Source organism: Peromyscus maniculatus, chromosome 4 (genome assembly GCF_049852395.1).
Source record: "Peromyscus maniculatus bairdii isolate BWxNUB_F1_BW_parent chromosome 4, HU_Pman_BW_mat_3.1, whole genome shotgun sequence".
In the NCBI taxonomy this organism is placed as follows: Eukaryota; Metazoa; Chordata; class Mammalia; order Rodentia; family Cricetidae; genus Peromyscus; species Peromyscus maniculatus.
Window position 1 is genome coordinate 26,099,750 of NC_134855.1, and position 144,179 is coordinate 26,243,928.

Sequence of the window (144,179 nt, forward strand, 5' to 3'; positions counted from 1 at the left end):
CCACTCAGGCTAGGGAAGCAGGTAGCTAAATTCTGGATCTTCACTCTCCCTCCTCTCCTCCAAATCCAATGCCCCAGACCCACACCCATCCCTGTGGCAGATCACCTGCTGTGGTCCCCCACCTCTCTATTCCCATCTCCAATGATCACACAGATGTTCTCCTCCAATTTTCCTATCTACCCATCCTGTCACCCAAGTATGCAACTATAGATGAACCAAATATAGATTTTAGCATCTGCAAGAATCCTAAATCAAGCTCCCACAAATGCTAGAAGGTAACAATAATTATCTATTAAATAACAATCAACCACAAAACTTCTATTTTACTTTCAACAAACCACACAGCACACAAGTTAATAGATTGTAAGAGATAATAAGAATTATTTCTTTTCATAGACTAACTTTTTCATTCATTGATTATCTGATGAGTCAAACATTTAACAGTGTCAGTAAAAATGTATACACATGATAAATTTCATAAATTTATATTTTACTATTTGATTAATATATTTTCTAATTGTGTTCATATTTTCCAAATATATATTTGTCAAAAACCACCATTCATTGATTGAATCATTATGTTATGATTTATTTATTTAGCCTATCAAAGATATAGAAATGTCTGCTAGACACAGGTTCTGTAACACACGAAGAAGGATGGTTTGTTTTCAATCTTTTATTGTACAATAGTAGTAGATTCCTGTTTTCTAACCACTGAGTCAAAAAAATAATACACTTTTAAAAGATAGGTGCTGTGAGTTTTCCAGCAAATGAGAATAGAGTTATTAAAGTATACGTGTGCAGGATACATAATCTCAAGTGTAGGGGGTGAGAAGGAAGGAAATAAATATGACAACTCAATCTAATATCCAAGTCTCTTCTTCCAGCTCTATTTAGATATCTGGAAGCCTAGATAATAAAACAGGGGAGAGGCTAAGGAAGAGCAAAGTGGTTGATCAGAAGTAGAAGCTTTATCTACACACTGTTTTATATGCCTTAATCACAGCAAACAGAATGTGAACATCGAAACAAATGGGGGAAGTTTCCTTATCTCTCCCCTCCCCATCTCTCCACACTTAAAGCAATGTTAGATACACTATCACCATCACTAACAATGAAAGTAATCAAATAAAGCAGCACTGGGGTCCCAATTTCACCCCAAACCATTGGCATTGATCTGTAACACGTGACAGCAGTAAGGGAGGTTTGGCATTTATCTGTAACACGTGACCTCGGTAAGGGAGGTTTGGCATTCTGATACAAGGATGAGGCTCATGTTTTCATTCTTCCTTTATCTAGACAGTTATACTTTCAAACAACAATTCACTTTCTAGGAATTTTTTTAATGGTTTTACTGTCCACTAAAATAGCTTGATGCTAACTGGGCATATAAATGGCTTCACACTTTGCTACTATTTCTGAAAGGAAAGTTTTATGAAGAAACACCCATAAGTGGTGAACAGGTTTTGATAAACTTGTTTTTTTTCAGTAGTTCATGTTCAGTAGATCCAAACATTTGAGTCCTGGAGGATGAGATCTGTATTCTCCAAGAATGCTCATCTCCGAAATCACAGGACAATTCTTGTCCTCGCTCTACTATGAAGCAGCAGATGAGTAGAGGAGCCAGAGTTCTCCACACTGACCAGCTTCTAACACTGGACCAAGGAACTTCTGCAAGATTTGAAACAACCCAGTTCACAGAAGTCTTAAATACAAAACACATAAAATGGCTGATGCTATAGAACAGCCACATCAACTGTGTCAAATTAAAAACAAATTCAATAAAAAAAATAAGCTACAGTGGAATATTCTGTGAATTTATTTGAATAAGGAATTTGATACTAATCAAAATAGTCTACTACCCAGTTTTTGAACTGTGATTTGGGACCCAGTATAGGGTTAAATAACTCAATTTGAATGTCATAAGAAATTGGCAATAGCAAAAGATTTATGACTATACAATGACAAAAATTAACTCAAAATATAACATATAACAAATCCTAGCTATTTCTGGCTTCCTTGCCCATGAAGCATAGCACAACCTCACTGAAGAATGGGTCCTGCTCATCGAACATGTGCACTTCACACTATGCAGGCATGCTGTCATGCCACACATCGTCAGAGAACATGGCCTGAAATACCTCGGCTCAGATTGGACTACAGTGTGCCATGAACTGCTGTGTTTATATTGCACATACAAAGTTTTCTACTCTAAAAAAAACACATAATGGTTTACTTGTGAAAAACAAGATTATTTTATTCCTCACCATGTATCAAATTAGTTTATATTTGGTTTGTAATGTCAGAATGTTTGATTTTTTTAATTGCTTTGTAAAGTTTCTAAATTGAGTTTCATTTTAAAATTTGTTAAATGAATTTTACTTTTAGTACAAAATTTCCAGCAATTTCTGAAATGGCCAGAAACATACTTCTGACACTTTGTAGTATGTACATTTACAAAGCAGCATTCTCCAAAACGATGACATAAAATCAAAATATTGCTGAATTCTCAGCAGCATTAAAGATGCTGTACATTTTGCAGTATGAAATACTCAACTATGATTTAATCATTAGTGTAAAAATAAACAAGCACATTTATTCCAGTATGTGACTTTGATTTGATTTTAATAAATGGTAAAATTATATGTATTCTAAAAAATTGTTAAAATAATTTTTTCTGTGGTGTAGTATCAATAAGTGTTTGGGTTATATATACTTTTTATTTACCTATATATCTAGAATCACATAAAAAATTGTCAGCTTTTATGGGATTTTAATGGAAAAAGTTTAAGAAACCCTGATCCAGTGTATGCAGCTAGTTAATGTGCCCTTGAAGGTAAATAAGACTTTTGTCACTGGCTCACAGGTCCATATGTCAATTTCAACTGGAATATAGACTCTGCCCTAAAACTAAACTGATGGAAAATCAGTGGCAAAAGGGACATAGTACAGTCTTCCCAGCTTCTTGATTATATCCACACTCACTTTTCTCATATTTTCTTCAAGATAATCAGACTTGATGCACCTCAGAAAAAATTCAAGACCACTACCAACACTGCTACCACCACTAAACAAAAACCAAAAACATGTGCAAGAGAGAACTGAAATACTGATGACAGAGAAGGGTCCTTTAAAAGCACCGTTAAACCATGGTTTGTTCATATTCTTGGTAAAGATTAAAAAATGACTTTAGAAAGCCAAGCAATAGCAAAAATTGAGTAAGTAACCAATTACAACAATATAGATGTATCTCACTGTCTTATTAGGGTTTCCATTGTTCTGATAAAACACTATGACCAAAATAAACTTGGGTAGCAAAAGTTTTATTTCAGCTTATACTTCTAGGAAACAGTCAATCACTGAGTGGTGTTGGACCAGAAACTCAAGCAGGGCAGAAATCTGGATACAGAAATTCAAGCAGAGGCCATGGAAGATTGCTGCCTACATGTCTCCCTCAGCTTATCTCCTTAGAACACCCAGGACCACCAACAAGGGACTGTACAGAGTGACCCTGGCCTCTCACATCAGTCATCAATCAAGGAATGCATCACAGGCTCACCCAGGGACCAATCTGTAGGGGCATTTTCCAAATTGAGTTTTCCTCTTCAAAATTGACTGTAGCTTATGCCAAGCTAACATAAAATTACCCGTAATTGATTATTGTAAAGTAGGAAAACAGAAAAAATTTGCATAATATTTTCATTTGTTGAGGATTTCTTTTTTTGCTTTGAGGGAATATTGGATAAGAACAAAATAAAGTATCAGTTAGAAACTTTTCAAATGGCACTTTCATATACAGCTTGTCTTCTTTTCCACTCTATCTAAAAGTTTAAAATTTGAAAAATCATGCTCAAAATATCAATCTTCTCCAAAGCACAATTTTACAGTCTATCTAAAGGTTTAAAATTTGAAAAATCATGCTTTAAATATCAATCTTCTTCAAAGCACAATTTTAAACAGTGAGAAAGTATTTGGAGAATAGTTCTTTTTAATATACCTGAAGCTCAATGTTTTATATGATCTTTGTCTCACTGATGTATTTTTTGCTAGGATTTGAGGATACAATAATAAAATAAATGCTCTATTTATTTTAAATATATAAGTACTTCAACTTTGAGTGAAATTATTATATATTGGGGCAGAGAATGATTCTGCCCCCAATATATAAATATGTCAGGACTTCTTTTTTAATTTGTAATGAATCAAATGTTCATGTATGGGGGCGGGATCTGTGTCTGCTGACAACCCTCAGAGAGCTCAAGCTTCATCAGTCCTCTCCTTCCGGGCAGATCCTTCACTTCTTGTGCCAGTGTCTTGCTGGGTGAGTTGGCCTGATTCTCCCTCCATCTACTCCCCATCTCTGCCACATGCCTGATCCCTCCTGTTCAAATCCCCACCTGCTCCCAGTCAACCCATGAAATCTATTCTGTTTCCCTTTCTAGGGTGATATATGTATCCCACCTCTTGAACCTTCCTTGTTATTTAGTCAATCTAGGTCTGTGGTTTGTAGCATGATTAACCTTTACTTAAACAGCTAATATCCACTTAAGAGTATATAGCATGTTTGTTTGTCTGTGTCTGGATTATCTCATTCAGGATGAGCTTTTTCAAAGTCCATCCCTTTGCCTACAAATTTCATGATTATGGTGATATTTTATTTGTACTAAAATCTTATTTATATGTTAATAAATAAAGTTACCCAGGGGTCAGAGCTATTAGCAAGCCATAGGAAGGCTGGGTGGTGGTGGTGCACACCTTTAATCCCAGCACTTGGTAGGCAGAGCTAGGTAAGTCTCTGTGTGTTCAGGGGTACAGCCAGCATTGGATACACACGCCTTTAATCTCAATACCAACCATAGAAGACCTGGAGGTCTGTACAAACAGGCAGTGATGAGGCGGTCATGTGGTTGGGTTTACAACCAGTGAGAAGGCAGAACCGAAAATCTTTATAAAGACTTTAACACAGGAAGTAGTTCTCTTTCGGAGAGGTAGGACGACCGCAGGAGGAAGGGTAAGGTTTTAGCTCTTAGCTCTGACCTCTTGGCTTTTTTCTTTGCATTGGTTCTGTTTCTTATTTAATAAGACGGTTGGTTACATCTACACATGATGTCATTTTTTAACAGTTGAATAATACTCCATTATGTAAATGTACCAGACTTTCTTTAGCCATTCTTTGGTTAAGGAATATCTAGGTTGTTTCCAGTCTCTGGCTATTATGAAAAGCTGCTATGAACATAGTTACAGTAATGTCTTTATGGTAGGATTGGGAGTCCTTTGAATACATGCTCAGGAGTGGGATAGCTGGGCTTTGAGGTAGATCAATTTTCAATTTTCTGAGAAACCACCTGGTTGATTTCCAAAATGGCTGTACAAGTTTACACTCCCACCAACAATGAAGGAGTGTTTACCTTGCTCCACATCCTTGCCAGCATGAGTTATTACTTGTGTAATTGACCTTAGCCATTATGAATGGTGTAAGATGGAATCGCAAAGTCATTTTGATTTGCATTTCCCTGGTGGCTAAAGATGCTGCACATTTCTTTAAGTGCATATCAAGTATTTGAGATTCCTCTGTTGAGAATTTTGTTTGGGTCTGTACGCCATTTTTAATTAATGTATTTGGTTTGTTGAATGTCTTATTTCTTGAATTCTTTGTATTTTGGATGTCAGCCCTCTGTCAGCTGTGGAGTCTGGAACTGGGGGCAGGTGGTATTTCAGGGGCAATGTGGAAAACTAGTGCAGTGTAAATTACCTGGAATCTATGAGGGTGATTCTAATGAAAACTCCCATTAATGGGAGAGAAGGAGCATGACCCTGCCATCTTCTGTAACCAAGCAAGGCTTCCAGTAGTGTGACTGGGACATCAACTCAGCCACAAAACTTTGAACTACAATTTGTCTTGCCTGCAAGATGTGCTAGGATAAAGGTGGCAGACAACTTGTTGGAGTGGCCAACCAATGCTTGGTCCAACATGAGGCCCACATGCCTGACACTGTCTGTATGGTCAAGAACCAGAGGTCAGATAGCACGGAGACCTAGAATAGAACCAAACACAACTGGCAAAAGAAAAAAACAAGTCAATGAAATGATCCCCTAATGTTATTCTCATAGACCAGATTCTAGCATAATTGTCATCAGATAGGCTTCCCCCAGTAACTGATGGGAGCAGATGCAGAGATTCATAGCCAAACATTAGTTGAACCAATAAGAGAACTGAAGGAGATAATGAGGGTACAAATAGGAAATGAAGATATTAAAGCACCTTTATATGCAGATGATAGATTTCTATGTGTTAAAGATACTAAAGTCTCCAGCAGAAAACTATAGCTGATAAGTACTTTTAGCAAAGTTTTGGGTTACAAATGTAATACAAAAATCAGTAGCCTTCATATGTACAACTGATGAACACATGGAGGATAAAAATCAAAGAAACAACACCCTTTATAATCAGCTCAAAAACAAGATAAATAGGAATACATCTATGCAAAGGAATGAAAGACTTGTACAATTTGTTTGGAAGGAGTATGGTGGAAGATCCACATCAACTCCTCTCCTCTATCTCTTTCCCTAAACCCACCCCTTTCTAAGCCCGTAAAACACAGCTCTTCCCCCAGAGAGGCTCAAGATCACCCCCACAGGTAATATAAGAGGCATCCCTCAAAACAGATATGTGGTTCTTCTGGTCTCATGTCCACCTGACTCCTCTCTCTAGGGAATCACGTGGGAACGATCTACCCATTAAATCTGGGCTTTTCCTGATTTGGTTTAATTTGGTTTGTTGTGACGGCAGAGAGGCCTAAAACATATCACAATGAAAACTTTAAGACACTGAGAAAAGAAAGATAAGATACTGTGATGAAAGAAGATACCAGAAAGCCATCTCACAATTATGACTTATCTATTAGTATGGTGAAAGTTGCCATTCTGTCAAAGCAATCTATACATTCAATAAATTATTAACAAAATTCCAATACAATTGCTCACAGGAACCTTAAATTCATATGAAAATACAAAACTCAGGATAGCAGAAATAATTCTGGACAGCAAGAAATCTTTTAATAATATCACCCTTCTTTTTTGTCAAATTATACTGCAGAACTTAAATTAATTGCAGTAAGTAAAGCAGGATGAAACTGGCATAAAACAGGCTCCTTGGCAATAGAACCAAACTGGGGAGCCACATATAAACCCAAATCCCCACAGCCCTGATTTTGAACAATGAAGCCAACAGTACACATTACAGTAAATACAGCATCATCCACAAATAGTTGCAGGTCAAATTGAATAGCTATGTAGATGAATGAAATGCATCCTATCTCTCTCGCCCTTTGCAGAATTCTGCTACAAATGGATTGGAGAATTCATTCATATCCTGCTCTAGAGATATCTGCTGCTCCATGATCGTTGGTGTTCACACACAATAGCCAGGAAATGGAAACAGCCTAAATGACCATCAATTGATGAATGAATATTGAACATGTGGTACATTTACACAGAGGAATATTATTCAGGAATTAAGATGAACGAAATTTTCTGATTTAATCTCAAACTGGCTTTACATAAAAACCAACTTGTTCAATCAAACTGGCTAGTATGTGAAAAAATTTAAACTATACAATACAGTGACTGATGCTTGAAAGTATTACCTACTCTAGCCGGGCGTTGATGGTGCACGCCTTTAATCCTAGCACTCGTATAACTCCATAACCATCCAGGTGTTCTCAATATGTCAAATCAAGTGTGTTGAATATCGCCCAGCAAAAGTTATTACTGTAATCATAAACTAAGGCTATTATTTAATACTTAATCAAATAGCATATGTGTATCTTTAGGTTTAGTCTTCCTACAGATTTAAATGAAGCTCACTTAAAATATTATGAATGCTTTGTTTAATCTGTGTATATTCTATGTCAGTGGTATAAGAATGTTTACCAGGATACTGCATCCCCAGAACTCTTTTCATTTCTCAGCACTTCAAAAATATTAAAACAGAACACCTTTCCACAGTTCACTGCACAGTTTGCTGCCCTAGGGGCCAAACCTCTAAGGCTTTTATTGAGTTTTTCCTTTGCATTGGCTAACTAATGAAACTGGATATTATTTGGTTTCTCAGATACTCACAGCACTAAAATATAGATTCATAATATTTTAATAATGATGAAATTCAAAGGAATTGACAAGATAAAATTAAAACCATGCTATTATATGATCTAATATCCAGTAGACATAATGATTTTTTTAATGTAAAGAATTAACAAATTTATACTTCTTTTTAGGCAAAATGCAGTATAATGTGTAATTTATATGAGGCATTAATTAATTTTACTGCAGCTATCATGCCTGAAAAACAGATGTCATTAATCACACATTTTTAATTCCATTAAACTTGCATCTAAATCAATCTTTTCTTAAAAACTTCAGTATCTTGAATGTCATAGAAAAGTCAAGCGACAGATTGCTCTATTTCGTTCAATCTAAGAAGCTTCATGTGAAGATGCTGGGAAAGTATTGGTTGATGAACAAATTCTTATTTATAATCACTCTGTAGAGTCACATAACTTTTATGAGGTTCACAAAGCTTCAAAGTTAAGCTAATTTAAGGATCTTTATCAGGACATATTTCATGAGTGCATAAAGTAACCATGGCAACAAGCTCCCAAGCCCTAATAACCTCAAAGATGAGTGCCCAATTGACAGCCACCACACTGATTTTTATTGGTTGTGCTTTTGCTGTTGGGTAGTATCTTCCATATATTTATCAGTTTGATCTTTTATCATCTACTGATGTTCCTGGTTGTAAGACAGATATGTATGCTTCTCTTTGTTCTCTTCCTAAAATCCAAACTAACCCTTTTTGCTCATTTACATTTTAAGAAAATTCATTTGCTTTTCTCATTTCTAGTTTATGTTCTGCACTAGTCAACATGTTTATTACCTCTATTCATCTTTGTAATATAAATTCTTAGTTGATTAAAGCAACAATTATAGTCATAATTTATTGTTTATATTGTATTGTGTACTATATTTATTTTTCCATATGCCATCTTCAATTTTCACAATTAACAACTGAAACAATAGTAGTCTTACTGCCTCATTGATTGTAAAATTCTGGCTTTGACAACTATTAGTGCTATGAGTTTGGGCTTACTGAAGAATATCTCTGCTTTATTTCTACAGACTTACAGTGTGATATGTGCATATATGTAGGGCTGTGTAATAGTTAAATGAGTTGATAAATGTTAAGCAAAAAGTTTCTGGCACATAGCTATAGCTGGAATACATTGACGAGAAGCATACCAGGTAATTTGCCCAAATCCTATTCTCAGAAAGGGAAACATATGAGATTTAAATGTTGATCTTTTGACTCCTAATCCTAGGTGGCTAGTATGCCTCTTCTTTGGACAAGTTTTCTATTATTAATGGGAGCATAGTGTACAGATATCTTGCACACCGCTTGCTTCACTTGACCTTTGCAACTCTTGAAGTTAATATCAGCCAAATGTATTACACTTATTTGAATGTGAAGAAACTGAGGCTTGGAAAGATTATACATCTTAAATCTGTTATCACAGAAATAGAGAAGTAAGTGCAATGGGACTTAACATTTCTAGTTCCTTTAAAATTTTACTTTAGGACCTTTGTGAAACAAGAGAACTTAGTGACCAAATTAGTCAAGATAACACTTGCTTTGTTTCCATTTCTTTGTGTGTATAATACAGATGATATGCTTACATCATGAGATTATTGTAGTAAATAATGGTACACTGTCAGAAAAAATTAACTGTAGGTATTAGGCAAGGAACTGAAAACAAAATAAATTTTTACTGTTAACTGATTGATAGAATGCCACATCTCCCTTACCTTTCATACTTCATAGTACAACTCACTTAGAATTTATTTTCCCATGTTATGTAAGGGAGGGATAAAATTTATGTTTCATGTGTAGTCACCCTTTGTTCTTGCATCATCTATTAATAAAAATATTCTTTCCTCATTGTTCCGAAATGATGGTTCATTCTGATCATCTCCATATATTCACATGTTTTAACATGGTCTCTCATAACAGCCTTTATTAAAAATTTCCTTCTACTTTAGGCAAAAAAAATCAAATGCTTTCTGACATAATGTATTGTAGATGAATTTCTAAACAGTCTTATTAAATAAGAAACACAGAGCCAAATACAGGGGTGCAAGCCATAGAGATCAGAGCAATAGCCACCAACCAGCCTTAGCTTACCACCTCACCAAAGCTTCCCAAGAGAGCCTCTTCTTGTCTAACCTGTGCTTTTATTGCCTTGCTGTTCTGCTTTCTCATTGGCTCTAAGTCCAGCCACATCACTTCCTTGTCACTGCCTATCTATACAGGTCTCTATGGTTGGTACTGGGATTAAAGGCATGTGTAACCAAGCTTGGCTGTCTCCTTGAACACAGAGAGACTCTGCCTGCCATGTGATCAAATTAAGGGTATGTGCTACTACTGCCTGACTTCTGCCTGATCTCCAGGCAAACTTTATTTATTAACATACAAATAAAATATAACATTTCAGCACAAATAAAATATCACCACAATATATTAGTTTGTATCTCCTAGAATTTTATATAAGCAAAAATATCCCAGTATACATTCTTTTAAGACTTGCTTCTTTCTCTTAGCATGATTATTTTGAGATTTGCCAATGAAATAGAGGCATCACTAACCATTTTATGCATTCTTCGGTGATATGACATTATATATTATATTAGAATTTATTTGTAATGCCATAGATACAACCCAGGGCCTTTGACATGCTAGGCAAGTGCACTACCATTAAACTACACCTTTAATCCTTTTAGTAAATTTCTCTAGTAATGTCTACTTCTATATAGATTATTATTTTCTTCCCCAGTTTTTGAAACTGGTATGCTATCTCCCTTCTATGATTTGCCAAAATTTTTTTAGGGTATAACTTGAGCGTCTTAGTATAGTTCCTCAGTTCCTGTGATGGTCAATACTCTTCATATGCATGACAAGACTCTGAGTCACCTAAGAGACAGCCCTCTGGGCAAGTGTATGGGAGTTTCTAGATTGTTTATAATAAGGTGGGAAGATTCTTCCTAAGTATGAGTGGCAACATCCCATGGGATGGAAATAAACTGAATAAACTAAGCACAAGCGTTGCCCCCTCCTCACTATGGATGGAATGTCACAAGCCTCTTCAAGCTCCTTCCATCTTAACTTACCTACCAAAGATGGACTGAACCCTTGAGCTCTGAATTAAATTTGTCAGCAGTTCTAGTTTGTGAACCTGGATTCCAGTTATATACAGGCAAATGTTTTTACCTCTTCCAAGATTGCCTTATGTTCATGATCTTATACTTTATCCTTCTACTTTGGGATGCTTTTCTGTTGTTTGGTGTAATTTTCTAAAATTGCAAAAATGCTATTTATTTATTATCACTAATTGTTTACTGTACCAAAAGAAAAAGAAATAAAATTTTTAAAAGGCTTTTCAGTATCCACTCTCTCATGCTTATCACTCATAGTTAACTAGACAAAAAAAAAAAAAAGGAAAATTTCCTCTTCAATCTCCTGTCATGATTTTATCTGATATCAGTGAAATCTGAATCAAAGGAAGGTTTAAGATTTATTTATTTTAATTTATGTGTATGAGTGTTCTGCCTACACATATGTATGTACACTCTGCACTTGATTCATGCCTATGGATGCCAGAAGAGTAGCTTGGATGCCTTTGAACTAGAATTACAGAAGGCTGTGAACCCATTTGGATTCTGGGAACCAGAGGCTTTCTGCAAGAACTGCAAGAACACTTAGAGAGAAAAGAGTCTCTTCAGAACCTCAAAGAGGTTTTTATTTTTTCATTCTTCAATATTGTTTTTGTCTAATATATTTAACAACAGTAGAATCATTGAATTTTAAGCTGAAAAGTTCACCTTGCTTTCAATGTGTATAGTAGGGTGCCAGTCTTAGCAAGTGATTAAACAGAATTTCTAGTGAGGATACAGATATAGGTTGAAAACAGAACCGTCTGAGTTTACTATCCAAAAGAGTTTTAAAGCTCAGTACTAGCCAGTAATACACTCTCTTTCCTTGAAGTTCTCAAAATGAATGTCTATTATAATTAAGGAAAATGACAAGCTTGTCTTTGCTTCTTAAAAAATACAAATATTAACAAACCAATTATGTATATCTTAACAGACAAATGAACATACATTTGAGTGAATATGATGGAACAAAAACCCTGTTTAAAGCAGGGCTCAGTGGAAAAAAGGGCTTGCTATCTAAGCCTAGTAACATGAGTTCTAATCCTCAGAAGCTATGTACAAGATAGAGCCACTTGCAAGCCTGGAATACCTCTATGTGGAGATGGGAGCAAACAAAAGAATTGCCAGAAGCTCACATGTCAGCTTGCCTGGAAAATGTCCTAATGAACACCTGCCTCAAACAAGATGTAAGAGGACCCATACCAAGTGTTGTATCTTTGACCAGCTTGTATGGCATGGTAAATACATACCTGCATTCATACACACTCACACATAAACAGACACACTTTCTCCCTCAATTTCCTTACCCCACTCAAAAACACACATACATACACACACATACTCACATATACAGGAACACACAAATAACATAAAGATTTTTAAAGTTATCATACTCTTGGCCAGACATTGTTTGACAGATTTTCATTGGAAACATTAAAATGTCTATAACCTACATGTCCTTATAAATGAGAAAAAGCACTGTTATTGGTCAAACAAGACATGGAATTTTATACTGTCACTATAAAAATTATAAAGAAAGAGCCAATTAGATCATTATTACTGTTGACTGTAATTTTCAATTCAGATTATGCTACGAAATTTAATCCATGAACATGAGAGTAACATTAAAATTACATGGTCATTAAAAATGCAGAACCTAAACTATGCTCCATTTCAGAAAATAGCACTTAAATGCCATCCACATTTAATAAAAACAAACTGTGATGACATCTGATCAATGGTTTTGAGTGATGAGAGTATGAGAATAATTTGGGTGTGTATTTGATTCCTGCCCAGACACATCTGATGTTTCCTAGGCTAAAGTTAGAAACACTTTGAAGTAAATGGTATATCTAGCACCTGCAAATCATCCTAATTATCTAACTTTTATAACATAAAATTAAATGTTTATAAACATCAAATCAGAACCCTGAGAACACCCTACACTGAAATCTGTATGTTTGAGTAGTGTTTCCAGATAAAATGTAACTAAACTCCCCTACTAAAGGTGTAGAAACACACAATGTTATTTTGCAAATACTTATTTGCAATACTTATCACAGTATTCTCTCATCTTCCCAAATTTCAGTCTATGGCAGAGAACACAACAATATGGGGTCCTGACCTAAGTCCATACTTTCTCACTTAAAATTAATGAACTTCTTCCTTAATAAAGACAATCCCAATAGTACTGTGAAATATTCCACATTCAAAATGTAGCTAGAACTATACAGAACTTGCTAACAACACTGTTGAAAGAAGTAAAATTATCTAACATTCTTGACTGTAGAGCATAGGATTAGTTGCAGGATGGTGCAGGTGGGCAAGGATGGCGATTACTGCTTCTCATGGTTACAGTGATGGAAAGGGTAGATATGCTGGTCAAATCCTGACTGTTCTGAATACTGTTTGAAAGATAATAGTAAAGAAAACATCCTGAGTAACTGCTGCAGACCGGAGAAACAAGCTCAATAGTGAAATTCTCCTTGAACAAATACTGTTTCATTAGATTTCGTGACACCCAAAGAGCGTCTTGTTTTTCATGCTCCTAGATTGGAGGAACAAAAGCAGACAACTGACAAAGAATTACTTTAAGCTTCTAAAGCTACTGAGTTTCAGAGGGAAAGTAGTTCTGTCTTGGTTATATCTGACCTGTGTCATGGATGCTTGGAAGGCTCAGATACGAGGCACTCTAGAGCCTGGAGCTGAGGCTAACATGGGCAACAAGATGAGATCATATCTATTAAAAAAGTAAATCACTACTGCTATTTTACAAAAGGAATATAGCAATAAATGACCCCCTAATAATGTGTTAGTGTACCCACAGATCAATGAACCCTCAGCAGAGAAGCATATTCTCTCAGGAGGTGATAATTAACACATAGATCCAAACTAGACAGCGTTAACAATGTGAGAGACTTTTTTAAAAATAATATACTGTGCTTAATATTTAAAAGAAGAGGAGGAAGAGGAGGGAATGATGACTCAGGGTGGAGAGATCCTCAGTGGTCAAGATCATTTGCTGCTCTTCTGGAGGACTGTAGGAAAATAAAAATAAAAGAGTGTTTGCCTTGATACAATTAATAAAAACAGATGTAATAACTTTATATTAAATTTGTGTACTCTATATTATAATTAATATACAATATAATATACAATGTGAGGGAGAAGTAACACACCCAAATGTAGAATATAGTATTAATGAGAAGCAAGACTAAGCTTTAGTATGTATAGCTCATTTAATATTGCATGCTTTCAAGAATTTAAGACTTTCAAAACATTATTTCTCAAGAACCAAATATTAATTCCAAATAGGTGATTTCGTCTGTGCTGTTAAATAGGTGATTTTTGCCTGTGTTGTTAAAACCCTTACAGGTTCTCATTCAGGAGATCTGAGCAGTGACCGTCATCAGAAAAACTAATTGCCAACACTGAACACATTTTTCTGTGTGATGTGGCAGAGCCTCCAATGTGAGAGACTTTAAAGGGCTCAGCTCTGAATGGAGTGGGGTGCTTTATCATGTTATTCCCCTCAAGGCTCACAGACCTATGTAGAAGAGGAGAAGAAATATTGTAAGCATCTGAAGGGGTGGATGACTCCAAGGATTCAGTGTCATCCAGACACAACAGGACTAATAAAACAGGACTTCATCTTCTCTTACTTCTTAAATTCTTTTAAGGAGGGCATATAACATAAAATTATCACTCAATGTATTACTTTAATCTCAAGTGAATGAAATTAACCAGGTTCCTTGTATCTTTTCTTAAAAATAGTTTTAGTCAATAAAATTAGTGCAATTTATTCAATAAACTTAGTCAATAAAATTACCTCTTTACAACTATTATGAATGAGAGTATATGACAACTGAAAGTTTTAAGTGAATTATTACTTATACTTGCTTTCATCCACACAGTGCATAGAAGAATTCAGTCAGGATAGCACTGTGAGGAGACTGAGCCAGTCCCTTCTTTGTTATGACATATAACAATAGCAATTTATAGGAATAAATGAGGAGCAAAGGAAAAAATTAAATTAATACAGACAAGTGAACTAGGTAAAAGGAAACTGAAATTTTAAAAATCAAGAGTATAACCAAAGTCCTACCTTCTTTTCTTTTGAAATGCTTGTCATCTCCATACTGTTTGGAAAAATCACCTTGTTCTGCATAGATTCAATTTGAAATGAAGCTCATTCAGGCAAAAAAAAACTCCATTACTTTTTTTTTTCACATTTCAATGTGAAAACTAAATCACAAAAATAACCTTAAAAATTAAGTCTCTCCACACCAATTAAAAAGTATGAAAAGGCAGGTGATACTAGTCATGATAATAAACATGTATGTGTGTGTAGGTGCACAGACACACACACACACACACACACACACACACACACACACACACACACACACACTGAGAGTCTCCAAAGGGAAAGCATCTAGCACATAGAGAAATTAGCATGTTCTATGCTATGTAAGGTTTATATGCAATATATATTTAAGTGTTTTGCAATAAAACATGTACATATTTTTGACTTTCAGTTGAGGCTACCTAATGGGTCTTAGGTAAATTAGGGACTCTATTCAGTAGGAATCCCTGGAGTTTCAAGTTAGGGAAGATGTGATTCTTCCTTTTAAATGATTGTACTAAATGAGAAGATCAAATGATGAAAATCAAATATTTTCTTAATTTTTACAATAAACCTCATTTTTCTCCTACCTTCAGAGGGGTGTGTAAAGTTTACATAACAAACATCAAGCTGTTACTTAATGTAAACTTCAAGGTACAAAATAGACATTTGGAAAATATTTAATAATTTAAAGTAGAATTTTAATTTTACATTTTCAATAATTACAGAGAATTTCTAAATTATTTTTAAGAATTTTTTATTCACTTTACATACCAATCAAAGATCTCCCTCTTTCATACTCTCACCACTCCAGCCTCTCCCCCACCCTAACCCCCATTCCCTCCTACAAGAAGATAGGGCCTCCCATGGGGAGTCAGCAGAGTCTGGTACATTTAATAGAGGCAAATACAAGCTCTTTCCCCTGCCTCAAGGCTGTGCGATGTGTCCCATCATAGGTAGTGGGCTCTAAAAAGCCTGTCCATGCACCAGAGATGGATTCTGATCCTACTGCCAGGGGGTCCCTTAAACAGATCAAGCTACAAAATGGTCTCAACTATGCAGAGAACCTAGTCCAATCCCATGCAGGCTCTACAACTGTTGATCTAAATTTCATGAGTTCCCACTAGCTTGGTTTGGTTGTCTCTGTAGATTTCCCCATCATGATCTTGATGCCCTTGTTCATAGAATCCCTCTTCTTTCTCTTCATCTGGATTCCTGGAGCTCAGCCTGGTGTTTGGCTGTGGATCATTACATCTGCTTCCATTAGTTACTGAAGAAAGGCTCTATGATGACAGTTAGGGTATTCACCAATCTGATTACTGGAGTAAGCCAAGTCAAGCACCCTCTCCAATATTGCTAGTAGTCTAAGCTGGGGTCATTCTTATGGAGTCTTGGGAACTTCCCTAGCACCCGGTTTCTGCCTATCCCCATGATGTCTCTCCCTATCATGGTATCTCTTTCATTGATCTCCCACTCCATCCCTGTTTCAGCTCGACCATCCCATTCCCTTATGAAGAATTTCTAAATTATTAATATAAATTGTCTTTCTCTAGTCTCAAGTCTCAAGGTAGAAAGGAGAAATTAAAATATCATCTATGTACTCAGTGTTAAGTAAGCACACATACCTTGTACAACAAGGTGGTAAATGGCATTGTTGCACTTCTGCAAAAGAACTATTTGATGCTGATTAAAATTTGTAAAAGAATTGATGGCCTATCGGTTGACCAAAAAGCTTACCTTTTTAAAAAAAATAGTAATTTAAATATAGATATATGTAATAAATTCCTGCTTTAATCTCAATTCCAAGAAAAAGAAAATAAACTGTAAAACTAAAATGTATTCTGTAAATCCATAAATGTATATGCATATAAATACTCTTTCTCACATGCAACTGTCTCATTCTTTGGTTTCCACAAACACAAGCACTCATAGTGTGAAACACACACACACACACACACACACACACACACACACGTTCTACAGTGTAAAATTATGAAGGCATATAACAGGTTTTCAGATACAGCATGCAATAACACATACGAAATCACAAAGTTTGTGACAGCACATATAAGACCTGTATAAGCCCAGCCAGACAAGATTCCATGAAGGAGAGGGGTAGTGAGGATGAACATCCACCTCTAACTGAGGAGCTATTCCCATAAAGATGACTTCTGGAAGAGAGAGAGTCAGTTTTCCTTAAGAGTGTAGCCCTGGATAGGTCACCATACTTTAGTGAATGACCACATGAAAATACATGGGCAGCAAAACTGGACTTGATGGGGTGTTTTAAAAGAGGAATAAATATGGGTTTGTTAGAGGGGAGGTAGTCTGGAAAGAATAGGGAAGAGAATGAATATGATCAAAATATAGCTACACAAAATACTGAAATAATCAAAATAAAATCTTAGACAAACTTGAAAATTTTCTTCTCAATATTTTCTTGAACAGCTAAGCTTTATTGCAGATGTTATATTTATACATTAAAAATATAAAGATCTTATTATAAATCTTCTGTTTGGTAGCTTATAATCATAGAAAAACTTCAATTTTTTTAGCTTTAACCCAACTGGCCATAACCCCAGTTCCTAAGTTGAGGAATTGACTATAGTTAAGAGAGCATATGATGACAATAGCATTTTCATTTTTCCATAGACACACAAAAATGAAAATTACTTTTCAATAGAAAGATAATTTCCTAAACACAAGAAATGTTATTTTACATGAAATCTATTATTTTCACTGGGGAAAAGCATGTTTATTTCCTAAAATAATTTTTGAGCATTTTCATCCATGGTAACCGTTTTTAGACTGTTAGAACTTTCATATAAGGATTAGATTTAGAGGGGGTGAATAGCTCCTTTCCAAATATAATACATGGTAAGGGAGGACCTAAAGTTGCTATTTCATTTTATTTTTGTTTTTCATAAACATGCATTTAGTATCTAGTTATTAGAGAGCCTTACATAAGTCATTTTTCTAGACACTAGACACAATGTGCACAAACATGGAAGGAGATGAGTGTAAGGGAAGCAGAAATGCTATGCTCCTGAATGTGCACTGAGAGAAGATTTACATCACACAGCCCTCTGGATTTTTTTCCTTTAAATCATGTAATGATATTTGCCTTTATTTAAGTAGTTCTAGTAGTTGTAACTATGAATGCTTCATGATTATTTTAGTAGGAAAGTTCATTTGAAATTCTTACAACTTCAGGTTCACTTGAATCTATTAAGTCATAAACACCTTTAACTCCAGTAAATTTTATTTAGCTTTGAAGACTGTGTTTCTCTGCTACCAGTAATCTCTCTCTCTCTCATCTCTCTCTCTCTCTATCTATCTATATACATACATATAGTTATTGTTATAGTTATAGATATATTGACAGGTAAATAGATAGATAGACATAGATAGAGACAGATGATTGACATAGATAGATGATAGATAAACAGATATATAGATATTGATTGATATAGATTAGATATATAGGTATATAGACAGACAGACAGATAGATAGATAGATTGATTGATAGATAGATTGATAGATAGATAGATTGATAGTTGATAGATAGAATGACCTATTACATATTTGCCAGTGGCCATAGCAGTGTCAGAGTAACAGCAGATGGCAATTGAAGTTCATGTGTCAGCCCACCAGAAGAAAAACACTCTGATGGGTATGTCTCGTTCAAGCAAGGCTTATAAGAATACAGACTCCAGAATGTTTTTTTGCATAATGCTTACCTTCACATTGTTGCTGCTACGTGCTCTTCTCTGGTATCTGATATGATGTATTTGTATGTGTGAGTCCCCTACTGCCTGCACTGTAGTGTGTTTATCTTATGAATGCACCTTGATCTATTGGGGATCTCTCTCTGTGGATTGTCTGAAAGGTGATTAGTCCTTAATCTGTATTATCCAAGTGAAATCAATAATGTTAGCCTATACAGAGTTTTGATGAATAAAAATGAATACAAAGAAATGCTATACAAGTCATAGATTATAAAGTCCACGATAGCTATTTTATATCACAGCTCTAGTGACACGGGAAAAAGTTGAATTTCCCCAGCTGCCAAGATAGCTGTATATTATTAGTTGATATAAAGCTTCAAAGTAACTTTAGATTAGACCAGGTTCATTCATCGCTAATGAGTTTTAGATAAACAATTCCAATCTTTAGTTCAGAAGGACATACAGCTGTACTATCTAGCTAGGTCATAAATACAAAAAGCTCAATTATTGCTAGCTGGCAAATGATTAAGTCCTTGAACCCATTCTTGACCTCAATTTGTGAATATAAATTCTGACTAGTCAAGGCTACAGAAAATAATTTGACTCCATATTCGCAAATGAGAGATGCAGGTGTTCTTGGATAATGAGAAGTTACCACAATCTTTGCCTTTAGAATGTGACCTTTTATAACTTTTATTGCCTGAGTTTGTTGGGATACATAACTATGAAAAGTCTTGAGAGGGCAGAGTGACAAGAAAGAATAACGTGAGAGAGAACAGCACGATGAGTACAACATGACAGAATGAAGAAAAGTAATCACCAAGAGTATGTGACTTTTTTCCTTCCCTAAAAATTCCTCAGATAGAAAAATCCAAATATTGCCATGCTGTAGACTTTCTCTTTGAGCCCTGTCAGCAGCCTGAAAGATGGTTCTTCCTGGGCTATGATACATATTAATGGTATATATTGTTACAGAAGAGATGCACACACCTTGTGTGGTTACTTCCCCTTCCAGGCAGTGTTTTATGTCATTCTGGAACATGGTCTTCACTTAGTGGTTTACTTTTGAAGGCTGAAGTATGTGAAGTGAGGTGTGAAAACTTGTGGTGAAAAGTTCCTGCAAACTCATGCTCCACTAGGTTGTTTACTTTGATGCTTTCCATGATGAGTTGTGTGGATATCATCACAGAATATGGTGAGTGTAGCAATTTACTTCAGTGGCCTTCCTCTCCAAATACTCTTATAACCAATACCTAATAATGAGAAATTCTCTAGGCAAATTAAGTAAAAGGAATTCTACACAAAAAATAAATAGTAACCCTCAAAGTTTCCACAGTTCTTGAATAAAGGAAATTTAGAGACATACTCTCAATTGAGAAAAGCTTTAAGAGACTAGAACAACTAAATATCAATTCCTGAATGTACCTTTAGAGAGAAAAGGAACATCAAGGAAAATGCCAGTCAAATATGAATAAAGACTCAAATTTCATCAATAACTAAGCTAGTACTAACTCAATAATTATACTACTTAGAACACAGTAATGTGGTCATATAAAATGTCAACCATAGGAGAAAGGATGAAGAACATGAGGGCACTCTGATTCTCATATCATCTCTGTAAATCAAAAGTTATTAAGAAATTAAAGTTGGTGTAAAATAAACTCACACTTTAATTTTTATCACAATCAGGGCTATTTATAGTACAGATGCTTTCCAAGTTCTGATGGGAATATATCTTGATAAACTTGCTACATCAAAGATAAGATAAATTCAGTTATTATCAACATCAATCTACAGAAACTATAGTTTAGCTCAGCCCAGCCTAGCATAAACATGCTCTGAAAATTATCCAACACAGTCTATTTTTAAATAAAATATTGATTGTCACACATGGTAGGTCTGGGAGAGATGCAGCTCTCTGCTGTCCATCATTATGACAGAGAATCAAAACACAACATACTATTAGCCCAAAAAATAAACCACAATTCAAAATGTCATTTTTACTGAATAACTATCTTGTATCATGCAAATTCAGTGTTATAAATTGAGCAATGGTAAATCAAGGACTCTGCATCCCTTTGTCTAGGTTTTCATATTTCATCTCTTGAAGGATTTTCTTCACTATTTTTGTAGTCTCAAGTCTGCTAGTGATTCATTCTTTGGTTTATTTATTTAATGACATCTTATGTTCATTTTAAAAATTATTTTCACTAAGTAATTTTTCCACAGCTTTTTTGATTATTTGCTTATTGAGCTATGGTTTTCCTGTGTATTCCCTGGTGGCCTCTGACCTCTACTTCCTGAGTGCTGGGGTTACAGACATACAACACTATGGTTAGTTCACCATCTTGTTTTTAAATTTGTTATTTTGGTATTCTCTGAATAATTCTATTTTGACAAAAAAAATTTCATCTTTGTTCCTGTTTATGTATTATATTAATTTTGACTATATATTTTTTCACTGATTTAAAGCAATCTGATCATGATGTACATTAGCACAGTAATTCTTAAATTTCTTGTGTGCTTGGTTTTAGTCACCTTGACACAAGCTAGAATTACTTGAAAGGAGGGAATCTCAACCGAATAATTGCTTCAGACAGATTGCACTGTGTGCAAAATTGTGGGACATTTTATTGACTTTTAATGATTGGTGTGAAACAATGTAGTTCAATGAGGGTAGTGTCACCCCTGGGTAGGTGGTCCTGAGTTCTATAAGAAAGCAGGCTGAACAAGTTGTGGAGAGCAAGCCAATAAGCAGTGTTCCTCCATGGCCCAACCTCTATTGTCTTGAGCTCTTACTGTGGCTTCCCATCATAACAGTCTGTAACTTCTTTTTCTCCTCCTTTTATTAAACATAGTTTCATTTCTCATGCAACATAATCTCAATACAATTACCTCCCAATTTCTCCCCACCCATTTTCTGTTTCCACTTCCTTTCTGTCTATCATTAGAAAACAATAGGCTTCTAAATTATAACAACGAAACATCACAAAATAAAAGATAAAACAACCCATCATATTGAAATTGGACAAGTTAAACCTACAGAAAAATAAAAGAGCACCAAGAGCAAGCACAAGAATCAGAGACCCACTTCTTCACACATACAAGATTCCGACAAAAGAACTAAACTGGAAGCTACAGTACATATGCAAGGGGCCTGGGAGAGAGCTGTGTAGGCCATGTGATTGACACTTCAGTCTCTCCGTGTTCATAGGAGCTTGCTCAGTTGTTTTAGAGGGACTTGTTATCCTAGTGTCCTTCATCCCTCTGTCTTCCCTAATCATTCTTCCTCATTTCCATTGGGTTCCCTCAGCTTTCGGGGAGGGATTTGATGGAGACATCTCATTTAGAGCTGTGTGTCCCAACGTCTCTCTTTCTGACTAATGTCCGGCTGTGGCTCTCAGTATTTGTTCTCATCTTCTGCAAGGGGAAACTTTTCTAATGATGGCTGAATAAGGCACCAAGCTATCAGTATATCAGAATATCATTAGGAGTCATTTCATTGTTACTTTCCACAATACAAGGTTTCCATACTGTCTCTCACATGCCCTTCAGTTCTAGTTGTCTGTTCCCACTTTCCCTCCCTCAATTCCATCTCCCCTCCCCATACCCGATCCCCTGTGCTTGTGTCCAGCCCCCCTGACTCCATTCCAGCCAAAAAAAAAAATCTTTTCTATTTCCCCTCCCAAGGAGATCAATGTGACCTTGCTAGTTCCTTTCTATGCCCATCCTCTCTGGGTCTATGGATTCTAGCTTTGTTATCATTTATTTATCAACTAATAACAAGACGTAAGTGAATACATATCATATTTATAATTTTGGGTCTGGGCTAACTCACTCAGAATTTTTTTTTTCTAGCTCCATCCATTTGCCTGCAAATTTCATGACATTATGTTTAGCAGCTTAGTAATATTCCATTATGTAAATGTACCACTTTTTTTTTTAATCCATACCTCAATTGAGGAACCATTGGCTCCTTAGTAATGACATAGAGACTTATTATTAATTATGAAAGCTCAGCTGATATCTTAGGCTTGTCCCATTTGCTCTTATAACTTAATTTAAATTTTTATTCATCTATGTATTGCCATGTGACTCTTGGCATGTCCTGTTCCCTTTGTCTGTATGGTGACCCCACCCTTCTCCTTCCAGCTTACTCTGTGCCTGAAAATCCTGCCTAGCTTTTGGCTGTTCAGCTTTTTATTAAGCCAATCAGAGTGGCATCTTCACAGTGAACACAAAGATTATTCCACAACAGTAGGATAAAGAATCCTGTGGATATATGCCCAAGATTGGCATAGCTTGATCTTGAGGTAGATGGATTACCATATTTTTAAGTAACTAAAATACTGATTTCCAAAGTGACTGTACAAGTTCGCATCCCCACCAGAAATGTATGAGTGTTCCCCTTGCTCCACATCCTTGCCAGGATGAATTATCATTTGCATAATTGATCTTAGCCATTCTGACAGGTATAAGACAGAATCTCAATGTAATTTTGATTTACCTTTCCCAGATAGCCAAAGATTTTGAACATTTAAGTGTCTCAGCCACTTGATATCCTATGTTGAGAATTCTGTTTAGATCTGAAACCCCATTTTTTAAATGTTTTTTTTTCATATCAAGTTTCTTTAGTTCTTTATATATTTTGGATATTAGCCTTCTATGGATTTTGGAGTTGGTAAAAAATCTCTTCCCATCTGTATGCTACTGCTTTGTTCAAATTACAGTGTCCTTTGACATGTAGAAGTATTTCAGTTTCATGAGGTCCCATTTAATAATAGTTGGTCTTAGTGCCTGTATTAGTGGTGCTCTGTCGAGAAAGTCTTCTCATGTGCCAAAGAATTCAAGATTATTCCACACTTTCTCTTCTATCAGGATCAGTGTACCTGGTTTTATGTTGAGGCCTTTTATCCATTTGGAGTTGAGTGTTATGCTGGGTGACAGTTATAGACATATACATACAGACACCAGTGTAAAAAGCACCATTTGTTAAAGATGTCTTTTTTTGCAGTGTGTATTTCTGGCTTCTTTATCAAACATCAAGTTCCCATAGGTAAGTGAGTTTATGTCTGTGTCCTCAGTTCAATTCTAGTGATCAGTGTGTCTATTTTTATTCCAATATCATGCTGTTTTTATTATTTCAACTCTGTGATAAATCTTGAGATCAGGAACACAGTTTTGTGATTTTTTGAGGATTGCTTTAGTTATCTTGGGGTTTTCTGGGTTTTTGTGTGAAGGTCAGAATTGTCTTTGCAAGATCTGGGAAAAAATGTGTTGGAATCTGTAGACTGTATTTAGTAGGTATACTTTTTTTTTTTTTAAACAATGTTAGTTATACTGATCCATGAGCCTGGGAGATTGTCCCATCTTCTGATATCTTCTTCAATTTCTTTCTTCAAAGTCTTGAAGTTTCTATCATACAAGTCTGTCCCTTGTTTGGTTAGAGTTACCTTAAGATATTTTATATCATTTAAGTTTATTGTAAAAGGTGTTGTTTTCCTGATTTCTTTCTCTGCAACATGTGACATTTGTATATAAGAAGGCTACTTATTTTCGTGAGTTAATTTTCTGGCCAGGTATTTTGCTGAAAGTGTTTATCAGCTGTAGAAATTCCCTAGTGGAATTTTTTTTTTTTTTTTTTTTGGTTTTTCGAGACAGGGTTTCTCTGTGTAGCTTTGCGCCTTTCCTGGAGCTCACTTGGTAGCCCAGGCTGGCCTCGAACTCACAGAGATCCGCCTGGCTCTGCCTCCCAAGTGCTGGGATTAAAGGCGTGCGCCACCACCGCCCGGCTTTTTTGAATTTTTTTTTTTTTTTTTTTTGGCCCTAGTGGAATTTTTAATGTCACTCATGTGTGCTATCATCTGCAAATAAAGTACTTTGGCTTCTTCATTTCTAGTTTGTATTCCCTTGATCTCCTTCAGTTGCCTTATTGCTTTCATTTATTCTAAGTACTATATTGAATAGATAGGGAGATAGTAGGTAACCATGTATTGTTACTGATTTTAGTGGTAGTACTTTGAGTTTCTTTTGATTTAAATTAATGTTGGCTATGAGCCTAATGTTGGCTGTGCCTTTATTATGTTCCTGTATGTCCCTTGTATCCGTAATCTCTCCCAGACTTTTTCATGAACAGTTTTTGTACTTTGTCAAAGGCATTCTCTGCATCTAATGAGATGATCATGTGTTTTGTTTTGCCTTTCCTCTTTCAGTTTGAACATATAGTGGGTTACATTTATTGATATTTGTATGCTGAATCATCCTTACATCTCTGTGAGGAAACATACTTGATTATAGTGAAAGATCTTTTTAGGTGTGTTCTGGGATTTTGGTTTTTAAGTATTTTATTGAGAAGTTTTGTGTCTATGTACATAAGGGAAATTAGTTTATAATTTTATTTTTTGTTGGGTCTTTGTGTAGTATCAGGGTAACTGTGGTCTCACAGAATGTTTAGGGTAATTTTCCTTCTCTTTCTATTTTGTGGAATAATTTGAGGAGTATTGACATTAGCTCTTCTTTGAAACTATGGTAGAATTCTATGTTAAAACAATATGGCCATGGCTATTTTTTGGTTAGGAGATTTTTAATTACTATTTCTGTTTCATTAGGAATTCTAGGTATGTTTAAACTGTTTATTTGATTTTTTTTTGGGGTTTTGGCTTTTCAAGACAGGTTTCTCTGTGCAACATCCCTAGGTGTCCTGAACTAGCTCTGTAGACCAGGCTGGCCTCAAACTCACAGATATCAGTCTGCCTCTGGTTTCCAAGTGCTGGAATTAAAGAATGTGCCACCACTACCCAGCCTTGCTTATTTGATCTTAATTTAACTTTGGTAAGTGGCATCTATCAAGAAAATTATCCATTGCTTTTACATTTTCTAATTTGATGGAATAAAGGCTTTTAAGTATGGTCTTAGGATTCTCTTGATTTCCTCTGAGTATGTTGTTATACCCCCACCTTTTCATTTTTGATTTTGTTATTTTGGATATTCTCTCTGCCTTTTAGTTACTTTCCATTAGGTTTTTTTAATTTTATTGATTTTTTCAAAGAACCAACTTTTTGTTTCATTGATTCTTTGTATTATTCTCTTTATTTCTATATAATTAATTGCAGTCTTGAATTCGATTGTTTCTTGCCTTCTACTCCTTTTGGGTGTAATTTCTTCCTTTTTGTTTTAGAGCTTTCAAGCATGATATTAAGTTTTTCATATGTGATCTCTCTAAGTGTTTTGTATTGTTTTTAAATAGTGCTTTGGATTTACCTCTTAGAACTACTTTCATTGTGTCCCATGAGTTTGGGTATGTTGTATGTTTATTTTAGTTCAATTCTAGAAAGTCTTTAATTTCTTTATTTCTGTTTTGACCAATTTTTTATTCAATAGAGAGTTGTTTAGTTTCTATGAGTTTGTAAGCTTTTTGTTGTTTCTGCTATTGTTGATATCCAGCTTTAAGCCATGGTGGTTTGATAGAATGCAGGGAATTATTTCAATGTTCTGTTGGGACTTGCTTTGTGTGCAAGTATGTGGTCAATTTTGGAAAAAAAATAGTTCTGTGAAGTGTAGATAAGAAGGTATATTATTTGGTGACTGGGTAAAATAATCTGTAAATATCTGGTAGGTCCATTTGTTTTATAACTTCAGTTAGCTCTAACATTTCTCTGTTTAATTTTTGTCTAGGTGACCTGTCTGTTGATGAAAGTGGAGTATTGAAGGCTGCAGCTATCTGTGTGATGGTCAATATGTAACTAAAGCAGTAATACGTTCTTTAATGAATTTGGGTGTCCTTGTGTTTTGGGGAATAGATATGAAGAATTGAAATGTCATCTTGGTGGGTTTTTCCATCGATGAGCATGTGGTGTCATTCCCTATTGTCCAATTAAATTTGATTTCAAGTCTATTTTGTTAGATATTAAAATGGCTACACCAGCTTGACTCTTAGGTCCATTTGCTTTGAATCTCTTTATACAACCCTTTACCCTGTAGTAATGCCTGTCTTTAATGTTGTAGTGTTTTCTTGGTCACAGTAAAAGAATAGGCCCTATTTTTGCATACATTCTGTCAGTCTGTGTCTTTTATTGGGGAGTTGAGGTGACTGATATTGAGAGATATCAATAACCAGTGATGATTGACACCTGTGTTTTGTTGTTTGTGGTAGAAATGATGGTGTGTGTGTGTGTGTGTGTGTGTGTGTGTGTGTGTGTGTGTAGATGTGTGCGTGTATGTGCTTGTGTATGTGTGTTTATCCCTTCCTTTGTTTTTTTGGTCTGGGGTTATTTATTTCCTGTGTTTCATAGTTGCAGTTAACTTCCTTGGGTTGAAATTTTCCTTTTTTCACCATCTGTAGGGCTGTATTTATAAGTAAATATTGTTTAGATTTGGTTTTTGTCTTGGAATATCTTATTTTATTCATGTTTGATGATTGAAAGCTTTAGTGAGAATCTGGTTTGTAAGTCTTGGCTGACATCTGTGGTCTCTTAGAGTCTGTAACACATCTGTCCTGAACTTTCTAGCTTTTAGCATCTCCATTGACAAGTCGGTTGTAATTCTAATAGGTGTGCCTTTATACGTTACTTGGTTTTTTTCTCTTGCACCTTCAAATTTCAGTATTGCCTTAACCCATGGTACTTCTGAGATTTCAAAGGAAAGCTTGGAATTGGACCAAGTTCCTGCTCTAATTTGCTAGGGCAGGAACTATAAACCATCTCTTCCATCTACAGTTGCTGTGATATTGGCAGGGTGACTCATCCTCTAAGCTGTTGCTTTCTCCTGTGTTCTGTAGAGTGTGGCCCTCTGTTCTTGTCATTTGGAAGCTAACTAGCCATTCAGAGAAAATTAAATGCAAATTTGGGGACTGCATGCTCTGTGATGGCTTCACACATTCTTCTGAATTTCACTTTGTCTTGCAAAATTCTCCTGGAATCCTTGTTTCCTCTGTCCAAAGACTACTGCTCATGCATGGGACATCTTCATCCTGAGACTCTTAACAGTGTTCCCCAGGAGAAAGTACTGTTTATGAGGAGCTAACTTGTCAAACATACTTGCACTCCTTCAAGGATCAGACTTCTCGTTTCTTGTTATGCCTTCTTATTTAGTTGCCTTTGGCTAAAAGTCTTATATTTTTCCAGCTTTAATAATTGCTATTGAAAGGAAATTTAGACTGTTCTTTTGCCATGACAACAGGTAGTCTTCTGTCTTTTATTTGAAAAGCTTTAAAAAAACATGAAGAACAAAAGAAAAAGAAAAACTCGAGCCAGTGCTTAGACATCATTCCAAATCAATTAAGTTAGAACATTTACAAGTGATATCCATACTCCTACATATTAATTTCTTTACAAATGATTCAAAGATGTGTAGATGCTAAGAATCCCTGACCTATGGTAATTTTGACAGCTGGACAAATCTTTTAGTATATATCAAAATCCCTGTAAACCAAGCCTTAGCAAGCTTGATTGTTAGAACTTTACTGGGGCATTAAGAGGCTCCTGGTTTGTGGAGCAGCAGAACATCCTTCCCTTCTCTCCAGCTCTGATACACCAAGGACAGTCTCCAGAAGCTCATTCCTTTTATTAAATGTGCTAACATTGGCAAGAAAACACATCTGTAGTGATAGTTCACTTTCCATACCTTTTCAATTTTCTGTACTGTTTCCCATTGTTCACCTGAAATTCTATAGGCCTTGAAAGATCAAAATTCTGATCAAAAATCTACTTTTCAAAATACTCTTCTAAGTCCATGGGGTTTCAGATTTCTTGACAAGCAGAGTTTATAATCCCAAGAGATCTTTCTGTTTTATTACTTCAAAGTTGTTTCCAGTATTCAAGTTTGTGATAGGATTCTCACTAGTTTTATATCACACTTATGGATTTATTGCAGAGTTTATATTTTGTAATATGAGATTTAAAGGTATATTCAGACACAATGAACTGGTGTTTTAGGATTATAAAACCAAGTATTCTGCCTAGGTTAAATGACATCTTCTGATAAATCATGAGTGACTGGTCGTTACAAGCTCTTTAATTTTCTGCCATGCATATAATTGAATACAGTATTTTGTTCTTGTCTCCTCAGAATTGTAGCACTTTTCACAGTCACTGAGTGACAAAATGGCATAGTACTCAATAATGGGTGAGTGTATAATGAAAATGTGGTACAAATGTACAGGACAATTTTAGTCAGACACAAAGAAGAGAAAAACCATGTCATTCGCAGAAAAGTGGTGATAGTTATCAGATTCATGTTAATTGAAAAGAAATAAAAAAAAACATACTCAGAAATACAGGGATAACTTTTGCTTTCATATGGGGATTTTAGATGTAATTTTTAAAGACAAAAGTCTCGTAAAAGTAAAAGGGAAATGGTTGAAATTTGAAAATAAATAATTGGAAAGGGTATAAAAGAAGGCAATGGGAGGGATGAATAGAATCAAAATACATAATATGCACATGTGAAAAATCTCACAGCAAATCTTGTTGCTTATGCAATTCTTGTAGGTTGTCAAAAAATAGAACTTCTTTCTCAATCAACCTAACAGCCACTGATTCCATCAATTTATTGCAACATTTACTGTAAGAGTTGTAATTCTTATCTCCATCAAATCCAAGGAATCTGAGGGTTGACCCAGAAAAAAAGCAAACTAAATAAGAAACAGACCTATGGAAAAGGTATAAAACAGTCAAAAATAGTGAGTAGATTGAAAATCTACAAAACAGTAATAGTGTTTAATCATTAAACTGTGTTAAAAAACTCCTCCATCACTTTGTTCCATATTGCTTGAAAATGATTCGGCATGTAGGAATATGCACTTTCCCTTTAATGAAGATAGGTTGATCATTAAAACCATGAAACGTTTGTAGCCTAGGGTCATATGTTTAAACTACAAAGAAAAGGCATGAAATCAAACCACTGAAGTGCTGTGCCTGCCTCAGGAATAAAAGTAATGGGTGGTGGTAAGAGGAATCAGAAAAAGAAATAATAAAGTTTATGCCAATCTGGAAAGTACAACAAGGCAAACCGTTATATTCTGCTGTCTGATCAATGTATGTTGCCACCAATTAACTACATGAAAACCAGCCCTCAAAGACACACAACTTTAAAGCTGTGATCCATGTCCTCCAGGGTTATAGACTGTTTCCACAAGATGCCAAGAGTATGCTTGCATCTGTTTCAGGCATAGGCTATTCTTACACAAAAGTCTGGCAAAATTTGTCTATCTTTAGGCAAAATACAATTTTAGTAATTTAATTTAAAGAAGAAATTTTACTTTTAAAAACCGGTTGCATATAATGTGGTACCATTGGCAGATAGGTAAAATAAATTAAGCATAGAATGATTTTAAAAGTTTGCAATAACACTCAGATAAGGTAGTTTAATTGTATTACTTGTGTACATACATCAGTGAGGAGGGTTTTTTTTTTTTTTTTTTTTTTTTTTTTTTTTTTTTTTTTTTTTTTTTTTTTACTGGATTAAGAAGTGAGGTACATTTGAAGAAACACAATGTGTAAAGGAAACTTGTGCACATGACCCCTGAGGGCTGCGTGCTGGATTTGCAGTGATTTAACATGACTTTTCTGTAGGACAGGTGACTGCTCTGAGTTTGGAGGCTAGGAGTCTGCTTTCCAGTTCCACAGCTGCTGATAAGCACAAGCTAAATTAAGTCCTGGCACTACTCACTAAATTCTGCAATCTTCAGAGCAATTGAGAGGATTGTATTGGATTTCACACGTTTCCATGGCTTTAATAAAACTGAAGATTAGTCTTGTTTAATCCAATCTACCATTGCATGTATTGTGTTGCTAGACCTTTAGAAGAGGTTTAGAGGGACAGCTGGGCAATGAGAATGAGAGGCCTGAGATTTTAAGCCAAGGGTCATACTATCAGTCCACAAATTTTCATTATCACACATAGTATTGTCCCATGCCTGATTTTAAAAAAAAAAAAAAAAAAAAAAAAAAAAAAAAACACTTATCACCTTCTGATGATCAATTTTGGATGTGTGTCCTTGACTGGGGTAAAGAATGTACAAATGGTAGATGAAACATTTTCTTTGGGAGTATTTGTTAAGATGCTACTGAAAGAGATTAGTATTCCTTTTTATTTTATTTTAAAACAATTATACAATATATTATTTCAGTCAGTGCACCGAGAAAAGAAAAGTCATCATCACCAGTACTGACAAGAATTCTTCAATTGCTCCAGGCACAAACAGAACAAAATATTCAGACCACAAATTCCTTATTTTCTTTCTCAGCTGAGAGCCATATTCCCTCAGCCTTTAGACATTCTAACTACTGTTTGAATTTTGTTGTTTTGGTTTGGGTACTGGCTATTGACCTTGCACACACTAGGAAGTGTTCTTTCCCTGAGCTATATTTACTGTCTTTTGCAGCTGGAGATTTTCTTTCCAGGTTCAGCCAAGCCCCTGCAGTCTCACAGCCCACTTGTAAAATAATCATTCAGAAGCTTATATTACTTAAACTGCTCAGCCATTAGCTCAGGCCTACCATTGTCTAGCTCTTATACTTAAACTCAGCCCATTTCTATTAATCTATACCTTGCCACGTGGCTCGTGGCTTACTGGTAACTTACATCTTGCTACTCATCATAACGGCTGGCAGCAACTCTCTCCCTCAGCCTTCTATTTCCCAGAATTCCCCTCCCTCTTTGTCCTACCTACACTTCCTACCTGGCTACTGGCCAATCAGCATTTTATTTATCAATCAATCATCCACAGCAGTCTTTAGTTTTAAAATCTGTGACAAAAATTCCCTAAGGAGACAGGTAGAACTGGAGCTCATCCTGCAGGACAGGCAGGCAATTGAACACTCTCTGTAGCCCAAGCATGCATGCCCAAAGCCTTTGATCTACCTCCTCAACTCCATGAAGAGCTAGAAAGAGTAGAAGCTTTACTACTAAATCCAGGTACACAGAAACCCTGGGTTTCTAAGGTCTCATATTCTGAAGCTTGTATCAGGAGACCCTAGATCTCAAGATTTCAAGTTGAAAGTAAACTGTACATAATCAGTTCATTCACCTGTTTCTCAAACTTCATCCTCAGTTTGAATTGAATCACCAATTCTCCTGGTTCCAATTTGCACATGGCACACATGGCTAGATAAACAGATAGATAGTTAGATAGATAGATAGATAGATAGATAGATAGATAGATAGATAGATAGATAGATAGATAGATAGATAGATAGATAGACATAGAAAGATGATAGATAGTAAATGTCAGATAAACATGTAGATAGAGATGTAAGCATGTGAGACTGTTCACTCTGGAAATTGTCTCATATAAATTTTGATTTATAGAGCAAGCACTTGTTATAAATGATAGCTAGATGATACATAAAAAATCAGTTGTTAAACTTTTAAGGAAAGGGAACACTTTCAATCTCTGTTTCTGTAAATTGAGGTTGACACAGAAAATCTTACTTCCCTGAAATGTCATAATCTGACATTAATGTAGAGGAAATATTTGTCTAATACCTACTCTCCCCCTGCCAACTGAAGAAACATTACAGCAAACATGCATGCAGGTGACATTTATGACAGAGAAGACAAAGGCAGACATTAGTGGTTATAGCCATGTCTCAGGAATTCCTATAGGATCATTGGTGTTACTGTATTACTTGACTTCATTCTTAGAATGCCTTACTGTTTCTCACATTTCAAGAACAAACAAGCCTTTCTGTTGCTACCAAATATCCCTTAGGCCACTGTATAACCAGGAACTTTAAATGTTAATCACTCTAGGCCATTTTATTTTATTGAGTTCCTGAAATCCATTGTGTAGCTTTAAAATGTTGAATTGTATATCACATTTTATTCATTTCCACATAAAGAAAACAATTCAGATTCAGTTTATTCCTCGAAGTTTCTTTAAGTATCTTCTGTTGGCAAAAGAAACACCTCTCACTTCAAAGAGATAAAAAGACATGGATTATTCTGGAGCCAAACATTTGTGACAATGTCTTGGGAGCATAGATTTAAGTTTCTCCAAAGACCATGTTTCAATGAGCTAGAAATTTCATGAATGTTACTTTGTAGTAACACAATGAAGAACTCCATAAATCAAGACACTTTTCAAATACTTTGATGAGTACAACAGGTTTATGAGTCACAGCAAAAGGAGGGTGAGAAATCTGTCAGACTTAGACACCAACAAGACACCTAGCCCTTTGGTTGGTGGAAAACTGGGGTTTTGTTAATACATTACAAAGAGTTTTTATTGTTAGGATTTCAAGTCTGGTTTATCTAATAGCTACAGAATTTTATGTCTCACACAGAGTGGGACAAGGAATGCCTACTTAGTGTACTAAAAATAACCCTACAGTAATTGTCATTAGTCTCTGGACTTGCAACATTCTAACCTCTCCACTCCCCTGCACTTCTATTTAGTCAATCACCTTTTGCAGACAGCTTCTTTCCAGGAATTCTCACTTACGTGTCTCAGGAACAGCTCATGGAAATCTCTGAAAACACGGTAGTCATCAGAGTAGTGATCTGTGTGAGGCCAAGGAAGTTCAACAAGTCTCAGTAGCTGGCATTGGTTCAATCTTCAAGAGTGTGACACCAGGCAGGTTATTTTAGGCATATTTAAGTATATCATGATTTGGAACAAAAGTTTCCTACTGCTAATTAACTCAATCCCATGTGCACAATAAAGCTTAAGGCATGACTACATTGAAACTCTTTGTAAAGTACATATGACCACTTCCATGAAGGTGGGTTCTACAAGTTGTCTATACATGACATCTTAAGAATCTGAGGGAAGACCTGATGTGGTGTTGGTCATAAAGATAGCACAAAGGTATTGACCATGTTGGCTTCCATTTGTAAAGTTCATGTGACGTGTCCCATCAGAATGGGACCTTTTTAAAAATTATATATCATATATTTTTAATTAAAATTAAATTAATTTTAATAATTAAAAATTAATAAAAATAAAATTAAAAATTATATATATATATGTATATATATATATGTTAAATGGGTCCTACACATTGACAGAGAAACAATGCTTAAGATAAGGGTCTAGGGAGGATGACTGAGATAAACATAAGAGTCTTGAGGAGCCAGGTATGGCTTGACGCTACAGATAGCACAGAGGTCACCAAGCTATTAACTACTTTTTTCTCAGCCTTCTGGGTGAAAAAGGTTGACAAGCTTGTGTGTTTAATATTTTTGGTTTCCCTAGGGCTTGTCTGTGAGCACAAAGATTTCATGTCCTCTGTAATACTGGACATGCCACACATTGCCTGAATAGCCAGGTCTTTCTCTGAAATATGGGTGTAAGTCTCTGTGACACCGTAAATCTTGTATTTATGTCTTCAAAACAAGGATCATGTGGACAACACCAATGTTAACTGTAAGCTCAAGCATTGGCCAGCTTCCTTGGATCTTGGCTATAGTGTTCTCTGACTGCCAAATGGCAAATACAGGAAAACACTTGCATAAGTGTCCTTGTGCTCAAAGCATTCTTTCTGTTTTCTAAAATCAAAATACTTGATTTATCTCCAATAGCCCTATATACATCAACATGTAATGATGGATTGTTGATGTTATTTCCTTGTATAGACCCAACTTTCTACCATATTTGTAATTTTTATATGATGTTATTTTTCAAAAGCTCACTATCATATTCAGTAGAGTAATAGAGTAGAAAAAGAAAGAACCCAATGCGTTCATGACACAGAGAAAGGGGTTTCCCTGAGAACTTTTGCTCTTACATTGAGAACACCCAAATTAAAAGCTGTCTCTTCCTGCCCTTCAGCTTAATTCTTGTACTGCAATATCTGACTGTCACAAGGAGATGATTGGGAGTTAGCATGAGGCATGCCTATCATAAGAGATACTCTGAATACAATCACATTGGAGTCTCACCTGATCTTAGAAACATATGAATGGCCATCCATCTCTACAAATGCTGAAGAGTCAGGAACAGCATCTATGTGAGGCATATGGTATGCTCCCATGTCAGCCTCATACTATAGCTCTGTACCTTATTTGTTTGCTTTTTTTGTTGCTTACACTCCCCTTAGCTTTTTCTTATAGCCACTTTCCCCCATGCTATACAGGGGAGCAGGTACAGACAATTCTGGTAGTATATTAGGTGAGGCTCCTAGTGAAAGTCAGAATTCTTGAGAGAAAATTAGAAAAGTTGGACAGAAGTCTGTTTGATCTCAAAGAAGAATTTTATGACACTTTCCTTAGTTGGAACACTAGAAATGGTACAAGTTCAGTGACTTTTAGTACCCCCAAACTTAATTCTATCTGCTGAATGTAATTATGATTAAAGTTTTCAAATAAAGATTTTTTTGACAGTATCTAGTATTTTCACAGAGTCAACATATGAAGTTGGGGGGTGATCACATACTGGATTATTAAAGTAGCATGGGGCTTGCAGATCAAATGACAACTTCAAGCTTATTCTCTTGTAAATTTCGGAGTACTTACACTGTACTTTAAATTATAAACTCTCTCCCTGCCTCCCTCTTGCCTTGCATCTTGTTTATGAGAATTGGTTTTTTTAAGCTGGTTTTTTTTTTGTGTGTGTGTTTCCATTTTTTTCCTTTTATTTTATTTTACAATACCATTCAGTTCTACATATCAGCCACAGATTCCCTTGTTCTCCCCACTCCTGCCTCCCTCCCCTTCCCCCCAGCCCACCCCTCCCCCATTCCCACCCACCCCCCATCCCCACATTCTCCCTTACCTTCAGAGGCAGATGTACCCCATCTAATTTTTTTTTTTATTCATGGATCACATTTATTCTAGAAATGCCAGTTTCATCCTTGGCATTTCAGCAGCAAAGCAATGATGTCCAGCCTGGGGTTTCTTCCCATGCAGCGTCATTTCCACTGGTAACTTGCCATCCAAATTTTAGTTCTGACTTTGATGCTAATGATGTCACATAGCTATCAAGGGGAGTGACGTGTACAAATCACCTAGTTGTGGGCCCAGGAGAGATCGGAGCATGCGTGTTCAAAATAGTTTGTGAATAAGAAAAGACAAGAGGACGAATTTTCACTGCAGCCAGGGGTAGGGCTGGGGAGTTTGGATATTATCCATAATATGAGCATATTCTTCACGAACTCTGGGCTCTTTTCTGAAGCTAAGGCCTCTTCTACTGTGTGGAAAGGTATGGCTTTCCTTCTTTCTCTCTACCTCAATCCTTCAGGCAGCTACTGAGAATACAGCTAGCTGCTTTGGGAGTTTTCTCTTAAAGTCTAACATCCTTTCACACACCCACACACCCACACACCCCTATTTTTTGGGGGGAGCAGTTCTTAAATTCTTTGTTTATTAAGACAAAGTATCCTGAGAGAAGACCCCAATTTCTCCAGTAATACTGTTGAAATGTTTTTAGGTAACATGATTTTGCAGATGACAGTGGGAGACAGAGAAGCTGGTCAGAGAGAGCAGGGACATTCTAAGAAGCTCCTTACTGGTGGCCAAGAGTGCCAGAAGAGAGTTCTGGTCCTGTGTCCTGGGTATTTCTTCCCTTTAACTGGAGGCTACACATGAGGACAAGATTGAAAGTGAGAGTAGGCACCTGGACACCCTGTGCTTGGCCAACTTGGTCACACCCCAGTTTTTTGTTTGTTTGTTTTACCGTAAATTACACAAAAATCCCAGATAAGTACCATGCTTGTACACCATCCCTGGGAACCCAGTCCTTCTGTAGAGTATCTGACTCATCTCTATCTTTAGCTCCCACCTATGGATCTGTGATATACATCTCTCCAGAACTCAACCTCTACATCTTGAATATCATTTTTCAAGTTCATATGATACAAACACAAACACTGGCTTATGGTGGTTTGGGTAGCTGTTCAGTTTTTGGAGATCCTAGCTCTCTCAGTTTACCGAGACTTGAGAAAGGATCCACCAAACTCAGACACTCAAAAATTTCTTTTATCATTGACAACATTGTAAAAGGAATCATTTTAATGACTTGTTTTTTCAGACAGTCTATTGTCCATGTTTAAAATGTCAAAGATATTTATAAGTTGATATTGAATTCTTTTAAACTTACTGAATTCATTTACCACTTCTAACTATACTTCATTGGAATCTTTTGAGTTTTATGTAAAAGATTCTGTTGTCTCCAAATAGGGACATTTTAAATTCTTTCAGATTTGGGTAGAATATCTATCTATCTATCTATCTATCTATCTATCTATCTATCTATCTATTTATTTATTTTTACCTAATTTCTCAATAAAGGGTATCCTCGGCTATTTGAAAAAGGAGATGTGAACAACCTTATCTCATTTTTAATTTTCAAGGGAAAAGTTTAAACTTTTCACTGTTTACGGTGATTTAGAAAGTTTCAAGGCATATTTCAACATTTGCCTCTTGAATCATTTTCATTTGATATGCGGTTAAATTTTGGATTGTGAATTTCATTTAGACTTACTTTATAATTGGTTCTCCAGGCAGCTCTCCAGTATACCCTGCGCACCTTGCACTCACTCTCTGTGGTTGTAGAATAATATTACTTTTTAGCTACTATTTAATATAAGTACCTCATTTAACTGTCAGAAAATGGATTGTCAGAATGCACAGCTGAAATAGAACAACTTTTTCCTGACACCCACCCCCCAACCCACCAAACGGAATTCATGATCACTGAGAGCAGCAGAGCCATGGCAGGGTGGGTACAGCAGCTGACTTCTTTGCAGGAAACCCTACATAGTCTGGAGATTACTATTATTTAAATTAGACACCAATTAAAAGCAGACAAATTTTGCTAGTTCTAGCTGAAAATACCACTAGTCTATACACAAACATGCTTTACTTAGAGAAAGAGGTAACTGATTTTGACAGGGCAAATCCAGGTAACAGGCTGAAACAAATTCACAGGTAAATATTTTGAAGCCTATTTTCATGAAAACACTAATAAAGTTGTTTTATAAAAAATTTACTTTCTACTAATTTGATTCTTACCTTGCCTCATAAAGCTTTCCTGTTACATATTTTCATATGTTACATTAATTGTAACATTTAGGAAGAAAATATGTTAATTTAAATTAATAATGACTTTATAGTTTCCTGATATGGATTAATACCGATACTGTTAGGGGAAATTCCCAGCTTTCTTTCTTCTGGTTTTTATGCTATTACATTATGTTCAATTTTTAATTTCTTTTATGAAATGACTTTAAGTACCACATTTAAACCATATTTATTTATATTTTACAATACTATTCAGTTCTACATAACAGCCAAAGATTCCCTTGTTCTAACCCCTTCCTGCCCCCTCCCCTTCCCCCCAGCCCACCCCCCATTCCCACCACCTCCAGATCAAGGTCTCCCCCCGAGGACTGAGATCGACCTGATAGACTCAGTCCAAGCAGGTCCAGTCCCCTACTCCCACATTGAGCCAAGCGTCCCTGCATAAGTCCCAGGTTTCAAACAGCTATCTCATGCAGCGAGCCCAGGACCTGGTACCACTGCCTAGATGCCTCCCAAACAGATCAAGCCAATCAACTGTCTCACCTATTCAGAGGGCCTGATCCAGTTGGGGGCCCCTCAGCCTTTGGTTCATAGTTCATGTGTTTCCATTCGTTAAACCATATTTTTTAATATCCTCTCCCTTGGGATTTTTTTTATACTCTTGGAGTGTGCATCATTCTTCAGTCAGCAGATATTCCAATCTGCATATCGTTGGGTGATATTCACCCTGAGTACACTTAGAAAAAAATGTCCATAATCAGTGCTTAATGAGTATTTATTAACCAATGCATGACAAGGAGGATGAGAAACTTACTTTTATACAGAGATATACCAAGACAGAAGCTCCATGTCAGATAAAAACCCAATCTATTCAGTTATAAATCAGTTTTCAGTGATGATCTTCAGGCCACCTCTCTATGATGCTCCATGTTATTCCAGTAGCATGGTGACTCATACTCTACTACAAATCTGATATAGGTCATTTCTCTTATTTTTATAACATAGAAATTGCTTCACATCCAATAAACGGGAAATAGAAAAAAACAAAAACCTCCATAGAGATGGACAGAAATATTATTCATTAGGATCATGTGCCTATAAATCTATTTTTTTTCTTCAGACAATATCTGCTGTTGGTACAATAAGAAGAAGCTTTAACTACCTATTAGCAGATTACATTTTACTAGTGTTTCAGTGCATAAGCACTTCTATATTTCTTATATTAAAATGATGTTTTCAAATAAAAGTTATTGGGGGATAACAGGAGAATCAATGCATTCAGTGGACAATATAACCAAATCAAGAAGTCATATTTGACTAAAATTTAGAGAAATATTGAACACAATCATATATTCTTTAAATATCAAATGCTAAGGAAGAACAGTCTTACATATTTATTATGTCATCTTCAGCTAAAAGAAAGTTAATGGAAAACTTATTTTTCACTCAAGAGCTAGTGTTGACATTACAAAAATTAAACCCACCAAACTGGTTTTTGATGATGACAACATTCTGGAACTTTCCTTACCTTTTGGACTTTGTCTCTTTGAGAGGCTATTGAGATCACTTAAAACTTTTATCAGGATTTTGGCTTGTGTTCCTTTTCCATGCTTCTACATGCTCTTTATCTTAGTGTGCCTAGAAATACTAAACCATGTATTGAGTCATGGACTTCTAAATTTAATTTATTTTTTATTTGAAGTAAAATGAGAAGACTTCATTCTGTCCCTCCCATTTTCATACCATGAATAAAAAATAATAAGAAACCAAACTTGAAAACCCAAATTTTAGTTAACATTGATAATGTTAACTAAATTTCATTGATCATGAATAATGAATAATTGATAATTTCATTGATAATGAAAATGTGGCTATAGTTTGTTTTCTCTAAATAGAAATAAACACCAAGTTGAAAGTAGTAACTCAAATGAGCACACCAAGGTTCCTAACATTTGAACTGATATAGACAAATATTTTTATAGTTCAAATATTTTGGAATGTGAAGCCTGGCAGATTATAAAGGGTTTCTCTACAAACATGGTTCTTTTTTTGTTCGTTTGTTCAAGACAGGGTTTCTCTGTGTAGTTTTGGTGCCTGTCCTGAATCTCAGGCTATAGACCAGGCTGGCCTTGAACTCACAGAGATCCACCTGGCTCTGCCTCCTGAGTGCTGGAATTAAAGGCGTGAGCCACTACCACACCTTTCAATTGTCTATCAAGGTGTTGACTATAGGTTTAGCTGTCAATGTAGAAATGACTGTTACAACCTGATCACAGATATGAAATCCTGCCTCCTTTCCACTTTGTAGTGGAAAGGGCATGTCCATGTCAGAATTACACAAGGAGAATACTAGGAAGTAGAAATTTGGGGAAGCCATCAGTACCTTTGGTTAACAAGATGAAGAATGGTAAAATGTAGGAGTCCAATTGTCGGCATGTAGTAGAACCTTTCCTTTTTAGTTTTATGCATCCTTTTAGAAAAATCATAACAGAAAAAGATTTCTACTGCACTTCTAGTAATTTCAATTCCCCATTTTTTACTGAGAAATTCTTTCTATTTCCCCTTAGGATTAGGTCTTCGAATTCATCCATGAGGATACTACATTGTAACATTCAGGTGTCTTTGACATATATTATTCAGGTTTTCTCCTGGTGTAAAACACCATGACAAAAAACACATTGGAGGAAAGGATTTATTTCATATTATGACTTAAAGTCTATCATACAGGGAAGCCACAGAAGGAACTCAAACAGGGCAAGAACCTTGACACAGAAACTGATCCAGAGACCACAGGAGAGTGTTTATTACTGACTCGCAGGCTTGTTTAGACTGCTTTCTTTTAGCACCCAGTGACATTGGTCCAGGGGCAGTGTACTCCACAGTGAGATGAGCCCTGTGACATCCATCACCAATCAAGAAAATGCAACACAGGCTTGCCCACAGGCTTGCCCACAAGCTCACCCACAGACTTGCCCACAGACCAATAGCACAAGTCCATTTTTTCAATTGCAATTCCTGCTTCCTTCCCTAGCTTGTATAAAATTAGCAAAAAACTAGGCAGCACAACATATGATCTAGCTGTTATGAAAAACACTACAAAAATTCTATTGCAATCCCTATAAATCATTCAATTTCCATGTGAGAGGACTATATGAACACAAAATTATTTATTATCAAGACAAACTCAACATCTTCCAGGAAATAACATTCACAAGCACAAATATCATCTGTGATTGAATAGCCCTTTCCTTAAAACATAAATATTCCATTCAGCCATCAAGGTTAAAATGTGTTAAATCAATATATTTCATCGTAAGAACATTAAAGTTCTTATTTTTATAACATAAAACATTTTTCCATTTTTCAAGGCATTGGTGGCACATACATTCAACCCAACACTAGGGAGACATAGACAGATGGAATTCTGTGAGTTCAATACCAGTTTGTTCTACATATAATCTCCAGACTAGCTAAGGCTATATTGTATAACCATGTCTCATAAACAAAGCAAAGCAAAATATAAAGATTACAAAATATGCTGAGTAGAATTATTTATTTTATGTGTTAAACAATAGAAATCCAAATTGTCTGTTTTGTGATTTAGGGACTGAATAAAATATATGCAGTTTAGAAATTTTAAAAAGGTGATCGTGTTCATAATTCAGACAATAAAGAAAAAGAGAGAAAAAAGGAAGGAGAAAAGAAAGAGGAGAAGATTGAGTTGCCTCATTGGGGAAAAATGGACAACATTTCCTGTAAATTATGCATTTATATGTTGTATATGCAGAATGGTTAAGGGCCAGGAAAATCCCTTAAATATCTTTTATTCTAGAGATCTTATTATCATGATATAATTCATTTTATAACTCTAGAAATACCAAATTGAACATATGAACATTGTTGGATAAAGAAGTGGTTAATGATATTTAGAGTCTTGGGACAGAGATATCAAATGGATTATTATCTGTATTAGGCTAGAACAACCAATCTAAATACATAAATAAATGATGAAAAACTTTATAGAAGTAATTAAAAGTCTGTATAGAAAACTCTTGGAATCTTTTTTTACTTTGAAAATTAGCAGGGAATTTAAATATATGAAAATCTCTTGATAGTTGCTTGAAATTTTGTCCTTACAGGACAATCTGTGTCAGGACCAATTCATACAGTTAGAACTTCTGACTTGTATTCTGTATTTCATGTCAGATGAAATGCATACCTAGAGGGAAAACTTGGTTAGTTTACCTCGTCTTAGTTTAATTTGGATAATGGGGGGAAAGAGATAGTTAAAATGATTCCAAAAGTTTGCAATTAAACAAGAAAGTTTAAAGAAATGAATTACTGGAAAGGAAGTGCATCTATTCTATTTATATTTTCTGTAATATTGCCACTCTTCTCAATGACAAGAAGTGTAGAGCAAGCCAGTCTTCTACAAATAGAAATAAAATAAACTATATAACAAGATTTTCATTCCAATCCTGCAAATATGAAAGTCATGGGCAATGCATGTTATCTTTCCAGGAAAACAGGCCATTAAACACCTCTAGGTATAATATATGCTGTAATAAAAAGACTAGAAAATCAAAGGGCTGTCATCCCAAAGGACAATTATAAGGAACCCTTTCTCCAGCCCTGTTTGTTGAACCTCTACATTCCTTTGTTGTTATTCTGAGATTTAGATCACCTTAGCAAATGTCCCAGTCTTGGTACTTACTATAAGGAAAGGCTATTTCTAATTTCTCACTTCTTTTATATGTAGCAACAGCTGTATTCTGTGTTCTCTCCCTGATCCAGGCTAAAGAAACCCCTTTCTGAATGTTGCTCTTCTGTTAACAATAGAAGAGAATAACAGCAGCTTATCACAGCCAGCCTCCAGGCTTCTGTTAGAAAGCAGTGCCCATCACTTCTAAAGTTCCTCCGCTAGCCAAACCTGGTGCCAATGGGAGCAGAATGTGGAATCTTACAACACAGCCAAAACACAGGACAAAGTGAAAACTGACACACATCAAAGAACCCAAATTGATACAGAAACAGGCTTGGGCGTTCCTTTATAGGTATGTAGGGAAGTTTGAAATTCCTAATTTTTCTCTCTGTCTAGAAATAACTCCTTTCTATCAAAGTACAGAGGTACACTCAGGCAGCAGTGATCAGCTCCCCTAGTCTTGTTGACATAACATCTGTGATGGTTAGTGCTAGTTACTAATCTGACAGAATCCTGAATTATGTAGGAGAAAAGTCTCCAGACATACTTGTGGGGATTATATGAATAGGTAATAGTCTCTGGCCATGATTGTGAGATATTTTCTTGGTTATGTTAATTGAGGTTGGCAAATAAACCCTAAAATGATGGGCAGCACCATTCTCTGTCTTAGATCATAGGATGCATAAAAAGGAGAAAGAGAGCTAGGCACATAGTGTTCATCCTTATCTTCTTCGTGACTACAGATACAATCAGACCAGTTGCTTCTAGTTCCTGCCATGCTGTACTCCCCAAGATGTGAGCCAAAAATCTACCCATCATCCTTAAGTTTGCTTCTTGCTGGATATTATACCACAGCGGTAGGGAAAATAGTAAAAACGGCATCTGTGACTACCAACAGAGCTTTGCCAAGAAAGTATTGTGATTATCCAAAAAAGATTCTACACGATATAGAAAACAACACAATAAATAAAAAATTCTCCCTTTCTACTTCCAATATAATATCCCAAAGATACTTATTTTAGGAGATTCTCAAATATTTTACATTGTTTAGGAATATACCTGGCTTTCCCCATGTGAAAATTAAGAATAATCACATCTCAAGTAATAACATACCAAATGACTTAATATGTATACAACAAAGGAATAGGCTCATTCCGTAATATGAACTTGGCCAAAGGCTGTGATTGTGTTAGCAACTCAACAAACCAAGGCAGAGGAAGGCAGTCTGTATTCATTGCACTTTTAGTAGTATTGTTCTAAAAGGTTGATTATGTTGTGTGTTATGTTTTCATTTTCATTTAGTTTCACGAATGTTAAAATTTTCTTATGAGTTATTCTTTGACCCATTCATCATTCAGTTATGAGTTGTTTAATCTTCATGAGTTTGTGTATTTTGTGGAGATTTGTTTTCTGCCATTTTTAGGTTTCATTTCACTGTGGTCAAATAAAATACACAGAATTATTCCCGTCTTTTATGAATTTGTAAAAATTTGTTTTGAGTCCCAAGAGGTCTATTTTAGACAAACTCCATGTTTTGTTGAGTACTGTAGCTGTAAGTTTTCTTGTATTCCACCCAGTCCTGCGGCTGCTCAGTCCCAAGTAGACACACAGAGACTTATATTTACAAACTGTGTGGCCTATGGCTCAAGCTCATTATTAACTAGCCCTTATAACTTAATTCTACCCATTTCTATTCATCTATGTTTGGCCACATGGCTTCATGGTGTTACCTGTTGTCTCACATCTTGCTTCTCCTGGCAGGTGCCCACAGTTTCTCTCCCACTCCTGATAATCTATATGTTGCCAGGTTGCTGTAGTGTTACTGGTCTGCTGGCATCTTGTTGCTCCGTTGGTGGTGACTGGCATCTCCTCCCTCCTCTGCCTTCTTCTCTATGTATGTTTGCTTGGATTTCCCACCTGGCTGTAAGCTTTCTTACATAGGCCCAAACAGCTTTATTTATTATCCAATGGGAGCCACACATAATCACAGCATACAGGAAGACATCTCACAGCAGAGTACAATGTATATTCTTTAATGTCTTTAGAATCATCTGTAAATATCTGTTAAGTCCATTTAAATACGATGTCAATTAATTCTGATGTTACTTTGATGGTTTTTTTGTCCATATGATCAGTCTATTGGAGAAATTGGAGTATTGAAATTTCCTACTGTTAGTGGATTGATGTGAATCTATATCTTTAAATCCAGTAGAACATTTTATGAAATTTGATGCCTTTGAGTTTGGTGCATATATGTTTAAGATAGTAATGTTTTCTTGGTTCATTATTTGCTTGATTAAAATATAGTGACCCTCTTTATCTCTTCTAATTAGTTTTAGCTTGCAGTATATTTGTCAGATATTAGGATACTGATGCCTGCTTGCTTCCTGGGATCATTTGATTGGAGTACTTTATCCTTTGACTCCACAACAGATAGGTGGATTTTGTTTCTTGATCCATTTAGTCAGCTGTGTCTTTTGAATGGAAAAATTATGTCATTGTATTTAAAGTTGCTATGGAAATATGTATGTATGTTTGACATGTATGTGCTGATCTTGGTGCTGTTGTTGTCTTCTCAGTGGTACTTTCTGTCTTAACAATGATGGCTCCATATTCCTTTCCCTGGTCTGTTGGCTATTCTTATTCCTCTATTCAGCCTGAAATAATGTATTTTCTTTAAGTTTGGATTGTTGGATATAAGTTTTTTAGATTGTTTATGTTATGGGAATTTGGGGAAGTTTTCTTACACAATATTGAAAATCTGGTCTATGTCATTGACTTGGCACTCTTTTCCCTCACCTATACTATAAATTAAAGTTTTTATCTTTCTATGGTGTCCCACATATCCTGAACATTGCTTTCCTTTCTTTTCATTTGTCCTTTTTATTTTTCATATTCTGTGTTTATTTGGTCTAGATTCTCCTAGGACACATTGAAAGCAATCATATAAGGGGATTCAGGGCTGTAAATGGCTACATTGGAAATCAGAAAGAGCACAAATAAATGACTTCATGATGCAACTAAAGATTTTGGAAAACAAGAACAAACCAAATCTAACCCCAGTCATTTGAAAGAAATAATAAAACTTCAGAGCAGAAATCGAAGTAATAGGAATAAATAAAACAATACAATGAATGAATTAATCCAAAAGCTGGTTCTTTGAGAAAATACACAAAATTGATAGACTCTTAAAACAAATAATCTAAAGAAAGAGTGGACACAAATTAACAAAATCAGAAATGAACAAGGAAACATTACAACAGGATATCAAAGAAATTCATAGTATTACATGGGAATAATTTAAAAATCTGTACATATCAAATTAGGAAACCTAAAATAAATGAATAAATTTCTAGAGTCAACCAACCCACCAAAGTTAAAGCTATATGTCAACAATCTAAACAGACCTAGTAGGAGACTGAAATAGTAAGAAGTTCTAGAGCACAATATAAAAATAAAAAATCCAGAGCCAGATGGATTCACAGCAGATTTCTATCAGACATTCCAAGAAGAGTTGTAGCCAACCTTTAAACTCTTAAAAAAAGAAAGAAAAAGAGATCAAGGAGTATTCCCAAATTCTTCCTATGTAGCCAGTATCACTCTAAAAGCAAAACCAGATAAAGATGTAAAGATGCAAAAACAACAACTAAAAAGAAAAGAAAACTACAGGCCAATGCTCCTGATGAACATAGATTCAAAATAGTCAATAAAATACTTGCCAAAATAATACAGACATATATCAATGATTATCCATTGTGATCAAATGGGCTTTATCCCTGGAATTCAGGGATGGTTCAACATACTGAATCAAAAAATGTAGTAAGTCACATAAATGGACTTGCAGACAAAAATCATACGTCATCTCAGTAAATGCAGAAAAAGCCTCTGATAAAATACAACTTACCTTCATGATAAAAGTCTTATAGAATATGGACTAGAAGGAACATATATCAACATAACCAAAACTGTATATGAGACACTCACAGCCAGTATTATCTTAAATTATGAAAAACTAGAAAGAAATTCTACTAAAATCAAGGATGATACTAGATTGCCACAATCCCCACTTGTTTTCAGTATTGTGCTCAAAGAATTAGTTGGATCTATATGGCAAGGGAAGGAAATTACAGGGATACAAATAGGGAAAATGTCAGACTATCCCTATTTGAAGATACAATACTTATTATACATTAGAGACCACAATATTCTACCAGTATACTTCCAGAAATGATAAACAAATTCAGCAATGTGGCCAAATATAGAATTAACTTGTACAAATGGGTAGTTTTTCTGTACACCACTAATAAACATAGCATAGGCAAATTTACATAAAGTAATCGACACTCAATAACACCTATTAAATATTAATAATTAAATAAATAATACACATATAAAATGCAAGGTAAGATCAACTCAGTAATAATAGGAACATTAAGCTATGCTTCAGATTTATATCACTGTGCATATTCTTTTTTTTTTTTTTTTTTTTTTGGTTTTTTCGAGACAGAGTTTCTCTGTGTAGCTTTGTGCCTTTCCTGGAACTCGCTTTGGAGACCAGGTTGGCCTCGAACTCACAGAGATCCGCCTGCCTCTGCCTTCTGAGTGCTGGGATTAAAGGCGTGTGCCACCACCGCCTGGCTCTGTGCATATTCTTTATAGAAAGAAAAGAGGAATTTCCTATAGAATATATAATACTGTTTTCAGTTATATTTGTCCTTGAAGGAAATAACTTATATGCACAACTTAGACAATTCTGAGATTTAGTCACATTATGCTGCCTTTAACTCTGGAGTAAACAGATTGATGTTCTCAATCATCAAAACAAGCGTCCTATAGGGGTCTAGACAAAGAATGATTGCTGAATTAACTCAGTGAGAACAAACTATATTCTGCCAATTTAGTCTCCAATAGCACCCCTGTAAACAGCTGTTGAAAATTATGTGATAGTGACTGTGGATGTACATAGTCAGTCACTCAGGATGCTTATTAAGCAATAACTTTTTGTTAGAGGAACTTGTTTCATTATATAAAGATATTAGAATTTTATTTCCATTAAAATTATGCTACTAAGTGAACCATAAAATCCAGTGAAAAGATTCAATAGATTTCCATATTACAAAGCAATCTTGTTTATCTATATGAGACTCAACTGTTGCCCATGTGAACCTAGAGAATGTTTAATCAATTAGTAAAGTATATGTTAAAATATCAAACAATTTACTTGAGTTGTTTAATACATTAAAATAATATTTCTGGTCTGAGATTTATTAAGCTAGTACATTATATGACCAAGTAAAATTTGTATTTTTTATTACATGTTTATCAAAAAATACAGCCATTACATGGGACTTACTCTTTGTTTTAAAAGCTTATATTCTTGTGAATTTGAATAGTTGGTGGAAAGTAATCAAATTGTAACATGTTGCCCCATTACAGGAAGTGTGTGAAGATTCCTAGATATTATAAAATATATATATGATAAACAAAATCATACCCCAGAAAGTATAGCTGTTGCTACAATCATTTATACTGTGGCATTCTCCCTCTTTGCTTTCACAAAAATTTTAAATGAAATATATTGATTAATTGGTCCAAATGTCCAGGTAATAAGGTTTATTATTTTCACACGTGCAACATAAAGGTTTAATCTATGTAAATCCATATGAACCTATAAAATAATTTTACAAGGATGACAACACATATTAATAAAGATATTAGTAGGAAAAGCCAAAATGACAGCTATTCCAGGTGGTGTTACAGCATGCTGCATTCTCTATATGTTCCCTAAACAGAGCCTTATAGCCACACTCCCATGACATAAAGTACATAGTTAGAAAAGCTGAGAATAATCTGTGAATGGATTCATGGTGTTCTTGTCTGAATTGGGCTGTCCCTGCTCATATGTCCTGATCTGAGCAGAGGAGATTTGAGTATGACTTAGATCCAGAAAACAGCCCCAGATCAGCTAATTCTCAAACAGCAGCAAACTGCTTCACGCTCAGGTAATTCCAAAGTTTTCTACTTAAAAATAGTTTACTACTTTTGCGTGAATGCTGTGTAGACTTTTCATAGTAATTCTAGAAATGGTAGCTTATCCCTCTCTGGGGTACAGAATTATATATGTCCCTTGTTCTCTAAAAGACAAGAACTAGATTAATATCTGTAGACCATTGGCAAACACTCGAAAATAATGTTGTTCTGGCTTCCAGACATTTGGGCTGGCAAAGAGAATTGTAACTATTCTGACATTACATTTCTTTTATGGGCAAAATATTGGAGAGAATATTTACTGCTTATACCAACTTATTGGAAAACTATTAATCTTTTTAGCAGAGAGCATTTTGAGGTCTCATCTAGGAGATATTAAAAGACAATTTGGCCAGAGTTGTGAGGGGAGGTTGACTTCTGACATGTCTTCTCACATCCTCATGACAGTCAGATTCTAAGCTTCCATGCCAGAAGTCAATGTTTTGACTTGGCTTACCTGTAAATTATAGACTCAAGAAGAAAGGTTTTTGCAAGAACATGTATAAAATTAAACATTTTACATGGTTAAGGAAGTTCACATTCATTTTCATTTTAAGATTGGATGGTTCTTCAAATTTTAGCTTCACATTCTTATTCTATTTAATGTAAGTCGTGACTGAAGGACATGCATAAATGAACAAGTACTTTTAATCAGATGCATCTTTATTTTAAGACTGTGCAGTCTATTCTAGGAAAGAATAAGAAGCTGTCCCTAACTAGAGTGCTGACAAAACACAGTTTTACCATATCATATATAGTTTAAAAAATGCTTTAGCAAATTTTTTCTAATTGAATTTCCTAAATGTTAATTTTTACAAGAGTTCATATTGAAATAGGTACATTAGCATGACAAATAATTCCTGTATGTTATATACCTAAAATATTCCAAATAAATATTAATTGTGTTACCACTAATCCAAAAATAAAAATTTATTTGCAAAATGTTACATCAGAACAATAAGAATCTACTATGAAGGATGGAAGGGTGGCTGTGTGGTTAGGAGCCCTTGATGGTCTTGCATAAGATCTGCATTTGGTTTCTAGCACTCTTAATGGAGGCTTACAGCCTGCCTGAAACTTCAGTTCCAAGGTATTTGCATCATCTTCTGGTGTCTGTTGGCAACAGGCACTTATGTTGTGCATACATATATACAGATAAAACACTCATTCACATAAAATAAAAATGAATATAAGGTGCTGAGAACTGATTTCCAACTACCAAAAGTGCTGTTATTTTTTGGTTTTGTAACAGTATAATTTGATTCAATTAAACAGGTCAAAACTAAAGCTATTTCTATTTAATATAAAGTAAGCAAGAAGTGTGTGTGTGTGTGTGTGTGTGTGTGTGTGTGTGTGTGTGTGTGCACTCTTCTTTTGTGTGTAAAATTCTAGTAAAATTAGAGAAGCTATTTGGCATAATGAAGGAGGATATCCTTTTCATCGTCTACACTGTATGACAACAAATATGAATTAGAGTGAGGCATAAATGTGAATCAGTGTATCTATATCTGCATTTAACCCGCAAAGGATTCCTATATTTTTAATTTGAAAATGTCAATGTCATCTAAAATTATTGCCCTTAAAATTACAGTAAAATTATTGTTTATAAATAAATATAGAAGTAGAATTTTAAATATCTGTGAGAAACATGTTATTTTCTTCTACATTCTATTGATTGTGTGGCATTTTGGTATAATTTTGTATCTTCATCTCTGAATTCAAGTAATTGAATCAAGTAATATACATTTCATGGACAATTAATTTTTTTTGAAAAGCAACCAAAATACAGAAAAAGCAAACAGCAAAGAGAAGAAATAAGTACAAAAATGATAACTTTAGCTCTATATCAAGTTAATAAGAATTGCTGTACTGTTACATGAGCCTAAGTTCAATTTCTGTGTTCTTTATTGCATCAAATAGTTACAATGTCATCTGGTGTATTTTGTTAAAGAACCATTGGCTTAGCATTACCATAGCATCTTTCTAATATAGAACTTTTTATAGCAAAAGTTTGAGAAAAATGTTAAATTTGGCAACTTTTCCTTTTGTTATTATTTTATTTACTTTATAAATTTTTGTCATTTCACATATTATGTGTTCCAGTTCTCCCCTATTTCCACCACAACTCCTCCCTCCAAATTTTCTATAGTCTTTGTATTTTTATTTGTTTGTTTGTTTGTTTGTTTGGTCACTCTGTAGACCAGGCTGGCCTCGAACTCACAGAGATCCACCTGGCTCTCCCTCCCGAGTGCTGGGATTAAAGCTGTGTGGCACTGCCGCCTGGTGGTCTTTATATTTTTAAACCCTCTGATTCACTTAGTGGTACCTGTATGTGCATGGGTTTAGCATTATCTACAGGAACAAAGACTGCCTTTCCAAGACTGCATCTATGAAGAAAACTGACTCTCCCTTTCTTTGCAACATTCACTTATCAATATTGCCTCAACTAGGGATGGAATTTCATGAGTTCCTCCTCCATCTATGCTGGAATTTTGTCTAGCTTCCCCTTATGCAGATCTTATTACTGAAGTCATAGCCACCATGAGTTCATGCATGCAATGGCTAGGTCATATCTATTAGATACTGTTTTGCTGTAAATGTTCACTACCCCTAGCTCTTAGAATCTTTGCACACTCTCTTATGAGATGATCTCAGAGTCTCATGGCAAGGAGTTATGATACAGATATTCCATTTAAAGCATGTTGACTAGTTATGGATTTTTTTATTAATCACAATCTACTGCAAAAAGAAATTCTGTTATGATGGTTGTGAGATGTACTACTCTACAATTATAAAGATTAGAACTTAAGAGGTAAATTGCTATTATGTCCATTTAGCAGAATTGCTATTATATTCATTTAGTATTAGATTCTCTCCATGAACAGATGACTCAGCCAGCAATTACATTCTGGCCCACAGAGCTAGTTTCCTACTGAACCTGGATATGTAGGGTCAATGAGAATATCTCCCAGTTTGACCTTGGTTTGAAGGAGCTGTATGAATGGGCCTATAGAGTGATATTCTAGGTTGGCTCAGGAATAGGACATGTGGATGTGGCTCCCAGCTGGGGAAGAAGAATCTCCTGACTGGGATGACATATGAGGAGGTTCTGGATCAAACTTAGCAGGAGAACATAGAGATGATGTCCAAGTATGGGCCTGGTGGATATAGTGTGGGAGGAGGACACTGGGTCAGACTTATCAGCAAAACTTGACTCTGTGGCTCTAATCTGAGTCTAGAGGGAGAATGTAGACTGGTATGGTGTTAAGTCCTGTTTTCAGATGCAGTAAAAGTGTGATGTGGACCATCGCTTGGCTTGGGCCTGAACTACAGGCATGGGACAAGGGAACAGAAATGCAGTCACTAACAGAAATCCAGTTGTGCCTCCTCCCTGGGCCTGAATGTGTAGTTTGGAGTGAGGAATCTGGGTCAAATTCAACAATAAGGTGCATAAATTAGGCTGCTTTCTTATATTTCTTCTTCTGAGAATATTCTGCTTAGTTACATGCCCCAATTTTGAATTATTTTGTTTAATTTTGTGGTGTTTTGTTTCTGAGTTTTTTTGTGTATTCTAGACACTAGCTCTTTGTCAGATGCTTAGCTGCTAAAGTTTTTTTTCCCCCATGCCATCAACTTTTCATTTGAATAATAGTTTGCTTTACTGAGAAAACTCAAGAGCCCTTTAGTATCATGAGCTCTCCTTTGTCAGTTGTTGGTCTTGATGTCTGTGCCATCTTAATCTTGTTCAGAAAGTCCATTCATGTGCCGGTAAGTTGATGAGTAGTGTCTACTTATTCTGATAACAGATTCAGCATATCAGATTTTATGGTAAAGTCCTTTGTACATTTGGAATTGGATTTTGGGTAAGGTGGGAAGTACAAATTTAGTTTCACACTTTAACATATAGATATCCAGTTTGACCAACATCATTTGTTGGAGGAACTGTTTCTTTTCTTTTCTGGCACATACATTTGGCCTCCCCCATCCAAAAAAAAAGTCAGATTCCTGTAGAAGTGTGAGCTTTTATCTCAGTCCTCTATTCTATTCTGTTGCCCAACGTGTCAATTCTTATGCCAGTACTACGTCATGTAACTGCAAACAGGGGATGGTGATTCTCTAGAAGTATCTTTATTGTGCAGGACCATTTTAGCTACACTGGGATTTTGTGTTTCCATATGAATTTTAATATTATTTTTTCAAGTTTTATGTAATTGACACTTTAGGAGTATTGCATTGAATCTGTATATTTCTTTTGCTTGGATGGACACTTTTACCATACTAATCATAGAAATCCTACTAATCATACTAATCATACAAATATTGACATGGCAGGTCTTTTTATTTCCTGGGATCTTCTCCGGTTTCTTTGTTCCTTACCCTAAGGTTTTTCATTGTATAAGTTTTTCACTTCCTTGGTTGTATTTATCCTAAATATTGTGGGGGTTTTTGAGGCTATTATGAAAGAGATTAATTATTTTTGCTGTAGGTCTTCAAAAAGACTACTGGTTTTTATGCATTAATTTTGCAACCTGCTATATTAATTACTATATGTGTTTATCAGCTATAGAGGTTTTTCTGGTGGAATCTTTGGATGTTTCATATAGAGAATCATACCATCCACTACTATAAGTCCAACAGTAGCTTGTTAACTTTTTAATGGTGTTTACAGACATTTGGATTAACCAATTATCTGCCCCTTCACTTCTGCTTCAGGCTACTAAAGAGAAACTATAGACTCCCTAGTTCATTAAAGTTTAAAATCCTCTGGGCGGTGGTGGCATACGCCTTTAATCCCAGCACTCAGGAGGCAGAGTCAGGGGAATCTCAGTGAGTTTGAGGCCAGCCTGGTCTACAGACTGAGTTGCAGGAAAGGCTCAAAGCTACACAGAGAAACCTTGTCTCAAAAAACCAAAATAAATAAATAAATAAACAAATAAATAAATAAATAAATAAATAAATAAATAAATAAATAAATAAGTTTCAAATCCATGCCTTTAATGTTATCTGGTGTCTACATCTTCCTAACCACCACCTTCCTTTTCCTTATCACAATCCTACTTTCCATAGACATCAATAAAAAAAAAAAAAAACTTGCTCTCCATTGAAACTTTCAATCCACAACCTTCTTCACCATTTTCCGAAGTCTTCAAATTTTCATGAATGATATCAAGGAGATTTTGGCATTTGCACCCTACAGTATGTGAGAGATCAACCCATTTGCTTTTAATGATGCAACACAAATTGGGCTCCATGAGTGAGAGAGCACTGGAGACAGCCTGAGTGCTCCCACCTAGGAAACACTGACCTGTCAAACAAATTCATTTACCTTCCTCCTCTTTATAATCATCACTGTAAGAAAGTAAAGATATAGCTCTTTCCATTAGGAAAATTAGATAAATTACTTTAGCACTCTGATATAGGGCTTGCAGGAAAATAGACGCTATTAATATATCATTCAACAAAGGTTTGGTGCCTAAACCTATGTTTTATCTAATATTTCCCAGCCAAGAAGTATTTTGTTTTCATCAAATAAGGAAAAGTATAGTGATCAGGTTTTATCGATAAATCAAATGTTTATATACAACATATCATTTTTCCCTCTAGGAAATTATCAAATTGAACTGACAAGCACACCATTCTTCTTCTGTCATAGATTTTTTTTTCTAAAATCATGTGTGTGTTTGCTAGTGTGTACATACACACACTCAGGCAACCATTGAGACAAAAATACGGGTTTGATCCCTTGGAGTGGGAGTTATAGATCATTTTGAGCTGGCTGAAGTGGGTGCTTGTATTTTGATTGCATCATGTTTCTCCAGCCCCTCTCTCATATATTTTAATCACCTAGTCTCAACAAAGTACTTTTAGTTTTTTGTCTCATAGTATATAAACATATATTTGGGAAATTATGTACCACCTTGGTCATAGGTAGTCAGATTTGAATTTATTGTAAAAGTCATAGAGAAATACACATAAACATAGAACCCTTCTGAGGTATTGTTCTTTAATTCTGTTCAAAAGAGTTTTCTGGTGTTAAGGCATCAAGTAAATCTGATCCTAGCGTAAGAATAGTCTGTAGCACTTAGCCTAAATAACTTCCCTAAAGACTATAAATAACACCCCTAATATGTTCATATGTGGATAGCCCTGCTCCATAGTCATTATATGATTTGTAGAGCAAATTATCACTCATGTAAGTAATTGTTCCACAGTAAATAATCAATATGGCTGTTTCCTATAGTATGTTAAGAAACTTGGCCACCAGGTTAGTTGACTGATAAGAAACCCATTAATTATTAATAGATAACATGGAAGATTAATTGTTAGTTTTTGTTATGCAAAAGTATATAATCAAAGTAATCTATTTTTGAAGTTCAAACACTTAAAATTAATGTAATGCTACCAGATACCTATTAATCAAAAATGTAAATAGAAGGAAATTTCTACAACAAAATGTATGCCTTCATTATCAAATTAAGTTTGTTTTCCATTATGGATTATAAAAATCAAATTACAAAAGTAGGAGCTGGAAAGATACTTCAGTTAGTAAACTGTCTGTCTTCCAAGCATGAGAACTTGGGTTAGATTTCCAGAACCCATTTAAAAACTCTAGGTATGGTGTACACCTGTAATGCCAGTGCTGGCAGCGGGGGTGAATATAGGCTGATCTATTGGGCTCAATGATCAGCTAGCCTAGCCTAAATGACAAGCTCTAGACCTACAAGAGACTATCTCAGAAAATGCACACATGCATACATGTACAAACACAAAGGATATAAAATTCTAAAATCGTAAATTGCATTTGGCAGTGTTACTTATTAGAGTATATGGAAGGATCTTGTGGCAAAAGGTTATCTTGGCAATCAGAAGGCCAAGAAATGCCACAGAATTATACTATGCAACATAACTCACCCAACAGAATTATTGGGAAGGCAGGGACACAAATGGAAGCCTCTGCATGGGAATGGAAATGAGAGGGACCAGGCCATGATGGCATGGGCTTTATAGGTATGGATTATGCACATAGGGAAAACATGTGATCATGGCAACAGTGGAAATGTGCCACACTAGCTGTTAATTATGATGGGGCCATTGGCCATGAGTCACTAAAGGCAGGGTGGGGATGGGGGAGCACTGGATTCTGAAATGTGGGCAATTCTCAATTTACAAACAATATGTATATGTTACTTTTCTACTGTTCTGACAAATCATTATGACCAAGGTAATTTATAAAAGACATCATTTAGTTGGGTTTATGATGCCAGAGGGTTAGAATATATGATGGTGGACAAAAGGCATGATGGCAGGAACAGCTGATAGCTCACATTGGGTTCTTCAAGCAAGAGTGAGAAAAACACAGTAGGAATGACATGAGTATTTTGAAACCTCAAAGCCATCTAGTAACATACCTTCTCCAACTCAAGAAAAGCCATCTCTCCTAATCCTTCCTAAATAATCCTGCCAACTGTAGACCAACATATTAAAAAAAGTGAATATATGGGGGCCATTCTCACTCAAACCACCATTCTTAGCTTGTGTAAATTTCTGGGTTCAACCTCAAAACTGAACCCAGAAATCCACAAAGATACCTCCACAAAAAACTACTGGCAATTGTCAAGAGAAAGCCTGAGCTGACCTACTCTGGTGATTGGATGGCCGAACACCCTAACTGCCATGAGAGAACTCTGATCCAGTGACTGATGGAAGCAGATTCAGAGATCCACAGCCAAGCCCCAAATGGAGCTCCAGGAGTCCAATCAGTGAGAGAGAGGAGGGATTATATGAGCAAGAGATATTGAGACCATGATTGGAAAAAGCACAGGGACAAACAGCCAAACTAGTGGAAACACATCAGCTATGAACCAATACCTGAGGAGCCCCCATGGAACTGGACTAGGCCCTCTGGATAAGTGAGACAGTTGATTAGCTTGAACTATTTAGGAGGCCCCCAGGCAGTGGGACCGGGACCTGTCCTTAGTGCATGAGCTGACTTTTGGAACCTCGGGCCTATGCTGAGACACTTTGCTCAGCCTTGGTATAGGGAGGAGGGGACTGGACCTGCCTCAAATGAATCTACCAAACTGAGTTGAATCCTCAGGGAAGACCTTGCCTTGGAGGAGGTGGGAATGAGGGGTGGATTGGGGATGAAGGCAGGGGTGGGGGTTGAGGGTTGGAAGGAGGGAGGACAGGGGAATCTGTGACTGATATGTAAAATTAAATTATTATAAAATTAAAAAAACTAAAATCAAAACATCCTCCCCCTCCCAAATCCCTAAATTATTTGACATATTTTGCTCATTGTGTTTATTTAGATAATTTGTAAGTCAAGGGAAAAAAGTAGTAGCTGAGCTAATAGTGCATTACTGCATAATAGGAAAGTGATTTTAAAGTATCTTCATATGAAGGGACTCACTGAAACAGAACTCACTTGGGTTAGATAAGTAAGTAAGCCTTCTTGTTGAAGACTAGGTATATATAATGGTTCTCTAAACTGTATATGTGTCATATATATATGAGAGAGGGAAAGTTTTAGAATAGCTTATAGGTTATTTTCTCAATAGTCCAGCAATTACTATCTCATTATGGAAAGGCTGGAGACAGAATATGAGAATTCCGTAGTTGTTCAGTCCACAAGCCTTGATGTGTCAGCAAATTTGGTGCTGGAGACTTAGAGGATTCTCGGAGTTGTAGCAGTATTTGCTCCACCCATGACCTTGGGCTACAGGGCCCAATGTAGGCAGTGCTTCTTGCCATTGTGACCCATTTTCAATCCCAGGCCAGCCAGCAGATGTGTGATCACACCAGGATAAAAAAAAAAAAAGAAGGGTCCATATGACCTCCTTTAAGAGGTCTTATATAATGACAAGAAGCACACTGTCCTTCAAGTCCTATAGCCCAAGGTTATGGTAGGAGCAAATACCACTACACAGAGTGCTGCTATTCTTTAATCTATATTAGAATACTGAAGATGTTGGCTTTAATAACAGCTGTGGAACAAAAATAAACTCACCAGTGAAAGTGCAAGCAAAGGAAAACAGGCAAAAAGCAAAGTTTCTTTCTTCACATCTTCTTATGTGGATGACCACAGGAAGATGTGATCCAGATTAAAAGTGAGTCTCCCAGCTTTAAATAATCTGATCAGAAAAATCCTTCACTGTGGAGGTCCAATTTACTGACGGTCAGAGAATTTGAGCTTATGTTACCCAGCAGGGCTGCATAATGGGATGATTTGACAACAGCTAAGTTTGCCAGGTGCTTGGAAGGGTCTACACTTGACTGTATGGTGTGCTTTGATCTTGCAAGGAAGAGGTCTTTTGCATCTCCCCTTGGCATGTTATAAAAAGTCTTTTGGATAAACCTTCGAGACTGTTGGATATCGATCCAGGCTCTCCTGAATCTATCCATTGTTTCTGTTTCTCTTCTCATCTTCCAGGTCTCTCTTTCTATGTGGTATTTTCTTATCTCTATTTCCTCCTCCTTTTGTAGGGTTCCTTTTCTAGAACCCTAGAAAAGGTGGAAAAGGTAGGAGCTGGACTCCCTCAGTGTCCTACATTTCACAATTGTGCCCAGCACCTTGGCTTTTAGTTGATTCCAGATGAAGTCAAGTTGACAACCAAGATTAGCCATCACAAAGGCCATAGGCTAGTTGAAGCATTGAAGTCATTCAAATAGAAGTTCATTTAAGGACTAGGCCCACCCAATTCATGGAAAGAAACAGACAGGGAATGGAAAAGACAGACTTGATTCTAGATGCAAAGATAAAGTATCAATGAGGACAGCCACAAGTAGACACTGATACCTGTAGAAAAGGAAGGGTTGTATGGCCAAAGAGCCAGTATCTATCTCAGGGAAACAAACAAACAAACAAAAAAATGGGTGAGGCCACAGTCATGCTTTTTGGAAGATATTATTTTGTCATGTTTCTTAAGAACATAGTAGTTCTGGCAAGAGTTGCTGATAGTGAGGAAGTACCATATGGGTTGTTGAAAAATAGTCCTCATCCTTCTATACTCTGTATATCTTTCTAGGTCCCTTTATCTTTGCTCTTTGACCTAAGAGCACCTTAAAGTATTAGTGGTGCTTCATTTTCCCTTCTTAGAACTTTTGCCTTGTAACTTATTTTTAGCCAGCCTCCCTTCATTCTCTTGGAAACCTAGCGAATCACCATGAGAACAAGACTTGCAGAATGATAACAAACACATAAACAAGAGGTATGGCCCCAGTTGAGTCCTTTGTGAACCAGCAAGCCTCCAGCTGAATGGACTGCTGAGAGCAGATACAGTGCAGCTGAGCCCAGCCTATATTAGTGGCCAAGAGGATTAGGAACTAAAATCTAAAAGGAACTGTCATGTTTTAAGATACTAAATTTGATGATTTTCTTTTCATGTGGCAAAAGATAACTGATGCAGAAATAATTGGTTTCTAGAATTGAGGTGCTGCCATAACAAAAATCTAAAATAAGTGCCATTGGCAGAATGCTCAGAGCAGAGGATGAAAAATGGCAAACAAAATTTTCACAAATGCTAAAGGAAAGAAAATAAAGCAAATTGTTTTTTGGAGGTTGGGAAAATGGTGGTGTGTGTTTTAGAATAAAACAATTAGCAAACAAGAAGTATACAGTAATATGGAAGACAGCCAATCTATATACTGACCTTTTGATTTTTGGCTTAAGAGACCTTTCCAGAATTTTGAATTGTCAGATGGTTGGTCCTAGCTGCATATAGGTATAAGAAGAAAGAAATGTTCTAAATAAAGAACTGGCCAGCTTGCAAAGAGAGTTTTAGGAGAATACAGAGGGTACAGAATTTTCTGGGTGGGAAAATAAAGTTGTTTCTCATCTTTAGTATTTCTAGTCACAGTTTTTTTTTTTATGTAACATGAGAATTGAGAAAAATGATCATTTGACATTACAGTTCTACAATCTTTTGTTCAAAAATCTAAAATAGATTTATAATAAACTATTTCAAATATCAAAAACAGCTTCTCAAGTTCCTAAGAGTGTGGGCATAGAGAGCTCAACCATAGGTCAATAACAGAAAATTCTAAATAGATATCGTGACTTAAAGATGACTTAAAAAATCATAATAAGATGACAGAAAGTAAACCTAAATCCACAATGATTTGGCAAAAACTGTAAATATAAAATAGTCATCAATCTAAACTTAAAAGGAATAATTTTTCTCAAATTGTGAAAAGGCCTCTGATACCCTGACTCATGATAATCAGAAAATAGGTTCAGAAGGTCTCAAACGACTGTGGAGAGAAACTGTTGAGGTTGGAAATGTTGTAGGCAGAATGCAGAACAGAGGAATGGGGCAGTAACCATGAGCAACAACCACATCAAAAGAACCACTTCTTTGGAGCACACTGTTGTCTTAATTGATGCATGTTCTGTTCCAGTCAGAGGAGATGAACATTTTCTTACCTAGATTTCAAAATCTCTATGAATCAAGCACAGTTAAGCATTTCCGTTTTCCCCATTATTTACAATGAGGTCACCCTATTTCTCGTGGAACAGACAACTTTTTCTGTCATGAATCTCGGGGTGGAAGGAACAAAAAAAGAAAAAAGAAAAAAAAAACAACCCACATTGACAAGGTTCATCTAGACTTCATACAAAAGATTGAATTCTAGAACTGCCACCTACAATATAACCTTATAATCCATGTATAAGAAAGATGGTTTTCAAGTATTTTTTGTTTGTTTGCTTGTTTGTGTTTATTTTGCTCTTGTTTGTTTGCTTGCTTGCTTGATTGCTTTGTTTTGTTTTTTTTATTTTTATTTTTTTGGTGGGGAGGGGATGCTGCAAGGTTAAGAAGAGGACATGAGGACACTGGGAAGTGAACACAATTAAGGTGCATGATGTGAAATTCCCAAAGAATCAAAAAAGAAATTATGTTAAGAGAAAAAAAAACTCAAAATAAAATTTAAAAAGGAAAGACTATAAGGAATATAGAAATTTGGAAATTACAGCTATTAGTAGATTATAGTACATTATAAAGTTGCCCGCATTTGTATTTTCATCTGCAAATGTGTGTTTTCTGTAGTGACTTCCTAGTTTTCTCAAAGAGATGAACCCTAGTCTTGATTGGCCTTAAGACTTACAGTCTTCAGCTGAATGAAGGAAACGTTATAAGGTTCCAGCTACATGACTAGACCCAGTGCAACGTCATCTCCCCCTGGTTTTTGGAGAACGCTGCCCAGTCACAGGGCTGTTGTTCACAGATAGCTGCTGGGGGAGAGCAAGTGAGGTTTTGGCAGGGAAATGGTTCCCGAGAAACCACCCATGATCTAGCACATCATCCCACATCCATGCACATATTGGAAGCCCTAAGTTCATTTGGTGGTGTTAATAATAAAACATGAAATTTGGAGGAAATAGTAGTAGAAATAGGAGAGGAGTGGGAGGAGAGGTGATGGGGCTGTTTTATCAAAACACATTATATGCATATATGAAATTCTCAAATAATAAAAAAATCTCAGCATGTGCTGGAAAAGAACAGACCTTATAGAACGAAGACAAGACAAAGCAGAAAGGCCGTTCTAGACTGGCAGCTCTCTGCAGACAACTACTTAGACTCAGAGTAGTACGGAAAACTATCTGAGCCTGCACTTGATTGCTCATACATGTAGTCATGATTGAAAAGAACAACTGCTATTTAATCTACTTGATGTTGAAGTGGTTTGTGACAGTGAAATCTATCTGGACAGTCTCCTTAACTTTCTTCAGCTTCTACTATTTACACAGAAAATTGTGATGAACAGAGTAGCTAGCCTCCATATCAAATCCTTCGGACAATGTGTATGAGATGCTTAAAATATAGGCTATCATTACCCACATGAGTGTTTCTAAGGGAGGAACTCTGAGTCTATTTCAGAATAACAATAATTTTTTTTATCAGTTTTGTATACTTAATCTGTTCTAATTTTGTCGTTATGCTAGGCATTTTAATATATTATTTTAATACTTCCCACAAATTGCAAATATTTTCACTTCTTTTTTATAGTTCAGAAACTCAGTAATGAAGAGGTTGAATGTCTGTAATAAGGTTTGTCAACAAGAAAGTGGGCAACCTAGGGTTTGAATGTCTTTCTGTATGTGGTTAGTAAATGGACTCGGTGGTTATATATTTTTTAATGATGATCCACACCCCTCTCTCTACCAAAGTATTACTATTTTTCATTCATTTACTATGAACTCATGGTAGGTGGTGTGTACGTTCTACCTTCTGACTTTGGCATTGAAGCAGAGTTGCCATGACTCATAGATATAGAAGTTATGGTCACTACAGGTGTCTGCATTGCAAGGAAACGCTTCCTGCTATAATCACAGGGGGGTCTGCAGTTGCATGGTACATGGTATTGTCTGATTTGGGGCTTAAGAATCAAATGTTGAATGATAAAACGGTACCAAAACTTTCATAGTATAAAATTTTTTATAATCTTGTGGAGGTTGACAGAAGATAAGTGATTTCCAACAAGAAGTCTAGAAAACAGACCTGTCACATGTGGACATAATTACAGTCTCAAATTTGAGCTATGCTTTCTGAGAAATATATGGAGACAGGTCTTCCTTGGATCACAAATCTCCTATTTTTGAATGCTTATTAAATGAGAACTGGGCTCAGCAGGTCGAAGGTTTTTAAACTTTACTCACCACAAAGAAAGTTTGGTTCTCCCAAGACTTTCAAATATGTTACTTTATGGAAGTGTTTTGGATTTATTCAAGTTTTGCTTTAGGAGTTACATCTTACTGTGTTGCTTTGGATAGCCTGAAATATTATGCTATGTTCTCCAGTATAGCCATAAGCTCATGACATATCTTCTTTTCCCTCTGTCGGCTGGGAATATAGTCACACTACCATACCGGGTATTTCTAAAGATGCTGTAATTTATGTTGAGGAAAACAGCCACATGGTATCTACCTAACCACTTTCAGGGCTTTCTTCTGAGTGACTGTCAGATCCATGGGCACTTGATGCTATGTGATGAATTTCTAAATATTTTTGGATTCTAGGACTCAGGTGAGTTTCCCTTTTGACAACACTCGATATGTGTTGCATACACTGTTGCTGGAACAAACATGGTGTTTTATGTGGGCCTTTACTATTAGAAGCCAATTAGAAATGTGTAATTCATTTTATGTTATTATTATTATATTTTTAGATATCGTCCTGACTTGCATTTCACCTTTGGTGATTTTAATTTGTTTTCTTTCTCTACAGTAAGCTATAACTGTGAGTATAGAAATCCTTAAGTTCTGGGAGATATATGAAACCATTTTCTTATCTTAGGAACCTTGTGCAGCAATATTATTGGTCTCAAAAATTCCTTTATTTTTTGAGATTATTATATAATTACATTTCTCCCTTCTTTTTCCTCTAGTCTCACAAAATTTTACAACTTGTATTACTTGTATAGAAAAATAAAATAAAATGCACTGTGCCTAAGAATAATTGCTAGGTCCCAGGTGAAGTAGTATTGTGACATTTCTATGGAATTCTTGTACATGGCCCAAAACACCTGTCATATCCAGGTTTACCTTTTGCCAGACAACATGGTAGTTTACATCATCCCTGAGATGAATACACTTGTGCTTCAAAGACTGACCTGGGGGGAAACTGAACTACCATAATGATCTCAGAGCCATCTGAATTTCCAAAGGATAGCTGTCTTCTAAGTAATTTTGTTTTAATTGAGTGAAACTTTTCTTTTCCTCCCATATATGAGATAATTGAATTGTATTTGCATTGTAGAGATGTGGCCATTTGTTATTTTATTGAATGGATAAGGTAGGCAAAGGAATATAAAACCATGTCAAAGAATCACATTATATATTGGAAGTCAGTCAAATAACTTCTTGGAAAATAATATCTAAATTTAAAGATCATCTGAGGCAAGCTTTAGATTTAAAACATGCTTCTACTTGAAGCTTTCAAAATGGACATAAAGTATGGACTGTGGGATAAGGGAGATTCTAGGGTATGCTCCCCGATTAATTGCCCCTTTATTAATGTGGAGTTATGTCAGAATAGTCCTTAAGTTGAAAAAAAAAATATGAGAATGTAGAGAATCTACCTAACCCACTAAACACCATGGTTTTCAGAACACATCACACTCAAGAATACTGTTTCTTCTCTTGATTTTGTGCCTATCTGGAAATTTAGCTTTCTGAGGCTGCTCAGCATCTTTCAACATCATCATACCACATCAAAATTTCCTCTGAATTTTGGTAGAATACTGCATTTTATTATGCTGTCTTCTGGACAGAAAATCTAAGACATTGATAATGCATCACTGTAAAGTCAATTATTTCATGATGAAGCTAGAAGGATTACATATTCAATCTACTTATCTCACTTAATTAAAAACTAAACACAAGTTTCTTTCTTTCCTCAGAACTATTTAACTATTATCAATAGTAAAATTTCTAGCATCCCTAAAGTACTTTTGCATTTTCACACTTACAATTTTGAAGTGCAGTAGAAGTTCTAGGTGTTCAGAGTGAGATAATTGAAATACGTTATTGACAAGTAGAAAAGAATAAGGCAGAAAATGCCACTTTACACATTCACGTTTCAAGCTGAGACAGTAATCAGTTTACATTTTAGAAGTGGGATCTGGAGGAAAAAATGAGGCTTTGGGAAATAAAGACTTGGTAGAGACAAAAGAATGAAGTGGAGAATTCATTGATTAAACAAGAAATATGGTCTTTAAGAGAAATGAAGAATAATATTTAGCAGAGACCAAAGATTGTTTGAAAAAAATAATGTAGAAGATACATAGGCTGAATGACAAGAAAACAAGAATTTGAAGGGTGAGCAGAAATTTGTCACCAAATACCAACAGACACAGAATGTGCTTAAACAGAAGCTGATCCATCAACCATAAAATAAGGCAATTCCTTTGAAAGACTGAGCTAATATTCTGTTAATAACTTACAAAGACATTGCTCTGTAATTCTTTTTTTTTTAATTTATTTTACAACATCATTTAGTTCAACATAATAGCCACAGATTCCCCTGTTCTCCCACTCTCGCCCCCTTCCCCCTCCCCCCACCCCATCCCCCATTCCCACCTCCTCCAGATCAAGGTCTCCCCCAAGGACCGAGATCGACCTGGTAGAATCAGTCCAGCCAGGTCCAGTCCCCCCCTCCCAGACCGAGCCAAGCGTCCCTGCATAGGTCCCAGGATTCAAACAGCCAACTCATGCAACGAGCCCAGGACCCGGCACCAACACACAGCTGCCTCCCAAACAGATCAAGCCAAATGACTGTCTCACCCGTTCAGGGGGCCGAGGACTGATATCCAGAATATATAAGGAACTCAAGAAATTAGACATCAAAACAACCAACAGTCCAATTGAGAAATGGGCTTCAGAACTAAACAGAGAATTCTCAACAGAGGAAACCCAAATGGCTGAAAGACATTTAAGAAATTGCTCAACATCCCTAATCATCAGGGAAATGCAAATCAAAACAACTCTGAGATACCACCTTACGCCTGTCAGAGTGGCTAAGATCAAAAACACTGAAGACACTTTATGCTGGAGAGGTTGTGGAACTAGGGGAACTCTCCTCCACTGCTGGTGGGAATGCAAACTTGTACAACCACTTTGGAAATCAATATGGCGCTTTCTTAGAAAATTGGGAATCAATCTCCCCCAAGATCCAGCTATACCACTATTGGGCATATACCCAAGAAATGCTCAATCATACCACAAGAGCACTTGCTCACCTATGTTCATATCAGCATTGTTTGTAATAGCCAAAACCTGGAAACAACCTAGATGCCCTTCAACTGAAGAATGGATAAATAAATTGTGGCACATATACACAATGGAATACTACTCAGCAGAGAAAAACAATGACATCATACGGTTTGCAGACAAATGGATCGATCTAGAAAAAATCATCCTGAGTGAGGTGACCCAGACTCAGAAAGACAAATATGGTATGTACTCACTCATAGGAAGATGCTAGATGTGGAACAAGGATGACTGGACTGCTACTCACATCACCAGTGAGGCTACCTGGAAAACGAGACCCAAAAAAAAAACACGGAGAAATGGATGAGATCTACATGCTCTGTAATTCTTAACCAACTATAGGCAATTAGGAAAGTTAAAAATGGAGGAGTTCTGACCAGATAGAAACCCCCAGAGCCTATCTGCCTATCTGCCTTCCAGCAAACACACCACAATTCAGCCTTAGGGTCGTATGGTATCCTGAAAACATGACTTCAGAAAGAGACCTTCAAAAATAGTATTTCATCATACTTACCAAGATGTTCGGTAACTCTGACCCCAGATAGGACCCCCACACTGCCCTCTACCACACATACCAATACCTGAGAATGGCATAGTGTTTTATACCCCTATCTACCAGCACACTAATCATTTCTACTGTTACCCAAGTTGCTGATACCACAGGCTGCCTATAGAAAACTGGTTAGCCCTCACAGATTTCTGAAGGAGAATGAACGATACCTTATAGGTCTACAGAAATCTGTCCCAGTGTTCTGAAGTTGCGTGTGTCCCTAGCTGATATGTGAACACTTCTGCTATCCCATTCTCACATGAAGATACAGTAACTTCAAGATTGAACATCAAGCCCATTCAGTTGGTTGAAAACCTGGCAAGTTGGCCTAACAGCAAACAAAAGCAGAAACATCCATACACAGAGACACTATCAATAATCTAGCTCTAGATGCTTAGGTTCCATCAGAATAACACAAACATGAATAACCAAGACAGTATGTCTCCCCAGAAATAGCATGCCTATCATAATAGTCCCTGAGAAAAACAAAATAGTTGATGTACAAGATGATGACTTCAAAATAGCAATTATGAATATATTCAAGGAACTCAAAGAAGATGTGCATAAATGCCTGAATGAATACTGCAAAACACAAACAGTAACAGTTGAGTAAAGTAATGAAAACAATTCAAGATATGAAAATAGAACTTAATAAAGAAATGTAAGTTTCTAAGAAAAGCCAAACTGAAATAAATATCAACATGAAAAATTCAAGAAGTCAAACAAAAAAGCTCAGAGGAAAATCCTCACCAATAAATTGGATCAAGTAGAAGAGAGAATACCATGATACAAAGATAAGGTACAGGAATTATATCACTCAGAAAGAAAATAATAAATATTTAAAAAATAAAAACAGGCAATACTAGAAGTTTCACTGAGGCTGAAGCCCTTTGATGTTTGGTTGGATTTATATTCCATTCTCTAATATATATATATATATATATATATATATATATATATATATATATATATATATATATATATTGGTTTATCGAGACAGGGTTTTTCTTTGTAGCTTTGTGCCTTTCCTGGAACTCACTCTGTATCCCAGGCTGGTCTCAAACTCGCAGAGATCCACCTGCCTCTGCTTCCCAAGTGCTGGGATTAAAAGCATGCACCACCACCACCCAGCTTCTAATATGCATATATTTTATCAGCAAGCCCAAAGCAATTGCTAGCTCCTCTCTATTTGGCCCAATCTTCTTTACATCATTAACGTAGAGAATCACTGTAATATCTTGTGGAAGAGTCAAACAGTCAAGATCCCTTTAACTGAAGTTATAACATGGGGCTAGAGAATCAATATAGCCTTGAGGTATAACTGTTAAGGTACAATGATAGCCTTTCCAATTGAAAGCAAATTGTTTCTGGTGGTATGTATGGACAGGTAGAGAGAAAAATGCACTTGCTGGATTACTCACTGCATACCAAATACTGTTGGATACATTAACATGTTCAAGTAAGCACACTGTGCCTCACACTGCAGTTGCAATCAGAGTCACTACATGATTAAGTGTGCAATACTCAACTTTAATTCTCCGTGATCAGTCTGTCTTCTACACATTCCAAATAGGAGAGTTAAAAAAGGTCTGGTGGGAGCCACCACCATGGCATCTTTCAACTCCTTAATAGTGACATTAGTATCTGCAGTCCTACCAAGGATGTGATATTTTTCCTGGCCTGCTATTCTCTCTGATAAAGGGAACTCCAACTACTTTCATTTTGCCTGTCCAATAATAATAGCCCTCATTGCATATGTCTGGAAACCAAGCTGCAGATTTTGCCAATCTCTAAGAATATCTATCCCAATCATACATCCTGAGACTTGGAGAATTACCGCAGGATGAGTTACAAACTATACAAAGGGGATTATATTTTATGTTATGAAATAAACATGAGACTAGAGGAGCAAGATTGTAGAGTTTAAGATTTCTTCTCATGGCCTATTAAATTATTTACTCATTTATTATTCTATTGATGTGTGAGTGTGTGTGCTAGCATAAGTCTCTAAAGTGATGTATTTGTGTGTCAAGAGGTGATTACTTTTGCTGATTTTAATTTCATCTTAGCACAAATTGGAATTCACTGAATAGGAAGCTTCAACTGCATATATGTCCTGATCGCCTTAATTAATGGGGGGATTTCCACTTGGACTTTGGGCAGTCCTTTCTGGTAATATTTCAGGTAGAAAGGGGATGACAGAAAGGGGAGATCACTCTTATTTTGCTTTCTTGGCCTTCTCTTTTGGGGCCAAGTCAATTTACTCTGCTGCTGCCACACTGAGTCTTTTCCTGATACCAGAATGTTTTCAGGCTTCTGTTGTCCAGGATCCTCCCAGGATCTAAGTGCCAGATTTGGACCGTTGAGGCAACCAGCCTCTCAGACTGGATTGGGTCCTTAGCCTCTCAGATATGATTAAGCTGCTGTTGCCATTTTAACATAAGTTGACTTCATACACACACACACACACACACACACACACACAATTTTGTTACTCTATAGAACCCTGACTTATTAGTGAACTTATTATGTATTCGTGTGGATTTAAAAAGAAAATATATGTACTAACTCACTAGAATGTGACAGGTTTGTAGGGAAAACTGATGCATTTATTAATTGTTAGTAAATAATAAAGATACACTTAGACATTTTGTGTTTTACTCATTGTTATTAAACTTAGGCAGCGCTTTAGTTCTTAACACGATTCCACTCCAACTGTTAAATAATTAAATTTCATTATGCTTGATTTAACAAAGAATAAGAATGTTTACTTTTTTGGTGTCGTTTTAATTGAACTTGGCATGATAGCTGAAAAATTCAGCCAATTATAAAGGTGACCAAAAATCTTTATGAATCATAAATTAAATGTTAAAATGAAAAGGTGTTTCCAGTCATTGCATGATGTCTGGTAGGCATTGAGTCTTCTGTTTACCCAAAGTAGAAGTAATAATCAAAGAGAAATGTCTTTCAGAGTTCACCTCATGGTTAAAGGTGTCACAGTGACCTGTCCTAGAATATTGAGAACATCTCTAAGCAACAGTGATACTCTTTAATACAAATGCTGATTTCTCATGGAGGTATCTATAATATTATCATGCTAATTTCAAATTTTTATCTTTTTATCACTTTATCTTCTAAGTGTCACATACTTCCTATAAGCCTAAATTCTCCTCTCTGGCCTTGATATAGGTTTTTTTCATTAGACATTGTCTATAATAAAAAGATAAAACCAAGTCTGAAAAATGCCTCAGGAATTCAAAATAGGACCATAGACAAAAAGGAGACCCAAACAAGTGAAGGAACATAATTTGTCCAGTTTTAAGAGTCCTGAGTGCTTAGCTTTTACTCTAGAATTTCACTTCCAAAATCAAGAAGAAATGGGCAGTATTTGCAACTTTACATAAAAGCATATTTCCACATAAACAGAGCCCAGACAAATGCCCTTGTGATCAATCCACAGTGAAATTGCTTGGAATTTTTTAAAAAAAGTTTTAATACACACACACACTACATATATATATATATATATATATATATATATATATATTCCAAAGAAATTAGACATTTTCAGTGACAGTATAAGAGTTTGGCAAATTACCTTAATTCATTTAATTACCCATAGTATTTTCTTTGCCACTATTGTCCTTCACAAAAATAGCATACTACACTCACATCCCTTGGAAATTAAGCTTCTGTAACTTTTATTTAAAAAACATCTTTTCTTGTGGTTATTTTTTCAAGACAGACTTTCTTTGCTTTGCCTTGGCTGCCTTTGAACTAGTTGTATAAACCAGGCTAACCTTGACCTCACAGAAATCCACTTGCTTCTGCCTCCCTAATGCTAGTATTAAAGGTATATGCTACCATAGTACAGCTTTTAAAAACATCTTAATAACTGGGATGTAGAACAATAATAGCATTCACAGGTATTTAGCTCCAATCAATAAATGAGTTGACAAATAAATAAACAAATAAACATAAAATACACCTTTTGGCACTTGAGGTTAAATTGTTGACCCTGGCTATACATATATAGGTGGAACATTCTTTTTTTTAGCCACTTTTTTTAAATTAAGATTTTTTTTCATTCATTTTACATAACAATCAAAATCCACCTCTTCTCTCCTCCTACGCCCCAGCCTCCCCACCAAACAACCCCTCATTCCTCTTCCCACAAGAAGGCAAGGACTTCTGTGGGGAGGCACATCCAGAAGAAGCAAGTCCAAGCCCTTACCCCTGTCTCAAGGCTGCACAAGGTAGTGGGCTCCAAAAAGCCCGTCATACACAAGGGATGGATTCTGATTCTACAGCCAGGGGGCCCCCAAGCAGATCAAGCTACACAATTGTTTCTCCATGGAGAGGGCCTAGTCCAGTCCCATGTAGGCTCCACAGCCATTGATCCAACTTTCATGATTTCCCACTAGTTTGATTTGGTTGTCTCTACATGTTTTCCCATCATGATCCTGAAGATCATGATCCTCAGGAGCAAAAGCAATAATGGATTTCACTGGGCAAAGAATTGCAGATCATAACCTGCTGAAGCACCATCCCCTTTAAACTCCAGAAAGGACACTCCTCAGCCCCACAAGTAAGAGGAGGCTCTAGTAATCCAAAAATCTATTGGACACTGCCCATTTTTCCAAACTCCCCAATGATGATTGTCTATATTGATGGACAAATTGTTAAAGGTTTGGTGAACATGGGTGCAGACATCACAATATTAACAGAAATGGAGATGCTTCACTTCCACCATTGGAAATTTAGACCTGGCCCTCCCATCAGTGGAGTAGGAGGCCAACAAGATTCAAAAATAGCCACCCATCTGGCCCATTGGAAACACCTGATGGCAACAAGGGAGCCATTCACCCTATCATTTCTACAGTACTGAGAAATCTCTGTGGCAGAGACATCATGGAGGATATGGGTGCTGTTCTAACTATTGATGATAGAGCTTTCTCTTTTTTTTCTTTTCTTTCCTTTTTTTTTTTTTTTTGGTTTTTTTCAAGACAGGGTTTCTCTGTGTAGCTTTGCACCTTTCCTGGAACTCACTTTGGAAACCAGGCTGGTCTCGAACTCACAAAGATCTGCCTGCCTCTGCCTCCCAAGTGCTGGGATTAAAGGTATGTGCCACCACTGCCTGGCTGTGCCACCACTGCCCCACAATAGAGCTTTCTTTGATGACCTTAAGGTTCATGTAAAGACAGGTTTGGCAAATCTCGATCCTACGCATGAGTTGCACCCCCAATTCTAAGGGCCACTGTCCCGCAGAAATCCACCACAATTGAGCCTGTTAGCCACATTCCATTGACATGACTCTCAAATAAAGACATCTGGGTGGAACAGTGGCCTGTAATGGAATCCAAGGTGTTAATCCTAAAGGAATTAGTTACAGAAAAGCTAAAGATGCGGCACATAGAATGGACCACAATTAAACATAATACCCCATATTTGTTATTGTCAAGGGACTGGGACACTACTGCCTCCTGCAGAATCTTCATGCAGTTAATGATCAAATGGAAAAAATGGGGTCCATACAACCAGGCCTCACCAACCCTAGTGCTATTCCTCCATCTTATTATATTTTAGTTTTAAATAATAAGGATTGCTTTTTTTTTTTTCAAATTCCCCTGGTGCCACAAGATTGAGACTGCTTTGCCTTTACAGTATGGTAACCTAATATGCATAAGCCAGCCAAGAGATATCAATGTACTGTTTTACCCTAAGAAATGAAGAATAGCCCCATAATCTGCCAGTTATATATTTCTCAGGCCTTGGTAAATATTCCCAAAGACATCCTCTTGATACACTACATGGATGATCTCCTTCTGGCACATCCATATGCAATTTATCTGCAAAGGACTGCTGAAAGAGTGTTAAAAGATCTTGAGTCACTACATCTGATGGTGGTACCAGAAAAGGTTCAAATGGTACACCCTTTTGCCTTTTTAGGCTTTTCCACTGCTAAGCAGATCTGCACCCTTTCCTTTAATTTGGAAATGAAGAAATTGCATTCAATCTCTGAATTGCAACAATTATGTGGCACAGTTAATTGGCTTAAACCCTTTTTGCCCATCGCTGACCAAGAGATGAGACATGTCTTTTCATTGTTGGAGCCCCCCCCCCTCTCCTTGCACTAAAGTTAGGCTTACCCAAGAAGCTAAAGATTTTCTACAAAAGGTTTTCGACATTCTAGCCACCTCCAGTCTACAACACCATGATCCCCAAAGGCCCTTTTTGACTGTAGTCCTCTGGACACCCAGAGGATTTGGGGGAGTATTAGTCTGGGCCCCTTTTATGGATACACCAAGCACATTCTGACCTGCACAAGGTAGCCTCTAAGTTTGACCAATCCTCCAAAGTTGGCCTTAATTTATAAATGCTAGCATGGGAAATGTATGGATGAGAGCCACATAAGTTGTTTTTTCCATTTCTCTAAAGAACACTAGGCAACTTCTATCTTATTCCAGGAAATGGTTGCAGGATTCATAGGAACTATTGACAATCACTTGACAAAAATAAGATCTTAGCAAAGCTCCCCACACTTCCAATAGATACAGCCCCATGCCATCCCCTCTTCCACTCCCAACCCTCATGCTACCCTGACTTTTTCAGATTCCAATAAAAACAGATATGATGTTACATATGTTATCCCGAACCCTGGTTGCATTCAATTGGGTGAGCTATTGGCCCTCCTCAAGGTTCTAATGGAGTGCCAGACTGAGCCCATTAATATTTTGTCTATACAGCTTGTGTGCTGGCCTTTCCTCAAGTCAAAGACTCAGTGACCCCCATTGCCATCACTATGCTGCTCATACAAGATGTCTTAAATCAGAGGACTGAGCCCTAGTACCTATAACATATTAGACTTCAAATTGCTAGGAATATTGGCCTACAGAAATGAGGTTATAGATACTATTATATTGACAGCTAGTATAGACTTCCTAGAACAAGCCAGGGCTCTTCATCAGCAATCTCACCTGTCTCCACAGAACCTTCATAGTCTCCTCTTCAAGGTGCCAATTTTCCAGTGTAAGCATTTGTGTCACCTGTGCCCCTCTTGCCCTTTTTGGGCCATTTCAATGTTTGGGAGTCAACCCCCTTGGCTTTCTGCCCAACACCATTTGGCAAATGGACATTACACATTATGCTGCTTTTGGCAATCTTAGACGTTAATGTGTTAGTGGATACATGCTCTTCCTTTGTGTATGCCCTTGCCCTTTCTGGGGAAAATATGGTAAGTACTATTAAAGCCCTTAAATCAACCATGTTGGTCATGGGGGTGTCTTGGACAATAAAGACTGACAATGGCCCTGCTTATGTCTCTCAAAAGTTTAATGACTTCCTGGGATCCTGGAAGATCTCTCATACCATTGGAATCTCCTATAATCCTCAGGGACAAGTCACTGGGGAAAGAGCCAACAGAACTCTCAAAGAACTGTTGGCCAAGACCATCTCACCAGAGGCAAAAAGGGAACCCTCATTTGGCCCTAACTGAAGTCTTTTTCCATATAAATTTTCTGAACTTTGATGAGGCAGGACTCAGTGCAGCATATGAACATTGGGCATTCCTGCACTGTGGCATACCTCTACCCCTAGTAAGATGGAAAGACCCTATCTCCCTCCAATGGCAGCCACCAGCCCCCTACTGACCCATAGGAGTGGATATGCTTGTGTTCTGCCTCAGAGTACAACATGGGTTCCAACAAGAGATGTGTGTCCCACCATGGAATAGCTGGCCTCCACCAAAGAAGAATTAGCCATGGATGGATAATGTAAATACTCACCACCATTGCCCTTTTTATTACCTCTAAAGAAGAGGATCTATGGGCTCTTGTTCCCTTGCCTCCCATTCTGTTGCCACTGGCAAATAACTCTACTGCTTTCACTGTGATATTTACCACCAACTCTTCCCTAGGCCTGACCTTTAAGAACCTGGTGCTGACCACCAAAAAATTAAAGAGCACCTTGTCTGTGGAGGAAACCCTTTACTTTACTCCCCCCAATCCCTTTTTTCTTTCTCTTTTTCAATGCCAAAGAAATAGAATTAGTAAGAGACGTGTCCCTACAGGTCTATGATCCATACTTCCAGGCAATTTGCCTCACCCCCTTAATTACTCTGTTCTACTCCAAGAACAAATATCCTGTCTTAATATGACCAGGGTCCCAACGATGTCATTGGAGACAGATTTTTTTAACTAAGGTCTGGGACAACTTTAAAAGGCTATTTGATCTCTTCTGGGTGTTAACATATGCTTTGATTGCTGGGGTGATACTTTTAATCCTTATTCTCTTTATATTTCTCCTGTAGCACATCCAACAGCAGTAGGCAGCAACTAAGGCGACTCTTCAGGCTTTAATGGCTCTTAGATATCTTGCTCTTAGCCCTCCACAGAAGGTTATGTATGCCTGGTTCTCTGAAATTCAAAAGGCTACTGCCTAATCCTCTCCATCTGGGTGGCTCACCAGGAACAGATGTTCCTTGAGGGCTGGTAGTCAATGATGGATAAGAGCTTCTTTGGCAAGCTAACCTAAGACAGGCACAGTCCAGGTGCTGAGCCCTCCTGAGGTGGGGTCAACAAGGCCTGAGCAAAGAACTCTGGCTCCCACTGAGTGCCCATGTAATAAAAAAAGGGGGGGGGGGTGTATGTAGGAAGATAAGGCCTAAGAGGCCAAGGAGCCAACCTGAAGTCTGCCTGAGGGCCTAGCAACAGGTACTGTAAGAGGTCCTGATCATGCCTAACCAATGAGGGGTGGCCACACAATGTCATGGGATCAGGACACAGCCTAGGTGATGAGAAGGCTCTCCTCATTGCTGAATAAACGAGTCTGCTGTTTGTCTTTTACCTGACTTCCTGTGTCTGTGCTGTTGGTGCCAAGTCTTCTTACTCCTTCCCTACAAGGAGCACTCAGGACCCAGCAACAGATTGTAAGATTTTTCAGGAATCAAAGTCATTTCATATATGATAAGCCAGAATTTTGTCAGATAGCACATACGTAAGATTTATGACACTTCTGGAGACAGCAATCACAGTGAGTGGAACTGCTAATACATGTCAGGTTTTCATCACATAATGGCCTGAACTTAATCTTCTCTTCTGGTCAGGGGACTAGTTCACAGCTGCAAGTTCTTTATACCCAAGCAATCAAATCCTCAGAAGCAAATATCAAGAAGAGGTGATCTATTTAGAAAACTATTATTTGATGGAGAAAACAAGTTTCTATTTACAATTTAGAGATTACTAGGAAGACAATGACCTTCTGAGTAATGCTGTTTGCTATCTGCATATTTAAGGAGGCCAGTAATTGGAGTAGTTTTATTTTATTTTATTTTATTTTTTTTGTCTTTGGGTTTCTTGTCTTTAAAAGGAGTTTTCATGCTTTGTGTCTTTCTAGTTAGATTCAGAGGAAAACTCCCTGAGGAGATTGCCCTGTGCCATGGCTACACATAACCACCTGGTGCACACTGTCAACTACTAAAACTTTCATTTTAATTTTATAAAAACCAGAGTTAATAGGGTGGTAAAAAGGGAAAAAATGTGCCATGAGATTCAGATAATGAAAAATTTTCTATTTATTAGTTGAAAATATTAGGGAAGCTGAACATATTTTTCTCTGAAAAAAATGACATATGCCAAACTAAAACTGAAACATATGCATTCAAAGCATTTGTCAGAAACAATGTGAAATGAAAACAAGAATTACTATCTTATTATATTTCAAGCAAATCCTTTTTGGAGTTCATGGGCCAGCTTTCTCTCATATTCTCATTAGCATATAAAAATCATCTCCACATACTTCCTATTGGTTTTAAACTATTCATGTGACCCTCACCCATTGACCCTCACCACATATTCCTGATAATAATTAATGAAGTAAGGCAGCAGCATACACTCTGCTTATTGTCTGGAATTAAGTAATGACTATTTAATCTGTCTCTGACTCAAAACACTTATGTGCATAAAATTAATAAAGATGAATATTGAAAATAACTTATATACTCAGCCACTTCTATTCCTGACACATTGATTGAACCTCATAATAAATCTATTAGGTAGTTATAATATCTATTTTATATAGCTCATAATTGGAATTCAAAACTTAAGTATAAAGCAGAGAACATAGGTATTAAGAACTGACTCTTTTGATTGATGTTCCATGTAGTTTACAGCAGTGTACTTTCCAGAAAAGCCACTGCTAAATCTAGGTTGATGGGGACCCTACAGGTGTAGGAAGAGAAATGAAACGTGAAGAAGTGAAAATGAAAACTCGGTTCAAATTGACTTTGTGATCAAAACTTCTAGATAGTCTGAAGCCAAGGGTTTATTGCCAGTATATTTAAACACAGTATAATTTTGAAAAAAAAGTTTCCTGGTTTAATACAGTCCCCAGTGCACAAGGAAGCATAATTACATCAAAAGCCAACTCAGGGTATATATCATTTATTCCAAAAAGATGAGTTCTAGTGACAGGCTATCTGTATTAGCTTAAGTGCTTACGGAAGAACATGGTCTTATTTTAGTCATACAGATAGCAGACAGGTCATTTGAGCTATTAGCCACATGTGGTCCCAGTTGTGGGAGCTTGGGGGAGCCTCTGGCTATACATTTAATGTAATGGTCATTTTGATTATTAGCCATCTCTGGTATTGGTTGTAGGAGTTTGATATGTCCTGGACCAAAAGATAATACCGTTCATTAGGCTATTATTCACCTTCAATACCAAGCTTTCTGGATAGAACAAGTTTTATGTCCATTACTTAGAGAGTACAATACTGTGCACTTAACATCCTGATTTTCCTTGCAATCTGTGGGCTCAAGGACCTTTGTGTTGTGCTTCCAATCCTAAGTGACTACGGTGGTTTAAAAGAAAATGGCCCCCAAAGGGAATGGCACTAATAGGATGTATAGTCTTGTTGGAGTTGGTATGGCCTTGTTGGAGTTGGTATGGCCTTGTTGGAGTTGGTATGGCCTTGTTAGAGGAAGTGTGTCAATGTGGAGACAGGCTTCAAGGTGTCATATATATTCAAGCTATGCCTGATATCTCGGACCACTTCCTATTGCCTTCAAATCAAATACGGGACACTCAGGTACTTCTCCAGCACCATGTCTGCCTGCACGCCATCATCTCACACCATGATGACAATGGACTAAATCTCTGAAAATATAAGCCACCCCAATTAATTGTTTTTCCTTTTTAAGCATTGTGATGGTCATGGTGTCTCTTCACTGTAATAGAAACCCTAACTAAGACAGTGACATACTCTAATTTTACTGAATAAAGAATATTGATTATTTTCAAGACACATACTATCGAAAGGCAAACAATTCTCAAATTTGTCAATGGGACAATTTTCACAAGATTAAAAAGCAAAACTTCTAAGTCTCTGTGTCTACAAACAGGCCAGTGCAAAGAATATGCCTAATAACTGACTGTCCATATCACTTCTGTGAGCTTTGGACAGAAAAGCAATGGCTAGCCTCACCAGAAAATATAATGTAGACAAATTATCACATTAGTACTTTGGTGAGTCACTAGACTTTCATGAAATAAGTCTCTTTGCTGAAAATACATTGACCTTCTCTGAAGGAACCCATTCATGCAGTTACCAGTTTAAGATGAATGTCCAGAAGTTCTGAGCAATGCCTGATGCCTCTTCTGGAGCCCCAGGTAGAGCTTTCTTTAATACAAAATCATTCTTCTATCTTGTCTTCTGATATATGTTGTATTTATAACTTTCAATTTTTAAAACTTTGCTCTTCAGGTCATATGCTATAAAATAGAGATTTGACATAAATAGGAATAAAATGAACATGACTTGAGATGGACATGGTGACATACATGATAAAATTTGTACCCTCCTTTCTTATAGTAAACATGCAGTGTTAAAAATATGTTGGTAGAAGTGGTGGTCAGAACCTTGATTTGGGAAAAGAAATGTAAAAGTACTGAGATAACAATAAAAAAATGGGTAGATTGAAAAAGAGAAATGTGAACAGAAAACCAGACACACACCCTTTATTTATAGGGTGCAAGATGTTAGGACAATGGTGGCACAAAGCTTGTTGGAGTAACCAACCAATAACTGATTTGATTTAAGCCAACTCCATGAGATAGAACCCATATGTGATACTCCTTGAGTAACCAAGAATCAGAAACTAAATATCCCTGGCACCTAGGTTAAAACCAAATAATACCGTTCTAAAAAAAGAGAAAAAAATAACGGGAAAAAAGTTGTGATAAAATGACTCTTAATGATATTCTGCTATACTCATAGGTAAGTGCCTTGTTCAGCCATCAGCAGAGAAGCTTCCTCCTTCAGCACATGGGAACAAATACAGAGAACCACAGCCAGACTTTACACATTGAGAGTGAGGGACCATGGAACACTCAGGCCTTGAGGATACCAAGAGAACAAGGCCCTCTAAATTAACTTGACTAAAGCTCACACGATCTAACAAGGACTGAATGCCCAGGACCTCTTCAGTCTTCAGGTGTGTTAGAATACATATATATATATATATATATATATATGTGTGTGTGTGTGTGTGTGTGTGTATATGTATATGTATATATGTATATATATATATTTCCAGTTTAATATTTTTATGGGATTCCTGAGTGTGCAAACAAGTGTGTCTCTGATTCTTGTGTCTCTGATTCTTGTGCCTTCCCTTGAGCTTTTTTCTTTCTGTTGATTTATCTTGTCTAACCTTGATGTTATAGTTTTTTTGTTTTATCTTATTATAATTTATTTTTTTATATATTTTAAACAGAATGAATGAATAAGTGAAAACCTAGCCACTAGGGTAAAAGTTAACAATTGAACTGTTATTTATACCTGCTGGGAGAGAGAAAAAATCAGTTTTGTCTAATAGAGTGACACTGAGTATATCAATCACTCCATGGTACTCCTCATATTCAGGAGAAGATGATTAGCATCTAATAGACTCCACAGTTTGTGTGTGTGTGTGTGTGTGTGTGTGTGTGTGTGTGTGTGTGTGTGTGTCTGTGTCTGTGTGTATGTGCTTTTATTTGGTAAGGAATTTTTGTTGCAATTGGGTGGGTTTTTTTTAATGTTTGGATGTTGTTTTCTTGAGTTCTTTTGGGGGGTGTTTGTTGTTGTATTAGGTTTTTGATTCTTTGGGGAAAATGTTGGGTGGGCTTGTAGTGGGAGATGATGTGGAAGGACTCCAAAATAGTGAAAGGAGATGATAAAAATATATTTAAATTTAAAAAATTGTTTTAAATTATTAAAATTATACTAACAATAAAAATAAATATGGGCATATTGTGCAGGGTTAACGGCTTTCAACATCACTGGCAGCCCCTCTGTACTTTTGTCTCTTCATTAAGGACAGCATTCACCAGGATCTTTTCTCTATGTAGTTAAGACTCTGTCCCTTGTAGTTACTTACATGACTTTTGTAAGGTAACAGGAAAAACTTATCTTTTATTTTTTTTACAGATCCAGACAAATGAGTACATGTCAGAAACAAAGCTTCAAGAAAATTCAAGGTAAACTTCTACACAATGCCCACTTAGAGGATGCTTAAACTCTGGAATTGTTTTCAAGGCTTCTCAGAAATCCCTTATCCCTAGAAGTAAAGCAAAGGATAATCAGACAACAACCCACAACTCCAGAGAAGCTACCCAAAACGGAAGACCCAAAGAGGGATGCATGGATTACCCTGGAAAAGGAAAAAGATGAGATCTCCATGAGCAAAATGGGGGTGAGGGGTGAGCAATGGGGGGTAGGGGCTAGAGGATGAGAAGATAAGGGAATGGGATGGTTGAGCTGGGACAGAGATGGAGTGGGAAAGCAATGAGAGAGATACCATGATGGAGGGAGACATCGGGATAGAGAGAAACCCGGTGATAGGGAAGTTGCCAGGAATCCGCAAGGATAACTCCAGCTTAGACTACTAGAAATAGTGGAGAGGGTGCCTGAACTGAACTGGCTTACCCCAGTGATCAGATCGGAGAATATCCTGTCATCACAGAGCTTTTCTCCAATGACTGATGGAGGCAGATGCAGAGATCCACAGCCCAACACCAGGCAGAGCTCCAGGAGTCCAGTCGGGGAGAGAAGAGGGATTCTATGAGCAAGTGCATCAGGATCATGATGGGGAAGCATGCAGAGACAACCAAACCAAACTAGTGGGAACTCATGAAAGTTGGAATCGATGGCTATGGAGACTGCATGGGACTGAACTAGACCCTCTGCGTGAAGAGACAATTGTGTAGCTTGATTTGCTTGTGGGGCCCCCTGGAGGTAGAATTGTTGGGGACTATTGGGGTCCAGCCCCTAATAGTCTCCTTTCCAAGGTCCGCAGAAGGATCTATCAACCAGCTGAGAATCTATCTTTTAAGGTCGGTAAATCAGTCTACGCACGCAGAGTTCTTTGGTCCATTCGCTTTAATTCCTCTGGCATAACATCCTTTATACACAGCTTCAGTTTTGTTCTCATGTCTAGCTCCTTTCTTGCCTGATTTCTCTATATTTATCTACTGTCCCCTCTAAGTTCTATCTTAATTCCTTCATCTAGTTCTGTCCCTTCTAGGTTCACATCTATCTAGTTCTTTCCCCTATCAGCTCCTCTCCCGTTTCCTTCTCTCTCATCTGGCTCTTCCTCATCTTGTTCTTCCCCATCTGGCTCTTCCTCATCTTCCATCTCGTTCCTCTAGTCCTCCCTTTTAGCTCTTCAATCTAGTTCTTCCCCATCTCAGCTCGTTCCTCTCAAGTTCTTACCCATCTAGTTCTTCCATTCTCTTTTCTCTCCTCTCTCTGTGCCCTGGAAGTCCCGGTATATAAAAGGGAGGGTCCGAGCTAAATTGTGTAAAGCTATTACTTAAAGTCCACCTCTCCTAGGCGGTGTCTCCTAGTGGAATTTACCGTAAGTCAGGAGACTTGCATGTGGGCTGTTATCATTGTTAGTCCACCTGGGACTAACAATGGGCGCCCACCTGGGTGGTGTTTCCTGTAGTCCTTGAAAGTGGCTAAGGGAGATAATCTGATTCCAGAGAAAGCCTTTCCCTGAGGCTGTTGTCCAAATTACCTGGAATGTGTATGTCCAGAGAGTGCTCAGTCTACACTGTTAGTCCTTCTTAGGGAAAAGTCAACTGGGAAAGCTATGAAGGCACACATGATTTTCATAACAGAAGACAGCTGATATATAACAAGCCAAGTAACACCAAAAACTCCTTGGGATTTGGCTTCCTCTGGAGGAATTCCCTGATTCCTCCAGGTAGTGACTTTGCCATAACCACCTGAGTTCTTATGATATTCCTGCGGCCCGCAGCATAGAATCAGAATCCATCCCTCGTGCATGAGTGGGCTTTTTGGAGCCCACTACCTATGATGGGACACCTTGTGCAGCTTTGAGGTAGGGGGAAGGGCGTGGACTTGCTTCTCCTGGATGTGCCTCCCCATGGGAGGCCTTGCCTTCTTACAAGGGAAAATGGGGGTGGGGTCAGTTGTGGGGAAGGTTAGGAGGGTGGGAGAAAGGAAGAGGGGGATCCCTGACTGATGTGTAAAATGAAAAAAAATCTTAATAAAAAATCTCTTATCACAGTACAGCTATGATTATTTGGAGGTGCCCAGAAACAGTTGTGGTCCAAAACGGTTCAAACGTTCATATTAGAGACACATAAATTCCATTCTGAAGATTCCAGGTTTGTGGTGTTCTCTGACTTTCATTCTTTGAGCCTCATACAATTAGATTAGCTTTTATCTGTGTATCATATTAGATATATAATTAGAAGCTGCTATGTTCTTAAAAAAGAGCTGACTGACACACTGAATAACATCCAATAGCATAGGGGAGCTACATGATAGATGCTATAGAGTTTTAGTCTGTGATTGAAAATGTACATTTTAAATGTTTGTTTAAATATGCATAAAATATGTACTATAATGATAACAATATTAAAGGCAATATCAAATATGTTTTTAATTCACATTGTTATTAAATGTTAACTTGTCAGTTATCAAAAGCATTGTGTTGTCAGGAAAAATGTGATTTAAAAAGAACGTTTTCATCATTTCATTGAATGTCTAAGTAAAATTAAGAAGCCATAAGAAAGAAATGAGTTGTGCATATTTTGTAGTGCTCTTAATTCTAATTCATTCAAAACTTAGGCAGAAATAACATATGCTTTGAATAATAACTGAGTGATAATATTTGGGGCTTCAATCCAAAGTAAATAAAAATCTACAAGGAATGACACAAACCTTCACTTTGAAGCATAAGGAATTGCAGATGACGGACATGTAGAATTTTAAATTATCTACCATCTTTTACACATGACACATCTGAAAGTCTAACAGTCGCTGTCACCTCTGACAGACTATCACATCCCTATTTAGTTTTTATTTGTCTCTGTCAAACTGATCCATGGGTGTAGTCCCTAAGTCATCCAAATGAGACATGGCATTGATCACTGAAATTTATGGTATTTTGAAGATCATACCTGATTAATGGCACAGCGATACTCCCTCTAACTCTGCAACCTCATTCCTTCACAGTCAGAGCTGCTAACATGAAGAAATTGTTGGAGGAATTTTAGATAAAGTGGAGACTGACATAAATCCTGGAGTCTTCATATCCTTGCAGTTAGAAAGACCCCTCACCTTTTCAGAGTACAAAATAATTTTTAAAGCATTCTGTCTAAATGCTGGCTTCTCAGGATCACACTGACTTACACAACCCAAAGACAACTTGAAAAATGTTTTAAAGTCATTAGACTCCTAATAGTTTAACAGTACCTAAACATGATAGTGCTTCATCAGGTAAGTCCTATTGACCAATTCCACAATGATTCTCTTCTCTTTAAATATACTAGCATTCTTGAGTCACACTTGACTGTTATGTTCTCTCTGTGTCTGTCTGTCTGTCTCTGTCTGTGTCTCTCTGTCTCTTTCTCTGTCTCTGCCTCTCTCTCTCTCTCTCTCTCTCTCTCTCTCTCTCTCTCTCTCTCTCTCGTGTGTGTGTCTGTGTGTGTGTGTGTGTGTGTGCGCGCGCGCACGGGCACCTTTAAAGTACTGGAATAGTGAAAGCTTCAAAACAAAGTGCTAGGTTAAGTGACTTTCAATAATGATGACTAATTTGACCAGCCAAGGATTTTTTTTAATACATAAGCAATATATGTATTGCTTCAATACTACTATACTACAAGTGTAGTCACCAAAAGAAATAAACCATCTCTCTCTCTCTCTCTCTCTCTCTCTCTCTCTCTCTCTCTCTCTCTCCCTTCCTCCTTCCCTCACTCCTTCTCTCCTCCCTTCCCCACTTTGGATTTTCTCTTTGGAACATGTATGTTCTTCATTGTTTTATTGCATCAGTTATTTTGGTGATAAGTAAATCCATGCCCAATTCTCCTAGGTGGTCTTTTCTCCCCAGACAACTAACCTTTGAAATAAGTTTTGCACCATCTATAAATCTTGGAAAGATCACAATCCAGGGTGGTATAGCCCTGGGCGAATAAATGTAAAAACAAAACATCTACTGGGGAGCAAAGGAAAATCAATTAAGTGAACATGAAGGAAGTTCTTGGAAATGTTGTCCACATTTCCTGAGATCCCTTTCATTTTGTCAATATTGGTGTCCTAGCTTGTGTGTAGTCAACATCTCCCTTCTTTGAATTGCTGCTTCCCACGGCAGTCTGTGGACCTCACACGTATCTCACACAGGGGAAATCTGTGCTCTTTGCACACCTGTCTTCTCGCTACATTCCACAAAAGATGAGTTCACTGTCCCCAGCTGTCAAGATCTTTTGAAGTTCTCTCCATGTATCTCATCATGCTGTTAATTCCTACATTATTTAGTCCATAAAATTGCACAAAATATAAAAAAATGCCTCTTGCACATTTCAAAGACCTTTAATTTTATCACATACAAAAATGTAAGTCCTTCTGAGGCTTACACACCTAAAATCCAAGGTGGGAATTTCCATCAGCTTCCCTGTGGCATGGCCATGAGTGCTGTTTGTTTTAAGGCTTCTTTTTCTTCTTCAATGTAGAGGTTTGTATTTCCCAAATTTTATTCATGAGCTTTGTTTTCTGGTTTCATTTGGATTATCATAAACAGGCGATCAGACACTTGAAGATGAAACACTTGAAATTAAAAAGGGAAACAATGGTAGTTTAAGATGGCATCTACATACACAGCAAATGAAATTAGAGGAAAAACATTTCTGCACGATGACTTGTCTCTATCACATTGGCACAGGGCTAAAAGTTACAAATAAATGGAGATTAGATATGATCTGAGAGTTTTCCTACTAACTGCTAGGGCAGAGTTGAAACTATATGCTTTTAATTGTTCTTCTGCAAAAATGTGTGTGTGTGTGTGTGTGTGTGTGTGTGTGTGTGTGTGTGTGTTTAAACAAAGATTTTTCTTTACTTTCTATAAACAAGAAAAGTCATTTAAGACTCAACATTTTTGATGACTGACAATCTCATCCCTAAGAGCAGAACTTCCCAAGTACAAACTGTTACAACTGACACTTAAAATTATCATGGAAAACAGAAAATCAAAGAAAAATAAATAAAAAAATAAACTAATAATTTGGGAAGACTTCAGATCTACTTTATACAATTTGTCCTCTGCTTGATATCTAGATACCTTACCTGCACTGGTTTTAAAATGAAACTTAGGCTCATTAACTTACAAGTCTGGCATACTGTAGCCAGAAGGTTTCTCTGATCTTGCCTGGCCCCAAGGTCCCATAGCCACTTATAAAGTAATCATTTAGAGACTTAATATTAATTACCAATTGCAGGGCCAATGGCAGGCTTCTTGATAGCTGGCTCTTATAACTTGACCAGTTTCTATTAATCTATAAGTTGCCATGTGGCCATGACTTACTGGTATTTTCACATCTTGCTTCTCCTGGTGGTGCTGGTGTCTCTCTCCCCTCTACCTTTCTTCTTCCTGTCTCTCTGTTCAATTTCCAGCCTAGCTATAACTTCCCTTAGGCCAAATGACTTTATTTGTCAATGAATCAGAGCAACACATATTCACAGTGTACAGAAAGACATCTCAGAGCACTCAAGACTCCAAATAAATATGATTTACTTCACATCAATCTTTCCTAGTTCTAATCATAGTCTTCTTCCTCCAGTACTGTTTCCTCTCTGTTTACCCATCTCTCAACTTATTCATTGTTGTAATTTACGTAATAGCCCCTAGATGGGCTGTTTAACCTTTGTATTAAAAGGAGAAAATGTGCCGGGCGGTGGTGGCGCACGCCTTTAATCCCAGCACTCGGGAGGCAGAGGCAGGCGGATCTCTGTGAGTTCGAGGCCAGCCTGGGCTACCAAGTGAGCTCCAGGAGAGGCGCAAAGCTACACAAGAGAAACCCTGTCTCGAAAAACCAAAAAAAAAAAAAAAAAGGAGAAAATGTGAATGTATGCAGGCATAGCTTTCAAGATCTAGTAACAAAATCAAACCACTCTAGATATGGTAAGAAACTTTAAATTCAGAGATGGTTTACATGTCAACTTTTTTTTTTAGTGTGTGTGTGTGTGTGTGTGTGTGAATTGTTTAGGCAACTATATTGTTGAAATTTCATGGACACAGCTGCCTTGTCATGTGACACTATCTTTGATAGACTTCCTGGTCCTATGGTTTTTATAACCTTTCTGCACCCCTCTCTTACGTGTTAGGAATTGAGTTGTAAGCTTATCAGTTGGTGTTTAGCACCACAAATTCTCTTTACCTCTATATTTTGACCACTTGTAGACTTCTATACTAATTTTTGTCTGATGTAAAAACAACCATTTTGATGAGAAGGGAGAGCTACATTTATCTGTGAGTACAAAAATAAGTATTTAATATGCAGTTAGACATTCTACTGGCTTAGGAAAGTAATAATGTGGGAGCCCACAACTGACTCAGTTTCCCACTTTGAATCTGAAGTCTATTCTGAGACAATAGAGTTCAAGCTTGTGTGCTCCAGGGTTGTAAGAAAATCCTGATTAGCCCACAGGAAGGAACACATTATCTCGTGAGACGCAGGCTGCTGATGCCAGCCAGGTACATCAAAACAGAAAATGACACTGCCTGCTCCTTAATGGAAGGCAGGATAGATAGTGGTTGAATGCCTGCACTGTGCATTGTTCTACCTCTGTCCTTCAAAACTGTGTATAAGCTGGCTGTGAAGTAAACTCGGGGCTGTCTGGCATTAACCAGCAGTCCTCTCGACTCTTTTCTGTCTTCTTCATTGTCTCTACAATCCTCATGCCTCGACCCAGCTACCCAGCTGACTGTAGGCAGTCTCCGACATAATATCAATGGGTTCTCTCAGGTACATGAACTTACTAGCCATGGGTAGTTAGGCAGTTTATTGCACCAATAATTAATTCCCTTATTGACCTAGTCTTTAGTCCAATTAGATCGTTACTTACCTTAAATTGAAAGTAATGATATTTCACTTTTGGAGACATCTTTCAGTCTAGTGGCCGGTTAATTTACAACTGAGTAGGACTATTGAATGCTTTTCTCCCTTGGTAGCTTGCACAGCATCTTTGGAGTCTATGATAAGTATTCCACAGAGAGGAGGCTTCCAAGTCTGTTGTAGCTCAGTTCCTCCAAGCCCTGTGACCCAAATCCATGGTGCCTTCAGCAATGGGGTCATACTTTCAAGAACTTGAAGGCAACCAGAAAAATGGCAGTACTGTATATTATTTCCAGATTCTCTTGATGGACATGGTAACATGGATGTAGGAAATCTCCTAGAGCCCTGCCACTGGATGAGTACTACAATCAACTAATAGCTGTTGAGAGAAGAAGAATTAATCTCCTCCAGAGGCGAGCTACTTGATAGGTTATTAAACATCATCTGGCCACCTTAAAAATACATGCATAGAAATAACACTAAATGGTCTTAGCAGGTTGTATGCACCTTTATATATGTATATATAAAAAATAATTGAAGTGGTCATGAATATGAGAGGAAGTGGGTAGGAACACAGGAGGAATTTAGTGGAGGAAGAAATAAGAGAATGGAATGGTATAAACACAATACTCATATAAATAATTTTCCAAAATTTATTAAAATTCTTAACTTTAGACCAATACACTAATAATTAATAATAGTAAAAAAATTCAGCAAGTTATATTTAATGTTTACACATATATGTGTAAACAGACACACATATATGAAAAACGGCAATCAATGTGAAATGAAGAAACAGAAGAAGATGGAGGGAGGAATGTGGGAATGATTGGCTGGAGCAAAGGGAAGGGGAAAATGATGAAATTATGTTTTAATTAAAATAACAAATAATTTACTGAAAAAATCCTCAGAGGTTATTCACACAAGTGATGGAAAAGCAGGAAGAGCTATTGTGTACCTAGAGAAATGCAAACAGTCACTCAGAGATAGTGGAATGCCTAGCCTTTGTCAAAGCTGGAACAGAAATTGTTCGGGTATGTTCCAGTAAGCACAGGTCCCAGGACTGAAATCTTTATCGTTCTATTAAAAATCACTTTGCATGGTAAAAGGCTTATAAATAATAAATCCCAACAGACTGTAAAACATTAGCCTACAACTGTAGGATGAGGTGCTCTTTAAGCCCCTTGAGATAGGAAATCATAACACATTGATGGCTCCAGAGTATGACATTATTTCCTTGAGTGATCTCATCTATCATAATAGACTCGGTCAAAATACTTTGGTTGAATAAAAGATAATCCAAAAGAATTTTTCCTTAGTTTTAATTAAAATAATTTGACTCTGTAGATTTGATTTTGAATTTTTACTTCCAAACAAAAACTTGAAGATTCACAGAACAAACAATAGACTAGTAATTTATATAGATTTATTTTTAGTCTTATTTCTTTGAATTAAACTTTTGAAAAGGAATACACAGGAAGATTTGAAATAATACATGACAGGATGGACTTTTGAAATGTGCTTCAGATGCACTTCATTTCTGAAGCCATAATCCTGGTATAATGTGCAAAGGTATTTGCAAAGAAAGATAGTAAATCCAGTCTGCATCAATTATTCATCCATTTCAATTGGCAGTGAAGCTAGCAAACAGTCAGTGAGGGAGTGCTCTTTATTCTCATGATAGCAGCATATATTTTATGGATGATGGAGGCACCTAGTTTTTACTACTCACGAGTTCAGTACAAAAATGCTTACATATAGATACAGTTTTCAAAATGTTTGTGGAAAATGATGACCAAACTACCCAATCTATGGTTGTTCTGACAACTAAAAAGGACTGTGCTTGAACTTCATTTCACAGTTTCTGGTTTTCAGAGCCTTTGGGTCACCGGAATTCATATCTGTTACTATGCTTTAATAGATATGTTTCATGACTTGTTACAAAAACCAAATCTAGCACACATTATCCCAAATGTTAAGTTTAATACAAACACAGGCATGTACGTACACACACACACACACACACACACACACACACACACACACACTCACACACTCACACACACACACAAACATGTATAATCACATATACACAATTCTGACCTCTGATTTCCTATGCAATACATCATTAGTATTTGCATAAGGAAGATTTCAAGTTTTAGCATGTAGAGGTTTTGAATCCATGTGTAATTAACATCACCAGGATATGAAGTTGAACTTCTCTTACTTTTGAAGCCAGATGCAGATAGTAAAGAATATTCTAAATTTCTGCCCTGTATATTCTGATAGCAACTGAATTTTGCGTAGAAGGTAAATCACTTAAGTAAATCATGAAAAGAATAAATTAAATTGGGAAGTTGCAATGGTTTCTTCTTTCTTTCTTTCTTTCTTTCTTTCTTTCTTTCTTTCTTTCTTTCTTTCTTTCTTTCTTTTCTTTCTTTCTCTTTTTGATAAGTAAGTGGTTAACTTTATCTCACTCCATAGTTTATCAGTATCTTCATGTCTTTTATCTCATTCAATTGCCTATTTTTGTATGTATTGATCTGAATATAAATGACATGTTAACATACAATTTATTTATGTATCTCTACTTATAAATCCGTAAGGAACCATGTTCTAGTTGCTGGTAGAAACTGGCTCATGGCTAAATACTTGAATAAATATATCTCTTTTATTTATTGATATGAGTGACTAAGCATTGTGTTACCTATAACAGTATACATTGTGGTAAAAAAAAATACCTATTAAGGATTGGGATTACTATTGAAATATTAGTGAGACTTTTACAGTTATTTGGACAATACATTATTCTTGGTATTAGGAAATTATAGATCAAAATATATTGATAATCCATTTTAAGCAAACATTTAAGATTGAATGAACTGAATCTATTAATGGAAAAATACTTGAAATCAGTACATACAAAAAAAATTTTTTAAAAGCCAAATTATTAAGTGAACCATTTGTCTAACAATGTTGACTGAAGTAAAATTAATTACTTCCTAAAAAGGAAAGACAATATCAAAGAGAGGAAACCCTACAAATATTATAATTGTAACATAATCACTGTCATTTTCTAAAACAGTACAGATAAATCATTATTTCACTTACAAATTTGTTTCCATTGACATTAATCTATTTGTAGATTGTTATATATAAACTTTATCAAAGTATGTAAAGAACACATGAATAAACACTTCACTGAATTCAAAGAAAATACCAACTAACATTTCAGTGACTTCCAGTAACATATTAATATATGACTAATAAAATGATGAAGAAAATTTAGAATTTCAAAACTGAGTTTAACAAAGGGATAGAAATATTGAAGGAAATACAAGATGAAATAGGGATGGAACTGAAAAATCAGTATCCCAACTAGGAAACTTGGAGGAAAGCTACACTAGAATCAAGCAGTAGACAGAACATCAAGCCTAAATATAAAGTAAAGGATCTGGATAAAATAAGCAAATAATGTGAAGAGACAAATTTAAAGCACCAGAAAGGAATACACAGGAAGTGTGAAAACCCAAAAAAAACACCAAATCTTCAAATTATAGGCATAGATGATGGAGAAAAACCTCAAACTGATGGCATAGGCCATATTTTAATAAAATCATAGAAGAAAACTTCCACAAACTAAGGAAAGATGTACTTGTACACATATAAAAAAGCCTTGTTGTACACAGAACCCTAATTTGGTAAGATCCAATAAGAAACTTCCTAGGGCTTACCATAGTTAAAACATTAAATATGAATGACAAAGAAAAAGTATCTTAAGGTGCAAGAGAAAAAACTGCAAGTCCTAGATAAGAGAAATCCCATCAGAATAACACATGTCTTCTCAGTGGAAACTGAGGAGTAGAAGACCCTGGAACAATACACTTTAAGTTCTAAAAGACCATTGCTTTCATATTACGTAACTGTATTTGACAAAATTATATGCCAAAGGCAAAGGATAGAGAAAAAAATCTTTCCATGATCCAAACAGCCTTAGAAACTTCATACCCTCTAATAACAACAAAAACTAAACAACAATAACAAAAGAAAAACATTAAACAGAACACTAGGAGCAATATTCAAATTTAAGAGAGGAATAAACATAGTCAATAGACTCTAAAAAAGAAAAATTAACAAATAAAGCTATAATTTCTTGAAATACATACAAACCACAACTAAGAACGAAAACCAGCAAAGAAGCCCAATAAAACTAGCAATCTACAGATTTCAATACTAAATTTAAATAATGCCCTCAACTCTTCCATCAAAACACAAAAGCTAATTTGATAACAAACAAAAATAAGAAATGAAATCCATCTATCTATTGTCTACCAGACCTTCACCTCAATTTTAAAGATGGGCAATACCTTAAAGAGAGAGAATGGAAACAGGGATTCCAAGCAAATGGGATTAGGAAGCAAGCAGGTGTCAACGCCTCAAATCTGACAAAATGATTTTAAACTAAAAGCTGTCGGAGGAGTCAAAGAAGGGTACTTCATTCTAATTGACCAAGAAATCAGTTAATAAGACAAATAGTATAATACTAAACCTATATGAACTCTAGTACACTCAGTTTCATAAAAAGTATACTAATAGAATTAAAGACAAAGATTTAAATCAATCAAATAATTTTAGGTGGTTTCAACACCACACTTTTTCCAACAGATAGGTCATCTGAATAAAAAATAAACAGAAAAACCTTAGAATTAAATGACATCTTAAATCAAATGGTCCTAACAGATAACTACAAAATAGTCTGTCTAAATGCCAAAAGAATGGTCATTCTGTTCATCAGAGCATGGAAGCTTCTCTAAAATAAACTACATGCATGGAAACAAAGAAAATCTATAAAAACACAGAAAAACTGAAAATATCCCATGTATCCCATCTGAACATTATGAAATAATAAATCTTAAAAATAGAAAGCAAACAAAACTCACATATTTAAACTTGTAGATTTTAAAAAGTTCATTACTGAATAATCAATTGGTCAAAGAAGAAACCAATAAAGAAATGAAAACATGTCTGGAACTAAATGAAAATGAAAATGCAACCCAACCCAACCTCTGGAACACATTAAAGGAAGGACTAAGGTGGACATTTGTAGCCCTAAGTGCCTACACTAAAAAATAGAGAGAACACAAATAAAAGAATTAAAGATGCAACTCAAAAAAAATGTGAGGAGAAAAGAACAAACCTAATTCTAACCCAGTAGACAGAAAATATAATAAAAATCAAAGCAGGAATTAATGAAATAGGAACAAAGAATCAATGAATCTAAGAACTGGTTCTTTGGCAAAATAAACAAGATCAAAAGAGCCTTGGCCCAACTAATCAAAAGCAAAAAAGAGATGACCCAAATTAAACAGAATCAGATCCAGACAATGGGAATATTACAACAAACAGCAAAGCGGTGCCAAGTGTTACAAGAGGATGCATTAAAAACATGTACTCCATTAAGTTGGATAATTGAAAAGAAGTGAATGAATTTTTTAATTCATAAAATCTACCAAAATTAAACTAACAAGAGCCTAATAACCTCAACAGACACATAACAAATGATATTAGAACAGTAATAAAGTGTTTTCCAACTAAAAGAAGTCTAGGCCCAGATGGATTTACAGCAGAAGTCTACCAAACTTACAAAGAACTAAAATCAACCCTTCTTAAATAAAAGAAAAAGCAAAAAGAAAAATTCACTCCTGATCTCATTCTATGAATCCAGTATTACCCTAATCTATGCTCCTGATGAACCTAGATGCAAAAGTCCTCAATAAAATACTAGCATATCAAATATCAGAACGTATGAAGACTATCATCTGCCACCATCAAGTTTGGTTTATCCCAGATATGCAGGGTTATTTCAACATATGTAAGTCAAAAATATAATAGATCATATAAAATGACTTAACAAAAAAAATTTCAATAGATGAAGAAAAAGTCTTTGAAAAAAATCAAACATATTATCTTGATAAAATTTCTAGAGGTAGTAGGACTGGAGGGAACACACCTTAAATTAATAAAGCCTATATATGAAATATCTACAGCAAATATGGAGAATAATTAGAGTAAATTACATTAGAGTCTGAAATGAGAAAAGACTGCTCTATCTCAGTCTTTTTCAGTTTAGTGCTAGAAGCACTGGCCAGAACAATAAGGCAAAAGATGGAAATTAAGGGATACATATACAAAAAGAAGTCAAATTTTCTCTACTTCTAGATGATATGATATTATACATAAGACATATCAAAATTCCAGGAGGAAAATTCTGGAAATAACAGTTTTAGCAAAGTGGCAAGATAGTGAGGAACAGACCTCAGACACACTATTATTTTCAGTAGCATCAAAGATATTTAAATATCTTGGACTAAACTTAACTAAAAGAGTAAAGACATATAAAATGAAAACTTCAAATCACTGAGAAAACATAATGACAAAGACATCAGAAAATGGAAAGACATACCATGCTCATGGATTGGTAGATATAATATTGTGAAAATGATCACTCTTTCAAAAGCAATTCATTCAAAATACTCACAACATTCTTTATATAAATATAAAAATATCACAAAAATTTACAAGGAACAAGAAAAGACCCCAACATCCAAAGCACTCCCTAGAGAAAAATATTTTTACTGGAATAGCTATTCTAGACCTCAGGATATATTGTAGAGTTACAGTAATGAAAACAACATAGTATTGGCACAAAAACAGACATGTAAACTGGTGGAATAAAATATAACTCCCAAACATGAGGAAGTGTAACTATAGCCATCTGTTTTTTGACAAAGAGGCAAAAATTGCACTGGAGAAAAGATAGCAACTTCAACAAATGGAGCTGAGAAAACAAAATGTCCACCTGAAGAAGAATGAAATTATACACATATCGGTTCCCTTGTTAAAAACAAAATAGATCCAAGTAGATTTAAGTCCTTAATTTGATACTGAATTATTAAAATTTCTGGAAGAAAACCAAGGCAGTACTCAAACAAGATACAAGTATAATAAAAGACTTTCTGAACAGGACTCCATTTGCCAAGGAATTAAGGCCAATAACTTACAAATGGGACTTCATAAAACTAATATGATTTTGTACAGCTAATGAAATAATGAAGTGAAGAAATTCACAAAAGAGGAAAGAGTCTTTACTAGCTTTGCATCTGATGAGGATTAATATCCAGAATATACAAGAAGTCAGAAACATAGACCCAAGGAAACAAATGATCACAGATATAAGTATGCAACATGGAGTAACCATGGAAAACAGGAAAGTACAAAGGGAGCACAGGTGGGGGTTGGCCTTGGACGAGAAATTGCTGGATCCAGCTGACAAGAAGTAGGAAAAGGAATAATTAAGAATGGGCCTGAAACTGAGGAGGACAGGATAAATCAAGAGAGAAAGAGAATGAGGGATGAAGGACAAATAACATCAAGGTTGTTTGATAAAGCCTTAAGGAATCATATTATTTTATATTTACCTAAAATTATATACAATACATGCAAATGTATGTATATGCACACACACCACACACACACACACTAAATAAAGTTGTGACACATGAATTGACAATGTTTCTACAAGAACCATAGTCTAACATAAACCTCATTACGAGGCACAAGAAACCTCATTTCAAATGGTTTGATTATGTGACTCCCAAAACAGTATACTATGGATGGCTGCTAACTTTGGTTGCCTCTCAGAGATTGAAGGTAAGATTCAATTTGATGAAGACAACCCACACTTTGGACACATGACTCAGTTGGTTCAATCTGCAGCTAACTTGAACTCCTCCTTCATGCAGTCTAATTTACATAATATCAGAAAATACTATAAACTCTGCCAAAGTAAGCAATTAACTCTGCCGCTGTAAGCAATTAACAGTACTACCCAGCTGCAACACATATTAACAACAATGCTCAGCATAGCAAGAAATCTGTAACCATGCAATTAGTGCACTTACCTTTTAGTGGTAATCAAATACTATCTAGTTGCACTTAAGACACACTCAATAGGAGGGAAATCATGCCTAGTACTAGAAACCTAGACAACTTTCTGGGAATAGTGAAGTTATGGACCCTAGAAAATAATCTCCTACTACATTTTTGTTAGTCCACCATAATCGCTTACTGCTGTGGGATGGTCTGTATGTCAAATTACTCTGATTGGTCAATAAATAAAACACTGATTGGCCAGTGGCTAGGCAGGAAATATAGGCAGACTAACAGAGAGGAGAAAAGAGAGGACAGGAAGGTGGGAGGAGACACTGCCAGCGGCCACCATGACAAGCAGCATGTGAAGACGCCGGTAAGCCACGAGCCACGTGGCAAGGTAGATTTATAGAAATGGATTAATTTAAGATATAAGAACAGTTAGCAAGAAGCCTGCCACGGCCATGCAGTTTGTAAGCAATATAAGTCTCTGTGTTTACTTGGTTGGGTCTGAGCGACTGTGGGACTGGTGGATGACAAAGATTTGTCCTGACTGTGGGCCAGACAGGAAAACTCTAGCTACACCTTACTACATTTTGAATCTTGTCCCTAGATCCATAGATAAGTGAAGCTATCACCCCTCATCAAAGAAGCTTCTCTTTACATCAAATGGAGACCATGACAGAAAACCACAACTGAACACAATACAGGTCGGTGAATACCTCTTTATCACAGCTCATGTAGCTATGACTCAGAGAACCTCATGGAAGAAGGAACAGAAAGCATGTAAGAGGCAAAATATCAGGGAGTCTGCTGTGAAACAGCTCCTCCTAGGAATGGCTGAATAAACAAGACCTGAATAATGACAATATCAACGTGCCTGCTAACATGAAAGGGGACAATTTCACAATCTTCCAATGCTAGACAAAGAACTATAGGCAACTAATAACAGCTGGGAAAATAACTAGCCTCTCTTAGGAATTAGCCCCTTTCTTATTTATCTAATACAGCCTTGCAGCCATATGCATGTAAACAACAAAAATGGAACCAATGGTTGTATTTATATATTTGTGCATATATACATATATATGCAACAATAATCAAAAAACGAGGCTGTCAATTTGAGAATGTGGAAGGACAAGGAAGGGTTTGGAGGAAGGAGATATGGGAGTGACTAGGGGGAGAAAAGTAAAGGGGGAACGTGATACAATTATATTTTAAATAAAAGGTATTAACACCTCATACTTTACATTTAAGACTTTACCTAGAAATGTTAATATTATAGTTTGACACATAAGTCCTATTGAAATATATCATAAAATTTACTCAGTAGTATTTTTTGATCAATTGGAAGAGAAATATGTGTAAAATCTAAACTGTTGGGTAAAATTCATATGGAGATTATTTAAAGATTATACAGGCTGTTATATCTTCTTTTTTGGTCACTTGAATAAGTTGGGTTTTGGTTTTCAGTATGTTCAGATGACCTTCCTATCAGTGTTATCTAAATACATTGCCCAAAATAAATAGATGAAGCTGGAACTTTGGAAAGGGCACCAAGAATGTAAATAGAATTGATTTGCACAAAATCTGTGATAAACAAAGAGAAATTAAGATACTGAAACTTGAATATTTGAAAGACTTTTCTACACTTGGCTGTCATTTTTAATAGTCACTGGAATAGTCACTGGAAATTGCTCTGAGTTGGAGAGAGTTATGCTGCCTAAGTCTGGCATTGTTCATAGGTCATCTAGTGGCTTAGGTTAGAAGAGATTTGAAACTCAGTCTTTTGTCTCTAACAAGAAACATCTCTGAAAAACTAATCCAGATCCACAATCCCAACAGCACTGCTCACTGGCAGTTTTGTTTCTTCCATGTTTCTACTACAAAATAATCATGTATTCACCCTAATACTATCTGTTTTCCAGTCTGTATTTCAGAATCAACTTCCCTCAGGACTCCATCTAGACTATCCACCTGAATATTAATAGCATTGAAACAACACACAAGAATCACACACACACACACACACACACACACACACACACACACACACACATACAAATTGTAAGTAACTTTCAGTAACATAAAAAAAAACTGTTAGTAGGGGGAAAATCCATGCTTATACTTACCTTGCAAAAAGTTCTTGGTGTTAATAAAAGGGTTAGTTAAACAGACAAAGGGTGGTAGTTAAGCATTGGGTAGGTAATTATGTATAACTGGTATGTGCGATAATATTTTTCCTAACTTAATGTCTTGTGTATTTAAATATACTCATTAATAGAAGTTGGCAAGATAAAAAGGAGATTAAAATGCAATCAGCTTTGGGAATAGAAGAATAAATGTAAGTACATTAAACAAGACTGCTTTGGTGCATTAGTTAAGAGAGAATCCATTAGTTAAATTAACTACTTTTTATTGAGAAATTCGACTGGTTAATTAATTTTACATAGCACAGAATGTATGCATGTTCCTTATCTCTAAAGTACTTATGGGAGGACATTAAAGAAGTGCAAGCAAAAATTGTTCTAAAGCATCATTGAATTATCTCGCAAATATAACTATATCATTTTTAAATAAGGAGGAAAACCTCATTGATCTTGATGTGACATGTAATTCCACATTCATTTTCCATGATGCATAATATATGCTGACAAAATCAATAACTTAATTTGTCTGCATAGAAGTTTTCTGTGAATGTTGATAAGTAGAATCTGAAAAGTTGTGTAATTGTCTCCCACCGTCAGGACTTAGGTTTGGAACCAAACTCTTGCACATGCTTAGCAAGTACTATACCACTGAACTACCACTCCGGTCCTCTGATGAGTTCTAGTCCTATCTAGTCCATGTGGGTATTTAAACTGGCAAAAGTTGGGGGGAAGGTAATGAAGGAAGTGAAAGCGTTCACCAGATGTCCCTCTTCCTCTGACAACAAAACTCTCCAGAGTACAGAAGTCTGGAGTCTCTCAAAATCATATCCAGTTTCAGTTTCTGATGGATGAGAGAGAGAATGCAGAACCACAGGAAGGTGGAGGAGTAAACAATTGTCTTTGCTGATTAGAATTGTTATGTTTCACCATTGTGGCATTGGACTATAGTTAATGGCAGAAAAATGCAAGCATTGATATCACTCACTGCAGTCAGTTTAATAATACAATATGGAGCCAGGATGGTCTGCAATAGTCATGGGAGTAAACTTGGAACTACAAAGAGGTCTTAGCCACCTCCTATGCTAAGAGAGGTATTACCAGCCTTCAGCTACAGGAAAACCCACCCCTACCTTACAGTAGTCTTGTCAGCAAAAGCAGGCAGATATGAAGCAGTCACAAGCTGAGCATCACACATAATTCAGCAGCTCTACTCAATGATGTAGAAAAGGGGCAAAGGGTACCCATCAGTGAGGAGATGAATAGCACCAATTTACCAGCTAAAGAGGATCACCTATTGTCTCCTCGGCTGACACTGTTGTCCTGGTGTCCTACCATCAATTTCTTTTTACATAGTCTTTTTTGTTGTAGTTATTATTAGAATTATATTTGTACTCAAGAGCTCTAAGGAGCTCTTGAAAAAGAAAACATGATATTCAACCCAGAAGAGCTCCACATTTATCCCCCCTCTTTTATAGTGGCTCCCATTTGCATTGCACAAATTATTTAACCTCACATTTTAAATCAGTTAATCTGAGAGAACTAATTTTTTTGGGTCAACTTAACTACAACACAGTGCCCAGCTATTTGTCAAACATTATTCTGGAAGATTCTGTAAGAGAGTTTTTCTTCACATGAGATTAACTTTAATGTCATTCAAAATGTGAGTGGCCATCCCTACTAATTGAATGTCCTCATAGAACAAAAATGGACATTCCCTGAGCAAGAAAAGAAATTTAGACTCCTGGGTCTCCATATTCAAAAGATTTTGGATTTATCTGTAATGAGTCTTTCTCTGTCCCACCAGCAAGCTCCCAAATAACAACATGGAGACTTGTTATTCATTATGAAAGCTCATCCTTAGATTAGGTTTGTCTTACTAAGTCTTATAACTTAAATAAACCCATTTATATTCATCTATATTTTGCTTCATGGCATTTTACCTTGTCTCTGTACTGCCTGTCCTGTATTCTTCCTTGTGTCTCACCTCTTGAGTGCCTAAATTCCTCCTCTTCTTTCTCTCTCTGACCAGAAGTCCCACCTACACTTCCTGCCTAACTATTGGCCATTCAGCTTTTTATTAAACTAATCACAGCAATATATTTTCACACAGTGTGCAAATATTTATCAGATGTCATAGTTTTGTGAAGCACTCCTGAAAATCTTCCCTCTCTTCCATTCACTCTCTTCACACACATGTACTTACATTCATTCACACTGTTAATCTGTTTCTCTTGAGATCTTTGAGGGTACAAAATTCAATTAATATTGACTAACTTGAAGTAAAATATCTTTTATCCTCAGCAATGTCTTCTAAGGGATGAGTGCAGGAAGGCCTTAAAGAGCTACTAAAAATAGGGCTAAACTCAACACCTAGAAAAGCAGGCTAGTTAAAAAGTGCTTCTAAAGGCAAAAAACATTTCCCTGTTAAGCGCTTCATTTAATTATTTAGTATTCCTGAGTCTTTCAAGTCTATCAACATCTTCTCCAGTCATATTGACTAAAACTATTTTCATTAACATCAATTTCTGTAAGTTGTTCTGAGTCAGCGTTTTCTCTGCTTTGAGGTAGTTTCTATTTATCAATATAATAGTTGGACATCATATTTAAAAGTAGTTTCATAGTTCATGTGTTTCCACTAGTTTCGCTATTTGTCCCTGTGCTTTTTCCAATCATGGTCTCAATATCTCTTGCTTATATAATCCCTCCTTTCTTGCCTGGCCATGGATCTCTGCAACTGCTTCCGTCAGTCATTGGATGAGAGTTCTACCATGACAGTTAGGGTGTTTGGCCATCCAATCACCAGTGTAGGTCAGTTCGGGCTTTCTCTTGACTATTGCCAGTAGTCTATTGTGAAGGTATCCTTGTAGATTTCTAGGGACCTCTCTAGCACTTTGCTTCTTCCTATTCCCATGGGGTCTTCATTTATCATGGCATCTCTTTCCTTGTTCTCCCACTCTGTTCTTGATCCAGCTGGGATCTCCCGCTCCCCTAAGCTCTCTTTCCCCTCAACCCTTGCCCTTCATTAACAATAGCTGAGGAGCCCCCAACTGGATCAGGCCCTCTGGATAAATGAGACAATTGATTAGCTTGAACTGCTTGAGAGGCCTTCAGGCAGTGGGACTGGGACCTGTCTTTAGTGCATGAGCTGGCTTTTTTGAGCCTGGAGCCTATGCTGGGACACTTTGCTCAGCCTGGGTGAAGGGAGGAGGGGACTGGACCTGCCTCAACTGAATCTACCAGGCTGAGCTGAATCCCCAGGGGAGTCCTTCCCCTGGAGGAGATGGGAATGGTGGATGGATGGGGGGAGTGCAGGGAGGGCGGGAGGAGGGAGGACAGGGAAATCCGTGGCTGATATGTAAAATTAAATTAAATTATATAATAAAAAATAATGATAAAGTAGTTTATATTTATCACTGTATTAGTTCGACATTGTATTTTAAAGTAGCACAGATAGTTAAAACAAGTTGACTTCAGGCTACCAAAATAACCAATCAACACATGGGATCTTTGCCCATATCCTTTATGGTTTGATAACTGTATAATGAATTAGTTGTGGCATCCCTATTGAGAAATCACATATAATTATGAATAGCAAGATCTCTTAATTTACTCAATTCTAAAAGACTTTGAGTTCTATTTGCATTAATATAAGCTAGATTAGTAAGAACTACTTACTGGTAATTTTCAGACTGTGCCAATGAAAACACTTCCTTTTACCCCAAGATTTGTTCTCAGCCTTTGGCATGTTGATAGCAATGGAATATGTCTTGTTTTATAATGCCCACTTGTTTGATCAAACACCAATATGAATGCTGCAGTGGAGGAATTTGTGGGTATATAAAATCATTGGCCCCCAAGTGACTTTAAGCTAAACAGATTATTCTGTGTTACCTGCATGAGTTTCAACTAGTTGAAAACCACTGGAGCAAACACTGAGGGTCCCCAAGGAACAGTTTCTGTCTCAGGAACACAATAGTGTTAGTGAGCACAAAGTCATGTCTGTTTTTTTTTTTTCATACTTACAACATTACCACAGATTCAGTGCATGACATAGATGTAGTAATTAAAAAATAAACAAATAAATATGGAGACCTGTTTCTTCCATCTTAAGAAACATAAAGGAGGTAGAATGTAGATTTTCTTTTGTAATGAAAAAGATGTAACAACAATGTTGACAGTATTCCCAAGGGCCTGCTATGACAGCAAGTGTTTACAACCACACTCCATACACTATGCCCTTACGGATGCACAATGATGATCAGAATGTGAACTTTTGTGAGGTACCTAACCTTTCTGAATGCATGAAATAGAGGGAAATGAAACACAAGCATAATTTAGATTTTCTGAAATTAACATTTCTATGAAAGGCAGAAACAAGTTTGTAAAAGCTCTAAAGTAATCTGAGGGTAAAATAAACCCAATCACATCTAAATAACTATGTAGTAATCATAATATTTTAAACACATTAAATTATCATAGCATCTAGGAAGCAGAAGTAGAAACACATATACATGAATATACACATCTATATTTATATCTACGTTTATATATGCAAATATATATATATATAGTTATTCATATTATTTCACTTACATATGACCCTAAACCATTCAGTCCAATAGTTCAACCATGCTTCCCATGGTGTAAATATGATTTGTTACTTCAAAACTTGTTGAAATGTGATTGTTATTTTTGCACAGTTGAGTGTTTAGAATATTTTAAGAAGTGATTTGGTCACTAAGAGAAATCATATTTTTCATGAGTATGTATTATTTCTCCAGATAATATCTTATAAAGTGAGTCAACCCTTCATGCTTTGTCCCTTTTGTATGTATACACTGGTCTATCTGCTTCTCAAGCATGTTTTAATATTTCACTATGCTCTTACAAAATGTGACCACATGCTCTTAAAGCATGAGCTAAACAAATACACTTATATTCATTACAAATAATTAAGTCTCAGTGTTAATTTTTAAAAAATGGAGTAAGGAGTACATAAAACAACAATCTCAGAAGTCATTGGTGACTTTTCTCACAGTGTTATGTAAAAGTGTTAGTCACGGCTATGTAAGACAGCAATACTCCATTGACAGAGCTAGAGAGATGGCTCAGGGGTTTAGAGTGGTTTGCAGTTCTAGCAGAGAACCTAGGTTAAGTTTCTAGCACCTATATCTGGCAGATTACACTGCCCCCTATAATTCCAGTTCCATGAGATCCAGCACCCTCTTCTGGCTTCTGACACATGATACACATAAACACACAGGAACATACAGCTAAGGATAAAATTAATAAATCTTAAAAAATACCTCACTGAGAGTCTTGATCACTCATCTTACTCAGTTGCTTTCACAGTAGACTAAAGTAATTGTTGTGTACCTATATCTCAATTTAAGGTTACAGGTAAGTACAATTTTTTTCCATGTCATCCCTCAATGATAACACTGAAGATAAACAAAAATTATAATCACATTCTAGAAAATTTAATTCCATGTGGTTGGTGTATGAAGAGGCTTGTGGTCATCAAACCTTACAAAGAAGCAATTCTGACTCACAACAATGTTTCTACAGTGCCTTTCTTAAAGTAATTGTGGTTCAGTGATGTTATTAGTTATTTAAATGTGAATGTACACAAAATCTTAAAAGGAGCATTGACAGGCATGGAATTCATAGCTTCAGTCACAAGATTGACTTTTCCAGGACCTTACCCAATAATTTCCCAGAATTACCTAAACTGGTAATAACAATTACTCTGGCAACAATGTCTTTAATCATCTAATACAGTTAGATGATTACATTTATACAGTTAAAATCAGAAAAGTAACAACGCTATTTTCTTATGGCTCCAACATGTTTGCCTTCAAGTTGTTTCTTGAATGCCCTGAATTCATTATCTAGGTATCATCTCAAACTAAAATTGTTATCTCTCTTATTAAAGTGTTTCTGATATTTCAAATTAAATTTTGGTCATTATTCAGATGAATTCTATACCTGTTATTTATAGTACCCATTAAAAGAAGGATTACTCTTGTCCACAACAATTTGTCTTAATTTAAGCTTTTATCTTTTATCGCTGTTTTAAATTACAGTTCGGGCATGATGACTTTTTTTTTTCATTTTTAACCCTTCAAGATCAAAACAATTAGAAATATTTCTGTTAACTATAACTCCCTTTCATATATGTAGACCTTATTTGGGAAGAATGAAAACAGTTATCTATTGTTTGCAAAGTTAACATATTTCTAACATATATCTTCTCTTTGCCATGAAACCTGCAGAGGAGCACAGGAACAGTGAATGAATCAACTCATCTGCTTTATAAGAAGAGAGATGTGTTGGGGTTTGAGCTATCACATTACACTCTTTCAAAGAGCTGGTCAAGAGGAACAGGAAAAGTAAAAAATGGCCAAATATGACTCGTGGAATTAGAGGCTCTGAACAAAGGTGCACACTGGAAGCCTTCACTTCCTTAGAAGCATTTGACATCTCCCATGGTGACAGTTTGGAGCCAGCATCTATACAGCTCAGACCATCCAATCCGACTGTGCACAGGCTAGCTTAAAAAAAAAGTTTAGACCAAAGACCCTACTCACAGTCTTGAAAATTTGATACTCCAGCCAGGAGAAAATATGTTATAATTAGGAGGAGGAGCCTCTTGGTTTCCCTGTTAGAAGTATAGCACAGACTCAGAGACAGACTATAAAATTATCTAAGAAAAATTCTTACATGGCCTTTGACATGTTTATTGTATAATACAGGATGGATGCCTATCCTTTGAGCTCTTTTCCTACTTGACAATCCCATTTCCTCTCTTTGATAAAGCACAAGACACCACTGACCCAATACTACAGGAAAGTGTACTTTGGGACCTCCTGCCAACCACAGGAAAAGACCGAGTGAAAAGGGAAAGTAAAGGAAGAGGTGGAGGGCCTGCTGCTGTCTCAGCTCTCCTTCATCTACAAACTGCATAATGTCAGGCATAGTGATGTTGTTTATTGATCTGCCTTTGTAGAAAATTAGAGAAGAGATGATAACGATTTATCATCAAAACCAAGTTGGCCAATGCAATAGATTTCAAGAAAAAGTCTAAAATAATAAAATAGAGATAACTAGTTTAATTGGCTATCTACTCTATGCCTCTACTTGTAGTCCCAGATTCCCACTGACCATCTTTTTTTTTTTTTTCTTGGTTGTATTTTTCTTCCTCACAAAGCCCTGTTACTAGCCTTGTTTTATGGAGTAAAGCTTTTGGAAGGTTGAGTAAATTGTGGTAATGGAACTACAGCTTTCAGTCCTTGATCGGCATGACTCCTAACCTCATGTTCTGTCCCTGATGTCCTGCTCATCTCAGGCCCATTAGTTATGCTATATTTGGCCAATGTTCCCTGTAATCCTTTCAGTTTGAAAGCAGCCAACCGCACTTCATAAGTAGTAGGTTTTGATGACTGAGTATGCATGAAAGAACTTTCATGTTGCAATTAAAATTATTATGAAGTCAATCAGACACATATTTAACAATATGCATAACAGCTATTGTGCAACACACCATTAAGCATAGATGTTAAGCTATGCTTAATTTGAATAAAAATAATTATTTTTGTACTGCTGAAGCAAACATGGCTGTAATGAGACAGGAAGGAGAAATGTCAGAATAAAAATAATCACTCCATTTATCAATGTGTTACTAATCTATAATCGTTGTCCTAGATGATTTATAAATTTTCATGTTATTCTCCTAATAGCAGTCAGAGAAAGATGTTAAATTACCTCCTTTTTACAGACCATGAAACAGAGTTGAAGTCAAAAAGTTCCTGGGATTTCCCATTATGCTGTCTAGTTTGTTTGATTTTTTTTCCTTTTATTTTCTTCTTTCAACTTGCCATCCACCAGGTGCCTCTGGAAAAAGGAGACCATAATGGATGGACTATCTCCATCAGATTGGCTGGTAATCGAGTGTAGCTTGATTTTTCTGGCCTCGCCCACAGTCAGGACAAACCTCTGTCACCCGCCAGTCCCACAGCCGCTCAGACCCAACCAAGTAAACACAGACACTTATATTGCTTTCAAACCGCATGGCCGTGGCAGGCTTCCTGCTAACTGTCCTTATCTTGCTAACTGTGCTTTTATCTTAAATTGATCCATTTCCATACATCTATACCTTGCCATGTGGCTGGTGGCTTACTGGCGTCTTCACATGCTGCTGGTCATGGCGGCAGCTGCAGTGTCTCTGGTCATGGCGGCGGCTGCAGCCTCTCTGGTCATTGCGGCGGCTGCAGCCTCTCTGGTCATGGCGGCGGCTGCAGCCTCTCTGGTCATCTGTAGGGCACTTCTTTTTAAATATTTTTATTTTATAATTAATTTAATTTTACCTATCAGCCACGGATTCCCCTGTCCTCCCTCCTCCCAACCTTCCCCCCAACCCACCCCGCATTCCCACCTCCTCCAAGACAAGGTTTCCCTGGGGGAGTCAGCCCAGCCTGGTAGATTCAGTTGAGGCAGTCCCAGTGCCCTCCTCCCTGCACAAAGGCCAAGCAAAGGGCCTCAGCATAGGCCTTAGGTTCCAAAAAGCCAACTCATGCACCAAGGACAGGTCCCAGTCCCACTGCCTGGGGGCCTCCTAAATAGTTCAAGGTAATCAACTGTCTCACTTATCCAGAGGGCCTGCTCCAGTTCCATGGGGACTCCTCAGCTATTGGTTCACAGTTCATGTGATTCCACTAGTTTGGCTATTTGTCCCTGTGCTTTTTCCAATCATGGTCTCAATATCTCTTGCTCATATAATCCCTGCTCTCTCTTACCAATTGGACTCCTGGAGCTCCACTTGGGGCTTGGCCATGGATCTTTGAATCTGCTTCCATCAGTCACTGGATAAGAGTTCTATCATGACAGTTAGGGTGTTAGGTCATCTGATCACCAGAGTAGGTCAGCTCAGGCACTCTCTCAACCATTGCCAGTAATCTATAGTGGAGGTATCTCTGTGGATTTCTGGGGACCTCTCTAGCACTCTGCTTCTTTCTATTCCCATGGGGTCTTCATTTATCATGACATCTCTTTCCTTGTTCTCCCACTCTGTTCCTGATCCAGCTGGGACCTCCTGTTCCGCTAAGCTCTCTTTCCCCCAACCCTTGCCCTCCGTTACCCCCTCACCCCCAGTTTGCTCATGTAGAACTCATCCATTTCTCTGCTGTTGGGTAGTTTCTGTGCCTTTCTTAGGGTCCTCTTGACTAGGTAGCCTCCATGGAGCTGTGAGTTGCAGTCTAGTTATCCTTTGCTTTACATCTAGTATCCACTTATGGGTGAGTACATACCACGTTTGTCTTTCTAAGTCTGGGTTACCTCACTCAGGATGATTTTTTTCTAGTTCCACCCATTTGCCTACAAACCTCATGATGTCATTGTTTTTCTCTGCTGAATAGCACTCCAATGTGTATATGTACCACATTTTCTTTATCCATTCTTCACAATTCTTCACAGACCTGGAGAGAATAATACTCAACTTCATATGGAAAAACAAAAACCCAGGATAGCCAAAAGAATCCTGTACAATAAAAAAAAAAAAACCTCTGGAGGCATCACAATCCCAGACTTCAAGCTCTGCTATAGAGCTACAGTAATAAAAATCAGCTTAGTACTGGCATAAAAATCAACATGTGGATCAATGGAACAGAACTGAAGACCCTGACATTAATCCACACAACTATGAACATATGATTTTTGTCAAAGAAGTCAAAACTTTACAATGGAAAAAAGAAAGCATCTTCAAAAATGGTGCTGGCATAACTGGATGTCAACATGTAGAAGACTGCAAATAGATCCATATGTGTCACCGTGCACAAAACTTAAGTCCAAGTGGATCAAAGACCTCACTATAAATGCAGTTACTCTGAACCTGATAGAAGAGAAAGTAGGAAGTAGTCTTGAATGCATTGGCACTGGAGATCATTTCCTAAATATAATACCAGTAGCACAGACACTGAGAGAAACAATTAATAAATGGGACCTCTTGAAACCAAGAAGCTTTTGTAGGGCAAAGGACATGGTCAATAAGGCAAAACAACAGCCTACGAAATGGGAAAAGATCTTCACCAAACCCACATCTGACAGAGGACTGATATCCAGAATATACAAAGAACTCTAGAAATTAGACATCAAAATACCCAACAGTCCAATTAAGAAATGAGCTATAGAGCTAAACAGAATTCTCAACAGAAGAAGCTCAAATGGCTGAAAGACATTTAAGGAATTGCTCAACATCCTTAATCATCAGGGAAATACAAATCAAAACAACTCTGAGATAACATCTTATACTGGTCAGAATGACTAAGATAAAAAACACTGAAGACAGCTTACGCTGGAGAGGATGTGGAGTAAGGGGAACAGTCCTACACTGTTGGTGGGAATACAAACTTCTACAGTCACTTTGGAAGTTCATATGGTGCTTTTTTAGAAAATTGGGAATCAACCTCCCTCAAGACCCAGCTATACCACTCTTTGGCATGTAACCAAGGAATGCTCAATCATACCACATTGACACATGCTCAACTATGTTCATAGCAGCATTATTTGTAATAGCCAGAACCTAGAAACAACCTGTAAGGCACTTTCATGATTAATAATTTATGAGGTAAGAGGCCCTAGTCTACTGCAGTTGGTGCCACCCTTAGCAGGTGACTCTAGGTTAAATAAAAAAGCAGGCTAAGCAAGCCCTGTAAAGCAAACTAATAGCCAGTGCCCCTCCCCCATGGTCTCTGCTTCAGTTCCTGCCTCCAGGACCTGCCTGGAGTCTCTGCCCTGAAGCCCCCCAGTGATAGACTATAATATAAGCAAAACAAACCCTTTCCTTCACAAGTGGCTTTTGGTCTTCGTGTTTATCACAGCAAATCCCCATCCAATATTGTGGGGATGAAATAATCAAAGAAGTATCACTTAACCCTTCCTCATATGTTTCTGCTCTTCACATTTAAATGGAATATACATTCATTTTCCTCTTCCATTTCACCAGATTGATTCTTAATGAGCTATACTGCCTTCTTCCAACTGAATTGAGGTTAGAATACAAACATTAGTTTCATCTGAATTCCTGCTTGAACTATATGCACATTATGGACAATATGTTTCTGTCCCTGAAAAAAAAATGTAACTTTAGCTATTACCCCACAATCTGATGCTATTAGGAGCTGGCACTAATAAAAGATAGTTATATTGGGTTTAGGTTGTGAAAGTGTGACTCTCATAATAAAAGTGATCCCATTATAAGAATTTGCTCTTCTCTCTCTCTCTCTCTCTCTCTCTCTCTCTCTCTCTCTCTCTCTCTCTCTCTCTCTGTCACACACACACACAACACACACACAACACACACATACACACAACACACACACACAACACACACACACACACACACACACACACACACACACACACACACACACACTCCCTTGTCTCTCTCCTAATGCTCTCACTCTCTTGTTCCCTCCAGTTAGGTGCCTGCCAGCTAGCAAGGCATCTCTCATACCTTACATAATATTAAGTCTTCTGGTACTCTTGCCTTGCCTTTCTACCCTCCAAAACTGGGAGCAACAAATGTCTATTTTAGCTGTCCAATCCCTGGAATTTGTCATGACAGTCCTAGCTCAGCCCATGGGTAACCTTTCAACATCATGTTTTAAAAGCAAAGGTAAAATCCCCCCCCAAGGAGGGTAAAGAGCAGAAAATGTATTAATTATGACAATTACTTTATTCTTACGATTGGATAACAAAACAACCTTTGATGGCCATATTTACAAATTATGTTATTCATCCATTCAGGACGCTGGGAGAGCCATTTCAGAGTGGGACAGAGCTGGCTACCTGGGCAGGGAAAAGAGCTTTGGCATCAGAGCTGCAGACATTTAGTGTATACAGAAGCTTTATAAGGCTTTTCTATTTTCATTGGGGTCAAAAAGGGAAAATAGAAATTAAAAACTTAGCCTTAAAATTTGTTCTTCCAATGTATGTGGCTTCATTTTGATGTATTCTCTTTCCAATACTCACCTTCTCTTAGGCGTCATTGCCAGGTGGCCAGAGACTCAACCGGCAATGAAAATGAAATATGGAAATGAAATAATGAGTTGAATTCTGATGCTTCCGGTGTCCTTTGAGTATTAAGAACACTTATTTATGAAATATATTATTCTCATTGCAGTGGAGACTATAAACACACTTGCAGAAACTGTCTTAGACAACATCCAGTCACAAAATCTTGTTGATTCCCATACCAAGTGCTAAATGGGCTGTAGTAAAAATGAACACTGATCTGATTAATTTGGTGCATTCATCAATATCAATAACTAAGTTTCCTAAAATTATGGATTTATATGTCAATGAATTGGGGAAACAGAATACTTACAGAATTTAATACTAAGAAAGATAATAGTAACTACCTTCTTTTCAGTTAACACTTAATGGATAACATTTATAGTGAATATGTTACCATGGGAATTAATGTGTCTGTGCCAGACATCCAAAGACTCAAGGCTTGAGCCTCCCACTGTTACATAGACAATCTGGTTCTTGGCTTCTTAATAAAAACTAGAAGAGTAGGTGAAAATTATCTGAGCTCTTCAGAAAACATTGGCCAAGCATTACTTCCTCCTCAGACATTTGTTATAGTCCAAAAGCTTTCTTCAGTTTTATCAAGTAAATTTCCAGAAAGAGGACACAAAAGAAGGGAGGAAGACTATCCATAATTCTACTCTGATATAGGATGCACGGTTTATGTGAGAAAATGAACATGGTTTTACCCCATGTAGATCCAACAGACTCAAAATTTATGTTGTGTAAAGGCGGAAATTCTGGATGAAAGCATTTTAAATTCCTCAAGAGAGCTTGGTTAGGTGGATGGCTTTGGTCTCAGCTTTCTTACTTTTGTTTCTCTTTGTGCAGAGAAGATATTTAAAACTTAGTTTAAAATGGAACAGAGTCACTGAGAGCAGCTGGAAATGGGCTACTGATGCATTACTGAATTTTGTAGATCTAATTAATATTAAGGGAATCTGCTTTTTTTCCCTTTAACCTTCTACCTCTAGCTTTATTCGAATCCCACCTCTTATCTTATATATATTCCTCAGAATGTGAATCACAATATTTGCAGCACAAAAAAGCCGCACCAACCTAGTCTCAAACCCTTCCCCCTCACTAACTTTATTTCTCCCACCACATCTATCCCTCGTTTCTCCTAATGCTCTACTCTTATCCCAAACACTATGATTCTCCAGTGAAATATGAGCATACCGAACACCTGAAACATCAAATGTGAGCCAGGGAGATGGCTCAGATGCTAAAAGTGTCTGTAGTACAAGCCTGGTGACTCCAGATCTGTGACTTTTAGAACCCTTTGGAGCATATGGAAGGAGGAGACAGAAAAATCTCTGAGAAGCTTGCAATGTAGGTAGCTTAGCTTAAGCCTCACATGAGCAATGTAGCAGCAGAAGCAAGTGAGAGGCTGTCTCTACATATTTAAAGGTGAATACTGAACTCTGAAAGTTGCTGTGTTGACCTCTAGATGCATTCCATGGCCTTGTCAAGGGTGCAGGCTCCCCCATCCACCCACACACATATGCACACAGATCAGTTGTTTCAAATCAGTTTTTTTTTTTTTCTTCGCTGTATCCTTCCATTCTCTGTAGACCTGAAACAATGGTAGAAAGTTAATCTGGGTAAGGTTGGACAAGCTGTTCAGTAATGACTCAATGCTCTGTACACAGGAAGACATTTGGAAAAGGATTCCTAAAGAGCATGAAACAATTCATAGAATAACTCTGAGATTTTGAGATGGAACATTCAGCTCTATTGTCCACCTTGTAATAAATTGTTCAGAATTAGTAAAATGCTTGATGTCTGATTTTCAATTTCTTCAGAAATAAAAAGATAAAATCGAACATTTCTTTAGAATTGTCAGAAAGATTAGATGGTATAATCAAATTGAAATTATCTCTGTTATAAATTGCTATTGAAATTGCTTTTTAAAAATACATTTCCTACTATTAAATACATTAAAATAATCAGAATAGAATGCTTTTGTGTTTGTAGTTCATCTTTACCTTCTGATTTTATTAAAAGAATTTAAGAGGCATAAATTTTTCCAATGAAAAGTCAGATGTTTCAAAATGCAGCACAGAGGCTCTGATGTCCAGATGGAGATTTCTAGAACAGAATGAAACAAAGAAAAATGCCCAAAGATATGAAAAAATGCTAATGTAGAACATTTGGGTCCTCTTTCTCTTAAATTACAGCATGATCTGTTCCATGAGCACACCTCCTGAAAAAGAATCCAACAAATTAAAGCCTGGATGGGTAAGTTCTTGATGTTTCAATTTTTTTTTTTTATTTTAGCTGAAGACAAGCTGAATTGCAGATGCCACTATCAACCAAAATAAACACATATATACAAATTGCTGACCTAACATATGACACATCCAGGTAGCATATACACATAAGGACATATGTATGTGTGTGAATTCATATAGACTTATGAAACATCTAAAATTAAAAGTACAATATGAAAAAAGCCTCAATCTAGGATTCACAAAGAAACTTAGAGCTGAGGTCTACTTTAATATTTACCCTCTTGATACTATGAACATTTCAGCATATTTTTAATCCATAGATATAACCATTTGGTAAGTTTTCAATTATGGTGTTGACATCATTATGCTTGAAAATTTGTAATGCAGCAGAAATTAAATGACCTACTACTATGTTAAGAATACAGAGATAATTAGGGTCAGTGATGAAACATAACCATTTATATGAAGTGTGCTAGATGGAACAAGAAAGATGGTATTCCTGTAAAGAGCACGAGGTAGTAGTAAACACTAATTTAAGAGCTAGGGGATATTGTACCAAGATCTATAACATAAATGTCACCCCTCCAAAAATACATTTTTGGTTTTGTTTTCCAGAAGATAAAATTACATGTTAAACAACAGGTTTTGCTGGGTAAAGGAAGAAGGCCAAGGTAGCTTAAAGCTTTCACCTCCTGAGAAAAGTTGACTTGTCTGCCATGCAGTCATAGAAACAGCAAGTATGTTTTCATTTAATATCTGATTTTATTTTATGTCCATTCTACTCAGAATGGGGCTATCATTTGAAAGGAGACATACATTAAAATGTATGTCTTTTTGATTTATTTCTATCTATGGGAAACACTTAAGCTAAGATTTTAATAGATAGTGAATATCTAATAGTAATACTCCAAGTAGTTCATTTCTGTAACAAGTATTTATTGAGTAACTGCACTGCATTGGTGTCTCTTTGTAGAGATAATCTTCCTAGAGACTAATTATTCTTTAAATTTTTGTTTAAAATTCCAGTCTTGAAATTAAACCTCTGTAGGATCTTTTAAAAATAAATATCTGCAAGTTCATTCTCAGTTACTTTATCAAACTAATTTTTTTCAACTAAAATAAGTTGCTTTGTGTTGCTATTTTTTAAAATTCTACATTAATGTCTATTAAAAACAACCCTCTGCCACCTCAACAGCCTATGCCAAACTTTGCCCTTGTCAATATTCACCTCTCCCCACCCCAGTGAATTGTCCCACAACAAATGAACCATAGCCAATTTTCCTTCAAATCATAGTTACTACTCAGATATTGTCTTTTTGTCTTCCCTGCTATATCTTGGTCTTCAGATTCGACCTACCTCTTACTCTTCTCACCATTTGAAAAGCCACCATAACGTTTGCATATCATGTTTCCTATTTTAAAATGGTTTCCTTACAATTGAGATTGGATATCACATTCCAAAGGAGATGTTTTGATGGGTTAGATAACCTTGAACTACTTTCATTTCAGATTACAAAAAAAAAAAAAAAATATATGAGCGGGCAGTGTCCAGGTGCAAAGACTGTTAGATCATTCTTACATCATCCATCCTCTTTTCAGTTATAAGGTTTTAAAAATGAGAGTCAAGGTTTGAACATGAAATTATAAGAAGCTTTTTTTTTGTTCATAATTCTGCTTTGCTAGAAGCCTGCTTTCAACTTGTAGATGCTAACAAATCATTAATAAACCAAGGCTGCATCTCCAAAATTATACTGCTCCCCTCTGCTCTTCTTGGCAGTGTTATGTGAGCTATGTGAAAAATCAGCAAAGAAATTCTTACTGTAATGTTTTTTCTACCTGCTGTGGGAAGAATTGGCACCTAAGGCTGTGTCTGCATTATTTATACCTCTTTGATAGATTAAATCTTTACTGTGCCATTGAGCTTTTAAAGACATGTCTGTAAACGTTTAAGGATTACACAGGTGTTCACCCTGACTGCAAACAAAGACTCCTTTTTGTGGTTGGAAAATAAAAAATTTTAAATATAGCAGTGTCCTGCAAACCATTGCTTCTGCTTAAAACAGAACCTTGACTGGACATGTCATGTCAATTTGTTACTCTTCACATATTTTTGGAGTTCAACAAATAGCCTGAATAAGTAGAAACATTTCTATGATTCTATAGTTCTAAAATTAATCTCTCTGATGGTGCCTTTTCATAATGGAACTATAATGTTAGTAGTCTAACAATGTGACAATAACCGAAAGGACTTTCATTGTGAAAGGCCCCCATGTTCACAGATATTCTTAAAGCAACTTGATTATCTTCTCTGCACTGTTACTAGCACTGTGGTGATATTTTAATGTGTTACCAAAAGACGAGAGCTTTATTTTTGGAAAGGATTGTTCACAGAATCTGTGAGGACTTTTGTTAATAACTGGAATATCTGATTCTATTCTCTAAAACTCAAGATTTAAAGTTTCTTTTAAGAAGGAGGCAATTCTTTATGAATTTTCACTGGAAATAATTATAATCACCTTTGATTTGGTGAACAACAATATAATATATCTTAAGCTTTCAGGTGGCCACATTGGTGCACATCATTTATTTGTTTAACACAATAGAAAGCATAAGATAAAACACTGAAATCTTTTTAAAAAATAAGTAAAGTCTTGATAATTATGGAGTATAATAATTGTAACCATTTCCCCTAATATGATCAATGAATTCTATGCAGTTATAAAAATGTCAGAAATTCAGAGTATAAATCTAGTTATTTACTGGTTCATCCATTAATTCATCTTTGATCTTTCTCTGTTTTTTCTTTGTTTTTACTCATCTTTTTAAACTTTTTCTGAAATATTACTATGGACAACTCTCACTAAATGAAATATGATGCCTCTTATTGATGATGAATCTAAAAAGCAGGAACAAGAACTACATAAATGGAAATAATGTTTTGAAGCATATGTCAATTTTACTGTTTATCAGTGTCCCATATTTAAATTTTATAAGTTATGAAATTCAAACAGTATCACAGAATGGAAATTTTCATATAGCATTAACAATTTCAAGATTGTCAACTCCATAGTCAACAAATTACACAAGGTTTGACAAAGGATCCATCAATTTCCAATGTGACTCATGAATAAAATTTTATTTGGGATCCAGAATGCATTGTGCATTTTGCATTAGATGAAGGGATTTTAAAGCACAAGTCTTGTTAAGCTTCCCCCTTCATTTTTCTCAATCTAATGATTTATGTTTTAGCATACAGATGTAGAAAACATACTGTGTGAGCACTTTAGCTATTTTGTTAAATATAAGCTATAAGTACATGTGACCAGATATATTTAAATCAATTACACTTTAAAATAAGTGAAAAATTAAGTTCCTCAATTATATCAACTATTGAATATCCATAAATAGCTAACAGCTAATAAAGTAGACAGATGACCTATAGAAATTTTCTACTATTAAATAACAAGATTTTAAAATTAAACAATATGTTACTCAATTTGTATTTATAAACTCTAAAGTAAATCAAATTGCTAAATTCATTTAAAACAAATGAAAACTAAGTATGACAGAATATAATAAGAGTAAATACACTACATAAAGGAAAATACAAAAGAAGGTGTAACCTTAAGGAAAAGTAGCAGAAATGAACACTCATTAACAGAATCAAAAAAATGAGAGCATGTTAAAATATAAATAAGAACAAAGCTGAGCATGTATCTTTATGGTATGAATCAGCATTCCTTGGGTATATGCCCAAGAGTGGGATGGCTGGGTCTTGAGGTAGTTCGATTCCTAATTTTCTGAGAAACCGCCATACTGATTTCCACAGTGGCTGTACAAGTTTACATTCCCACCAACAGTGGAGGAGTGTTCCCTTTGCTCCACATCCTCTCCAACATTGGTTGTCATTGGTGTTTTTGATCGTAGCCATTCTAACAGGTGTAAGGTGGTATCTCAGAGTCGTTTTGATTTGCATTTCTCTGATGATTAAGGATGTTGAGCATTTCTTTAAATGTCTTTCAGCCATTTGTAGTTCTTGTTTTGTGAATTCTCTGTTTAGCTCTTTAGCACATTTTTTAATTGGACTGTTCAGTACTTTGATGTCTAGTTTCTTGAGTTCTTTATATATTGTGGAGATCAATCCTCTGTCAGATGTGGGGTTGATGAAGATCTTTAACCTAGATGCCCATCAACGGAAGAATGGATGAAAAAAATGTGGTACATATACACAATGGAGTACTACTCAGCAGAGAAAAACAATGAAAGCATGAAATTTGCAGGCAAATGGATGGAACTAGAAAAAATCATCCTGAGTGAGGTAACCCAAACCCAGAAAGACAGTCATGGTATGTACTCACTCATAGGTGGATTCTAGATATAAAATAAAGAACAATCAGACCACAACCCATAGAACCATAGAGGCTATATATATAGCATGGAGGTCCCTAGGACGACTGTGGCTTATAATAAATTTCGGTTTTACTCAATTATTGAAAATAAATAGCCAAATGAATGGAAACACATGAACTATGAACCAAAGGCTGAGGGGCCCCCAGCTGGATCAGGCCCTCTGAATAGGTGAGACAGTTGATTGGCTTGATCAGTTTGGGAGGCAACTAGGCAGTAGGACCAAGTCCTGTGCTCATTGCATGAGTTGGCTGTTTGAAACCTGGAGCTTATGCAGAGACACTTGGCTCAGTCTGGGAGGAAGGGACTGGACCTGCCTGGATTGAGTCTACCAGGTTGATTGCAGTCCTCGGGGGAGGACTTGTCCTGGAGGAGGTGGGAATTGGGGGTAGGCTGGGGGTAAGAGGAGGGGGTGGGAGGGGGGAGAATAGGGGAACCCATGGCTGATATGTAGAACTGAATGGTATTGTTGCTGGAGGGCTTCTCTCCAGGTTCCCCAAGCCCCGCAGTCCCACAATCCACTTATAAAATAATCACTCAGACGCTTGTATCACTTATAAACTGTATGGCCGTGGCAGGCTTCTTGCTAACTGTTCTTTTATCTTAAATTAACCCATTTTTATAAATCTATACCTTGCCACGTGGCTGGTGGCTTACCGGCGTCTTTACATCTTCTTATCCTGGCGGTGGCTGCAGTGTCTCTCTCTCTTTCTTCCTGTTTCCCCAATTCTCCTCTCTCTTTGTCCCGCCTATACTTCCTGCCTGGTCACTGGCCATCAGTGTTTTATTTACATAGAGTAATATCCACAGCACTTCCCCTTTTCTTCTTTTTTTTAAAAAGGAAGGTTTTAACTCTAACATAGCAAAACCATACATAACAAAACAATTATCAAGCAAGAATTACAGTTACAATATTAAAGAAGATGTCCTATCTATCTTATATTTGTGAGTTTAAGGTTTTATATCTAACTTATCTTTTATCATAACCGAGGAAATCATAACTATCTAGTCTTCAACCACATCAAAGACCTGAGAAGGAAGATAATGGTACCTGAGAAATGGTAGATGGATGCAAGCAACTTTCGGGAATCTTGCAAGAGTAGACCAAGACAGCTGGCAGCCTGGACAGTCACCTAATGTTTCTCAGCATTATTGGTGCATTCAAATTGGCTACAGGCCTAGAGTATCTGACAGACCATCTTCAGAAGCAGGAATTCTGAAAGACCATCTCACCCTGTCTTGGCAGAGTACAGTGGTCGCTTTCCTTGTGTCCCGCTTGTCCAGGAAGGACAGCATTGCATTCGTACTGTCAGCCGTCAAGGCAATAGCAGTTCTCTGCCCAGTAGGCCATTTTGTGCCAAGAAGACAAACTTCCAAATGGAAATGTCTTAGAAGCCCAACATTCTCTCGGGATCAAATTGGTGCAGCCAGGAGCAATTGTGTCTCATGTCAACAGAATTCTAAGTTATTTAAATGCCATATTCTCTAGGTCTATGAAGTGTTTGAAGATTACCTATCTATCTGAAATATATCTATGTATACCTAGAAGACTTAACTAACATGGTTACAAATATGATTATCATAAATGACTAATTATTAACCTATTTTTAATTATCCATTACAATTTTAAATGAGTTACATAAACATAATACCTCAAACAAGAATAGAAATATATATATACAGTACAACAAAATTAACCTCAAGCTTGTATCAATAAACTAAAATTTATACCAATGTAAAACATTTTAAGCATAAACTAAAATCTATACCAATGTAAAACATTTTAAACAAGTTGTTCTTTAAAAGTAGGTTGATTAATCTATCCTTTTATCTTATCATCTCTATATCCTCCTATATATCTATATCATATCCCCTTTTCTTTTTTTAGAAAGAGATCACATTTATAATCAACCTGTTTTAAATAAAAATATTGGTTTTTCTCTGTCCCACATCAGAGGGCTCTTCTGATTTGGGACACAAGAATCTCTTAACCATTTTTTTTTAAAGCAATATGTCTGGGTTTAGAGGGGGAGTGAGCCAATTCCACCTCTAAAGCCAGCTTGGTATATTTGGGAATTTGGGCGTAGCATCTCTTACTACTTCCTGCTGGAGGGGGGCGCTGTATCTTATGGGGACGCAAAGAAAACTTTAGGCTTATGGGGTAGTCCGTGAGGCTGTATTGTGTGAACCAGTTGCCTTGAAACCGCTCTGGATGTTGGATCATCTGGGCCATGGTGTCATCGGAGACCTTTCAGGGGGTCTTGGCTGGTGAAACCTGATGTATCTTAATCTGGAACAAATCCACAGCCTCTGGCTTTCTGTGGAAACAAAAGCAGAATCTCTTTTCCAAAGCAACATATCCTTAAATCCAAATTTTGAAGTGAAGGTACCTTTAAAATATACATTTTGGCATAACTCAACAGCTTTTGTAATCAAATGTTTTTCTTCAGTTATGAATATCAAAGAGAACATAATCCAGATTCTCTGTGTGGTAGCCATCTTTACGTGGCTTATGTTTTATATTACCTCGAGCCTATTGCTTTAAACTGCATCCTTCTGAGCCTGAAACCGCGCTGTGGCTGCTGGCTCCGCCCAGTTCAGCTTCCCAACATGGCAGTGGAACGTTTTCCGCCAGCTCTGGGAGTCATCAAGTCTCAGAAATAGTGGGTCTACGCTTTTATCAAAGCAGCGTGTAGCCCAGAAACCTTTTTTTTTTTTTTTAATACTAGTAAAGAATAAATCTACCACACAGCGTAATGTGCCGCTGGCAGACGCCTCATTTACGCCATACTGCCGGTCAAAGGCACACGCCAGGAACACGCCGGTGTTCAAACCTGCGTTTTGCAGCGTCTAGCTGCCCGTATGAGACAAGAAGCAGGAACCTGTTTTTGGCTCTGTTTAGAATTGGTTATTAAATATTCTCAGGTTTAAGGTGGAAACTCGAGCCGTTGGGCGCCATTTGTTGCTGGAGGGCTTCTCTCCAGGTTCCCCAAGCCCCGCAGTCCCACAATCCACTTATAAAATAATCACTCAGACACTTGTATCACTTATAAACTGTATGGCCGTGGCAGGCTTCTTGCTAACTGTTCTTTTATCTTAAATTAACCCATTTTTATAAATCTATACCTTGCCACGTGGCTGGTGGCTTACCGGCGTCTTTACATCTTCTTATCCTGGCGGTGGCTGCAGTGTCTCTCTCTCTTTCTTCCTGTTTCCCCAATTCTCCTCTCTCTTTGTCCCGCCTATACTTCCTGCCTGGTCACTGGCCATCAGTGTTTTATTTACATAGAGTAATATCCACAGCATGGTATTGTAAAATAATATATATATATAAAGAACAGTTAGCAAGAAGCCTGCCACGGCCATACAGTTTGTAAGCAAAAAAAAAGAAAGAAAGAAAGAAAGCAAACTGAGCAAGACATAAGAGCAAGCCAGTAAGCAGCACCCCTCCATGGCCTCTGCATCAGCTTCTGCATCCAGGTTCCTTCCCTGTTTACATTCCTGTCCTGACTTTCTTCCCTGATGAACTATGATATGGAAACGTAATTGAAATAAACCCTTTCATCCCCGGAAAAAAAATATAAATAAGAAAATAATAATTCAAAAATTAGCAAATAAGAAATAAATTGCCATTAGAAAAATAAACAAATTTGGTTCTTTGGCTATATTAGCAAATCTGCCTCCAAGTTATTCTAAGGCAATAGTGCTACAATCGTTAAGGGAGTAACCAACTGCTTTCTGACTGGAATTAAGGCCTACTCCATGAGATGGAGTCCTTACCTGCCACAGCTAAAGTAGTCAAGAACCTAAGAGTAGATAGATAAATCATGGGCCTAGGGCAGTGATTCTCAAGTTTCCTAATACTGGAACATCTTAATATAGTTATTCATGTTTTGGTGACCCCATTTATAAAATAATTTCATTACTACTTCATAACTGTAATTTTGCTACTGTTATGAATCATAGTGTAAATATCTGATATGTGACCCTCAAAGGGTCATAACCCATGGTTTGAGAATCACTGGCCTAGGGGAAAATCAATTTCTAATATTCTGCTAAAAAAACATACCAATACAATAACTCTTAATGATACACTGTTATGTCCATAGTTCAGTGCCCAACTCAACCCACATCAGAGAAGCTTCTTGTTTAGATGGGAAATAACAGAGTCCCTCAACTATACAGTGTGTAAAGAGTGAGAGATATTGGAAAATTGAGTTCTAATTGAATGTCTTCATCAAACCTCATGACTCAAGGTACAAGGATCTATAGGAAAGAGAAGTCAGAAAGATTTTGAAAGCTAAACGTGATGGATGACTCCAGAAAATGAACAGTAACTTCTAGACACAACATATTGATGCACAAATGAACTCACAGAGGCTAGAGCAACATTCATAATAATTTCACAGTTTCAAACCTGACAGGGTCCTAACATTGATAAGGTAATGGACATGGGACATGGGAAGAAGCTGTATGCAATTGATAATGACAGTGGGCAGTTTTCTCCAATGTAGTGTCACTAGGTGTATCAACCACACTCCAGAGTGGGCCCTATGCCCAGGAGCAGGTGGCCAACACAAACTGAACTCATTGTTACTTGTTTCTTTGTGTGTGTGTGTGTGTGTGTGTGTGTGTGTGTGTGTGTGTGTATACACCTTTGTTTTGTTTTTGCTTTGTTTGTTTTATTTTTATACTTTTTGTCTTACTGGCCTTTCGCTTGCTTGTTTAGATATTTTTGTTTTTGTTGGGAGGTGTTTTTGTCTTATTTGTTGGTTTTGAAAGAGAAAGAACATAAATTGGGTAGGTGTGGTGATATTTTGTTTGTGCTCTAACAAATAAAGCTTACCTGGAGATTAGAGTGTAAAGCTAGCCACTAAAGGTCAGACAGTGGTGGCACACACCTTTAATCCCAGAACTTGATATTTCATGGCTTTGGTGCCAGCACTTGGGAGGAGGAAACAGGAAGTGATATGGTTGGGCAGAGAGAGGAATTGATAAGGCATAGTGGAGACAGAAGATAGGATGAGGATTTGATAGAGGTAAGAAGTCCCTCTAGTGGCTGGATCCTTTCCTGTTCTTTTAGCATTTACCCCTATATCTGTCTCCAGGTTTTTAATTATTAAGACCAATTCATGCTACAGGTGGGTAGATAATTGCCAAGGATCTGGGATAAGTTGGAGGAATGAGAAAAACATTATCGAATTATACTGTCATAAATTTTTTAAATTAAAAATATAGTAGGACAGAATGCATTGTATAATATGGCATGGTCATATGCTATGTGTACAAGGAGTAGAAGCTAGTGGCATAAAAGTGATATGTTTGGGTATCAAGTTGTCAAGGGGTAGAGTTGTCATGGTTTTATCACAGCAACAAGAAAATAAGTAAAAACAACCTCTAATGTCCAGTTACGGTGATAAAAAGATTAGACATCATCATAGCATTTCTTAAAGCTACTGGAATTCTCACACAGACATGGAACAATCCCCTTGGAGATACCTGTCAATGCTGAATTTAATGCATATTGTTGATCAATAATTCCAAACCAAGCATATACTTAATTGTAATATGAACATAGATTTACTAGATGACATTTACAACAGTTTGTTCAGAATATAATTTTTCTGATGAAACCTGGGAATTCACCCAGTTACTTGTGAATGCATGAATAGCATACAATTTAAGTTTCATTCCTAGAAGAAGAAGAGAAGAAATTCTCCCAAGTGATCATCTGACCTCCAAATACATATAATGGCATACATTTGCCCATATACACACAAAATAAATGAATGAATATAATATGTATTTTGACTTGAGTTAATTACATGAATCATGCTCGGTTTTTCAAATAACATTCAGTGTCAGGAAAGACTTGCTTAGATCTAGCCTTCAGAGTGTAAGCATTTTAGGTTTCTGCCCAGCCTGGAAAAATCAGAACTTGTTTCCACTGCTGCTTTGATGCCCTTTTATTGCTAAACACAGAAGAACAAACAAGTCAAGTGTGAAAGCTTGAGATAAGGAGTTTTGAGCATGGCGTTTTCAGTGAATACAGAATTCAAGGTGACTCTTTTTCAAATTTAAAATTCTTAGTTGTCTTTTGTGTCCCCCTTCCCAGTGGATTATAACATGTTTTCATTTTTACACATTTAACTTTGTAATATTTATGGCTAACATATTGAAAAGAAATTGAAAGTAAAAACTAAAATGTGTAAAATAGGGCTTTCTCTCTTTGTGGTTTTGTTTGTTTGTTTGTTTTACTAACAAACAGAGCCTGGATTCCTTGATGTTTGTAGTTTGAAAGCATTGATTCACCTTTTTTTTTTTGTGGAAATTTTCCTGAGAAGACACAAACTTCTATACATCCAACATAACACATTAAAAAAAAAAGATTGCGTATAAGTCTAACTTAGTGAATTGATGAGTTTATTGAGGTGACATGCTGGACTTTGAGTAAGGGGTCATTTTCAAGATCATGTATTATTCAAAGGCAGCTTTCTAATAAAAAAAAAAAAACATCACCCTAAAATGAGTGATGACTCACAGTATCTGCATGGGTGGAGCTCCCCACATCATATGCATGTCTGATGGTCAGAGAATCCAGCAGCCATTGATGGCTTCTTGCTCTTTATTTAGTAGTAGCTTTGTAAAATGTATTCAATTCACATTGTCATGTCAACTAATGATGACATGATGCAGGTCTTGTTTAGTCAACTGTAGCAGGATTCTTAAAAGTTCTTATTAATAAAATCAAACCCGAGGCGAGTTATTGGGGTCCATGCTGGTAGATCAGAGAGACAGAACAAGCCACAGCTATCTCACCTCGCCGGATCCTCAGCTAGTCTTGTCTCCTCAGACTGGAGGCCTCTGAGTCCTCATCCAGAATGGGTCTCAGCTGAATTACTGCTCAAAAGCCTGAATGCTTAACCAGCCAAAATCTTAACCAGCCAAATGCCTCTAGTTTCTGGTCCTCACGCCTTATATATCTTTCTGTTTTCTACCACCACTCCCTGGGATTAAAGGCTGGCTTTCTGGGATTAAAGGCGTGTGTCACCTTGCTTGGCTATTTCCAAAGTGGCCTTGAACTCACAGAGATCCAGAGGGATTTTGATCTCTGGAATGCTAGGATTAAAGGTGTGAGTGCCACCATTTTCTAGCCTTTGTATCTAGTGGCTGTCTGTTCTCTGACCCCAGATAAATTTATTAGAGTACACAATATTTTGGGGAACACAATACCACCACAGTCAACCATACTTTTGATGTAGCTTCCCATCATTTCTAGCAGATACTATCTCACAGCAGAAATTCTAGTACACTGCCACCTCCAGTATTTCTTCCACCTTTTCCTTGTTTACTGCTCTAGTTGGCAGCATGAACCTGGGAGAGAAGGGCCTAAAAACTAAAGTCTCATGCATTAGCCAACTTTATTCAAAGTATCAGGCAATTTATGCTCTGAGGGTTAAGAAGAGTCACATGAATATAGTGATAATTACAAGGGCAAAAACATGATTTTTAATAGAGGTATATAAACAATTAACAATAGCCAATTGTAATGAATAATCTCAAGTGAATTCACTCCTATATGCTACACATGGGAAGGTCAGGAAAGCAAGTTCCAAAAACAATTCTGAGGTCACAGACTCTTGTTTTCTTGGAGTTTTCTCACAAATGCTTAGAGTTTTTACATAACTGCATTCTTGGACTATGTCCTGACATCTGCTCCTTTTTAATTTTTTAAGAGCAGAATATCCAGAGTGGTTTTGATTTGAGATGCTGTAGATAAATCTAATTGTCATTTGATGCATGAGTATCCTATAATCAAGCAAATCGTATTAGAAGAATGAAAGCATTGTGTGTAATACTCTGATACCAAGAACAGAGATTCAAACCATGTCCAGTACTATTAGTTCCATTATTGTATTGGTCAGAAAAAGAATCTAGAGAATACCATGATTAGAACAATATGACTAGTAGTTTTTGTATCTTATAAAATGTAAGTGCATATTTGACTTTAATAGAAATATAAACATTTTGATGTCTCATGGAAAATTATTCAAATTCCAAAAACAATTAATTGCAGCCCCTTCTTCAAATATATTGATAAGTCTATTAGGATCCCAAGGTTCAGTCATATACATAGTCACTAGTAAACTGTCTTCTCCCTTGGTGCATAAGGCCTTAACTTGGCCCCAGGCAGGTGGACAACTTCTGATGATATAGTCCTTATTTCCTTTTACCCCTCAGCTAGAGGTATGGTATCTTTCTGGTGACTTCTGCAGTCTCCTTGCCCTCCACCATTGTCCTTAATGGCCCCGGCCAGAGGTGCCAAAGAGGAATCCATAATGTTTCAAAGGACCCATCTGCAATGACAACTCATACCCCTTCCAAATTTTCTTCTGGAGAAATTTAAAAAATAGGGCAAGTTAAGACATCAGATTGCTTATTTCCTTCTGCAATGAAAACAGGGAGGTTAGAGTGTGCACAAGTGTGAGTCATAAACAAGGATGCGTGCAGGTTTTCATCAGTTCTTGTAGCTCCTGTAGTATTGTGAGAAAAATCAGTTGGGGAGATAAAACTGAAGAAGTTTCTATTGCTGGAAAAAATCCTACAACATAATCAGAATACGAAACAACATTTAAGAGATTGCAAACTAATCATAATTGATGAATCAAAACAGCCAGTTCTACCTATTGGGTTGAGGAAAAGTGAGAATTAATAGACTGATGAATATCTGGACCACGAATCCCTCCTATATCATTAGATGAGCCATTAATAAAGTAAGTGTCTCCCTGTGTAATAGAAGTTCAGAAATTCAGTTCAAATGAGAAAAACCCGAAAAATCCCGTAGCTTATCAGCTGGATAATAATAATATCCTCTCCTTCCACTCTAATCTTCAGATGAAATATGGAAATCATAGATTTCTGTAATGCTCTTAAAAACTGACATTTAGTTAAGGTGAGTGATGCATAACTTCAGTGGCTTAAGTACATTACCCAGCCACATTTCAGATTGTTTGAACATGTGATACACAGACTGAAATCAAAAAGATTTTTCATATACTATTGACCTGGCACAGCCTATAAAATACTGAAGCTCATTCAGTGGGGGGGGGTGTTGCAATGCATACATGGACTCTATCACCAACTCTAAGACTGAGAACTTCTGGAGATAGTGTGCACACTTGGGGAAAAATGTTTTACTCCAAACACCTCAGCTAGGAAGAATATTAGTACAACTGTTTCTGTATCCAAATCCTCACCATCTTTTCTTATTTTCTTATTGTTGTTTTCATTACTTTTTCATTTCCAACATAAATTAATAGTATTTTTCTGTGTCTGACTATTCCTTAAATTAATATATATTTCAGTTTTTTTAGTTTAGAATATTTCCCTTTTGTTGTCTATTGTTATTGATAGATTATAACTGAGTTGCTATATGTAGTTAATTTTTGTGCAGCAATTGTTACTATGGCTGCTTTCCTTCCTTCTGAGTGGAATATGGTATCTTGTTAAGCACTGATAGAATGGATAGAATGAGGGATGATTTGGCACTGAGCTGTCTTCCCTCACAGCCAGTTTGAGGAAATTGTAGTTTATTCTAGCCACAAACTAGTCCGATTAACATCTTGCAGAAACTTAAACTCAAATAACAGAAAAGATTAAAAAGTCCCAAGTGGGCATGAACTCTGGGAACAATAAGGTCACACTGTGAACATTCAGTCTATAGCAACAACAAAGTAAAATAACACAGTTTCTGTGTGTTTTCAAAATGCAGAACCTAAACTCAGCTCATTTCCATATCTTTGGGCCAGCATTAAAAGAAAAACAAACAAACAAAAAAAAAACCTAGAAATGTGGTCATAGAAGGTACCTACCTCATATATTTCATTTTCTAAAACATGTATTCGCCAAATTGTAGAGGAACTCTCAGGGTCTAAGGTAGGACTGTTTCAAAAACTCCCCAAAGCAGCCAGAGAGACCACAGGAGAAAGTATTCTACTGAGCCTATTTGGAATTAGATTTAATACTGTGTAAACTGATAGTCTAGGGCACATCATTCAAAGGTAACTATCACCTGAGAAAATTCACATATATAATTAGAAGTAATTTTTATCCCATCATATATACAATATAAATATGAGAAAATATGAGGCAAAACACATTATCTCTTTAAAATTCAGAATTATTTAGTGATTGATTCCAAAGCCATTGAAAAATAATGAATGACAAAGAATTCAAGAAATGAAATTAAAAATGATCAATGAATTCAAAGATGATCCAAATAAACAATGAAAATACAACATAGAATTGTTGTTCTTGTTTTGAGGCAGGGTCTCACTAAGTACCTCTAGCTGTCCTGGGACTAACGAGGTAGCCTTAAATTCACAGACATCTGCTTGTCTTTGCCACCAAAGTGCTGGGATAAAAGGCCACAGGTGACAACATTATATATATATACATACATGTACATACATATATATGTAGGTACATACATTTATATATGTACATACATATATATGTATATAAAAAATTCAGTAAAGAAATAGAGATTCAGAAAAGAAGCAAATAGAAATCTTAGAGATGAAAAATTCAATAAGTCAAATAAAAAACTAACCTGAAAAATCAAGCAGAATAACGTCACAAATAAATGGGTGTAAAATTATTTCATTCAAGTTTGGGAGGACAGGTCAGTCAATAAAGCACTTTTCACATAATCATGAGGATATGGTTTCAGTCCTCAATGTCCACGTAAACATTTGTGTGGGGCAATATACACCACTAATTCCAGCACTGTTAGTGCAAACACATGAAACCAGAGATATTGCTGGTCATCTACTAGCTGAAGTATTCAAAGTAAATTATACTATTGCAAATGGACTTACAGACATTTAAAAACTGTTTCAGGGCCAGCAAAAAGTCTGTGTGGGTAATCACTTACCACGCTAGTCTGGAGACTTGAATTAAATCCTTGGAACCAACATGAAGGTAGATGGAGAGAACCAACTCCTCTGACTTCTACAACAGTGTCATGATGTGTATGCCCCACACATACATTGTACATACATACATACATACATACATACATACAATAATTTAAAAATAATTATTTGGGACTGCAGAAATGGCTCCGAGCCAAAGAACATTCATGCAAATGACTTGGATTCTTTTCACAGTAGCCACATGGTGGTTTATAATCATCTGTAACTCCAGTTCTAGGGTACTCAATGACCCGTTTTGACCTCTATAGGCAGCAGACACACATGTGGTACATATATGTCATACACACAAACACTCATGCACATAAAAAGTAAATCCAAATGTTTGTAAATTAATGTTTCATCTGCTAACTGTAGACCATAAATTATTTTCATGAATTTATGGGAACCCCACAAAGATAACTTAGAACATAAAACAAGTCTTAACAAATATGAATAAATCAAAAGTAGTGTCTTGTGTCTTACCAGCACTAAAAGATAAAGCGAAGCAATATTTAAAGAGGAGTATTCTGCTATATGCTTATGTTAAAAACACATGGAGGTTTCAGTTAAATAATTTACTGATACATCTCAAGAACTTAAACATGAACAAATACAACTCAAATTGGTATCATATTATGATCAATCCACGTGAGTCTATTAAAATGGTAACAAAATTTATTAAGATATAAACTGAGGAAATACACCCATGATTACAGAACGGAGTAGACAGCAGATGTCGTCCTCTGATCTTACCAGAAGCAAATCTATCTCGCAAGCAGGAGCGGGGAGCCGCAGCATGTGATCCTTCTCCAACCCCTTATAAGAGGTCAGGTACAATGGCAGGAAGGACCACCTCCTTTGGACCATATAGCCCAAGGTCATGGGTGGAGCAAATACCACTACAATATAAGAAAAATAATAATCATAATTGAAAAAAGTTAATAGACAATAAAAATAAGATAAAGACTAATAAAAAAAGAGATGGTTCCTTGAAAAAATAAATTAAATTGACATACTCCTATCTGAACTATCCTAAAGCAACATAAAACATATCCAAATAAGTAAATTTTGAAAAAAAAAATGTCTGGGCAGGGGTGTTGTACAGCTTTTATCCCAGCAATTAGGAGGCAGAGGCAGGCAGATCTCTGAGTCTGAGGCCAGTCTGGACTATAGAGCTAGTTCCAGGGCACCCCAGACTACCCAGGGAAACCGAGTCTGAAAAACCAAAATTAAATAAATGAATAAATAAAATATAAAAATAAAAATAGTTGATATTATAATACACACTATGAAAGTCCAGATAATCATTAGATATTCATGTGTAAAGTTTGCATTCTAATAAATTAGAAAGTCTAGAAATTTTCTAAATTAAAAGAAAAAATGTTATACATACATAAACTACCAAAATTGAAGCAAGATTAAAAATAGATATTAGCAATGAGAAATTATATTGAAGAAATAATAAACTCTCCTTGTCAAAAATATTCAGTACTAAATGAGTTCATTCACAAATTTACCAGATCTTCAAAAAGACAGAGGATCCAGCTATAAACTTAGATATAGCAATGTGCTTTTTAAACAAACTTGCAAAAGATAATCCTGAAAAAATAATGTTCAACAAATAAGGCTTGGAGAATCGATTTCCAAGTGCAGAAGAGTGAGACTACATCCTTATCAAAATTAGTTTCCTATACAAAAAAAAAAAAAATTCAGTATGACTCAAAATCTTTTGGGGGGTTAAGAAGAAGAGTTGAGTCAGGATCTCACTGCATAGTCTTTACTGCTTAATACTAGATAGGCCAGGATATAGACCTATAACTCATAGAGATTCATTTGCTTTTGCCTCCTGGGTGCTGGTATTAAAGGCATGAACCACCAGGCCGGGCCTATGACTTTAGATCTAAGTATTAGACTGGAAACTTTCAAACAATTAGAGAAAAAATCAGGGTAAGCACTTTAAGATGTTGGCAAAGGCAACAATTACTTAAGTAGAAATTCAATAAATCAGGAATTAAAAGCATGAATTGATAAGTGAAATTATTTTGCCTTTGAAAGCCTTTGTATAACAAAGGGAATGACCAGTGAATTGAAGAGACAGCCAATGGAACAGAAGAAAATCTTTGTCAGCTATTAACTGACAGAATTTAATATTAACAATATATAATCAACGCAAAATATTAACAAAAATAACAAGTGATTCCAATCAATAATTGAGTAGATGAACAGGAAGTTCTCAAGGAAAGAACTAAAACTAAACAATAAATACATCAAAATGTCTAATATCCTCCTCTGTCATTGAAATGCAATTCAAAATTAAATAAATTCATTTTACCCAGTCAGTCTGGAAGTTCCTCCAAAACACTCAAAGTAGAACTCCTATATTATCCTCTTATACTTTTCTTGGATATTTACCCAAAAGAATCTAAATCAACATACCAGAGAGATACTTGTTTTTAATAGCCAAGTAATGGAATCTACTCATCACCAGCTGCATATATAAAGAAATTATGGATATATACACAATAGAGTTTTATTCAATTATATACAGTGAAATTATGTAACTTGCAGGATAATGAATTTTAAGTAAAATAAGCCAGACTAAAAAAAAATTGGTTTCATCTGTTTATTCTCATATTAAGAACCATGATTTACACATACATGGGAATAAAATAGAAGAAGACTATTTGAGCAGAGCAAGATGGCCATCAGGACAGGAAAGGAGGGACTTGGAAGGGCAATTGGAGTGATTACTAGCAAGGTACATATTAGACATGTATAAAATGTACATAAACTTCATAATTTTGTACGATAAACATCAGTAGTAAAAAAGCAACATATGTTGGAGAAGATGTGGAGAAAAGCCAATACTTAGACACTGTTGTTGAAAATGTAAATTAGCAGAGATATGTAAAACAATATGGAGGTTTCTTTAAAGACTTTTAAAAATGCAATCAAGATAAGTAATTCCTTGGAATACGCTTAAAGCCAATGAGGTCAGAACACAGCAGAAATATCTGCATACCCACTTTTTTAAAGACAATTTTCACAACTGTCAATGTAAGGAACCAGTCTGGGTGCCTATCAATAGATAAATGGTTGAAGATACTACGATGTATAGCTGTGTGTGTGTGTGTGTGTGTGTGTGTGTGTGTGTGCAGACACATGTGATGACATTTTATGCATCCATAGCAAAGAATTAAATTGTGTCATTTTCAGGAAAATAAATGGTACCAGAGATTATTATGCAGAGTATGTTAGACTCAAAATGATCACACATATAGAACCTTATAAAAAGGAACCCGAAAAAATGCAAGAGGAAAGAGAAAAGGAATTACTTTGAAGAAACGGGAACAAAAATGAAGTATGAATTGTGACAAGTAAATATGTTTAAGATCTGACATACTCCCATGTGGAAATTGCATTATCTTTCCCATTTCCTTGACATAATACCTTCCAGGACCAATTTGAAGGTGGAAGAATTTGTTTTGACTCATGTGTTGAAAAGCTGCAGTCTGTATTGTAGGGAAATTATAATAGTAATTTATCTCATGGCAATGGGAGCATGTGGTAGCTGTTTCAATCAGGAAGCAGACAAGGATGCAAAGAATTCACCCAGAAGTGGTCCAGGGTACAACCCTTAAATGCCCCAGGGATCCACTTACTTCAGATAGGTCCCACCTCCTAAAGGTTGCACAAACTCCCCCACTTTGGACTAAATTTTTTGTTTGGTTGGTTTGGTTTTGGTTTTTCAAGACAGCGTTTCTCCATGCAGTTTTGGTGCCTGTCCTGGATCTTGCTCTGTAGACCAGGCTGGCCTTGAACTCACAGAGATCCACCTGGCTCTGCCTCCTGAGTGCTGGGACTGAAGGCATGTGCCACTGCTGCCCAGCTGGACTAAATATTTAAATACATGAACCTATTAGCGATGGTTTACACACAAACTAGGAAATAAATATTATACCAAAATGCATTAATTTTTGCAAAATAGGTATGTTAATATTTGTTATTTTTAAAAGGGATCCTTGAAAATATCACATCCTCAAGTAAGGTTACTTCCTCTATCCAGAGAGATGTTAGTGACATTTTAAAACAATATGTTTATTAATTCAGAATTTCATTCAATATATTTTGAGCATATTCACACCCTCTCCCAATTCTTCTAGTTCTCACCCTATCTATTTCTCAATCTCTTCACATCTAACATTCAGATTTCTTCTTCCCCCACAGAGTACAGTTTTGATTCATCTATTATGGTAAGTTCATAAGCCTTGTGGGGTGGAGTGTGTTTTTTGTCTCATTGATGGCTGAGCACTTCACAGTATCTTAGTTTCTGTAAGGTTGGGTGGCTTTGAGTCACCATGTTAGCTGCCATCTACTGCAAGATGTTTCTCTGATGATGGTTGAGAGATGCTCTGATCTGTAGGTATAGGAAAGTCATTATGTGTCTTTTTAATATGATGTCCACTTAGCAGAATAATATTGGATTCTCTCCTAGGGTTTATGGTTTATATAGCCACAGGTTTTTGGCCCCTTTAATGATGTGAGGTATTGGTTCCATCTAATAGAGTGGACCTTAGAGCCAATCAGAAAGTAGTTGGTTACTCCTATAACATTCATGCCATTATTGCAGTGGTGGACATAGCTTGCCAGCCCAATCATTGTTGTAGCTTGCAGCTGGGTGATATTAAGGGAATTTTTTTTTGGTGGGCAAAATTTTAGCTCATAATGCACAAGTCCTGATGATAGGCTCAACAAGATGAGTGGCCACTCATGGCTGGAATTCAACAATCTTTCAATTCCCAAATTCCTCATTGTCCAGAGATCCTTAAAAGTTTGACCTTGATATTTATCTATATGAAGAGGAGCCAGCAATTGCATAGAAAATTTTCACATGGTAGTCCAGGAAAAAGAAAGAAATATGAGTTCATAGTTGAAAAGGGAGAGTATGGTAATTACAGTGTAATGAAGATAATTTGTGGATCTTTAAGGCATAATTCCAGAACTTATTTTTAAAGAAACACAAATTTTCTACTGGAGAAGCTTCTTTGTAAATTCTTAAAATGCTTTTTAATTAACCTCAGGTATTTTTTCCTATATTTTATTAGTATACTCTGTAATAGCCTATGACTTTGCAAATGATAGGCATGTTTTTTGGTGAATTTGTGAATAGATTTAAGCCCTGAAATCAGTCCCTTTCCAAATTCCTTTACTACCATGCATGATGTGACCTACTTTCCTACAATATGAAATAATGATTTCATATTCAAGAGACCAGTATAGTGCATTTTTCATTCTGATGGATATCTCATTTATTAGGCACAGCACTCACTGTGCTGTAGTGCCAAGAATTACTAAGCAACAGAACATATGTAGGCGGATGTGATGTTTGCATATTCACACAATATGACATTTATACCAAGATCACAAGTATATTATTGCTGAAAGGAAAGAACAGGAACAGGATGAGAGGTAGGAATATTCCTTTATTTTGTAAGGTATCATTCACAAAAGTATTTCCATGATCTTAACAAATAACCCTCAGCGATAGAAAACAAGCAAATCCAGAATGACATTCACACCTCCCCACGTTTAGTTCTTCTTAAATGCCAGGAAGGAAAACATACTGCTAAAGCATTTTTATGCCTTCTATAGCATAACACCTAGTATGGCGTGAACATAGGAATTGCCTATCAGCCTGAGCTGAATACTAACTGCTTTACAGGAAGAAAGTAGGAAATATTCTAGAGTGTTCAACTGAACACATGTCTTTGGGGACCCTGAAACTTGGAAACTGTCCCTGATAGGCAGGTACTTCTCCCACACTGTCTAAGCTGAATATAAAAACTAAATATGAGGACAAGGTTGACTATCTGAGTAAATGTGACAACTTCTGCATCATAAAGAGTGAAATATGAATTTCCCAAAGGGAAACAACATAAATCATCCCTGCTCAAACAGGGGTGTAGTTTAAGGAGATGAATCCAACACAGCATCCCTTTGCAGCTAATCCACCCTGAGTCCATTGTACTTGTTCATCTTTTAATACAATTCATAGATTAAGCAAAGAATTATTTTCAGAGGAAAATCTTCCAGAACAAGACAGGCCCTTCTGCAAGCACGCCAATATATTAGTGAAGCAATATTCTGCACAGGTAAAACTACACTATGCTCTACATCATATGCATACATATTTAAAATATCAAATATTCCTTTGTTTTCTTGCCCCTAATATCATCATCTGACACTTCTCATGGTTTGATGGTTATCTTTGCATTTCTATATACATGTTTATCCTCTGACTGTTATTGCATAATGAGATGTAGTTAGCAACTTTTTTTATATTTTTACCTCTATTTTTACCAAGAAAATTTTTCAATCATTTTATGCACCAAAGATCCACATCTTCCCTCCTCCTATTCCCCCCAACCTCCCCCTCCCAACCTATCCCCCACTCAACCCCCAAGAAAGCAAGGGCTAACCATGGGGAGGCACATTCAGTAGAGGCAAGTTCAAGCCCTTCCCTCTGCCTCAAGGCTGCATGAGTTGTCCCAACATAGGTAGTGGGCTCCAAAAAACCCGCTCACGTACCAGGCATGGATTCTGATCCAACTACCATGGTGGAGCTCCTAAGCAGGTCAAGCTACACAACTATCTCGCCACACAGAGGGCCTAGTCCAAACACTGATGAAAGCAGATGCAGAGATCCACAACCAAACACCAGGCAGAGCTCCAAAAGTCCAGTCAAAGAGAGAAGAGGGATTCTATGAGCAAGTGCATCAGGATCATGACGGGGAAACCTGCAATGACCAAACCAAACTAGTGGGAATTCATGAAAGTTGGATCAATGGCAATGTTATTTTTAACATAGCAAAAGCCACTCAAAGAGACAAGATTAAAAAGAACTCCCAGTAACGGATTTCTGTATGAGTGTTTGTAAGTTTTTTCAAAGGCAAACATGCCAGCTTTGTCTATTAGGAGCCTCTATCTATTTGTAACCTTCAGAGTAACTGCACCAAATAATTACAGGAGATCAACTGGAAAAGCATTCCTTGTACCTTCCAAATATTTGTCTGTATATCCACAGATAAGTATGGTTCTCACCCTCTCAACAAATAAACTTCTGTTTGCAATAGATTATGATCATTACAGAAAACCACAACCAATCAAAATTCATAGAACAAGGGATCATGTGTCGCCCAGCCTAAGGTGATCCATCTACAAAACAACGCCTATATACAAAGCTCAGAGAACATTGCAGAAGGCGTTGAGTGATTTTTTTTTTTCATGATCTTATAGAGGGCTATATCCTCATGAAGTACAAGGGTGCTGGCAAGCTTTAGGGGAATTATTCTTTTTAGGAAAACTTCTCTCATAGTAACCCAACCAAAGTTTCCCCTACTTCCCCTCTTCCCAGTGCCTCCCCACTACCACAACCCACTCCTCCACCACTGTTTCTCTTCAGATACAGGTGGACCTCTCATAGATATCAGCCAGCCATGTTATATCAAGTTGCAGTGAGACTAGACACTTCCTCTCCTATTAAAGCAGGATGAAGCAATCTGGTAGGAAGAATGGGTCCCAAAAGCAGGCAATAGAGTCAGAAACAGCCCCCAATCCCACTGTTAGGAGTCACACGAGAAGACCAAGTTATACAACTGTAACATATATACAGAGAACCTAGGTTAGTCCCATGTAGGCTCCCTGGTTGTCAGTTCAGTCTCTGTAAGGCCCTGAGTGCTGAGGTTAGTTGGTTCTGTGGGTTTTCTTGTGATGCCCTTGATAGCACTGGCTCCTATAATCCATCCTCCCCAAACATTAGGTGGAGTTCTGGAATCCTGCTAAACACAGGGAGATGGATTGTAGGAGAACTACTCTCATAATTCTTAACCTACATTATGATCTAATCATCTCTTCAGGCTGTGTTTCCTAGTGCCATTGCATTTGGAATAGTTTTTCAATACATCATCCTTTGCACACACATATTCAGGCTATAACCTTACCAATGATAGTTTTTAAATCAGAAGACATTTGTTTTCTGCTGGTAAGATAGTTCCCATGAAGTTGGTCTCAGCCACTGTTTATACGGTGATTTCTATTTACCTTCTAGTTATTGAATTTATAGGCTGGAGGGTATTTAGATTATTATAGCATGTTGTTAGCTCTGAGTAGCATGAGTGTTGAGCATCTATCAATGGCTCTAAAGCACAAAAGTGCCTCAGAATTACCTGGAGAGATGCTAAGAACACAGAGTGCTGGCCTCATTCCCAGAGTTTCTGAATCACTGCATCTGAGGTGGGGCAGAGAATTTTAATTTCTGAAAATATAGTTGTTGGTGTGGCACTATAACCCAAAACCTCTGCTATCAATTCAGTTTTCTTAAAGTGAGCCTGTTGACAGAAGATTGTAAATGAAGCTTGGAATCATGTATAAGAGCATGCCCCTTATCCCTCTTGTCCTTAAAAGATGCTGCCTGAGCCTCACTACCACCTCCATCTCCTTCTTACCGCTTAGCCAGTATTCTTGTGAGAGGAGCAAAGCCTGACTGCCTAAGCTCATTCATTTTCTCTGTGGTAACTCACCTAACATCTTCATTTTTAAAGAGAGAAGAGATTCCTGGAAGGCAAAAAACAAACAAACAAACAAAAAAGTCTGTCTCTTTACTCTGTACCCTAACATTTCAGTTTCTATCTAGAGTAATGATCTGATCCCTCAGGTTGTAGAAGAATAAAATCAGAAAGTTTTGTGGCAACCAAATGTATTAGTCTGGTTCACTAAGGACAATTATATACCTAAATTAAATAATTTATAAAGATAAAAGAGTTACTTAACTTTGATAATCAAATACAAATTTGGGCTGCTCATTGGTTAGGCCCCCTGGCATATGATGATGAAACAATATGTTAGAATGACTGCTCACTCCATGATAATAAAGTAGAGAGAGACCAAGAGACTGTGTTTTTACGGTTTCCTTTGAGTCCACACTCCCACTTTTCTGAGGATTTAACCCCAGACTTCACTTTTACATGATCCAGGGTAATGCTTAAAACCCCTCTCGTGGAAAACTAAGTTCCCACATAGTACCTTTGAGGCTATTCATTTAAACCATGGCACAAGCCGATATAGGAAGCAGTAAGTGAAAACTAATATTTTCAAAATAGGGTCAAAAGGAAGACAGAGTGAGACAACAAGAAGAATTGAACGTATTTCATTTTAGAGATCTAAAAGTACCACTGAATTACTAGTGAAAGGAGATGCATCAGTATGAGGGTAGAAATACATTGACTGTAGCTGGTCAAGGGCTAAGCAATACTAACAATTCTGTGGATGTATTTACAATTGGTAGGCACTGTTGTTACAGTGTTAGAAGCATTGACTTAATTTGACTGTCATATCACTCCTAGAAGAGTCACCAGACCTTTTTATCATTTTGTAAATAAGGAAAGTAAGGCATGGAGAATGCATTTGCCCCAGAGGATGAGATGACATGGCTGACAGGGAGAGATGGTGTCTGAGTGCTAGAGGCAGAACATTAGAACCAAGGACCCTGTCCAACTTTGTGATCCTCATATCCAGGTAGCCTTGTTTTTGATAATTCTTACCTTCCTTAAACAAAGCGTTAACTAAGAGATGAAGTATGTAGGGAAGATAATGCTGGGGCAGGGAGTTTATTACTTATCTAACTGTAGTTTTGCATATAATTATGAAATAGACAATGAGAGAGCCAGTGTCTTCTATTTAGAATAAAGAAGAATTTATCTGCCAGACTACCTGTCCTCACTGTGTGCTTTGAGCAATCTTATGCTTCCTCCCTCCCCCACAGAAGTACTTTGAAGAGAGAATCATGTCCAGAAACTTTCTCAATAATTTTTGAATATATATTTTCAGAACAATTAAAAAAACAATTTAAAATAAATCCCTAAGAGCTATCTAGAGCCAAACAGATACATAACGATGGTGATTGTCAGCCAACAGCCTGCAGACTCCATGGGAAATAAAATAAGCGTCCAAAGAACACAGGCTTCTGTTTGTTGAATTAAAAGAACAGTTCCATTAGCTCTGTGGCAGAGGGAATTAATAAACATTTGGTTCTGCTCTAACATTCAGCTAGTGGAATACCATACTGCAAAGCCTGTATCATTTCTGACAATACATTTTTAAACTTTTATTTGGCAAAATGAATGCGAACATTCCAGTCATCAGGACAAAATATTTCAGTTAGTTTATTTCTCCCTCTTTTTTGTGCAATTAAATTGGAAGAATTTTTGCTGACAATTCCTTCAATTTCCTGGGACATTTTCCAAGACTGGATGACTTTCAATGCACATGGAAGAAAACACACACACACACACACACACACACACACACACACACACACACACACACACGGAAACTGTTCTTATTTGAAGAATGAGAAGTTCTTAGGATGTCTCCTGCCTCTGGCCCCCAGTGCTCAGGGAACCCCATGGAAGAGGAGGCAGAAAGAGTATAAGAGCCAGAGGGGATGAATGACGCCAAGAAAACAAGATCCTCTGAACCAACATGATCAAGACACATATGCAACTACGGCAGCATGCACAGAGCCTGCAAGGGTCTGCAACAGTTGTGGTCCTAGAGCTGAAACTAGAAGTGGACACAAGCCCCATCCCTAGCCCAGAAGCTGTCTCCAGTGCTAAGCACTTTCAAATGAAAATTAAATTTTCTCCAAGGGGAGCTCACTGGGGAAACAGACTACTCTTACCTGTAGACTGCATGCCCAGGAATAGATGGCCAACAGAAAACAAACTCAACAACATCATTGGAGGTTCCTTCTCTTCTTCCTATTTTTCTTTTCTAATTTTAGCTTACTATCTTTAATTTTTATTTTACACACACACACACACACACACACACACACGTACATATATACTTCCTTCTCTGTTTTAACACTACAGGTCCTTTGCACATATATTATATTTTCCAATTTAGTGTTTTGGTGGATTCCTGAGTATGCAAAAAAAGTAAGTCTCTGTTTCTTTTCTTTTTTTTTCTTTTTTTCTTTCTTCTTTTTTTTTGTTGTTGTTTTTTGAGACAGGGTTTCTCTGTATAGCTTTGTGCCTTTCCTGGAACTCACTCTGTAGCCCAGGCTGGCCTCGAACTCACAAAGATCTACCTGTCTCTGCCTCCCAAGTGCTGGGGTTAAAGGCGTGCGCCACCACTGCCCAGCTAATATCTCTGTTTCTTGTGCCTTCTTTTGGGCTCTTTTCCCTCTGTTTTTGTTTGTTTGTTTTGTCCAACTGTGATGTGTTAGTTTTCATTTTATCTTATTATATTTGTTATATAGTATTGTAATCACATAGAATCCTTTTTGTTTTCTAATGAGAGACAGAAAGGGGATGAATTGGGATGGGACAGGAGGAACGGGGAGGAACAGAGGGAAGGGAAACTGTAATTATGATACACTATGTGAGGAAAAATATCAATATCCATTTTTTAATAAATGGAAAAGAACCAAAATAAAATTTAGTAATATATGTTTCTAAATACACACACACACACACACACACACACACACACACACACACACACACAATTTCTGTTTGAGTTTGAGTAAACATATTAGTTGTGTGAAAAGATTTATTGTATTTTGTTATTTTTAAAGACAATTTTTAACTTAAAAAATATATTTCAGGTATGTAATTGATAAATTGAATTGTAAAGTTGGACTTGAGGTCTTATTTTTTTTAATATGATACAATTAGTTTTACAAGATTTGTATTGAATCAGTTTATTATTTTCTTTGTAAAATCAAGTTGCATATAAATATGTGTTTATTTGTGATGTTATCAATTCACCTTGTTAGTTCATGGTTTTGAGGTTGTCATTTTTCTTTAGTCTTTATTGTCCTAATAACCTTGAAAGCTTTGAGTACATACTATTATTCTCTGTGGTTCTTTCGTTAATAACTTTAGAGTATATCTATCATTATTGTCACATAAATTTTAATTTTGAGGTGTTAAAAAAATAGAAGTAAAAGTTGGTTTAGTTTAGTGTTTCCTGAGATATAGATTCATACAAAAGCCCTGAAATTCAACCATTTGCCCCAAGAGAATAAAAATTATCTTAACACCTCAAATAAGAGAAACTAACTATTGTTTAGCACCAGGGTTAAAGAATCTCTCGAGTCATTTATATGAGTTTAAACTTTTGATTTTTGTCCCCTCTGAGGAGGGGAAGCACTCCTTACAACTTGGGCGTGGGGGGTCAAAGTTTCTGGGGCTGATGATAAGGCTCAGAGGGGAAAGCGCGTGCTACCAAGCCTCGCAATGTTTCACATGGTGGAAGAAAAGAACAAATTTCTCTAATTTGTCATCTGAACTATGTGTGCTCATGCACCCACCCACCTCCTCCTTACACACAACAAAATATGTAAAGAAAAAAATTCTGTTATACTCCACAAGTAAAAGAACTATAAATAGTGCATGAAAAGTTTTAAATGCTTTTGTAATAAAAATTTTCAGTGTCCCAAACGCTTCTCACCTTTGGTAAGTATGCTCTCAAGTTTTCTCAAAATCATTTTGAAAACAACAAGTAGAGAGATGAAGCCAAAAGTCGACTCTTTCTTATCTTCATATAACATTTGTGGAGGTTATTTGGCAAGAGAAAATTGTACGCCTCTCCTTTCCATAGTGCAAGTTTCTCTTGTCAAACTACCTTACATACTCTGATATGCCTTCAAAAATATTCGTGGTAGAACTCTCATCCAATGACTGGTGGAAACGGCTGCAGAGATCCACAGCCAGGCCCCAGGTGGAGCTCCAGGAGTCCAATTGCCAAGAAAGAGGAGGAATTGTATGATCGAGAGTTGTTGAGACCATGACTGGAAAAAGCACAGGGACAAATAGCCAAACTAGTGGAAACACATGAACTATGAACCAATAGCTGAGGAGCCCCCAACTGGATCAGGCCCTCTGGATAAGTGAGACAGTCGATTAGCTTGAACTGTTTGGGAGGCCCCCAGGCAGTGAGTGGGACCAGGACCTGTCCTTAGTGCATGAGCTAGCTGTTTGGAGCCTGAGGCCTATGCAGGGGCACTTTGCTCGGCCTGGGTGAAGAGAGGAGGGGACTGGACCTGCCTCAACTGAATTTACCAGGCTGAGCTGAATCCCCAGAGGAGTTCTAGCCCTGGAGGAGATGGGAATGGGGGGAGGAGGGAGGAAAAAATATTTGTGTGTGTGTTTTTCTTTTCTCTTTATACTCCAGGAGTAGAATAAATAAACAAGCACCCACTATCAATCTCTAAAATATGGAATCCTGTTTCATTTTCTAAACTAAATATCACCTTGATAAATTACAGCCATTAGCAAGATGATAGTCTCTACAGAAACTTTAGACCATGGAGAAGTGACTGAGCAGCTGCCAGACAGGGCTAGAGGGGGCAGAGGTGCTTGAGTTTTAGTCTGTTTCTGGATCTCAAATGTAGATATTTATGAACTAAGCCTCTTTGCCTGACGTTTCTAGCTTGCACTATAGAGGTTAGGTAGTCCAACAAGTGCCACCTGTGTTCTAGAAAGGTAGAGATCCCTGGGGCTGCTGACTCTATGATGCCAGATGCCCCACCCATCTCATTCTGGTGCTGAAGGCTTTTAGCTTGCATTGGAAATCTGAAGAAGTTGGGCTCCAATGTCAGTCAAAAGTGCAGCAGCAACAGTGATAATGTGATAGATGCATTCACAACCAAGACGTAAAGGCAGACAGTCAAGCAACCCTATGTTTTCTTTGTACTCTTTATATATGAACTACCAGGAGAAGGGGCCACCCTTGTGGAGGTGGATCTTTTCCATGGCTAATCCTGTCCATAGCTCTCAGTTGTTTCCAAATCTAATCAAGTTGGTATTCAAATTAAACATCACACTCTTCTACAAACACAAGGATCAATAGTTAAAAGTTAGCTTAATCAGACTTTTCACTTTGCCTCTACCCAGACATCTCAGGATTTTTGGATATAACAACCTGGGCTAGACAGTATGTGAAAGCATTCAATCCTTATTTCATCTTCAAAATGTGGAGTGTTACGAGAAATTACCTGTCTCTTGAAATTAATTCATTTCTTTTAAACTTATTTCTTAGGAATCTCTCACTGAACTCATCTCCTTCCTCAGCATTAGCCCACCTACTTTTCTTTCTTTCAACTCAATAATTTTTTATTTATTTTTTCTTTTTTTTCTTTTTATTTTATTTTACAATACTATTCAGTTCTACATAATAGCCACAGATTCCCTTGTTCTCTCCCTTCCTGCCCCCTCCCCTTCCCCCCAGCCCACCCCCCATTCCCACCTCCTCCAGATCAAGGTCTCCCCCCGAGGACTGGGATCGACCTGATAGACTCATTCCAGGCAGGTCCAGTCCCCTCCTCCCAGACTGAGCCAAGCGTCCCTGCATAAGTCCCAGGTTTCAAACAGCTAATACATGCAATGAGCCCAGGACCTGGTACCACTGCCTAGATGCCTCCCAAACAGATCAAGCCAATCAACTGTCTCACCTATTCAGAAGGCCTGATCCAGTTGGGGGCCCCTCAGCCTTTGGTTCATAGTTCATGTGTTTCCATTCGTTTGGTTATTTGTCCCTGTGCTTTATCCAACCTTGGTTTCAACAATTCTTGCTCATATAAACCCTCCTCTTTCTCACTAATTAGATTCCCAGCGCTCCACCCGGGGCCTAGCCATGGATGTCTGCATCCAGATTCCTCAGTCCGTGGATGGGGTTTCTGGCCCAACTATTAGGGTGTTTGGCCATCCCATCACAAATTAGACATCAAAATGACCAACAATCCAATTGAGAAATGGGCTTTAGAACTAAACAGAGAATTCTCAACAGAGGAAACTCAAATGGCTAAAAGACATTTAAGGAATTGCTCAACATCCCTAATCATCAGGGAAATGCAAATCAAAACAACTCTGAGATACCACCTTATGCCTGTCAGAATGGCTAAGATCAAAAACACTGAAGACACTTTATGCTGGAGAGGATGTGGAACTAGGGGAACTCTCCTCCACTGCTGGTGGGAATGCAAGCTTGTACAACCACTTTGGAAATCAATATGGCACTTCCTTAGAAAATTGGGAATCAATCTTCCCCAAGATCCAGCTATACCACTCCTGGGCATATACCCAAGAAATGCTCAATCATACCATAAGAGCACTTGCTCAGCTATGTTCATATCAGCATTGTTTGTAATAGCCAAAACCTGGAAACAGCCTAGATGCCCTTCAACTGAAGAATGGATAAATAAATTGTGGCACATATACACAATGGAATACTACTCAGCAGAGAAAAACAATGACATCCCAAGGTTTGCAGGCAAATGGATGGATCTAGAAAAAATCATCCTGAGTGAGGTAACCCAGACTCAGAAAGACAAATATGGTATGTACTCACTCATAGGAGGATGCTAGATGTGGAACAATGATGACTGGACTGTTACTCACATCACCAGTGAGGCTACCTGGAAAACAGGACACCAAGAAAGACACGGAGAAATGGATGAGATCTACATGAATAGCCTGGACATGAGTGGGAGCAATGCAGGGCGAGGGTGGAGGGAAAGAGAGCAGGAGATCCTAGCTGGATCAAGAAAAGAGAGGGAGAATAAGGAGTAGGAGACCATGGTAAATGAAGACCACATGAGAAAAGGAAGAAACAAAGAGCTAAAGAGGCCCACAGAAATCCACAAAGATACCCCCACAAAAGACTGCTGGCAATGGTTGAGAGACAGCTGGGACTGACCTATTTTTTAATTTTTTTATTTTATACTTTAATTTAATTTTACATATTAGCCACGGATTCCCCTGTCCTCCCCACTCCTGCCCCGCCCCCCTTCCCACCAGCCCACCCCCAATTTCCATCTACTTCAGTGCAAAAACTCCCCTGGGGATTCATTTCAACCTGGTAGATTCAGTGGAGGCAGGTCCAGTCCCCTCCTCCCAGGCTGAGTGGAAGTGTCCCTGCATAAGCCCCAGGTTCCAAACAGCCAGCTCATGCACTAAGGACAGGTTCTGGTCCCACTGCCTGGGTGCCTCCCAATCAACTCAATAATTTTAAACTCTAGGGAGAATGAGAGTCACCACTGACAGCTTCTTAAAACTCACCCTAAGTTTTGGATTCCGTAGTTCTGCTGTGGTGGAACATTTTCACTTCTAATAAGTTTATATAGGGGAAGCATCTTTTCCTGAAATTGCCATTTGGAAAGTACTGCTACATACTAACAGAGGAGCAAACACTCCTAATTTCCCAGGAAATAATCCCAATGACAGTCATCATTTTTTACTTAAGGCGCAGGCTTGACAAATGGGAAGACTGTATCCCAAACTCTCCCATCTGTCATTTCCTTTATCTCCTCCTTTACATTCATTCATCTTGAAACCCTTTGCTCCTAACAAAACTGACAAAAATTACAGTATCACTGGATGTTATCAATTTGTGTGTAGTATTCATATGTGGGAGTGAAATCTGAACTCCTACTCCAACATCTCAGGTGAGCAACAAAGAAGCTAGATTTATTAATTTTAAGCACTGTTTCTCAAATTTTATCTTGGTAAATAAAACTTTTTATGTATTATGATATTTTTCCCAAGTTCAACACTTATAGAGCTATATAGAATTTTTTGACGTCCTTGGTATTTACTAAGTACACATGGTACATATTCATGGAGGTAAGAATATTAACAATTCTATGTTTTTGCAGGGACTGTGTGGCTGAAAATACACAAAAGCCATGACAGATGGCAAAACAAGATAAATGCTATAAAAAGATACACATGGAAGACCAGAGTGGACAGCTATCACTTCTGACTAGAAATGTATCACTGTGTATAAAGCACCCTTCAGAAAAAAATACGTTCTATTGACAGAACAGGCACAGGTGGAAATGAGTAACTTGCAAAACAATGCCATATAGAACGAATCTCTAAATAGTACTTCCAGTGCCTAGGAAGAAAATCAACATTTCCTGATCATCCCTAAAAGTGTGTCACAGCATCTTCCAGGGGAGGCAGAGTGCAGAGTCAGGGGATAGGAATAAATGACTTGTGTTAATATAATTCTATGAGAGTTAACAAATATTCATGAGCACGACATAAATATGAAGTGAGATGTGAACTGTGAAGAGTTTTGTAGACTGCAAAGATCTTGAGGACTTAACTGCTTATTGAAGCTACTAAGCTGTGACTTGAATTTTCAGAATAGGGACATCTATCTTGGTCGTTTCATTAGAAAGAAGCTCAGTTATCTCAACAAGAAGAGATAGTCTTGAGCTACTATCCAAGAGCTGTATGATTCTCAATGAGTGATAGAAAATTTCAGGAAAATTAATTTCCTTTGGTTATAAAACACATCTTTGGACTGTGAACTATTCATATCTGTGAGGGGACACAGAGGATGAAATAAACCACCCTTTATATTAATTTTTAAATTATACTTTAATTACAGCATGTCTACCTTCCCTTTCTTCCATCCAAACCCTCCCATATTCTCCTCTCCACTCGCCTTTAAATTTATGGTCTCTTTTTCCACTAATTGTTCTTGTATGCATATATGTGTATACATATATATTCCTAAATATAACCTTCTCAGGTTGGATAATATTACCTGTATGTATGTTTAAATGGCTAACTGCTTGGCACTGGGCAAACAATTCTTCTCTAGGAAAAACCATCTCTCTCATCCCCAGCTTTTCTCAGTTGAGTATAGTTCTTCATGCAAAGTGGAGGCTTTATCTAATTAGCTTGGCATGTTCACTGATGTCATCCTATTTCAGCTCACATTTGAACAGTCACTGATATTAGAAGACCCAATCTCATAGTGAACTACTTGATCCTCAATCTCTTACAATCTTTCCACT